Source organism: Lutra lutra, chromosome 6, assembly GCF_902655055.1.
Source record: "Lutra lutra chromosome 6, mLutLut1.2, whole genome shotgun sequence".
Taxonomy (NCBI): domain Eukaryota; kingdom Metazoa; phylum Chordata; class Mammalia; order Carnivora; family Mustelidae; genus Lutra; species Lutra lutra.
The window spans coordinates 51280197-51424375 of NC_062283.1; the positions used below are offsets into that span (position 1 = coordinate 51280197).

Genomic DNA, 144179 nt, shown 5'->3' on the forward strand with positions numbered 1-144179 from the left:
AAATCCAGGAGGTGCAGAGAACCCCTTCAGAATCAATAAAAATAGGTCTACACTGTGTCATCTAAGAATAAATCTTACAAGTCTCAGCGACAAAGAGAAAATTCTGAAAGCAGCTCAGGACAAGAGGTCTGTAACATACAAGATAGAAGTATAGATTGGCAGCAGACCTATCCACAGAGACCTAGCAGGCAAGAAAGGACTGGGATGATATATTCAGAGTGCTAAATGAGAAAAATATGCAGCCAAGAATACTATATCAAACTAGTCTATCATTGAAAATAGAAGGAGAGATAAAAAGCTTCCTGGACAAACAAAAATTAAAAGAATTTGCAAACACCAAACCAGCCCTACAGGAAATATTGAAAGGGGTCTTCTAAGCAAAGAGAGAGCCTAAAAGTAACAGACCAGAAAGGAACAGGACAATACACAGTAACAGTCACTTTCCAAGCAATACAATGGCACTAAATTCATATCTTTCAATAGTTATCCTGAATGAAAATGTGCTAAATGCCCCAATAAAAAAACAAAGGGTATCAGAATGGATTAAAAAAAAAAAAAAACTATCAGTATTCTGTCTGCAAGAAACTCATTTTAGACCCAAAGACACCTCCAGATTTAAAGTGAGGGGATGGAAAACAATTTACCATGTTAATGGACATTAAAAAGAAGCTGGGGTGGCAATCCTTATATCAGATAAATTAGATTTTGAGCCAAAGAATATAACAGGAGATGAGGAAGGAGACTATATCATACGATATTTAAGGAGTCTGTCCAACAAGAAGATCTAAAAATTTTAAATATCTATGCCCCTAACATGGAAGCAGCCAATTATATAAGCCAATTAATAAAATCAAAGAAACACATTGACAGTAATACAGTAATAGCAGGGGATATTAACACTGCCCTCTCTAAAACTGACAGATCATCTAAGCAAAAGATCAACAAGGAAATAAAGGCTTTAAATGACACACTGGACTAGATGGACATCACAGATATATTTAGAACATCCTATCCCAAGGCAACAGAATACACATTCTTCTCTAGTGCACATGGTACATTCTCCAGAATAGATCACATCCTGGGTCACAAATCAGGTCTCAACTGGTACCAAAAGATTGGGATCATTCCCTGCATATTTTCAGACCACAATGCTTTGAAACTAGAACTCAACCACAAGAGGAAAGTTGGAAAGAACGCAAAAACATGGAGACTAAAGAGCATCCTACTAAAGAATGAAAGGTTCAGTCTGAGAGAAAAGTATATAGCAACACAAGCCTTTCTCAAGAAACAAGAAAGGTCTCAAGTATACAACCTAACCCTACATTTATTTTTTATTTTTTTTTAAAGATTTTATTTATTTATTTGACAGAGATCACAAGCAGGCAGAGAGGCAGGCAGAGAGAGAGGAGGAAGCAGGCTCTCTGCTGAGCAGAGAGCCCGATGTGGGGCTTGATCCCAGGACCCTGAGATCATGACCTGAGCCGAAGGCAGCGGCTTAACCCACTGAGCCACCCAGGCGCCCCCTAACCCTACATTTAAAGGAGATTTCTTTTCTCTTCTTCCTCCAGCTCCTTCTCCAGCAGGAGAAGATAAATAATAAAGATCAAAGCAGAAATCAATGAAATAGAAACCATAAGAACGGTAGAACAAATCGACTAAACTAGGAGCTGGTGCTTTGAAAAAATTAATAAGATTGATAAATCCCTGGCCAGACTTATCAAAAAGAAGAGAAAGGACCCAAATTAGAAAATCATGAATGAAAGAGGAGAGGTCCCAACCAACAAAGAAGTACAATTATATGAACACATTCTGAGCAACTACACACCAGCCAATTTGACAATCTGGAAGAAATGGATGCATTCCCAGACACATATAAACTATCAAAACTGAACCAGAAAGAAATAGAAAACCTGAATAGACCCATAACCAGTAAGGAGATTGAAGCAGTCATCAAAAATCTCACAACAAATAAGAGCTTAGGGCCAAACGGCTTCCCAGGGCAATTCTACCAAACATTTAAAGAAGAATTGACACCTATTGTCCTGAAACTTTTCCAAAAAAAAATAGAAATGAAAGGAAAAATTCCAAACCTCACACCACCTGACACCAGTCAGAATGGCTAAAATTAACAAGTCAGGAAATGACAGATGTTTGCAAGGGTGGTGGAGAAAGGGGAACCCTCCTACACTGTTGGTGGGATTGCAAGCTGGTGCAGCCACTCTGGAAAACAGCATGGAGGCTCCTCAAAAAGTTGAACATAGAGCTACCCTATGACCCAGCAATCACACTATTGGGTATTTGCCCTAAAAATACAAACGTAGTGATCCGAAGGGGCACATGCACCTGAATGTTTATAGCAGCAGCAATGTCCACAATAGCCAAACTATGGAGAGAACCTGGATGTCCATCAATAGATGAATGGTTAAAGAAGAAGTGGTGTATATATATAAATGGAATACTATGCAGCCATCAAAAACCCCACAAAATCCTGCCATTTGCAATGATGTGGATGGAACTAGAGGGTGTTATGCTAAGTGAAATAAGTCAACCAGAAAAAGACAAGAAACATATGATATCTTTGATATGAGGAATTTGAAAGGTAGTGCAGGGGTTTGTAGGGGTAGGGAGGGAGAAAATGAACAAGATGGGACCCAGGAGGGAGACAAACCATAGGAGACTCTTAATCTCAGGAAACAAATTGAGGGTTGCTGGGGCATTGGGGGGAGGATAGGGTGGCAGCATTATGGACATTGGGGAGGGTACTGCTATGGTGAGTGCTGTGAATTGTGTAAGACTGATGATTCACAGACCTTTACCCCTGAAGCAAATAATACATTATGTGTTAATAAAAGAGAATAAAATAAAATAAAAGGATTTGAAAGGAAAAAGAAAACAAAACCTTGAATTTGGATAAGTCAATATGGAGCCTGATGTAGTAAAGTATGTAACTAATCTCAAATCTGTAACTTTAGTGTGGATAAGGATTATGGCCATTCACCACAGTTTATTTTATTTTTTTTTAAAGACTTTATTTACTTATTTGAGAGAGAGGGAATGAGTGGTGGGGAGGGGCAGAGGGAGAGAGAGAGAGAATCAGACTCCCTGATGTGGGGTTCAGTCTCAGGACCCTGGGATCACCATCTGAGCTGAAGGCAGCTGCTTAACCCACGGAGCCACCTAGGGGGCTCCTGAACACTGCATTTTAAACACACAGTTTGCCACTAACAAAACTAAGGTGCATTGTTGTTGTAGTAGATGGTCTGTGAGAATCCCAAACATTCTCAGGATTCCCTGACATGAGATAAAGATAGCTTAAAACTGACTTCTCATGTTCACTATACACTATACATTAAGAAATCTCACAATCTCTCAAACCATTGCATTTAGGAATCCAATAAAAGTAAGTGGGCTTCTGTCACCTTGACAACTGGAACAGCTGTTACTCCATGCAAGTCATGGAAAGGTTGGGCTGGAACACTGTGCAGCAAGATGACGTTGGAAAAGCACCTGCCACCCACCAGCCTGCCCTGCCTCCCAGTCATTCAGCTCTAGCCATCTGTAACCTCTGGCTTTCTATTTCTCCCAATGCACTCAGAAATATTTTAAAGGTTGGATGGCATTTAAATATATACTTCATCTTCACATGTTTAAAGTTTTAATTCTCAACATCTGGAAATCAAACTTTGTCTAACTTTGAGTTCACTGGAGAAAACTGCTAAGAGTTTAAAAGTTTTTACTTCCTTTATCCAAGAAAACACATTAAGAAATGCTGGTCTTACTTTGTTAATATTTACCTTGTGCCCTTTTTTTCAAGGGGATTCAAATCACAAGGTAAATTTCTTAAATATTCAAATATTTCCGTTAAGTACCAAATATTATTATTTTCATGTATTATAAAGGGAATCAAGCACAAAGTTCACTGCCAGTAAGTGGTTTGTCAGAAGATAGTACATGGAGCTTTTCACTTTCCCTCTGTCCTCCATTCTATTTTTATCTAATTTTATTTTAAAGCAATGTCTTTCATCTTATCATGATTAGAATGCAAAATATTTTCAAGTTTTTCCTCTGGAAATCAAATGAGATCAGCACTTAAAGTCCCTTCCCTGTGCCAAGCACTGTGAAAGCACTTGATAGAACAAATGTTGTTTAACTCTGAATCATATAAAACACATTTTAAAAAATTCTTTACAAAGTGCAATACATATTGTTTCATACTAGAATTAGCAAAATACATAACATAATTTTTTTTTTCTCTTTAAAAAAGTAGCATTATATTCTGCTTGGGGGAGAACCATAAAACATCAAGCCAAGTTTAAACTCCCCTGTGCATGAAAACTGTAGCAGGTGACTGATGTCAGCCTTCTGTGAATGTCTCAAGTGACCTCAAGGAGATCTCAAAAACAGGAAGAACCAGAAAACCAGCAAAGCAGAGGCATGTAGGCAATATTTTTGAATAATCAGGTATGACAAAAACATAATGTATTAAGATTTTTTTCCCTGTCTATGTGGAAATCAGAAAACCCTAAGTTTTATAACTGAAACAAATTATACCTTATGGCACACAGGTATTTGGAGAATCGCTTGCAAGCATGTATCCCCACATCCCGCTTTTGTATATTTAACCCCCCGTAGCTAACAAGCTTTGGAAAAATTCCTCAAAGCAATCTGAAAAACTGCTTCCTAGAGGATCATCCTCAGTAAGACAATTAATAAAACATTTACTAACCTATTTTGAGGTTGGCTTTCTTCCAGTTGACAATTTGGTGGCCACGAAAGGACCCCAGAAGAGACACCACTCTCTCCTTTGGACTCCACCAGGAGAGGGAGCCTTGCCACGGGTTCTTGTGCTAAGTTGTACTTGGAGTACAAAGTACATTGTCCTTGGAGAACAAAAGACCTGGTGGGTTCTTCTTGGGATTGGGACCTTCCCTTTTATTAGATGGTCCAGAGCTTTAATAATTGTTATTTTTCTTCTCCAAAGTCAGGAAAAGGTGCCATTCTGTGTATGACCCAGGTTTCACTTCTTAACCTTTCTTTCTTTCTCTTGCAGTCAGGAAAGAGTGCCATTTTTATGCTTAACACAGGTTCCAGGTCTTATGTGTTGTCTCATTCCTCCTGCATAAGTCAGAAAGGGCACCATACTGTATGAGCACAGGTTTCAGGTCTCCTGGAGGGATAAATTTTCATCCCAGAAATTAAAAATCCTTCAGAACTTTGCCAATTTGAATACTTGATGCTACAATGACATACATGAGATTCTGAAGAAATCTGAAGACAAGGGCCAGGAGCTCCTCTCATTGAAGAATGCAGGGGTTAACATTACACCCTACTCTGGTCTCATAGAGATTCCCATGTACAATACAGATAATCTAGTTGCTTTTCCAAGGGATGCATGTAAATCTTATGCTCAGCATTCTGAGCACTTTCGTTTTTGCCAGGCTTAATGGAGAGAGACACTGAGACACAAACACCATCAACCACCTCCAGGGGGAGATCTGGAGGTGCAAGCTCACTCTGATCAACGCATTGGTCCACAACTAAACCCCCTTACGTAGTGCCAAGCATTTATACCCACTAGGACTGAGATAAACCATCACTGGAAAAACAGGGTGGGTAACACTTCCAACACTCCAGGGGGATTCATGTTTAACATACATGGATCATGTATTTGCAAGCTTCTAAATAAATGAGAAAATTATACTGAAGATAATTCTAACAATGATTTTGAATTCAAAGGGCCTAAATGGGGATCCTTTGAAATATCGTGAATTTACTCAAGAAAGCCAGCCGTTAAATTAAACAACCAGAGTGGGAAGCATATTTTGATTGGTATTTAGAAGCTTCTGAAAGAAACACTGGTGCCAATTAAGCATCTGCTTTGGCTCAGGTGGTGATCCCAGGGTTCTGGGATGGAGTTCTGCATTGGGATCCCTGCTCATTGGGGAGTCTGCTTCTCCCTTTGCCTCTGCCTGCTGCTCTGCCTGCTTGTGCTCTCTCTCTCTCTCTCTCTATCAAATAAATAAATAAATAAAATCTTAAAAAAACAAACACTAATCAAAGTTTGTTGGTTTAATTAAAACAGGTTTTAGGTTTTTGTTGTTGTTTTCTTTTGTTTTTGTTTTTGGAATTGTCAACATTAAATATATTCGTATTCTGCCTAGGTTTACTAAAAGTCAAACAAGCGCATGTAATCTTGGTTATAGAATTTGTTAACAAGAAAGATCATTTTAATATAATAGCTGATAAGCATCTTAAAGTTTTTATTAAGATCAAGGTGATTAAAATAGTTATAAAAGTTTATAAATTTGTCAACAATATTTGTGTCTACTTAAAGTATTTTCCTCTAATTTTTTTGTAAGTTAAAACGTTAGAGTTTTGCTAAGTTACATAATGGATTGTCATTAAATAGCTAAATCATTTTCAAATAAGATAAAATACTGAAACATTAATTACTAACACAGGTTTATCTACTTTGACTTTCTATTACAGAGAAACTAAAGGTATTTGGGTCTGTTCATAAATATATTTTGTGCCATGCTGAAACAGAGAGAAAGCATATGTTTCTAAAAATTACTAAATGTATTTGTAAATTTCCCCAACTAAAAAATATTGGTATAACTAACAGTTCACAATTGCTTACTACTTTAGTTTTTACTAGAAACTAAGGTTTCTAAGATTTCAGAACTCTAATAAATGTAATTAAGATTAATGGACATAATAAGGGAAACAACTCTATGCAAAGACAGTGAGATATATGTTTATGGTATTTTTAAAAAGGCACGGGAAAGGGGAAATGGATTTTTGTTGAGGGATAACAAATTATTTTATCCTAAAGTGAGATTATTTAAAGAGGGAAAACAGGACAAAATCAAATGTAAAAAAAAGAAGAAGACAAAAAAAAAAAAAAAGAAAGAAAGAAAAGAAATGTAAAAAATTTGCAAAAAGGAAATCTTCAGAAAAGAATTTTATGTATGGTTAGTAGTGGCTAAGATTAGAATAAATTTATAGAAAATGAGGTTTTTTTTTTTTTTTTAAAGATTTTATTTATTTATTTGACAGAGAGATCACAGGTAGGCAGAGAGGCAGCCAGAGAGAGAGGATGGGAAGCAGGCTCCCTCCTGAGCAGACAGCCTGATGCGGGGCTCGATCCCACAGCCCAAGGCAGAGGCTTTAACCCACTGAGTCACCCAGGCGCCCCAGAAAATGAGTTTTAATGTCAAAAGTACACTGGTATAAGATTAGGATTTGGTTTTCTCTGTTAAAACAACAAAGTTTTCTTAGATTATTGGTCTAACCTTAATATGAAATTGTAAACAAAGGTTATTTATCTTTAATGTAATCACTGAGAAAAAGTTTCTCTGTTTTGTCTTTATGAAATATTTGATCACTTAAGATAACTGAATCTCCCTAGTATTAAAAGAGCTAAATTTTGCTGACAACTATGTAATTTCTTTATTTGCCTTTAGAATCTTTTATTGCTACCTTGCTTAAATAATTAAGTATTATTAAGTATTAAGTTTTGATCTATAATTCTGTTTAGGCACATCCTTTAATACTTTTATATTTTTGACAACCTTCACAAAATTCAAATTTTGAATGAAGTCTTTTTGACTGATTGGTCTTGTTTATTTGGTATATTAAATTACATGGGAAGCATTGGCAGATAAATGATGATAAACATTTTTAGATTTTATTGTGTGGGTGAATGCTATTAATATAATTGCTCTAGAAATTTTAAATTAACATACAATGTATTATTTGCTTCAGGGGTACAGGTCTGTGAACCATTAGTCTTACACAATTCATGGCACTCACCATAGCACATACCCTCCCCAATGTCCATACCCCAGCCACCCTATCCCTCCCCCCCCCACTCCTTAGCAACCTTCAGTTTGTGTCTTGAGATTAAGAGTCTCTTATGGTATGAAATTTCTCAAGCTTTGGTTTGTTTTGGTATAACATTATCACTTGTAAATCTAATTATTGAAATGGTGTGTGTGTTTTAGAAATAACCAGATTTCCTTGTCAATTGCCTTATAATAAACTCTCATCAGATCTTTAACCATGGACATTTTTGAAACTTTTTTCATTTACCATTATTGTTTTTATTCTGATGTTCTCACAAACATGTTTCAGCTTTAAGAAAATTCATGGAAAGGACTTAACGACAAATATAGGTATCTGATACCCTTAAGGTCATAAAACTAAACTGGGTAAAAGATTGCCAGAACTAATGGGAATACTGGATTCAAACAGAACAGGAATTAGTAGCATGGTAGTGAATGGACTGAGGAAAATGATTATATTTTTTATGACTTTTGGTTTGAAACATATACTGGTTTTATAATGTTTGCTCTTCCAGATTTAAGGAAACTTTTTCTCTTAAGCAATCTTTGACTAAGAGACATTTGGTAAAATATTCCTTTGCAAATAAACATGAAAGCTTTCTCTTTCTCCCTACCTGATCTCTCTAGAATTTGGAAACTCTCAGTAAGTATTCTTACTTCTGGGGCAGTTATAGTTATTTTCATATGTTCAGTAAGAATCTGTTCTCCTTATAGCAGGACATTATTGGAAACAACACTTCTATTACCAAGACTTTGACTGGAATGTCATATTTGAGAGAGACATGCATAGACTCAGAGATGACCTGACAGCTTTAAGCAACGAGGTTGATTTTATGCAGCCAATGAAGGCCCTTGGAAAATGAGCCTGTTACTGCTTACAGGGTTCCTGGGAACTTTACCAGGTGAGTAAGGAAGGTCACTTCCTGGCAGGCTTTGAAATCTCAGAATATTTTGTGGACCTTAAGAAGAAGGGAAGTAGCCCAAATCTATAGCTCTACAGGTGAGTCTGATGGCAAGTATTGGGCTTGGTTTCTTAGCCTCGAAGGGCTGTTAAAAGTTCAATTTAAAATTCCTGATAGAAAGTTTCAGCAAAGCAGATTTGAAAGGACCTAAATGGCCAATCTCTATTCTCGCCGGCATTGTGTAAATAATTAGGACAAAGTTGTTAAAACTGGACTTGTTTTACAAACAAATTAATCTTAATTTGTCTCTCTTTGGGAGAAAAGAGGGTGATTTCAGAGAGAAAAACTGTTTCAGTAACACAACTTTGTGGATGTTAGATTATAGTTCTGATTACTTGTCTTTGAATGCTTGTTGTTTGCCTATAAAATTGGGCTGGATCCTGAATTCCTCTGGTTTCCTCAAACATCTGGCTATGACTCTCCAAACTAAGATTTCCAATTTTCTTCTGTTCTTTTGACTTAGAATCATTGAGAACTTAAACTGCCCTTTTCCCTGAAGGCCTGCAGACTGAAGCTAGACAACTTGAGGTAAACTTCAGAGAAATTGCCACAATGGCCATATTTAGACAATCTTCATGCTTATTGCTAAATGGGCTGCTCAGAAAGATCGCTGGAGACATTCAAACTGAACTAGGAAAATCTGTCAGACTGCACTGCCCGTCCACTCTATCTGAAGATGCTTTGAGCCCGACATCTAGAGATCATCTCACTGATAACAGTCAGGACCCAGACACTGGGTTGATAATTTGCTCCATTAACCTGTGTTTTTCTTTTCTTTCCATAAGAAATGTCTCTCTTCATTACTCACATTGCTTGCGCAATGTAGGCCTAACTCTGAGAGACCGCCTGCAGGACCGCTCCTGAAATGAGACAACTGTATTTAACCGACCTGACCTGTTCTCAATACCAGGAAAAGTTCATGAGATAGGAAATGGACTTCTTACCTAAGGTCCAGAACAGAACAGTTAAACTCCATCTAAGAGGGAACAGCATTAACAGGTGATGGTATTCTAAGGGGGGGGAAAATCTTGTCAAAAGAGGAGAATGTTACTTTGTAACCATACCACAAGGACTTTGGGTGGAAATTTATTCCAGATATGGGATGGATTCGTGAAGATGACTATCAGTTGGGGTAACTCCACTCTGCTGGAACAAGCTAGTCAAACCAAATATCAGCCTTAAGTGACCCAACGCCCAGTCTCAGGGAGATGTTAGCTCAATGGCTTGGGTACTGAAATTCTTGGTTTAAATTGATTCTAATGTTTCTAGCTAAGATATTAGCCTTTTTACTGTTAATAGATGTACTCTACAAATGAACTTCTTGTGTGAATTGGTGTACTCAGACTTGCACTAAGCTAATGATGGTCAAATGTCTGGATACTATAAATTATATATACAGTTCTGTATAAAGTTTGACAGTTTGACAGTTTATACCCAGACACAACAAAATACCTCAGGCTATAAAATTCCTGAACTGTAGCAAATTTATAAGTTTACAGATAGTTATTATTTTTAGGACATGTTTGCCTCATTTATCAGAATAACTAGGAATGAACCTTCCTAGTGCCCTGGGACAAAGAGATACTTGGTCACCATTGTCTCCCACAGGTTGCAATTTGCCAAAATGGGGGACTGTGCATGAAAACTGCAGCAGGCGACTGATGTCAGCCTTCTGGGAATGGCTCAAGTGACCTCAAGGAGATCTCAAAAATAGGAAGAACCAGAAAACCAGCGAAGCAGAGGCATGCAGGCAGTACTTTTGAATGATCAGCTATGATTAAAACATGAGGTATTAAGACGACCTAAGGGTCTTTCTCCTGCCTATGTGGAAATCAGAAAACCCTAATTTTTACAACTATTACAAATTATACCTTGTGACACGCATGTATTTGGAGAATATGCAACCCCTCCCCCTTTTTTGTATATATAACCTGTAGCTAATAAGCTTTGCAACAGTTCTTCAAAACAGTTTGAAAGACTATTTGCTAGGTGTTTGTCCTCAGTAAGACAACTAATAAGGCATTTACTAATTTACCATTTTGAGGTTGGCTTTCTTTCAGTCAACATCCCGATTATAAAAACACATCTAAATCTGAGCTTTCTGGTAGACTCTTTTTTTTTTTTTTTTTTTTTTTTTTTGACAGAGAGATCACAAGCAGGCAGAGAGGCAGGCAGAGAGAGAGGAGGAAGCAGGCTCCCCGAGAGAGCAGAGAGCCCGATGCGGGGCTCGATCCCAGGACTCCGAGATCACGACCTGAGCCGAAGGCAGCGGCCTAACCCACTGAGCCACCCAGGCGCCCCAACTCTTATTAGTTAGCATGCTTTAAAAAAAAAATTCTTTCAAGATTTTATTTGACAGAGAGAGAGAACATAAGCAGGGTGAGTGGGAGAGGGAGAAGCAGGCTCCCTGCCAAGCAGGGAACCCAACATGGGGCTTGATCCCAGGACCCTGGGATCATGACCTAAGCCAAAGACACTTAACAACTAAGCCACCCAGGCATCCAGAATGCTTATTTTGATTTAATGAATATCCAACTTATTTAGCCTTAGTAGTGAACTAAAATAAAACTTAGGTAGTTTGTAAAACACCCAAACAGCCCAAAAATATGCCCCCCTCCTAAACCCCAAAAGAACCTTAAGAAATGTAGTCTACAAAATCTAATTGAATGTGCCTGATAACTGAGACACAGAGAGAGACTGTGAATAAGCTATAGCTAAAAAAACGAAGTTTAGAGACACAATGTGTTAATGTTAAGATATACCCTGAAAGTTGTTCTCTAAAATAAGTCCCTGATTAAAGGTTCTTGTTTTTGTTTTGGGGGTTGTTGGTTTCTCATCCCAATTATCTCTTTCTAATTCAAGCTAAATAGTGGGGACCATTCTGTCAAACTGATTTTGTGAATTTTGTCACATTTTGTGTTTCCTTGTGGCTCTTACAGATGTGACTTGTACTTCCCAAGCCAATGGAGTTTAGCAAGAATAAGGAAACAGTAAGTTCCTATCTAAACCTGTTCTGATGGGGTGCCCACTTCTCCTCATTTCCTACCACATATGTTCTAGGAGTCCCCAGAGGCATTTGCTAGTTTGGCTTCCTCACGGCACCTAGTCTTCACTGCTCTGGCCTTCTGTGGTAATGCTGCCAAGGACCGCTCACCCCCAAAGTGGTAGATGTACCTGCTTGTGCTCAGCAGAGTCTGCAATTTTTGCTGTAACATTTAGTATTAGCAGAGGCTGCTGTTGAACTCAGGAGGCCGTGCTGAGGATCATGGGGCAGACACCCATGGTGGTGACCCTTGGTACCAACTCTCTATGTCCCATCCATGGAGAGTTTAGAGAAGCCATTCTTCTGTTACAGTCCCACATAGTCAACCTACCTTGATTGATGATCTGAATGACCTTACGCACAGTCACCGCTTCCTTCCCTTATGTGCCAGCTGTCTTTTAATTGACTTTGAACAGCTCTACTCCATTAAGTGAATTTAGAATTCATTTTGAATTCTAAGGGGAAACGGTTTCAGAGGATTACTTTTTGTGCAGCAACAGATATATATAGGAAAAGCATGCTCAGAGAAGACACGGGCCAAAGGGTGGTCACTTACACAGAGTGGAAGAAAGATGATTGCTCAGCTGCCGTCTGTATCCAAATGACATCAAGAATGACCTCACTCTTTAGATGAATTTAGAATGAATTCTTCATCAGGAATTTTCTTTCCTTCAATAAACATATGGTCTCAAAGACTAGCCCTTTGGAGCTATAGATGCCAAGATTCTTGGTAAATGTGGACGAAATTTATACTGAGACCCCTGCTGCATTAACTCATCCATTTTAATGTATTGATATTAGTGAAATATATATTTATCTAACTAGAGTTAAGAAAATGACTGGATTCACACACAGAATATTTATCAGGCATTTCTTCTGCGCACTTTGGTCCAAAGCACAAATTGGACAAACAGTCTGCGGTAGCATACACATTTTTGCTGTTAGTTTGGGCTATTCTTAAATCACTCATGAAAACTTGCTGCAGCTTCTCATTATCCAGACATTCTCTTTTTCTTCTTACACCAAAAGTCTGCTATAACTTACGTACTTGGAACAAAGTAGGTTCCCAGTCCCAGTATGCGTGTTAGATAAAAAATGAATCAAATTGGATTCCGGTGGCAGAGCTGTGGATGACCCCACAGTTTCACTGTGGATGACCCAGTGAAACCGGCTGTCTTCCCCAATCAGACTGTGGTGCTGTTAATCACTGGCATGTTCTTCACTGCCTAGTTCTTTGTTCATGAGGTTCCCTCTACCAGGTGCATTCAGGGTATCTACGAAGAGGTCCTCATCTCCTTGGTGGCCTCACTCTTCATGGGCTTTGGAATCCTCTTCCTGTTGCTCTGGGTTGGTATCTATGTATGAGTTCTAACAGGTGGTTAAGGGTTCTAACCAGGTGGTTTCACTGAATCATTAATTCACTGTGAATTAATTGTTTTGCCATTGTTGGAAGTGTCCTACCTGCTGCTCATAATAAAGGCAGATGTGTGACCATGTCTGGTTTGACATATTTTTCATCTATATGCCTCTTGCTTCAGTTTTTTACTGCTTTCAGCTCAGGTAATTTTACCTCATGTAATTCATTTTTTTTTTTTTTTAATTTTCAGTGTTCCAGAGTTCATTTTTTATGCACCACACCCAGTATTCCATGCAATCTGTGCCCTCCTTAATACCCACCACCAGGATCACCCAACGCCCCCTCTCCAAATCCGTCAGTGTTTTTCTCAGAGTCCACAGTCTCTCATGGTTCATTTCCCCCTCCAATTTCCCCCAACTCACTTCTCCTCTCCATTTCCCCATGTCCTCGTGTTATTCCTTATGCTCCACAAATAAGCAAAACCATATGAAAATGGTTGACTTATTTCATTCAGCAAAATCTCTTCCAGGCCTGTCCATGTTGATATAAAAGTTGGGTATTCATCCTTTCTGCTGGAGGCATAATACTCAATATATGTGGACCACATCTTCTTTATCCATTCATCCGTTGAAGGGCATCTTGGTTCTTTCCACTGTTTGGCAACTGTGGCCATTGCTGCTATGAATATCAAGGTACAAATGGCCCTTCTTTTCACATCTGTATCTTTGTACCCAATAGTGCAATTGCAGGGTCATAGGGAAGCTCTATTTTTAATCTTAAGGAATCTCCATACTGTTTTCAAAAGTGGCTGCACCAACTTGCATTCCCAACAGTGTAAGAGGGTTCCCCTTTCTCCATATCCTCCCCAACATATGTTGTTTACTGTCTTGTTAACTTTGGCCATTCTAACTAGTGTAAGGTGGTATCTCGGTGTGGTTTTGATTTGAATCTCCCTGATGGCTAATGATGATGAACATTTTTTCATGTGTCTGTTAGCCATTTTTATGTCTTCTTTGGAGAAATGTCTGTCCATGTCTTCTGCCCATTTTTTGACATGATTCTCTGTTTTGTGTGTGTTGAGTTTGAGGAGTTCTTTATAGATCTTGGATATCAGCCCTTTGTCTGTACTGTCATTTGTGAATATCTTCTCCCATCCTGTGGTTGCCTCTTTGTTTCGTTGACTGTTTCCTTTGCTGTGCAGAAGCTTTTGATCTTGATGAAGTCCCAAAAGTTCATTTTCACTCTTGTTTCCTTTGTCTTTGGAGACATATTTGAAACAATTTGCTGTGGCCGATGTTGAAGAGGTTACTGCCTATGTTCTTCTCTAGGATTTTGATAGATTCCTGCCTCACATTGAGGTCTTTTGTCCATTTCAAGTTTATCTTTGTGTATGGTGTAAAAGAATGGTCGAGTTTCATTCTTCTACATGTAGCTGTCCAATTTTACTAGCACCATTTATTGAAGAGACTATCTTTTTTTCACTGTATATTTTCTCCTGCTTTGTTGAAGATTATTTGACCATAAAGTTGAGAGTCCATATTGGGCCCTCTATTCTGTTCCACTGGTCTATGTGTCTGTTTTTGTGCCAGTACCATGCTGTCTTGGTGATCACAGCTTTGTAGTAAAGCTTAAAATCAGGTAACGTGATGCCTCCAGTTTTTTCTTTTTCAACATTTCCTTAGCAATTCAGGGTCTCTTCTGGTTCCATACAAATTTTAGGATTGTTTATTCCAGCTCTTTGAAAAATGCCAATGGAATCTTGATCAGAATGGCATTGAAAGTCTAGATTGCTCTAGGCAGTATAGATATTTTAACAATGTTTATTTTTCTGATCCATGAACATGGAATGGTCTTCCACCTTTTTGTGTCTTCTTCAATTTCTTTCATGAGTGTTCTGTAGTTCCTCGAGTACAGATCTTTTACCTCTTTGGTTAGGTTTATTCCCAGGTATCTTATGGTTCTTGGTGCTACAGTAAATGGAATCAATTCTCTCATTTTCCTTCCTGTATTTTCATTGTTAGTGTATAAGAAAGCAACTGATTTCTGTACATTGATTTTGTATCCTGCCACATTACTGAATTGCTGTATGAGTTCTAGTAGTTTAGGGGTGGAATCTTTTGGGTTTTCCATATAAAGTATCATGTCATCTGCAAAGAGAGAGTTTGACTTCTTCTTTGCCAATTTGAATACCTTTTATTTCTCTTTGTTTTTTGATTGCTGTTGCTAGGACTTTAAATACTATGTTGTACAAGAGTGGCGAGAGTGGGCATCCTTGTGTTCCTGATCTCAAAGGGAAGGCTGTCAGCTTTTCCCTATTGAGGATGATATTCACTGTGGGTATTTTGTAGATAGATTATATATATATACTTTGAATTGTTTTAATCAAATGCTTTTTTTGCATCAATTGAGAGGACCATGTGGTTCTTCTCTCTTCTTTTATTGATTTGTTCTATCACATTTATTGATTTGCAAATATTGAACCACCCTTGCATCCCATGGATAAAACCCACCTGGTCATGTGGATAATCTTTTTAATGTACTGTTGGATCCTATTAGGATCTTGTTGAGAATCTTGGCATCCATATTCATCAGGGATCTCATGTAATTCTTTCCCACATGCTTACTCCTTTCAATCCCCTCTCACCTTAAACCCAGGTACCTCGGGTTGGTCTTTGATTCCTAAAAAGAGCAGAGCCTAGTTATGGGTTTCCTTTAGGATGGTCACAAAAGCAAAACCTTACCTATTTTCCTTAACAGCTCTTTGAACCAGGGTTTTCTTAAGCATCTGTATTTACAGTAAATGGGAAAAACAAAAAACAAAAAACAAAAAATAAGGTTCTTACCAACATTATACTTACTTAAAAATCACATTTGCCTTTAAAATGACACTATTTAATTCTCAATACCCAGTATTTCAACTGCATCTTAATCTGTGATATGAGACATTTTTTTGTTTTTGTTGTTTTTTCTGCCCTAAGAAAAATGCATTTTGAATTTAAATAACTTTCAGACTCAAGGTTATTTAATGTCACTAATTGACATACTACAATTGCACCTTAAGAATATTTTATTCAAACTAAATGCTACAAAGTTATACAAAAGTCAGCTATCAATTTTTAAGCAAAATTGCCTCATTTTTCAAAGTCTCAAGTTATTTAAAATAACTATATATTACAATAGCAATAGAAATAAGAGTTAGTGATAAATAACTAAATTGAGTTAGAAATAAAGAGAGTTGTTTAAAGGAAGAGTATTGTCACTGGGTATCAAATATGGATAAATTTTTGAATGAAATATAACTGCTAAACCAAAATAAAATGAAGTGTTTAAGAAATTTCAAATTCATAAATATTTAAAAATGTGCACAAATATAAATGATATAACACTAAGTAAAAGCACGTGTTTAAGTGGAGAAATGTTGGATATGAAGATAAAAACAACTTACAATATATTGATGTTTGTACAAAATTATTTAATATCCATTTATTAGATCTAAAAACAAGCTACTTAGGAAGAATATTTCTTTGATAACATTTATGTATATAAAAATGGACTCTTTGGTTTATAATTTCATCCTTTTCATTTTAAGTATTCTAGAACCAAACTAAGTATTAAAAAAACTTTTTTAAAACAATATCACACATGGTTAATGTGAAACAATGATTCTATTTTATATTCCTCAGCTGTAGTCACATTGAGTCATATTTGTCTTTCGTGACAAATATCTTTGGAATAATAGATGAATAACTGGATAATCTTGAGTAAAGTTAAAGTTGAATGTAGCCAGAGTTCAACTTCTTCCTTGCTTACTGGATCCCACTAGATGTCATCTTAAATAAACAAGATATTTGCTTCCCTAAGAGTAGACTGCCAACATATACCCATTACTCAATATGCCACGTTAGAATTATGGCTAATCCCAATCATGATAGAGAAACACTAGCATGTTCAGGATACAGGCACTTAAACTATTCTGAAGGTATCTGCCAAGAACTGCTATGAATCCACACCTGTTTTCTTGAGTTTCTGCTTACAAACTAATGTATTATGTAGAGAGTAAAACCACCTTACCAATCTTTACTATGAAAGTACCTCTATGTACTATTATCTTCCCACCAATATTAAGATGGGGAGAAAAAGAATGTATTTTGCTTGACAGGGTTACATACATGAAGTCTGGAAGTGTCTGTTGAGAACTTAAACTCTGAGCAAATTATTTGAAGTATTATGTGTTTGCTCAGCCTTCACCCTGAGGAATTTCTCAGCCACAGAAACTTTGGGAAGTTACTACACATAGATTCTGACATACAGATGTTTCTGAAGGGAAAAATAAATAAAAGGAAAATAAAGACAAATGGCAGGGGAGAATAAATCTGTACAAAAGCAGAAGCTACAGGTCACAGGGAGATGAAACAAAGCCTCCTGCACTTCGCAATGTCACGAGGGAGAGGAGGAATTCAGGAACTATTTACAAGCTATCTGTTTCCAGAAATGGTGGTGGTTGCTGCACAAAAAGGCAACAGGCTTTTGCTTGTAATTAAAAAGGATTAAAACTAGTCTATGTAATTTCAGTTTCAAAGTTATCTTGCTCTACAGTTTTGGACTTCCAATTTCAGAGCTGCCTAATGACAATTAGCCCATTTTCCCCATAGGCCTGAAAAATGTCCCATCTAACAACGAATGGGTAATATTAAAGTCAGTATGGTTTGGGTAATTGTGCATTCTGTCTTTGGTAAGTGGGTAAAGGACTATGGCCCAGAATTACAAAAGTGAATTTTTCCAAGAGCAAAATGAAAAATCTTTTTCATTCACTCAACTCCAATTCTAATGCTTTTTAATAATTTGATACTAACATAGAAAGATTATACAATTTCCAGAACTCTAAAAATGAACCCACTAACAATTAGATTGTTTCACTGCAGCTGAAATCTGTATCAGATTATAAGCAAATGCACCTTCCAACAGTTATTTTTAATTGCAAAACTTTTGTAGATCAAGTGGCTACTATGCCTATGAAAAATAAACTTTTCTCTCTCAGTTTTATTTGTATGCTATTACCTTATTAGAAAGTCTGCAAATTTCCTAATCGATTACATACAGCTTTCCAAAACAATAAAATCCCATGTTGCAGTAGTTGGGAATTCCCTAGGTTATAATGGGATTCATGAAACCTGCTTTTATGAATAATGTTAAACTGAGTTTATATTCTGGATTTGTGTTTACAAAATGCTGTAAATGGGTTATGTTACCGCAGTATTTCTGATATACTCCTGCAATGTATAGACACAGAGCAAAAGAGAGAGAGAGAGACACCATTCAGAAAAGTTGCCTCAATCATAATGGAGTAGAAGTCGGCAATGTATGGTGTGGTATAGTATTAAAAATACAGGCTTTTGCATTCAAACCAAATTCTGTGTTCAAACCCAGTTCTACCCATATAGAGCCGTGTGACTCTTGGAAAGTTATGTAACTTCACGAAGGATTAGTTTTCTCATTTGCAAAAAGGAAGTATTTAACTCATAGCGCTATTGTGAATACTTCACAAGATTATACATTTAACATTGAGTTCCATTCCCTGCCTAGCTTCCTAAAGGACTACTTTGCCTAGCACAGACACAAGTTCAACTTGTAGTTCCCTTTTCCTTTTCATTGTCACAGGTAAACCAGCCCAAGCTCAAAATGGTGGCCTGACAATTATAACTGGCTTGCTAAGTTACAATCAGAAATTAATGTCAATTTCATTATTTTGAGCCCTATGTGTCCCATTGTCTGGTGGAATTCAACTAAAGCTTTCTTGGCTGCTTGCCATTGAGTCAGAAAATATAAACATTCTCTCATTTAATTCTCAACATTTTGGGCGAGGCATATATTGAACACATTTGGGAGATAACAGGATATGAGAGAATGTCATAGACACTTTTAGTACCGTGACTTATTAGTTGTCTGACATGGAGCATTACTTCTCTGAGTCTCAAAGTCTCATTTATCACCTCAGTCATCATCCACAAATAATGAGAACAAGAGTGGCCCCCAAATAATTGTTGTGGGAACTATAGGTTCTAGCTCAAGACCTGGTCCAAAAAAGTGCTCACTAAATGTTAGGTTTTCTTTTTCCCTACTGTCATGTTTTCTCTTGTCATGTTCTCATTGTGGTTTTTAAATACTGTGGAAAGCTATCTTAATGAGTGATACTTCGATGCTCCTTGTTTTAACGACAGATATTATTTGACTGAATCTTGAATTTTTAAAACAATATACTGCCCCACATTACAACTTAGAAGGTGTTGATATATTTAAAGTGTTACAGAAATATCTCACATGTCTCAAATGATACATTGTTTCTTGAATTCTGTCCTTTGTGGATGAAGTGAAGTCAAGTTAAAGTTTCTTTAATGGATGTGGGGCTTTAATTTCAGTATTCTAAGAAAGGCAAACGGTTTCATATGATCTAAATGATTGATGATGATCCAGTTAAGATAGGGAAAGATTTAAAACTTTCAACCAGGTTCTCTGGTCATGAAAGAATTGGGCCAGATGCCACTTCTTATGTCTATCACGGTACTTTCGTGAAAACACTGCGCTCCCACTATTATTTGGCAAAGCATAAAAAAGAGCAAGGACTTTTGCAAGCAAAACACCTAAGTGCTGTCATACTGATCTAAGATAAAATTTATGCAAAAGTTTACATTTCTCAATGGTTTTTTCTCTTAGAGGAGAGGTATAATTCAGGTTTCCCAAATATCTGCTACTTGCTCTAAGTTTGAAGGGAAGGAATGACCATAAAAGTTCAGCATCTGACTGGTGAGAGCAGAGTGGGCTCCTCTGGTCCAGAGTGGAAAGCAGGACAACCTGGATGGTTTTCACAAAATGAGGAAAAGAAATTTCTACCATGTACCACATGAGGTTGATATTTTGCAAAGACCTCAGTCAAAATGAAAGATATGCTGAGCTACAGAGTTTAAACTGTATGGTTGTATATGCTCCACAGGGAAATTAAGAAAATACAGCAAGTTGTCCTGTAGAGTTTAAAGGTAATTAAAACCCAAAAAGGCTTTGTCCTATCCTTCTCATAATTTGGAGATAAGAAAACCCATAAAGATATATTATAAAGGGCCCCTGATAGTATTAGGATCCTTTCTTAAAAGGGAAGACTTTGGACCAAATGCTTCAAATCCATACACCATCTCTCTCTACTAAAGCTTCTATTTGAGACTTAAGATCTTCAGTCTGCAGAAAACAATTTAATTACATTCTATTTACCATTCCCATTTAAAAGTCGTGTGTATAGAGACATTCCATCTACACTGTAATTAAGCACAACTAACTCTATCACACAGAAGAATTTTACCATATATTAGTATACTGGTAAACATACACATCATACCCCAAACTCTCTCCCTACAGAAATCTATTGGCACATTACAAAAACTGCCCACAAAGTTCTTTGGACAAATGTTTATAGCTGTAGTCATTTGTGTTTTAAAAACTATTTGAAATTACAGTATTTCATTTATTTTTGTGTATAAAGTTTCCAAACTTCTGCATAAATCCTCGGAACTTATTTTCATTTGGCTGGTATGAGTGATACACACCAGCACTGTAATTAAGCATTGGGCTGGACCTGCCATAACTCTTGCCCACAGTTGTGGATTTTATTTCTGGGCGGTGCACACCAGTATTTGGTATGTTGCTTGCTGGCTGAATAGAGCTTTCAATCTTATAAAATGGCTCAAAACGACTGTAAATGCGCCTGTCGGTTGAATGAGATCTTAGAAGCTCATTGGGCTTTGGCCTTGGAGAAGCAGCTGGTTTTCTTTCAGGAGCAAGAGCTGTATTAATCTCCTTCGAATCTCGATATTGGATCTGTTCCGTGTTAAATCTTGGGGCAGAGGCATCTCCTGCTCTTTCCAAGAACTTGTTTTCAACTGGACCTGGAGCAGGTATGAGTTTGCTACCTTCATCTGATGAAGAACTTATCCCCTGAGATGAGCTAATGGTTACATCTTCCTTACTCTTGTGAACACTGCTTTGAGAGTTTGATGAGGAAGAACGCTTTCTTCTAGGAGATGAATCAGATTTTGGTTCTGATTTTTTTGGTTTCTGATTCTCTTCAGCCTCAGAAACTAAAGTGTCAGAACTACTACACATTCTGTAGAAGGCAGGTGCTTTATTTTTGGAGAGATTTTCTCTCTTCTCTGGGGTAAGACTAAGTAAAGACCTTAACTTCTGAGATCCCTTTTTCAAAAAACTTGGAGAGCCCTTAACTTCCTTCTTTGAAGTGAGTTCTTTGCTAGGTTCATCTTTATTCATATCAAGCAAAGCAGCGACGGAAATTGATTTGGTTGTGGGGACGCTGGGAGGCTGTCTCTTAATGACCTCCCTGTCCTCTTCTGTGCTCTGGGTCACGTTGTGCATGCTTTTAGAACTTTTCAGCAAATCTTCTTTGGGTTTTTCTGGTTGTCTAACTCGATTCCTGGTAAGTGTGCTATATACGTAATGCTTACTATGTCCATGATCTAAGTTGGCTTTTGAGTGGTCTAAGAATGGGAAACTGCGCCGTTTGAGCACATTTTCATTTTGTTGATTCTTTAGATTTTCTGTCTGCTTATTTACACACAAGGATGTATATAAATAGTTGTTGGCCTCCGTGTGGCCATTTGTAGCTTGATTTAAGACTGGGGAGTGGTTTTCAGGAACCTGCAAAGTGTGCATTTGTGGTGCCTCTGACTGCAGTGGGAGCTTGGGGCTTGATTCTGGCACAGGTTTGTCCATCCCGTGCTGTCCGCTCGTGGGGGTATCCGGGACCTCCTTAGGTGTGTCACTTCCCTGGGAACCGATGACAGTTGAATTTGAGGAGCCGGTCGTGCAACTGTTCACCTCCTGCTGTTCAGGTAATGTTGGTTTAAACACAAAAGAGGAACGAAGCCGAGAATGAGTATAATGAGCACTGGCTTTCAAATTTTCAGAACTATCATAGCCCTCAAACCGGTCACCTAGAGCTGACCCGTTTGAATCAGGTGCAGCTTCTGAGTGATCATTTAAGTAGGATTCAATTCTCCAGTTACGCAAGAAGGACTTTGTGGTATGTTCAAGGGTTGGCATTCGTTGTTGCAAAAAGCGAATATGATTATCTGTCCCGTTAAAAGACCTCCGTACGTTTGAGTTCCTCTCTGCAAGATTTGTTGTTTTTCTCTGGGCGAGCCGATCCGCAAAACTCTGGGCAGGTGTGTTTTGGCGGCTCACATAGCCTCCTCGCGCTGAGGAAGCCACACTGAGACTATCTGAAGGCTTTTTCCAGTTACCTGGCGGATTAATGTTTCGATTCAGAGCCCTGTTAAGAAGTAGGTATGGTGCTGTTTCCGGCTGTTCTCCAGCATAACTATGCCTCTTCCAATTTTCATTTATCTGACTGGATTGATACTGACGAACTGTATTTGGACCATTAAAGTTTGGAATAAAATGAGGCTTGTATCCATGATTTCTTATGCTATATTTGTCATGTTCATTTAGAGTATATATCCCTCTGTTTTTGAAGTAACCGGATTCTAGTTTATGAATCTTGTCTTGTCTGCCAAAAAGGTTTCTTTGGCTGGAAACAGAAGCTAATGAAGAAAGTGAACGCTGGTAGGTGCCATTCTCCCAGAGTGCTTTGCCATGCTTCACCCTGGCTGATTCTTCCTGAGCAAATGAACTGGGGACACAGGATCTGGCATAGAGAGTTCGAAATTCTTCATCAAAGGACTCAACAAGCTGTCCTGTGATTATCTGAACCATGCTGAGGTGAGCTTTTTCAAATGACCACATGTAGCTGAAAAAGAATCAAAATTGGGAAATTTAAATTTTTCTGTTAGATTAATGACAATATATAACTCTACTAAGAAAAAATGTGTTGTTTAATCTTCAGTCATTAAATGATTGCAGTACCTGCCTTATCTCCCCTACTACCATATTCGTATCTTAAATAACAAAGCAAGTCAAATCCTGGCTTTGAATCCACCCCTAACTTCTTACATTACTTTCTAGAAGTCCAAAGAAAAGCCTGCTGTGCATTTTGCATCTCTGCCTACTAAGATTTTATGGTGTAGAAATGTTATATTTCATATAAAGCATCTTGGCAGAGGGCAAACAGGCCAGTACCAGTGGAAAAGTTGAGAGATTTGGCTTTTACTGAGCTATCCACGCACATGAGCTTGGACCTCAGTTTCCAAAATGCTACTAGCATAAGCCTAAATTCTTTAGAGTTCTAGCATGTTATAATACAAGATAGGTTTTTGCTAATACATACATTTTATCTCTGCGGCTTACTCAGGAAGCGTACTTTGGAATGCCAGGGCTTGTGCACAGAGAGAGGATTTGTGGGCTGCAGTCTCAGTCCATAAAAGACACTTAACTACTTACTTTATGCATGCAGTGGACAGAGAACTGGTAAATTTAGCCTCAAGAGCCATGCCAGTCAAAATGACAATTAAGATCTTTTAATATAAAATACAATTTCTAGGAAATTAAGGTTTGTAACTACTTTATAGTACTATGTGGGACTTCTGCAGTTTAGAGGTGACAGTTGAAATGTCATATAAATTTTAAATCTGATTTGTAAAAATTTAGATAATGTAACATACAGAGTCACTGAGCAGAAAAAGACATATATAATATGCTATATATTAGATACTGTTACATAACATGATAGGGGTTAATAAAGGAAAAAGGAGACAGAGGAGCTTGTTTTTATAGAAGGGATACAGTAACAAAGGCATATGAATACTAAAAGAATATACAGAATATATTTTAAATACACAAACAACACTGCCCATCTGATATACTGAATTTTATCTAGTATGCTTACTGGATGCATGTATGAGAAGAATAACTCAGTAGGTGCTCTTTTTGTATAGACCCTGTGTGGACCACCAGGCTGACTTAAGATAAATGATACAAAGTGAATCACTACAGGAATTATCAATCCCACTGAAGATACAAATAAAAAATCTGTGAGAGGGGCACCTGGGTGGCTCAGTGGTTAAGCCTCTGCCTTCAGCTCAGGTCATGATCTCAGAGTCCTGGGATCAAGTCCCACATTGGGCTCTGCTCAGCAGGGAGTCTGCTTCCTCCTCTCTCTCTCTCTCTGCCTTCCTCTCTACCTACTTGTGATCTCTCTCTGTCAAATAAATAAAATCTTAAAAAAAAAAAATCTGTGAGAAGGAGCAAGTAGAGGAATGAATAGTCAGCTATGACATCTGAGGAAATCTCCAGAGACAAGTGGAAGTTTAGCTCTATTTTGACAGAGATTAGACAACCCAGAAGTTCAAACACAGAAGGTGTGGGACAGTTTGTGTGGGAGGAGAGACATAGGGGAATAAGAAGGAAAGAATGGCCATGTTTTGGTTGAACACAGAAAACAAATTACATTTACCTGAAGTAAAGAAAGTTATATAACAGACTGATCAACGAGTGGGGAAAATCTTAAAAGCAAAGCAGAAAGTTTGCATGTATAGGATTCCCCCCCCCCCAAAATTCGGATAAATTATCATAAAATGATGTTTGAGGAATAATTTTTTTTCCAGTAGGTATTTATAATACAGATTTGAAAGATGAGGGACTGAATTTACTGTGATGACTGAAATAACTGAAATTAGGTGATAAGAGCCCAAACCAGAGTGGAAATTGGAATAAAGACTAAAAATACTGAGCCAGTAACAAGAAGAAGAGAGAACCAGAATACCGGCACGTCATAAAGGACATGTATAGGTTATGAAATAAAAATAGCCTCCAGGTGTTGAGCTCAGGAAACTGAGAAGATAATGGTACTGGTGAATATGTTGCAACTGGAGAAGTTTCCCTACTTTGGTAAATCAAAAAATGATATTGTGGTATCACTTCAGCTAAAAGAAAGACATTCCACTGTATATATTCAGTGTAGAGATTATTCTCTGGAAACACTGAACAGCCTCAAATGAAAGAGCTAGTTTACTGACATCTAGGCAACTTACAATAAAACTGTCAAGATTCCAGCCAATTGCTCTCATGTAAACTCTGCTGTTGATAAATATTTCCCACACAATTTCCAATAAGCTTAGAGTCCCTCATTCTTTAACATCAATACACAGCTAAAGATCAGCAGACATTTGAAGAATGTTTAGAAGATGGTTTATAAAGCTTAAAAGTTTAGATGCAAAACAGAGACCAAAACAAGCAGGAAACAGGCACCTGGAGGAAACAGAAATTGCATGGATAAGAGTATATATAAAAACAGAGCTACAAAAAACTACAATTAATATCCTCAAAGAAACAGAGAAAATGAGGCATCTATAAAACACAAAGAGGATGCTTTGAAAATGGTCCAAGCAGGAGATATTAAAAATATCTGATAGCAAAATTTTAAAAGAAAGTTGTAATAGATGTGTTAGAATAAACAATCGAGAAAATTCCTCAGGCAGTACCCACCCCAAGACAGAAAATCAGAGGGGGAAAAATACAATGGGAGCAGAAATCTAATGAATAAGAATTCCAGAGAGAGAAAGAGAGAGAGAATAGAGACAACCGAGGAGAAAAAATGATCAAAGAATAAGTAAGAAAATGTCCCAGAATTGGAGGATAGGACTATTTTGGATTGCCTAGAACAATAAATTAAAAAAAGCCTAGCCCTAGAAACATAATAAATTTGAGAACAGCAGGGGATAGAAGAGAAACCTTAGACGTTTCCAGAAAAAAAAAAAAAAAAGTTACATAAGAAGGATGGGAATAACAATTGTTTGAGACTTCTCAACAGTAACTTTGATTACCAGGCAGCGTCTTTCAAATTTGGAGGAAAAATGATTTGGCTTAGAGTACCATCCCCAGTTAATCCATCAATCACTTAAAATTACGAATTTCTGGACTTAATTTTTCTAAAGATTTTATTTATTTATTTGACAGACAGAGATCACAAGTAGGCAGAGAGGCAGGCAGAGAGAGAGGAGGAAGCAGGCTCCCTGCTGAGCAGACAGCCGGAAGCAGGGCTTGATCCCAGAACTCTGGGATCATGACCTGAGTGGAAGGCAGAGGTTTTAACCCACTGAGCCACCCAGGTGCCCCGAATTTGACTTTAAAAAAGTTCCATCCTTGCCTGCCTCTCTGCCTACTTGTGATCTCTATCTGTCAAATAAATAAATAAAATCTTAAAAAAAAAAAAAAAGTTCCATCCTGATGGAAATTGTTCTTAGGCAAACATGAGAGAAAAACAATTATTTGGAAACATAAAAAGATGTAAAAATGGGATTAACATGGGGTTTAAGAAATTGTGGCTTAAACTACCCGGGAATATGGGATATCACAGGACCCCAGCAGCACTCCAGGTTAAAGACCTGTTAAGCCAGATGGGACATGACAGATTGTTGGTAGTAATTTAGCATTTGGAAAAGTTGTTCATGTGCTAAAAATTCTGTAGAATCAACTGGAAAAAAAAAAGTAATAAACAGAAAAAAAAAAGACAGCAAATAAAACCAAAAACCAAATGGTCATTATTAACTTTATTATAAGAAAGGAAGCATATCACAAATGACTCCAAGGCTCATCAATGACCAATTCTGACACAATTTAAGAAATGTAAATGGAGACTTCTTACTTAAGAAACAATTGTGATAAAACTGTACTGGGTGAATGGCAACCAGGAGGGCAAGTGGATTTGGGTGAATAGCAAATGTAACCCTTCAATTACTATACTATAGAATGAAGAGATAATATCTAAAAGTGATAAACTTAGCATTCACAGTATAATCATGTTATGTAAGAGAATGTAATAACCATCAGAAGAACCAGCTGAAAGAAGTAAATACTGCATCTGGAGATCAGGATCCAGGAGTGGATACAGATGGAGAACAAAAACTGGCCTGTATTGCATGCATATCCTCCCTCCCTCCTTTTCTAGTAGGTTCCATGCAAGGCAGGGCTTGAACTCATGCAGCTCCACTGCAGTGTTTGAATTTACAACCCCAAGATCAAGGCCTGAGCTGAGATCAAGAGTCAGAAGCTTAACCGAGTGAGACACCCAGGTGCCCCTGTATTCTTATCTCTTGGTAATATTTGCTATTTTTAAAAATGTGCAGGGGCACCTGGGTGGCTCAGTGGGTTAAAGCCTCTGCCTTCCGCTCAGGTCACGATCCCAGAGTCCTGGGATCGAGCCCCGCATTGGGCTCTCTGCTCGGCAGGCAGCCTGCTTTCCACCTCTCTCTGCCTGCCTCTCTGCCTACTTGTGATCTGTCAAATAAATAAATAAATAGTTTTTTTAAAATGTACATATTTTCCTGGATAAAAAATAAAATTAATACTACTCCCACTCCCTCCAGACACACTGTCATACTCATGACATTGGGAAAATCTGGGAAAGCAAGCACAAAAGGGAAACTCTGACTTTCTGGTTGGAGGTATCGAGAGTGAAATCCACAGAGAAAGTAGTGACAGTACACCAGTTGTATCATGGGTCTCTAAATGCGACAGTCTTCAAGTCTGATAAAAAATGGCACCTGGAAGCCAACAACTTCAGTGAAACATGTCTTTTGAAAATGGCTTTTATAGAGACCATGAGATTTTAAAAAAAAAAACAAAAAAAAAAAAACTTTATAAAATTCTCTCCCAGTCAAATTTGTGGACAATATTTTACTAATAATATGTTCTAGATTTTATATAATTTCAAAGAGGGCATCCAATTAACAATCTGATTTGTACACATTGATAAAAAATATTTGTTTTATCTCATCAACAAAAGTATATTTGTTTTATCTCATAGGACAAAGCATCTGTTGCAATCTGATAAAACTGTCATCACGATAAGTGAATTGTCACACAATGTATGACTAGACATCAGGCCTCTCTGGAAATGCTTGGAGTTTAGAATATGAAGACATTTTGGGACACCTGTGTGGCTCAGTCAGTTAAGCATCTGCCTTCGGCTCAGGCTATGACCCCAGGATCCTGGGATCGAGTCCCACATCGGGCTCCCTGCTCCTCAGGGAGCCTGCTTCTCCCTCTGCCTGCTGCTCTCCCTGCTTGTGCACTTTCTCTCTCTCTCTGACATATAAATAAATAATACCTTTAAAGAAATAGAATATGGAGACATTTTACGGCAAAGAATTTTGAGTTAAAGAAGGTGGCATTTTGATTTGGGCTATGATGAAGATGATGGCAATACTGGAATTAGAGACAAAGGCTGTTTTAACCAAAAATAAATCAATTTTTAGCCAGTTTCCATGAAGACTAGTTCATAACTGTTCCACCAGATCCTGTTACAATACTGTTACAGGAAAGGTCCATGATAATGCAGGGGTAGTGGGAAATGAGGGTTGGGACAGTCATTTTTTTAAAAGAAGTATATTTAAAATTAACATGGAATAATAAGGAAAATAGAGCTGTTATGTAAGAGTTTTGGTTAATTTTTATCATCTGTGGTCCTAGGTATTCTATATATTCACTTCCATAAATAGTAACTTAAATTCTGCCTTGGCTTATGATATTCATAGAAAGATAACAAGTTTCTGTTGCTGTTGTTTGTTTTTCCCAACATCACTTTAAAGTAGTTTAGCCACAGTCATCTCAACATACAGCTCCTATTAACGCCTAGCGCTAGCAAAACAAAGTTAAGGTGAAATTATTGTTCACGGTAATCTTAAAAGTCAATTTAAATAATAAAAACAGAAAGCATTCATTAGGATGAAATTAACTAATAAATACCATTCTGGAAGTCAAGTGAGTGCCTAATTTTAATTAAAATTTCAATTATAAAAACCCTGTAAAACCAAGTGGGTCTGACCAAATACATACATGCATAATGAGTCTTTAAAGGGCTCATTAATTTCAAGCACTGGCTGTAATTTCTGCTCTTAACAAGTTTTCCTTTAGAACTCCAAAAGGCACTTTCAAGAAAAGGTCCCTGAGCGTAAAGGGAAAGTTAGCAGATAGTAACAGCTAAAACACGCCTAAAATAATAGCTGACTTTAGGGGCCATGCTGCACTGACTCTTTTAATTCTCACAAGGACACAAGGTAGGCTCTAGGATTATCATTAACTTTATAGAGGAATAAACTTGAGTGCAACCAAGTTGAGTAACTTGCTCATGGCCAATCACTTCAACATGTTGTCTCCTTCTTGCGGACATCCTAAGTTCCAAGAGAAGAGGGAAAAGTTTTCCTTCACTGTCCTGTTTATATCCACAGCTCTCCTGGCTCGTTTCCACGGTCTTTAGGAATGAGTCTGTGCTGACTGATGACCCAGCAGTTCCCATGTGCTGGCTGGTATTTTTATCTGCTTGTTGATCTGAGCTTATTGTGTAGCCCATTCAGGACCAATGCCCGGAATATATCAGAGAGTATTAGGGTAGCACTTGGACTCTGGAGCCAGTAGAACTTGGACTGGGCTGTCCGTCTGGGACTGCTTCTGACCTTTGGCTGGGGAGTTTTCAGACAAATCGCTTAGCCTCCTGGAACTTCAGTTTCATCATTTATAAATGTAGATGAGAACAAATGTATCCAAAAAGTGGTAAGGACTGGGGATGACATATGTGGCAGAGCCAAGGTGGAACAGAGTAGGCATTCCATCAGTGGTCTCTCGAAAGAGGTCAGATAACAGTAACCCAAGTAAACCCTGTCCAGTGTCTACCATGGCATTTTCAATAGCCTGACTCTGAAATGCTTTTTTGGGTAGTACTATATATAGTGACTACATGATGATAACTACCAGATTCTTAATAATACTAAAATAAGAACAATCCAGAGAGATCAGGCTGCTCAAAGTGATAAAGTGCCTCTATTTTTTTTTTTTAAGATTTTATTTATTTATTTGACAGAGAGAGAGTGAGAAAGCACAAGCAGGGGGAGCAGCAGAGGGAGAGGAAGAAGCAGGCTCCCCACTGGGGGAGCCTGATTTGGGGCTCGATCCCAGGACCCTGGGATCATGACCTGAGCCAAAGGCACACATTTAACTGACTGAGCCACCCAGGTGTTCCAGGGCTTCTATTTTTATGAACAACTATTATTATTAAGCCCATACTAAGACTGTTTTCATAAGGAGCAAAATCACTCCTAGAATTACAGAATTTTAGGGAACCTAAATATAACTCAACACCCCACCCCTAATTTTGGGGATGGAGAACTTGGAGCCCAAGGAAGTTATACGACTTGCCCAATGTCTTAATGTTCTTTAGCGGCTCAACCAGAACTGAAACCGAAGCCTCCAAACTTCCATGCAAAGGTTCTTTTTTTATGTCTAAGAAATAGCTAAACAGAGTATGTTAAAATTTGAAACTAATATAAATTCTGTAAATGACTGATAATGCTGGAGGTACACACAATGGTCTTACCTGTAGGAACCATACATAACTTTCTGGCAGTCAATTAACAAAAATTTCTGTTCCAATTTTCCATGAAATTTTGCTCCTGTTTTGGAAAGATAATCTTGGCCTTTTACTGTCCGCACTCGAATATTCTAGAATTACATGTAAACAGAAAGTAAAATTATAACCAGAAAAGAGATATTTTGAAAGTGAAATATATGTCAATATAAAATCTTAGTACCAAAAAAGTATACTTGAAATAATCTTTTAAATCAGCAACAACAAAAAAAAAAATGGTAAAAGCAAATTTTAAGACATCACCAAAAAAAAAAGAAAAAAAGGCTCAAGAAAAACACTTAAAATATGTATTTTAACATAACATAAATAGGAGGCATTATTCTACATTTATACAGAAGGACTTCATAAATCACCTAGGGTCCTATTACAAGAGAGCCATTCAGGTTTCAGTAGCATGATTCCACAATAACTACAATTAAATTCCATGCTCCTTTTTAAGAAGTCAAATGTAACTGAAAACACTATGCCTAATGATTGTAATAAGCAACATCTGCTGAATGAAAGAATTATTCAAGTCAGTGGTTTCAAGGTTATTCATGGAGAAACTAAAGCATTTATTATGTCTGAGCAAAGTCAACTCAGAAGCTTAAGTGCCCCATCAAGAAAAGCATCTTCTAAAACCATCATGAAGATGTGTGTTCTCAGTCACATTCCAAAAAAATACAAAGGTACCCTTCAGTGATAAATCATTATACCACCTTAAATATATTTACACATATATGTATATATATTTATTTTGGGAGTGATATAGCTTAACTTGCCTTAACTTGCCTTCAACTAAGATAAAAATGATACACAAAATATGTGAAGGAAAAACAAACAAATAAACATGGAATTCTTACCCTTAGTCGTTGAACTTGACAGCCCTGTTTTTCAGTCATATTTAGGAAATGATTAAAGTTGGACTCATCAAGCAGAATGTATATAGATATCCCTCGAGTTGATGCCTCCACTATTTCTTTGAAAATGTCCACATCTGTAAATATATCCATCACTAAAGCAATGACCTATTAAAGACAAAAATGTAAAACAATTTTAGATACTCAATAGGTAAAGGTTTAGAAATTGCTTGCTTTCAATAATAATTGAATACAATAGAAAATATTCAAATACATAATACTTATAAATGTATACACAATGTGTGTGTGTTTCCTAAAGCAGAAGATGCAAAAGTATACTGAAAATAAACAAGTGACAACATACAGATTTGCAGAACTAAGTAATTTTATATTGATTTTAAGTCAAAGGGAATCTGCATTTCAGTAAGTTTGCTGAACAAAGGACAAACCCAAATCAGAATAGGGTAATGGGAGGGGACAGGTAGATGGAAGGTGGAAACCAGTGTTAAAATTTTTTGTGGGAAATATTTCTGGGGAAAAGCAACCTCTCTGAAACTAGCTGTTAGTAATACATGTTTTGGGATACTGGGAAAGAGAAATAATTTTTCTTTTTAGATTTTTATTTATTTATTTGACAGGCAGAGATCACAAGTAGGGAGAGAGGCAGGCAGAGAGAGAAGGAGGGGAAGCAGGCTCCTCACTGAGCAGAGAGACCTATGCGGGGCTCAATCCCAGGACTCTGGTATCATGCCAAGAGAAATAAATCTTAAAGAAATAGAAATATAGGTAGGGAGCAGCCAAAGCTGAGAAAGGGCATAGGACTTAAAAGACCAGAAAATTAAATATATATGCCTAAAATGAGCTTAGCAGACAAAATAAGCAGAATAAGCAAAATGGCAGTATGATTAAGAAGATAAACACAGAAATTTCCTAAAGAACAGACCCCTAAAATGGAAAGAGTGCATGTTAACTATCGGCAACAGAAACATTATTGACTCTGAGAAGCAGTGGGGGAAATAATGCTGAAAGAAGGGCAAAATGACTCGACTGTCTACCTCCTATTTGTTGGAGAAGAACACAAAATCCCCGCTCTTGATGAAGATTACATATTAGGTCAGGGAAGAAACTATACGCAATAAATACAATAAATAGATAAATTCGGTAATAAGTTATAAGTTTTTTTTTTTTTTAAGACTTATTTATTTATTTTAGAGAGAAAGAGAGGGACAGAGAAAGAGTGCCTGTGTGCATGCATGAGTGGGGCATGGGGAGAGGGATAAACGGACTCCTTACTAAGCCCTGATGCAGGGCTAGCTGGATGCTTAACCGACCGAGCCACCAAGCACCTCTGTGAAATGAGAAGCTTACTGGGGAAAAAATATAAAAGAATAAGGGGATTATAAGCCCCCCCAAATTGAGAAGGTAGGGTTTGGGACTTTCTAGATAGGTCTCTTTGAGAAAGCACCCTTTGAGCAAAGACATAAAAAGGAATGGAGTTAGTCATCAACATGATTATCCTGACAAATTGTGTTCCAGGCAGGGGATACCAGAAGTGCAAAGGCCCAACATCAGGAGTTTGCCTGGCATATTCAAGAAGCAGCAAGGAGACAGCAGAAATGACATGAAATCACAAGGCCTTGAAGGTATTATAAAGCCTTCAGCCTTCTGTCCTGAATAAGATTATAAACTATGAGAAGTTTTTCAGTTGAGGCAACAATACGATATGATTTATGTTTGAAAAGGATTTGTTCTGGTTACTGTGTTGATTCGAAGGGTGGGAACTAGGGTGGAAACAGGCAGGCCAGTTAGAACTACTGGAGCAATTTAAGTGAGGGGTGATGGCTGCTGGTCCTAGTCACCATCAATGATGAAGACAAATGGCCAAATGTCAGATACTTTTGAGCCAAGGATTTCTGAATGGATTGAACATAGGATGTGAGAGGAAAAGGGGGAAAGAGACTGACTCTAAAATTCTTAGCCTCATCAATGTGAAGGACCAAGTTGTCATCAACTAAGATCGGGAAGAATACAGCTACGTTAAATTTTAGGTAGAAGATTAAAAAGACTAGTTAAGTTTGAGGGGCCAGATGGAATGCTAAGTAGAGAAGTCTAGGCCAGACATGCCAACTGGGCATCAGTTGTGCGGAGATGACAATTAAATCCAACTCACCAAGGGAGACTGGATAAAGAAAAGGAGACCAAGGACTGTACCCTGGGACAAGAGAAGGTACCAGCAAAGGACAGTATAGTTTCAGTGGAGTGATAAGCACAAAAGCATTACTGTAAGACATTTAAAGGGCAATGGGGAAGACAAATACTGGAAATAGCAGGTATAGGCAACTCTTCTTGAGTAAACTGGCTATAAGAAGAAGCAGTGACATGAAGAGGTAGCCGTGGGGAAAACTGGGTCAAACAGGGTTTTACTTTTTTGCTGTTTTAGGGTGAGGGAAATAATGGCATGTCTGCATGCTAATGGAATGAGTGAAACTGAATGATGTAGGAGATGGTGGGAGGTGGGTGGGAAAGGAAAGAATTTCTGGAGCAATGTCTTTGAGGAGGCAATAAAAGAGCAAATCTAGTGTAAAAATAAAGTTATGAGAGCACAGAGAATAAAGACCAGTAAAAGATCACCTATAATATCAAGACAGAAGGCCCAGTGTGTGGTAATGGCGCTGGGCATGTTCTCTTGTGAATGCTTCAATGTTTTCCATGAACCAGGAAGCAAGGGCTTCAACTAAGAAGACCCTAGATTATGGAAGATGTGTTAGATAGAGAATGATGACAGGGGTATTAAGTAATCATCTAGGATGGAAGGAAACAGAATCAACTACAGAAATGCAGTATTATTACAGGACATATTAAGGACTCTCTAGATCATAAATTTTAAATAAGAACAGTCAGTGCAGTTGTGAGTTATTCTCCACCTTTTTCAGCTGCAGGGATGCCAGCACGGAGGAGGCAGAAAGTTTGATTAAACCATGGATGTAGTTACGGCCATGAGAGTATAATGGAGAGAGATAAGGAAGAAGAACTGAGAGTAGAGGTAATGTGGGAGGCTAAAGTGACTTGTCATGGGATTTAAACTAGACAAAGAGAGGAAAGAGGGTGTCATGGATGTGAGAAGCAGTGAAACAAGACTGGAATCAATGAATTGTGGTCTTGCTGAGGTTAAAAAACAATTAAATATTAAGAAATTACTGTTAATTTTTTTCATGTTGACAGTAATAATAAAAGTCTTATCTTTTAAATATACATATTAATATGGCTACAGGTGAAATGATATGTTACCTTATATTTAGTTCATATTATAGTCAATGAAACAAAACTGGCAAAACATGAGGGTTCTATATACTTACTTTCTACTTTTGGATACTTCCACAGCACAAAGTTTAAAAAATAAACAAATAAAGGAATGCTGGATGCTATCAAGTACCAGAGGGAAGTGATAGTCAGATGAGGATAAGCTGAATTAGGCTCTAGAGGATCCACAGTTATAGGCTATGCTGTTACCAAGGATACGACCAGGAGTCAGTGGCTGAGGTCTACTTAGAACGAGATCATGGGAGGCAAGGAACTAATCTTTAGAAGCATCTCTTAATGGATAGCTGAGATAGGAGGAGCCCTGGGAAGAACGATGGAGACCAAGGAACAAAACTGTCAAGAAATGAGAGGGGATGGAATAGACATGGTAACAATAACCAGGAAAATGTAAGGGGCATATTATGAATATGTTAGAAGATGAAAGAAATTCATGGATGATATGTACACTTCTTTGTATTTATTCTATTGGGATATTATAGGAAAATGCTGGACCATAATAACACCCAAATTATACAAGTTGATGACATTCTTCAAACTACCTATGAAACATGCTTGAATCAGATTTGTTCCAGGAAGAACAATTTCAATCACCCTAGTAGTGATTGAATGACCCTTTTCTTACTTATGAATGGTATGAGGTGCCAGAAGAAGGAAAAAGACAGTGGTAACAACCTCATCCATGTCTTGTGCATATTCTTTATAAAACTAAATATGAGGAAAAAACCTTCAAGTCACAGCAAAATTATTAATTAATGAATTTACACTGCAATAACAAGTGGTATGATGAGGTAGATCATTGAGATAAGGAAAAGAAAATGTCCATATTATAAACCTATTTTACAGAATAACTAGAGAGGAAATTGTTTTTTAAAATAAGGAAACATTGGATGCCTGGGCTCAGTGGGTTAAGCCTCTGCCTTCGGCTCAGGTCATGATCTCAGGGTCCTGGGATCAAGTTCCGCATCAGGCTCTCTGCTTGGTGGGGAGCCTGCTTTCTCTCCTCTCTCTTTCTCTGCCTGCCTATCTGCCTACTTGTGATCTCTGTCAAATAAATAAATAAAATCTTAAAAAAAATAAAATAAAATAAGGAAACATTGTACTGTTTAGCAAATTTGTATTGTTTAGGAAATTAGCACATCTAAAAAAATTTCTTTTATTTGCTAGAATCTCATGTAATAAATTAATTAAGACTTTGGAAATAAACAAAATACATTACCAGGATAAATAAAGGTCTCTGTTTGTAAAAACGTAATTGAAGTTAGTCAGCCATTGGATGATTCTAGCATACTAAATGTAGAACAAATTACAGTCTCTCTTGCATGACAGATAATATACTGGATCAGGATCCAAAAGACTAGATTACACATCTTTGACAAGCTTATCTGATGTCAACCGAGTCAGGTAGCTTATCAGGACTTCTGGTTTCCTGCATTCTCATGAGATGGAAAATTAAATAAGGTCTACAGAAAATTTCAGCTGTGCCAAGAATGGCAAAATAAAATGCAGCTTTTTTTTTTTTTTATGGTGGGTTATATTCCTGGAAAGGAATAATAATTACTAAGGAGGTATGCCAACCTGATCTGAAAGTATTATAATCTCAAGTAGTTAACTAAATCACACTGTGCTGTAGAAATCACCACAATGACTATCTATAATGAAAGAAAAATTATATACCTAATTAGCACAAGGCTTTTCAAAAGGCACATCAATTGGTTTTATAAGTCAATAAAGAAACCAGTCACATGAAATGGTATTCATTAAACTACTATGATGTTATATATGGTTTAAATTCTTATTTTGCTTCTTCATTAATTCCTGTTTTATTCTTGCTTTTGTAAATTGAAAAAGTAAACAAATAAATGCATTCATCAGCAACATGAGACTTAGAAAACTTTTAGAAGATATTCTGGGTCATTTTTAAGATTTGAGTGAAACTTCACATCTTTTAGTAGTTTCAGAGAACCTGACTCAAAGTCATTGGTTTTCTCTTATCCTGCTTACAGCAGGCAAATTCTCCCAAAGTGACCCAGACACTGCAGGTCACACTAAATTAAAATAATATGAATACTGACAATAAATTTCACATAAATTCATGAACATGACACAGTCTAAGGCCATTCCGGAGATTGTATAATCAGTTGTTAAGTAATATAATATAATCATAATTCAGAGAAAGAAAAAAATGCTCTGTATGTGCATGGTTATTAGGGGTGGGTCTACAGCAGAAGGGAACAGACTAACAGAGCTTCAGGGATAAGCCTTAAATAATGAGCAAAGATGACTTTCAGCTATCCAAGCGGGAGGATCAGCATTGCAAAGATAAGGAAGCAAAGACTAGAATAAAGATAGTAATATTTTTATAAAAAATGTTTACTGAATTAACCTCAAGTTAAACACAAAGGTCATTCCTTATGAATATGGAATAGACAGGATTTACACAGGTTATGAAAAATCTTGAAAATCTGACATGTTTAGTTTTGATTTGGAAGTGCAATATAAAGCCTGAAAAATTAAGTATCTGGACAAAACAGTATCCTGAGAAAATAAGTCTGATAGCAATATTCATACTGAAAATATCTAAATTCCACTGAGTGATGCTGACTGAAGATTATGAAGCCTCATTATTCTTACTGTAATGTTCATATTTATAAATGCACTAAAATTTAAAAAAAAAAAAAGGTGAGGTAGAAACCAGTGATAAGATGAAAAGAACTGAAAATTGAAGATAGATTTGATATAAAATTTTTATTACAATGTTAATATTCAATACCTGCATTGCCTTAGAAACATGCTTCACAATCTTCAGAATTTTTAATTTTGAGCCCTGTCTTATTTTTCTCATTGTCATCCATTAGGAAAGAAAGCCATTAGCAATATGCTTTTATATGACCTAGATACTTCATGAAATGTAAGTATACCTTGGGTTAATGTTCTGTAGTCACAGAACTGTCATTATCATCCTCAAAATTGAAAAATTGAATATTATACCTTTTATGCTTCAAAATACAAAGCACCATTTGAAAGGGTTCAGACTTCCTTCGTAATTGCCTGCATAGATACAGGAGGATTTATTTTTTCCAACAGAAGAAAAGCTAATAAGGAGTTCAAATTTTTAAAAAAGTAAACAAATGGAGTTCTATAATAACTATATTTTTAATAAAATTCAACATAGCTAGAAAACTTCAAATTGAATAACAGAAATCAAGGGAAATGATTCTTTAGGGAATACATATTTTTTAGTCTGTAAAATCTGTCAAAAGCAATGAGCTAAGTGGATTTCAAAAAAAAGGCAATGTTAAGAATAAGTGCTTTTTGGTCCTTATCCTTTTGCAGCCTAAGGAAAAATGTTCATTTTGTGTAAAATGTAACATACACTATATTGTGTGTACTATGCTATTTAGTATGACAGCTTTACATTATGAATACCTTAATTTTTGCAGACATTTAACAACCTGTACTAATAGTTGTTACCAATATATCATTTGCTTGGTCTATCACAAGTGACCTTGGGGAAGCCGCTGAAACAACTCTGAGTCTCACTCAGAGAAGATCTTGCATTTTACCAAGTTCTAAAATTCTGTTTCAAGAACTGTTGATTTACTCCCAATTACCCAACCTCTGGGGAAATGTTTGGGCTCTATTATGGCTGCGACATAGATTTGTCGAACTCGTATGTATGTCTGACAACTCAGAAGAGAAACTGCATAAATTATTTCCTGCATCTTTTACATTGTACTATATGATAGAAGGTACTTAATACATCACTGTTAAGGACTGCATGTTTATGTCCTTTCAAAATTCATTTGTTGAAATCCTAACACCCGGGGAGACTGGGTGGCTCAATGGGTTAAGCCGCTGCCTTCGGCTCAGGTCATGATCTCAGGGTCCTGGGATCGAGCCCCGCATCGCATCGGGCTCTCTGCTCAGCAGGGAGCCTGCTTCCTCCTCTCTCTCTGCCTGCCTCTCTGCCTGCTTGTGATCTCGATCTCTGTCAAATAAATAAATAAAATTAAAAAAAAAAAAAAAAAGAAAGAAATCCTAACACCCAATGTGATGGTGTTTGGGGGTGAAGACTCTGGGAAGTAATTAGGTCCTGAGGACAGAGCACTCATGAAGAGGACTAGTGACTTTATAAAAAAGACCCCAGAGAACTGTCCTGTACCTTCCACCATGTCAGGACAGTGAGAAGATGGTTGTGTATAAAGCAGGAAGGGAGTCCCCAGCCAGACACTGAATCTGCCAGCATCTTGATCTTGGACTCCAGAACTGTGAGAAATAAATGTTTGCTATTTAAGCTACCGAGCTACCCAGTCTGTGATATTTTTGTTACAGTTCCCCAAATGGACTAAGACAACTATGAAAATGCATTATGTTTTTATCTTTATAATTTAATCAAAGCCTTTTATCAGCTCTGTACAAGTCAGATAGGGGAGGGGAAGGGAAGAATGAATTGGGAGCAGGCCTAAAAGCCTGAAAGCAACTGCAAAGAAGAGCCCTACTCCTTTTACTGATTTCATAGTTCAGTATTTTCCCTAAAGTGACTTTTCCCAAAATGTGGCCTGGCAAGGGTCTTCTTGCACGAGCCCCCAAAGCTGACGTGTCAGAGCAGTCATTGGTGGGAAAAATGAGCTCAGGACTTCCCAGCCTCTGTGATCACAGCAACCGTCCATCTGACAGCCAAAGCAGGAGCTAGCCCAGAAATGACAGGGAGAGCGGGAACGACAGCAGGCAGCTCCGAAGCCAATTCTGTTCAACCGGCAACAGCTGCCATCCCACTGACTTTGTGCAAAGCAAGTAGGTCAAAAGGATGCTCTTTAAAATAAAGACCTCTGCTCTGTCCTAGCACTAGAAATGCTGGTTTATTCTGCTGCTATAGAAAAATCAGTCACATTTTAGTCAAATTCTGGCAACATTTGTAAAAAAATAGTAGGCGCAAGTTAAATTTATATAGTTATTTAATAGTAAAATTCCTAATTACTAGGAAACTATGACACATTCGTAATTTCTAAAAGACACAGTACATGCTATATAGTACCCTAATACTCTAAGGTATATATGGCAGTATAGAAATATAGTAGTATTACCTCCTTAGGAATTAATTAAAATGCAATATTTATATGTGACTTTTTAAAAAAACTTCAATCTTAACTTTGATTATCAAAATTGTCAAACATATAGAAAAGTTGAAAGACTGACACCAATATTTAAGAAGTGTTAAAATGCTGTCATGTTTAATTCTGTGTCAATGTATTAGAGACTCGGGATCAAAATTCAGAATAAAAATAGAGAGAAATTTGATTTGGCTGTAATTTTTACCCAGGGTGTGGGAGATGGTTTGGGATGAAACATAAGGCACTTGACTAGAACAGAAGATTCACTTGAGACCAACAGCCATTCATTAATAGTAATAAACATTTCTCTACTTAGTTTCTTAAAAGCTTGCTATTAACCTTTCAATTTTGCACTAAAATTGTATGTGTAATTGGTTATTTTCACTGATGATATTTAAAAGAAAGCATTATGGGGAAAATGACTTTATTAGAGTATTTATCATTTTAAATCATTAATTTAAACAAAACAAAACTACTCAAAATTCTGACCAAAATGGTAAAACTATGGCAAAGGGTATGTCATTATATTTTTTTTTCCTTTTTACTTTTTACCAACCATGAGTATTAGCATGGCATTAAAATGAGAAACAATTTTTTAAAAATATTTTAAATTTAAGAAGAAGCCACTGGGAAAGAAATAATTAGGAGTGGAAAATTCTTTAAAAATCATTTTATAATCTTATAAAAACTATAATTTTAAGTAAAACCTGTTTAGACTAAAACTTATTTAGTTGTTCTGAGTAAGTGTGCTATAATTATTGGGTTAGTTAAACCTTTCTGTAATTAACTCCACAAAACTTGAATATATTTACATTGTTACCCAGCCTCCATGGACAAGTATACCTGAAATAGATCAGGTGTTTAATTTTTGTTGTTGGCCAGTGGCTACCTGGCGCCTGGTCTCAAGAAGCACATAGTTTTCTGAGAGATTCACTTGTAGAACTATAAATCAATGTGATACTTGTCATAATAAAATTATAACCAAACTACTGTAAGGGAAACATTTATTCTAACTAAAAACTGTACGCCATCAGTACCTGGAGCCTAGCTGAGTGAAGTGTCTCCTTAGATCTTGTGAAATAAGGGAAGGAGACTACCTTCTAAGAATTAAATGCCATTGAAGAGTGAATCAAAGCACTGGTACAGAGAGTCCCTTAGCAGAGAAAGAGAGGTCTGCATAATATGAGGACAGCCAACTGAGTCCACATGAGTGACAGCAGCATAAATAAAGGTAGAGGCTTCAGCAGAAGAATAGGGCAGTAGGTTAACTGTGGAAATAGAGTCACAGAGACAAATACTGCCCACTTTCATCTAAGTAGTGTCCAGAGGGACAGATGGGTGACCAAAGGCATGAATTTGACCCTTCCGTAATATTGGCCAAGTAGACTTGGTTTAGTAACAGCATCTGAGCCAGACACATTTTAAACCTCATGTAACAAGTTCCTCTTATTCTAATTTTGTGGCTTTTAAGTATACTGGGGCTTACTATGCGTATTGCCAACAGGGAGAGAACGAGACAGCTAGGTAACTGAGGTCTGTCAGGACTGTGAACCCTTACAATGGGCATTGTTAAAATGGCATTCTGATGTCATACATCAGTGTTCAAAACTTAGTCAAAATAAGTTTATTTTAAAGAAATGGATGAGGCTTTGAAGTCTAAGGTCCAAGATTTAGGTCTTGATAAGCTGACTAAACTTTTTTTTGTTCTTCCTGAGCCTCCTGGGAGATCTTTTTATTCTGAAACATAATCATCCATGGGCTTGAAATACCTTGTTATTTGACTTTCTGCAATATAAAGGGGGTCTGTCATGAAAAGAGGAGTGAAAGGTACTGGAGTTAGAAAGAGAAGAGTGGAAACCCTGGTGTGTTAGGAACATTGCAGAATACTGCCTGAGGAGGGTTTGGGTAACAGGAGCTGAATCATAAGGCAGGCTCAGAAGCATGGAAGCACTAGAGTCGGAACAGCTAGTGATCCAGTTTTGTTGCAACACGGAAATCTGCTGAGGAGGAGTTAGCAATAAGGCTAGAAAGCCTAGGATGGTCAATTTGGCCCTGATTGAGAAGTCCTTGAATGCCAGTATAATCAGATTTCATAAAGCACAATGGGGAAACAGTTAAAGCTTTATGGTCAAAGAACGATGTGATCAAAAATAGTACTTGAGAAGATTAATATGTTGGTAATATGGGATGAGTTAGAAACTGGAAGATCTATCAGCAGTAGAGAAGTTAGCTGGTTTCAATCCGAATGCAGAGTAAATGTACAGGATTCCAATGCGGATAGTGGTAGCAGAAAGAAAAAGAAGGGTGGAGGTAAATTCACAAAGGATGTTTTGACAACAATCAATGGCTGAGTGCTTGAGGAACACAACACAGAGCAGCTAGTCTGGGATTATTAGGGATCAGAGACCCAAATTAAATGGATAATTACAGCACCATTATAAGAAAACTTAAAATTCAAAAGTAGCATTTCACTTTTTTATGTAGGAAAGCCAAAACAATGTGATGAACAATGTCCTTAAAAAGTTGCATTCTTTGATTTTTCTATCTGCCTACCTATCCATCCATCTATCCACCCACCCATCCATGCATTCTTCTTCTTTTTTTAACCACTGAAACTTCAGCATTTTTAGGTATAAGGGAAAAGCTAGGTGAACACCAAAAGAATAAAATGGGAAAGAGTGTAATTAGGTTGATGGCATAAGATCTCAGTGGTGTTAAAAGGGGATGGAGTGAGCACAGAGAGAAGAGTTTGTCTTCAAATTAGGTTACACAAAAGTGCTAAGACCACAGGGAAGAAGAGAACCAGTGGTAAGTGACAGAAATATCATACAATTCATGGCTGGAGTTAAAGTGGTCCTCTGGGTGTGTGGTCAGTAAGAGTTGAGATTGTGGGCTTGCACGGGAATAAAAAAGAACTGCTTTCAGGAATATAGTAAAAAGTTAGGCGGAAATTAAAAGAGTTTGTGGTATAAAGTAGGAACAATTGGGATAAAAAATGTGAACTTGTCGTTGACTTTTAAGCAAGTTTTTGAGAAATTTCCTGGCAATGTTCAAGAGCTATCAAAGACATTTATGTAGCAAATAGGAAAATCTTAATACTGACTGGATATTTAATAATATTAATGTTTTTTTTAGGTTTGAGTTTTTTAAAAGCCCTTATTTTTTAGAGAATGAAAATGAAACAATTACAGATGAAATGAAATGATCTGATATATATATAATTTTCTTTGATTTAATTCAGCAGCAATGGGGAGTATGGAGGAAACAAAACTGACCACAAGTTGGTCATTACTGAAATGAGTGGTGGGTGCATGAGGTTTCATTATATTATTTTCTCTTTTACATATGTTTGAAAACTTCCCTAACAAGAGAATTACTCAAGAAACTAGACTTTGACTCAACCCATCTTATTCTTTTTTCTTTTCCTATTTTTATCTTTTTAACTCATGCCATCCATGCTAAATTTTCCATTTATTTTTGTACTCATTCTTCCTAAGTCACTTTTCGAGGTTTCCTTTTCTTCTACAAATGTCTGTCCTTACATATCTATTCGAATCTGGGATCAGCCACTTTCTAACTGGGTGAAATCAAGAAAGGAAAATTAATCTCTTTAAGCCTCAAATTTCTCATCTATAAAATCAAGTAAATAACTCCTATCCTATAGAATTGTTAGAGAAATTAAGATGATGTGTATCACGTTGCTGGTAAGTGGCCCATGATAAAGAATAATAAGTATTATAAGCACATGGCAAAGGATCATTAAATAGTTGCTATTATTAAAAAAAAATGTTGGTGATAACATACATTAAGAATAGCCATTTTTGTTATATTGAGCAGAACTTTATAGTCCCTAATTTAACGAGAAGACGAGTGAAGTATTTCACATTTCTCACTTCATTATCCTCTTCTTTTATAATGCTGGTCTAAAAGAAATACTTGAATCATTAAAACAACAACTACTACAAAACAGAACAAAACTTTCTATTCCTGCTTTAAGAGGCTGCATTCTTTACTTGGGCAATAATTGTTTTACTTTAATGCCAACCATAAATAATTAACATGACATTTAAAAAAAAAACAAACATACTGCATGATAAAAATACCACAAATCCTATTTATTCTAGTAATTTCTATTTGAATAAGGAACTTAAATATCAAGGAGTTAAAGTCATGAAATAATTGCAGTGGCTTTTGTATTTAATTCAACACATTGCCACGTCCTCCTTACAGTCAAATCGTATGTACTTAATCCCTTGCTCATTTAACTCGAATACTCCTCTTTTCTCTCTTGGGTAATTTTTACACTACTAACTTCTTTGAACTGTGTATTATTTTTCACTTTGGTGCTTGAAAGTTGCAAGACAGCATTCCTTTGGTATAGGGAGCAATGTTTCTAACAGCTAGGAGATACGGGCAGTAATTTTCAGGAGATCATCAAGCTAAATTGAAAAACTTTGGCCACATTACTTAGACTATTTCCTGAATAATCCCTCTCCCACGCACTTCAGGTTTCTTAAGCGCTTTGAACACCTAATAGCAGTCATTCTAGACAAATAAACGATATACAGACACAAAACAGTAAATAGTTTTCAGTGGGGCTCTAATAAGAAGACACAGATGTTTTTGTATTATTAGCAGCTATTTTATTTTCAAGTTTTCAGTAATATTATTATAATCCCATTGTGAAAATATTCATTTTCTCTACTGAGAAAATGATGAAGTGTCATTTATTTGTTTTCCCAAGGCAGGTTCATAGCAAGGGATGGGTCAGATGTCTACTTCAAGTCTGTTTCTGTTTATTACGTATTTTGTATCTGAAAGCTGAGGTTTTAGCAAAATGAGACTGCCATCAAGAGCTGATATAATCACATTTATTCTAACCATTTCCATTTCATTAAACCCAACTGTTTCATCTATAAAATTAAGAAAGTCCCATGTCCTCATATATAACCCTTGATTAATTCTACATAAATATGTCATTTGAAAAATAAACTGTGTTCCATATAATATATCCTCAAGCATCCAGTCAAGCTGTAAATATAGGTAAAATGGAAGTTAATGATTAAAGAGGAACAGAATGAGATGAGGACAAAAAGAAGAAAAACTATACAAAAATTCTCTTGGAATAATACATTAAATTTGTACTTCCATTCTAACAAAATTCAGACTGGAGTTTCAATTTGGGCAAGTAAGATTTTTTTTTTAAAAACTAAATATGCCTACAATTTAGGTTTCTTGAGACTCAATTTTTGGAAACATATCAAATGGCAAAAGAAACTTATACCAGATAGGCATTAAAACATTAAGATAATCACAGCAGAAGAATAAAATTATCCTAATGATTAAAATGTGGAGCAACTCAATAAGAAATCCAACCATAGCTTTTATTATTGAGCTAATCATATGCAGCAGTAAGCCTGCCAACTGGTAAGGGGTCCAAAGTAATTTGTCCTCTGAGAGGATGTAGAAAAGGGTTATGCAAAATACTCTTGGGAATTTAAATAACTGATAGAATGTAGCATTTTAAATAACATATTTAGTTTTAAGTTAAATTATAATTCATGAGCATCTAGAAAAGACTCCCAACCCTACTTCATATTACCAGTTAAAAGATTATCTCACTTTTTTTTAGACTTAATATTAGATTTGCCCTTTTCTATATTGAACTCAAATTTTCTAAGTAAAATTTAGGGGCATTTCTTTCAATTCTAGCATCTGGATCAGAAAGTAAACAAATCAGCAGTTAGCAAAATTCTTGTAACAAAAAAGTTATAAAACATTTGTCTATTATACAAATACAGAGTTTGTCTAATTCTCTCCACCCCCAGAGTAAAAATTACAAAAACAAACAAACTCACACTAAGTAAAGAAAAACAGCAATATTTTCATAGTTATGCCAGGAACAATGGCATCTCCCTTTCATACTGGAGTATGCGTTTTGTTTTCGTTTTTGTTTTTTTTAACAAAAATGAGATTATATTATTTAAGTAATGCCATACATTGGTCATTACAGAATATTCACCTATTATTCAAACTCTCATAACATCACATGTTCAAAAAACATAGTTCTCCAAAGCAGTGTGAAGAATGCAGTCTGGAAAGAGAAAGACCAGTTAGAATTCTGCTACAAAAGCCCAGAGCCCTAACTGGAAAAGGGGATTCTATCTTGCAGAGTTCTGGTAGAAAAACAAATTTCCTGCAGGGTTTTAATGTTGACAAATTTGTGAAAAGACTATTTACAGAAATGTGGGCATAGTTATGGGTACCAAGAAGGGAGATGGAAGCCTGGCACTCAAGCAGGGAGTGTGCCTGGAAAAGAACCAAAAAGAAAATGAACTATTCTCTGTCCTGTCTTCACTCTCCTGCTGATGCCTCCCACTGGGCACTCTTACTCCCCAAGAGGAAAGCAGGCAGGGGGGACCCAGGTGATGCAGGCTACTGTAACAGCCTCCGAAATCCAAAGGGCAGAGAAAGGTGGAACACAGATCTGACAAACACGGGGCAGGAGGATAAAACACTCACAGAGAACGCAAGCCAGATTTCAACAATATTTAGGATGTAGATAACAAAAACATGTGACAGTCAACTGGATGGTGGGGTACATGAGGAGAGTGCACTTCTGGAAAATGTCCAGATTTCTAGATTGTGTGACTGATAAGTTGATATCATCAATGACAGGTACAGGCAGATGGGAGGTTGGAAAGAATGAACTTGGCTTTGGGTCTGCTGAGTTTCAGCCATCTATGACACAGTATGTGGAAACGTATACTGGCTGCTGGCCTCTGGGGCCGGGGCTCAGAAGAATGCTTCTGGCTTCCAATTTCATATATTCCAGTCTATATTTTAGACTATTCAAAAAAATTTATGGAATCAAACAGGAACTTTTTTTCAAATGTGGATTTTTTATAATGGGATTCACCAATCCAACTTTTCTTCTTAGTTTCACACATCACTGCATATTCCATGCATCCCATTCTGATGGCCATATTCTTTGACCATCTTTCATATTGTACTTTTGCAGTTCCTTTTGTTTAAAATCCCCATTTTCCCCTTCCTCTATGAAAATCCAGCTTACCTTTCAGTCCCTAGCTTACCTGCAGGTCCCTTTCACAAAGCCTTTGCCAATTCCCTGAGCCTAAATTAACTGCATTTTAACTTGTATTCATATTTTATTCATATTCAGTTTATATTAATTTATATTGGATTTTATTTATAGTCCATCTGTAGGTTATTTATACTTTTAGCGTAGCCATTTATTTCACTCAGCTCCACTGCTTACTTATTTGAGGAAGAAATAAGCTACCAGAGGGTGGGAGGTATACCAGTCATTTTTGTGTTCCTATCAATTTACCATAAAACAATAATATGACTGATATTTCTCCAAAGCATCAAGTGTAGTTATTTTCAAATAGTAAACAAGCAAATATTTTAAATGAATATTTACATTTCTTCTTTTGAACTCCTCAAGATTCTTGTGATTTTCTAAATAAAGCACTGTCTCGGAAACCTCTCATGGTGGTTGCCATTTAAAACTGACAGAATTTAAATCAATCAATCAATCTGACAGAGTTCCAGGAAGGAGGTAGAAGGAAGCTCATGGACTGTTATTACTATGTTTACCGTCTTGTGTTTATAGGCAATATTTTATGTATGTGCACCTGTATGAAAAAACCAGAAGATTCCAAAAGGTTATTTGCCTGCTATTCAAATAAAGTAGGTGCTGAAATGCACTGTGATTGCCACAGATAATATATATTAAAAATGTGGGGGGGCTGCCTGGGTGGCTCAGTGGGTTAAGCCTCTGCCTTCAGCTCAGGTCCTGATCTCAGGGTTCTGGGATCAAGTTCCACATCGGGCTCTCTGCTGGGCAGGGAGCCTGCCTCCTCCTCTCTCTCTCTCTCTTTCTCTACTTGTGATCTCTCTGTCAAATAAATAAAATCTTAAAAAAAAAAAAATGTGGGTCTCAGTAAATTGGGAATACAAACATTTGTACTGTGGAAGGTATTAGCAAGAGTCATATTTCTCAAAACAGCCCTATGATTTGGGCTGGACAAGGAGTATTACAGACCAATGACATCCATGACAAAAAGCTATCGATCACAGAAACTAAGATATTTATTTAATACCATACAGTAAGCGATGAAGTTATGACTAGAACTAATTTTCTTCTAGTTCAGCAGTCTAAGATGATGTCATATGAGCCCATCTGTATCAGTAAAAAACGTGTTTACTGGAGGAGGTTCCAGAACATGGTGGCCATGTCTTGTGATAGAGTTCAATTTGATCCCAGATGTATGGTTAATGCTTCACTGATAATAAGAGGCAAAGAATAGTCTGATGCAGAGTTGCATTCTTGAAATAAAGCTGTATGCTACGATCTGAATGTTATCTAAAAAATTCTGACACTCTCCATATTATTGTCTTTGGATTAAACTAGTATTGAATTCTACTTTCTCTCTATTTAGTCTATGTAGAGCCATTATCTAAAACCATTATGGACAGATCGTTAGTCTGAAGAGTCCGTTCCAAATGTATATAAACTCTTTATGGGTGATTTCCAATATATGCATAAGTTATATGAGACATGAAAATTACTAGATTTTTTCTTAAAAAGTATAGCTGAAAAGTCGTTGGTTGAAAAATCTATCTCATTAATTTAAAAATTAAAAATCAAGTAAAGTGAATCATGTTCATCTATGCTAAAATTCATAGAATATTATATAAGACAGGTTTCAGAATGTTTAAAGGAGCTCCTCTCTTTGGTGGTAGAACTATATCTTAGAAATATTTTTCAGAATAGAAGAACCTTAAAGGAATCAAAACTGTAAAAGTATAAATAGAATGGCTCATGAAAGAAACTACTTAGTTTCTAATAAAGAAACAAAGGGGAAAAAAGTGGAATGAGAGAATAAGGAATTTGAGAGTGAATGGAATTACTGACTACAACTTCTATTAGTGGAATATCTTCCCAGCATCTTTGCCAGCATTTGCTAGGCATTTTTTCCCCTCCAGGGAATCCCAAGAAAGCAATGCTCTCCATTCGGTCAACAAATGACGTAGCAACAGCTGCCTTTTATTACACAAATATCAAGTTCACTTTTTTTTTTTCCCCTCTAAATTCTGGTAAAGGAAACCCTTAAATAAATAGTGGTAATTTTTTTAATCCCTTGAGTGGATTTTCTTTCATAATGAATTCTATATCACATCTGTTTAATGCCACTCCTTTGATAAAAATCATATGGTGACTCAGGTTAAATGTGTTACCATAACATTTACGATATTTGGTCCCTTTCCAAGCCATAATAATAAAAAAAAATCTTAGCTTTAGAAACTGAGATTCCTTCCATTTTTTATATTCTCTGAAATTTTTAAACTACAATGTTTAACTGGAACCCTGCAGAGAGTAAAGAAATTCATTCATTTATCAAAGGCAATTAGGTCAATTCTGACCTCTGAAATTCTTTCAAACTCTGAGATTCCATGCTCTTTTTAAAAAAACAAAAACTAAAACAAACACAAACAATACCTTCATAAAACGCATCCCTTATGAAAATGTTACCAAGATTTCTATTCTCTTGGTCTCATGCCATCAAGAGGCTCCTTATGTTATAAGCCAAAGAGATGTTAGGTATAGAAGTTGAAAGTAAAGATCACATGAGAGCAAAGAGAATAGGGAACTGAAGAGACACAGAACTCCTTTTATGAGAATGGCTAACAGTACTCAAAAGTGTTAGCCACAGAATGAAACATTTTACTTTTATATTTTAGCAACATTGTAACAATGCTTCGGAGTTTGATGGTTTTCCACTGTAACGTTTCTAAACAACTGAGATCAGTAAATACAATTATATTGTCTAAGAAAAATAATGCATTCTTAAATACTATTTGATTGAATAAAATAATGATAGGAACAATCTTCTTTAGTTTAATTAAAAATATACTAAGGCTTATCTCAATAATAGCTGTGCATTACAGAAATAACATCAACAACCAAAGAGGCTGGAATATGTTTCTAACTTTTTTTTTTTTTTAACAGTTAACGTGCATTCAAGAAAGGGCACAGAGTAAAAATGGATGCAAAGCACATATTAAAAAGTAGGCTTTCTCCATATAACTGTAATGGGATTTATATTTGATGGTACTGTTTATTCTAAATACACTGCAATAATAACATAAAATGGAAATGGGCACTTCAGAGAACAATGAATTTTAATACAATCACACAAGAATGTCTAACCAAAATTGTTCATGAATACATACTGAATGAAAGAGACGGCAACATCCTGCTGGACCTGTGGATGGATATTTCACCATGTTGTTATTTAGTCAGAGCATTTTACCAGGACTTAAAGATAATTCTTAGCAACACTGTATCAAATCTCCATGTTTTTAAAATCACCAATAGCAACTGTAGGAAGAGTAAATAATTTCTGCTTTGACAGTATACTCTAGGGTAGTGACTTAGATTGAGTTCTGAGTCTAGTAAAATAAGGATTTTTTTTTTTAAATTTCAATTTAGATGATCAGATAAAATAAAGTCAGCTCCATTCAGTCCATGTGTCACCTATATGGGATCATTGTCACAGGTTCGGTTGCTTTTATCTGTTCTTGATAGCATAAATGACCTAGTTTATTTCTAAACTGAGCCAGACATTCTGTAAGTTGTGGCCTTTGAAAGTGCCACTTAAATGGAGTTCAGGTTCTCTGCAGTGATGGAATAGGGTGGGCGGCTGAAGCAAGATCGGATTCTACATTTAGTTCCATCAGCACACACACACACGGATGCCTTTACATCGGAACAATGGGGAGACCCGTTTCCTAAGGAGTGGATACCTGGCCACATGGTCGGTATGAGAGCAGCTCCAACAGGCACGGCTGAGGCTCACAGTGACCTCCAACTGCTCCAAAGCCTGACATTTTCTCTGCAGCAGTTCTGCTTCCCCTTTGCTTTCCTCACCCTCTTCCTCTTACCTTGAGTGGAAACAGAGAAGACTTTACACTGAGTAAGCGGCATGACATTAGCAAGTGGCCTGCAGCTCCTCCTCATCTCTGCCTCCTGCATTCCTACTTCCACCTGACTACTGCCTCTGGGATTCCTCTCCACTCCCTGCCAGAACATCCCTTTTCCTTACAGGTAATCAGTCCTCCCTCCCATCCCCGACTTTCTCCTCTCAGCACTTTCTCTTCTCTCATTTTATTTCTCTGTCTCTCTTTTCCCCCGTTTCTCTGTCCCTCTAGATGTATTTTTCTTTGCTTTGCTTCTCTTGATCCCTTGGCTTCTCCACAGAGTTAGTTTTTGCTTCCCAAGGCCACTTGGCCAACTTTGGCGTGTGTGAGGTTCACGTAGCCTGAGCTAAGCTCTGGGTCTATTGCTGGCCTCACAGCTCTAGTGCTAATGTCATCTACAGTCTCAGGTTTTGAATCCCTTAGTCTGGTATCTTAATACTCAGAACCTCTTAAGCCCGTGCATGAAACAAACACTAACAAATGAAATGGGGAGAGGAGAGTCATGTCCATCTGTATATTTTTTTATTTAAAACAAACAAACAAACAAACAAACAGTATACTGAGCTCTCCTTCTCTGCCAGACACTGTGAGAGGTACTAAATTGTGGTAGAATGGAGAGGGGTCAGGGTACTGTAGATGACTGTTTATCTTAAATGACCTTAGAAAAATGTGGGAGGCAGTATCTAGGTTACAACAATATTCAATCTGTGGGCAATAATACTTCTAGACAGACATGGTAATATGTGTACATTCACTTGACAAGGTGCCTTAGGACTTTCGGAAGATAATGCTACTCACGACTTTTAAATAAATTTTGCTTAGGTGAACTTGTTAACTGCCTACATATCAACATAATTACTTATCATTACTCCCTAACACTGTTAAATATCTGAGAACTACTTTGCATTTTAGAATAAAGAGAAATAGTCTTTCATTTATAATTTTTTAAAACATTGACTCAATACTTAATTAAACATTGAACAATATGTAAACAAAGACTTTAAACTATTTGTGATTAGTCACATGAGACTTAAAAAGCAAATATCTTGGCCAAATGGGGTGCGGCAGTAACAATCGAGGGTGCATGACATAATTTTCACTCTAACGAAGAACTCTTCCTTTAGTCCTACTGGATAAGGGTTGACACTAATTCCTTAATGAGGAAGAGCTGGGCAGTGCTAGCAGAACCTACTCTATATGTGCATGATGTGTAAATATATGGAGTCATGATTCTAATATTTTCCTGGAAAATAACACATGAATATATAGAAAAATTCATAAAAATCTGAGTAAGTAAAAACTATAATATTTTGCTAGAGTTAAATAGCATGGTACTAACACATAAAAAATAGGCCAGCTGAAAGGAATAGAAAAAAATAACAAAGGAAAGAAGAATGAGTAAAAAATATATTCAAGATGATTTTTGATACAGATGATTTTAGAACAGTTGAGAAAAAACAATGTATTACATAAATGGAGTTAGGAAGTAAGAAAATAAAGACTAATACTTCTATAGAAAAATGATTAAAACCAATATACATATCCAATAAATGTATGAGAAGATGTACATGACCTCAATAACAGACAGGATTGCAAATTAAACTGGTTATCAGGTTTTACCTATCACCATGTCAAAAAACCGAAATGGTTAGCAACAGTCAGTGTTGTCAGGTAATGAGAGAAAACAAGTATTCATATGAAATCTCAGAGGGAGTACAAATTGAAATAATTTCCTAGATGACAATCTGGCAATGTTCTTTACAGTTAAAATGTGGGCGCCTGGGTGGCTCAGTGGGTTAAGCCGCTGCCTTCAGCTCAGGTCATGATCTCAGGGTCCTGGGATCGAGTCCCACATCGGGCTCTCTGCTCAGCAGGGAGCCTGCTTCCCTCTCTCTCTCTCTCTCTCTGCCTGCCTCTCTGTCTACTTGTGATCTCTCTCTGTCAAATAAATAAATAAAATCTTTAAAAAAAAAAAAAAAGGTGACTATACCTTTTACTACAATGTTCTTTACAGTTAAAAGGTGACTATACCTTTTACTTTCTCTGGACTTATCCTAAGGGGGAACATTACTCAAATGTAGAGATGTAAGTACATGCATGTTCAATACCCCATTCTCTAAAATTTTAAAAGCAACCTAAATGTCTGGGAAATAAAAGGGCATTAGTTATGGTACATCCACATAGCAGTAAAAAAGTGATGAAGATATGCCAGATTCAAAGAGTATGTAGGATAGAAACCCATTTACTGAAATATAGAGAAATATACATAGAAAAAATCTACCATTATACTCACCAAATTATTTCAGGTTATTTTTATTTTCTTCTATGTACCTCTTGTGCTGTATTACAATTATGATAAGTAGGGATAGTTCCATTTTTTGGATTATCAAAATGTATTTAAATATTTATGAAATTAAATTATAAAGATTTTACCTTACATAATTGGGAGTCAGTCATTCTGAACAAATCATTTTGGTTTATCCTAAAAGCTGAAGTTAAAGAGCCCCTCAAGATTCTTGTGCATAGAGAGAGAAAATACAGTAACCAGCGCTGTAAAAAATTCTGTCTTCGTGAGACTTATTTCTGCCCAAGTGAATGATGGGTTATGCATATAAAAGATTTTAGACATCACTAGTAGAGTAATAGAAGTAAAATGAAGAGAACACTCTTAAATCTTACTCTTATACAATATAAGGGAGATCTGCCTAGAATTCTACAGTCCTTTTATCTTAAGACAGAAGTATTGGACATTGTCAAAAACAAGATGATTGTAATTAAGAAGGCCATGTGTAGCCTCTCTGATAACCAAGACAAACTGATTATAATTCTCAGAAAGACGATTATCACAAGAGAGTTGAAGACTCTCATGAGAAGCCGGGACAATCCCTACTAATGTGTCCCTAGGTAAGACAAAATTCTGTCTAGGGATCAGATTTCCAAAATTTCTACTTCTGGTAGTTGGTAAAGTCAAAAAAATGGAAATAGGATCCAAAATTACTAAAAGTGAATTCACGATTTATAGACTCACATAGGCCTCTGAAATAGAAACATAGAGGCATTTGGGGACACAGTCTTCCAATTTCAGAGTCAACATCACAAAACACAATTACTCTGCTATCTCACAACACGCTGTTTGATTTCAGTGTCAGAAGCAAAACACAGAGATATAGGAAACAATGTTCAATCCCAAAAGGTAATCCTTTTACCATGAGTTAGATGAAATAAACAACTGTCCTGAAAGTGATTCAGGCAAACGGTGGCACAATCACATATGATGAATGCAAATAAAGACAGTCTTCTTCTTCTTCTTCTTCTTCTTTTTTTTTTTAAGATTTTATTCATTTATTTGACAGAGAGAGAGAGAGAGAAGCGAGAGAGGGAACACAAGCAGGGGGAGTGGGAGATGGAGAAGCAGGCTTCCCGCAGAGCAAGGAGCCCCACTGGGGACCTGATCTCAGGACCCTAGGGTCATGACCTGAGCTGAAGGCAGACGCTTAATGACTGAGCCACCCAGGAACCCCAATAAAGTCAGTCTTAGCCTCCCTAAATAAGACAGACCCAAGGATGGGAAAACAGCTAACATCTAAAGACTGGAAAAGGAGGCAGGAGAGGGGCTCCTGAAAGAAGATTCAATCTGTCAAATTAGCTACTTGCCATACAAATGACACACCTGTCACTAAACAACATCGACCTGTCAGAGTTAAAGTGCTTAATTATCTTAAATTACTTCTTTATCAAGCTGGTTAATAAAAATGATCTGCATGTAAAATACTGACTTCTCTTCAAAGTCATTCCAAGGTAGAACTTAGTATTACCTCAACAGCACAACTTCAGCCAGCAACTGTTCTTTTGTTTCAATATTAAAGGAATGGATAAAAGGAGCATGGCTATTTTTATAAGAACCTACATGTCATTTTATTAACTACCTCTATCATGGCAACACTGTGTCACCACAGAACTTTTAAAAGCTTCTTTCAGGGAGTATGTGATGTGTTACATATTCTTTCATAGGACAGAAAAGTCTTTAACATAACGGTTTCAGGGGATAAGACCATCACCTGTTGGCCTTATTATAACGGGCTTTTACCATGTTTGTTTCAAGTGGATAATAATATACAATTTTTTATAAAAGTGAATCACATTGTAAATCTGATGCAATTTTGCCTACTGAGATACTATGTTGAGCTCGGTGTTTACCAAATTCCCTAGTCCCTGTGGTGTTTCCAGTCTAGGAAAACATGGCTAATGTATTAAGAGGAGGGCAACAGATTTCAAGGATAATAACCTTAAAAAAAAAAAAAAAAGCAGGATCAATATAAATTATATTCTGAGACATTTATATTTTTAACCTTCAGGCTTGTTCTTTTTAGACTACTTAAGAATCCTGATTTGGCTAGACAGACAGATTCCCAGTTCTTCTACATATGTGTCAATAATAGCTTTTGTTGCCAGCAACTCAGCAAAGTTGACTTGTGTCAAAGAACAGTCATGTTCTATTGAAGAAATTTAAATTCTGACCTATGACTGCCCTTTAATGTCTGAATACACAATTAACATTGCTTTGAATGGTGAGTATAACAGTGCCTGATGTTACTTAGCAGTTACACACCTAAAAAGATTTCTTGTGGTCTTGCATCCATATTTCCCAGCCATTCTTATTAAGTAGAATGGGCCGTCTATCATGCCCTTTAGTTTTGGCATCTCTCACTTTCTTGTTAAAGGGATGTATTTGAGGCTTACCACCATTTAACAGAAGCAGAGTTGGTTCAACCTTCCTATGTCATGCATTTTATTTACAATGTATATGTGTTGTAGGTATCTATGCATATATTGTCACTGATATATCCCTTTTCCTCCCTTCAGTCATCAATATTTACTTAAGAGAAAAGACAGAAACTGTAAAACCAAAATTATTATTTTGTAAATGCTTCTTTTCGAGTATGTGAAAATATAAATGGCATTTTATTTTTGGTATATTTGAAATATGAAACAAAAGTGTTCTCAACCACTGACTCCTTTTTCAGTAGTACTCTCATTTTTTTCTGCCTTAATATTCTTCAAGAATACCACACTCTCATCAAGGAAAAGCTAGCTTTACATGGTGATTCCTACTGTGTCCAAGAACAGTGAGCAGTCTGAAAAGGCCCCCAGAGGTTCTGATATGCTGCCATGGTGGGATGAGGCTGGGAGTGCCTCACTCTCTTCCAATCACCCCACCCCACTGAAAGGCAATGATCTAAAGATAAATAAGTTCTTTGTTCTTGCTTTCAAGTTGTGCCTTGTAATTTACATGAGGATACTAAAAGCTGCAAAACCCCACCATTAAGCTGAAGTATGCTATAAGAATTATTACATTAATAACTTCATGTACATAATTACATTTGCACATAAATGCACATTTTCACAAAATCCTAGTCAATCTCAAATGTGATACCGCATTTTGTAACCATTCATAAACTATATATCATGGAATAAACTATTTTAACCTCTTTCATGTATCGGTTTTATTTTTGTCTGTTTTTACCTGAATCATTTCATTATGAATCATTTCATTTTAAAAACTGCGCTCTGGGTCATCTGGCCCCTGGAGCTCAACTTACCTTCAGTCACCAATGAACCCCTGAAAAGCATTCAATTTGGTAATTTCCACTAGCTTTTGAAAAGAATACTGACAGAACCAGGTAGAGTGCTGGAATATTGTGCATTTTGATTCAGGCACAGACTTGCCACATTTACTACTGCAACCTAAATTCACAGTGTAAAATCATATTTGCTTGTGATTCTTAAAATGCATAAGACAGAAATGTTTGGGTAAACCTGGAACCTATTCTCCTTTCACATAAATGCTGTACATAATGTGTGTTTAAAATATAATAATAAGACCTTCCTGATTTCTACTTTATCCATTTATACCACTAATTTTGGATTTCATAACCCATCAGAACATTTTCTATTCATCATTCTGATTTAAGAAAGAGCTGGGCATTTACTCGGTGCTCAGAATTTCAAAGTATACCAGACAAAGGTCCTTTCTCGAGGGCTTCCAAGTCTAGTTGGAGAAACAGGGGCATAAACAAAGATGTGGATCACAGCATGAGTAAGTGCTACAACGAAGTGCATGGGAGCACAGAAGGCCATACTGAAGTAAAGTGGGAAGTTCAGGAAACACTTAGCAAAGACAATGTGTTAATTAAAACTTGAAGGTTAAGAAAAAATTAACAGGAAGGAACACTGCAGGAGAACAGACAGATAAGAGTTTCCCACAACAGTATGGGCAAGAGATCATGCAAGCCTGAAGTAGAGCAGATGGCACTGGGGACAGACAGATAAAGCCAGTTTGGTATATGTTGGTGAGACAATCAACAGGTCTTGATTAAAAAAAAAAAAAAAAAAAAAAGGAAAAAAAAAGGAAAAAAATTAAATGGGGGTAAAAGAAGGTATATGGGAGAAGTAGAGTTAAAAAAAATCTTATTTCAAGGTTACTATTTTCAATGCATGGTAAGATGGTGATACCATTATCCTAGTGAGAAAATATAAATGTAATATCCAATTTGTAAGAAGGGTAGAGATAAAGAGTTCAGTTAGGCAAGTACTAAGTTTGGGGTAGAGGAGGCACTCAGATGGAGATGTCCAGAAGACAGTGATTGTGAACTAATGATGGGCAGTAATTCATTCTTTCTGCTTTTGTCCCAAATCTCAACAAGTAACAAATGACCTACAAGCCCAGCCATCTCCAGGTCTGAGTCTCTGCACAAAGTATAGTGAATACCCGGGTCTGCTTCCCACCTGAAAACAGCTAGTGATGAGTCTCCCAAGGAATCGTATTATTCCTGCAGAGTCCTGGGGTTGGCTGAAAATTCTTTTCTGAGCTATAAGCAGCTTGGGAGGAGAACAGCAACTGACAGCAAAAGGCCAGTTTGAGTATGCCAGAAACTTCTTGTTCATCGCCAGCATTAATTCCCAGGGGACGTATAAAGAAAGCTATGTTGGTTCCTTGGAAACGCTACTTAAGCAAAGAAAAGAAAAGAAAAAGGTAAAGTAGCTAAACATCCAAAGAGGTAGGGAGAAGGTAACATTAGCCACTCTAAGACTCTAAGAAAGGCCAACCTGAATAGAAAAAGCAAAGTATGTAAGTGATACCATGATTTTGAGCATGCCTGAAAATGCTGGTAAAAATGTATACGAATTCAGATATTTTCCTTATTCAGGTGTTCTCTTTGGCACAAATAATTGATTGTTTGACTTGATTGAGCTAGAACACTGAAATTCTTTAAACTGTAAGGTGGCTGATTAGGAAAACAGGACAGGCATTATTTTTCTTTGGTACATGCCTAATCCCTCCCTGCTTGCCAAAGCATTACGGACTGTGAACTGAGTTGCTCAGTTCTTCCTCGGTGAGATATCTCAGTGTTGCTTCCATGTCTTTATTACTGTCCTATTATCCTACTCATCCAGAACAAAAAAGTTACTAAGAAGTTCCAGAATATAAATCTACCAAACAAAAGCTTAAACTCTTTGACCTGAATTTGACAGCTAACTTAACAGTTAGCTTTTTATGTTCTTTTGTATTTTTCTAGAAATCTGCCAAATTTTTTAGATGGAAATTGTTACAATTTCTGTCAAAAGTTCTAAGACAATTTCCTTAACCCTCTGCCCCTCTATTCTATTCATAGAGACCACAATATTATGTAAGTAAATGCCAGAAATTTTGACTTTATTTAGGAGCCTTCTATTTATAAGATTTAAACTACCCAGAATACATAATAATGCAATCAAGGCTTCCTTATCAGCAAGATTATAAACATTATTTTAGATTAATGATGGTACCCATAGCTGTGTCCCATCTGAGGTTTCCCTACTATCCAGATGTCATTGTTGTGGTTTTTCACTAGGTCACATGCACACCAGTGTAGCAGCAGAATTAGCAGGTAAAGCTGTCCCAGCCCTGTTAGAAGGTAGTAAGTTGTCCAAAGGGTCTCAGGGAGAGGACATGGGAAGGAATGATGCAGTGTTGAATAAAAAATTAAATGAGATATTAATAACAGAAGACCTCAAGTGAAGAAAATACAGATACAACTTTTAACTAAATACTAACAGTCAAGATGCGTCAAATCTATTTTTATGTTATTTTTCATTCCTATTCTTTTCCAACTGACCACTAAGAATCTAGGCTTGACTGTAATATTCAATTACATTTAATTTTTAACAAATATGCTTGATTTTTATTAAAGAAGGTCCTTGTTCTTGTTCTGCCTAACATACACAGTGAGTTTTCCTGATAGTTGAATGTGACTTTAAGTACCAAAATATTTTTGTTGTTTTTGTCCAATGGATTTTAAATGGAAAACATTCTCACGTAAAGAACAATCTTTCTTGACTTTTCAAGCATAGTATACCGAATATAATTTAAATCTGTAATTATTTAAAGGTTTCTAAGACAATGGCAAATTATTTAATTTTTTAAATGTATAAAATGCTTTTGATTTAATAAACAGTTAAATGTAACATAATCATAAGAATATTGCAGAAAAAATAATTTAGTTTGGATCACTAGTCTCTCTTTTCACAGGGAGATAATAAATGTTCTTGAGCCAAAAACAACTGGGTAGAAGTCTCAGGACTGCCTGCCTGTCTGCTTGCCTCCACCCCTCCCTCCCTTCCTTCCTACTTTCCTTCCCTCTTTTTAAATTTTTTAATCTTCTGTCTTTTGGATGCGTTATAGGGAACTTGCAGAATCAATGTGAAGGGATTCATTGTTTACCTATCATAACATAGTATAAATATTTTTAATGTCAATAAATATACATGAGGATATATATGTATAATCTTAAAGCAATCAAAAATACTATTAGTGCTAATAAATGAATTCAGCAACGGTACAGGATAAAAAAAAATAGTGAAAATGCATATTTACTGACAATGGCAGTTTAGAAGGTTGCTGACAGTGCCAATCACTACATTTTAAGTTGTAACTGCTAAAGCTCAGAGTATTCTTTCCACGGCTTCCCAGTTTTTCTCTTGTTATCAAGATATCAAACTGATCTTTCCTCTTGTCAGCACGGCTCCCTGTATTCTAATGTAATAGTTGTAATCTGATCTGGGTTGGGAAAGATTAGGGAGTTTATTTTAATTGTGTGTAAAGTAAAGGTAAATAGGCTCTGGAGGAGGACCAGACAGCCTGCCTCACCAAAAAGCTGTAGTTTCTGGTCATGTCTATATTGGCTGTTTTAGGGCTGATTCATCAATTTCTTGGTTCTTTCCATCATTCTAGATAGATGCTATAAACCGGCAACCGAATCTTGAAAGGTAACACGTTAGGCATATACTTTTGTTTTAAGCAGTTGATAAAGTATTTTAACCAATGATTAAAAACAAACAAACAAACAAACAAAAACTATGCCATGTTATTGGTTACTGGCTTTGAAACCCATTTTCCTTAATTTTGTTTAAGTGTCTCTCAACAGAAACAACAATTATACATAATACATACAACCCATACAAAGTTAAAACTATGAATGTGAACTTCACATGCTCAATGGTAGAACAAGCATCACCTCGGGGTGCCTGGGTGGCTCAGCCATTAAGTATCTGCCTTTGGCTCAAGTCATGATCCCAGGGTCCTGGGATCGAGCCCTGCATAGGGCTCCCCACTCAGTGGGGAACCTGCTTCTCCCTCACCCACTTCCCCTGCTTGTGTTCTCCTCTCGCTGTCTCTCTTTGTCAAATAAATAAATAAAATCTTAAAAAAAAAAAAGGACAGGCATCACCTTGGTTATGTGAGTGTGTATTAACATTCTCTGATGAAACAACCATGTTTGAACACATCCTGCTTGTCAGCTTGTCAAAGTAAAAGAACCACAAACTCGCACATCTACCTGAGAACAGAAAAGGTACCCACATATCATAAAGGAAATCTCAAGGAAATAAAAAGACATATAATAGAACTTAATGCAAGGCTAAAATGATAAGGACTGAAGAGGGGGCCTTTTACCCTCCCTTTCACCTTCCCAAGAATATGCTTGCTTCAGTCAAACCAAAACTTGTTCTCTCCCAGCTCAGGAATGATCATTGTTTCAATAGCTCTTTGTCATGCTCATTTTCACTCCTCCCTCCAGTATTTGGAAGTTATTGTTATTACTGTTTTCCCACATCCCTTCTGAGTTACAAAGTCTACAACAATAAAGTATTTGTAAACCCTTGGCAGTAAGTCAGACACGGGTTCCAGTCCTCCATCTACCATGTATATCAGCTGATAATCTTGGTCAAATTACTTTCTTGAAATCTCAATTTATCTGAAAAAAACGGAAAAATAAAACATACCTACGGTGTTTTCAAGGATCAAATGAAATATTCTTTTAGGCACAGGGCACCATACCTAGCACATAATAGAAAACTAAATTGGTAGAGCTGGGATTCAAAGCCAGTCTAGATCCAGAGTCCACACTCAAAACCACAGCCCCAAGCTGCCATGTACCCCTATATATTCTGAAATTTCTCTCTGAAAGGTATAATGTCAGATTTGTCCTTGCTCATTTCTAATACTTTTCTCACCAAACAAAGCCATTCTCTACTAGAAGCCTAAATCCCAAGGGCCTATACATTTCTAGCATGTCATCTACTGAAACCTTAAGGAAGAGCTTTGCATTCTATTCCAGTCAAAAATAAAAATGTTAATTCAAACACCAGATGGTTGAGGACAAACCCCTGTAGAGTTGTTTCTTAGGTTCCCTAAGATGACATATATTCTTAATTAAAATCTCTTCAAGTATGTTCTCTCAAATATTAGACACCTGCATAAAACAAATTATATCTGTCCATTTTTTTTGGCATATGTGTTTTTTATTGGCAGACATCAAACACGTATGTTAAGTTATAGAAAGTAGGTTATAGTCCCCTAATTTACCTATGAGACTATCATCTTAAAATCAAGACATTCATCAGAATCCAATAGACTACTTATACCATCTGACCACTATTTATCAGGAAATTAAAGAAAAAAAATGCTTCTAGGCCTTGAGAATTATAAATTCTTGGTAGATCCATTGCTTCCTGAATTTAGATATGGAACACCTGGGAGAGCCACTGAGCACAGTGGATACCACCATCATTGAAGGCCACCGGCTGCATATACTACAGAATTAACATGATTAAAGAGCAAATCACACACTTAAATATGAGCCTAGAAAGAACTCTTCTCTCTCACCCTTAAACTAACCCTCTACAAATATAAATGTCCAAATGGAAAAGAAGAGTTTCCCTGGTGGCATAATTAAAGAGGACTGTTCTCTGACCACCATAAAACATACTGATTCAGGTTAAAATAAGATGACAAAAAAGCCAATTATCTTTTAGCACTTGTAACACTTAAAGTGATTAGATTGTCAAATCACTCCCAAAATGGAGAAGTAGGATGGCTATAGTCATAAATATTGAGGCCTCACAAATATAAATGGCTATTATAAGATACTCTTTAAGATTCCTTTTTATATTTCTTTGCATATAAATGTTACCAAAGGAGAATCCTTGGTGCTAAACTTTAGGTTTTTATAAAAAAGAATCACTTCCCATCTATATCACTTTGTTCAAGTCTTTAACCATAGATTCAATTTAGAAATCGGCTGCAACTTGTAACCTGATTTAGAAGAATTACAATATTTTAATTGGTTCATGGATGTTGACATATAACATAATTGGGAATATGAAACGTAAGATGCTGCGAATGTCTTTTAAGAACCATGAGGTGATGGTAAATGATCACATCTAGAATCTCCTAAGACATAAAGTGTGGTTACTGAATTGATACATTGTTACTGAATTGATACTGAATTGAATTGGTTCATATTTTAAGCTCTGATGTATTTACATAGTTATTAAACAGTTCAGACTTGTATAAATTTGCCTGAATTCACCAAAGTATAAAATTTATTGATGAGTAACTACAATACAAATAGTGTCTGGGAACAGGTCAGTGGTATAAATGAAGAGAATTCTAAGGAGGAATCTCATCTCACTCACAGATATCAGGCCTCCTGTGTTGGTGATCTATCATTGCATAGCAAATCACTCCCCAAATTTTGCAGCTTAAAGTAGCATATGTTTATTAACTCACAGTTTATGTGGGTGAAAAATTTGAGAGCAGCTTAACTGAGTGGTTCTGACTCAGAGTCAAGGTTGCAGTCATCTGGAATTGGCTGGGAGGGCCTATCTGCTTCCAAGATGCTTCACTTTCATGTCTGTTAGTAAGAGGTCTTATTTCCTCAGCCCACTGTCTTCCCTGTAAACTGCTAAGTGACCTCAAGTCACAGAAGCTGGCTTCCCCACAGAAAGTAGTTGAAAGGGAGCAAGGAATAGGCATCATATCTTTTGTAACCTGGTCACACCATCACTTCATCCATGTTGTTTTCATTAGAAGAGAGTCACTAAGTCCAGTCCACATAGAACTGGAGATGTAAGATGAGAGATGAATCATATGTGATTCCAAAGTATGATGACCTCAGTAGCTAAGAAAGTGGTGATGCCTTTCACAGAGAGATGACAGGAGGGGAGGTACTGTGAAGTTCATAAACTTGTAGCTGTTACTTGGGACATACTGCATTAAACGTCTTGTGGGCCAAACAAGTAAAGATGCCACCGGACGGTCAGCTAGAATCCAAGGCCAATGTTCAGAAGACAGGTGACCCCACAGTCATGTGTAGCATGGTAGCTGAAGGTGTGGAGTGGAAAGCAGCACTAAGGAATAAAATGCACAGAGAGAACAGACCCAAGGAGAAAAATCTTTTAAACATTCACTTTCAGGAAACATTAAGAAACAACAGTTAATACCCATCACACATATAAATGTCCATTATAAAGTCCTCTTTAAGATTCCTTTTATATATCTTTGCATATAAATACTATCCAAGGAGATGCTCAACATCACTCATCATCACGGAAATGCAAATCAAAACCACAATGATATCACTTCACGTTTGTCAGAATGGCTAGAATCAAAAAGACAAGAAATAGCAAGTGTTGGCAAGGATGTGGAGAAAAAGAAACCTTTCTACGCTCTTGGTAGGGATGAAAATTAGTATAACCACTGTGGAAAACAGTAAGGAGGTTCTTCAAAAAATTAAAAATAGAACTACCATATGACCCAATCATTCCACTACTGGGTATTTACCCAAAGAAAATGAAAATGCTAATTTGAAAAGATACATGCATCCCCATATTTGTTGTTCCATTATTTACAATTGCCAAGACAGAGAATCAGCTCAAATGTCAATTAGATAAATGGATAAAGAAGATGTGGTGTGTGTGTGTGTGTGTATATATATATATATATATATATATATATATATATATATATATAACAAAATATCATTCAGCCATAAAGAAGGATGAGATGTTGCCATTTGTGACAACGTGGATGGATCTACAGGATATTATGCAAAGTAAAATAAATCAGAGAAGGATAAATACCATATGATGTTACCTATATGTGGAATCTAACTATAAATACAGAGAACAAACTGGTAGTTGGTGTGGGGGGGTGCAAAATGGGTGAAGAGGAGTGGGAAATACAGGTTTCCAGTTATGGAATGAATAAGGGTCATGGAAATAAAAGACAGTGATGTTGTAATCTGTATTGTGACAGGTGGTAGCCACACTTGTTGTGGTGAACATGGCAGACATATATAGTCCTTGAATCACTAGGCTATACACCTATACACCTGAAACTAATTTAACATCATGTGTCAACTACAATAAAAAACAAAAATAAAAACAAAAATCAAAGTAATAGAATCGCAGGGGTGTGGGTCAAGCTCACAGATGTTTTTTCCTCCGAAGAAAACGGATTAGAAGAGAGGGTAGCATTTGAGGTGGAAAAGCTGAAAACTTCAAGGTATTTGCTTGGACAGTCCCCAGTTGGAAAGGAAGCTTTGGGGATTTTATGAAAGCAGCCCTTGGCAAAACAAAAATGTTCAGTCCAGTTTTAAATGTTAAGCCCCATGTTAAGTGTGTAATTAAAAAAAAAAAATTGTTCTTATCACTGTTTCTTCTCAGTTAATATGACCACATGAGTCGAATATATTGTTACATAGGTTATAGCAATCTGCACCAGTTTCTTCAGCAGTAACCAGGAAAAACAGAAAATGGACTTTTTTATTTCTGGTATTGAGAGGAGAATTAACAAATAAGTGCATTCTTTGGGTCACATTTCCTTAAGTATTATTTTAAAATAACTGTTTGGCCTCTCAATTTCTTTGATATCACCCTTAAAAATAAAACAGTGTGGATACACATATTTATGTGAAACTAAGCTTTGGGAAATCTGTTGCTTTGAGCTCTAGGGATTTTGCTACTGTGAAACTATGTAAATAAATCCTAAAAGGTATGTTGATTGAATCAGAATTGGTCTAAACATAACAAAACATAAAATGGCAGCTGACAGAGCAATCTTTTATTTTAGGAATGAGCTGCATGGTTTTTTCACATTGGACTGTTAACTGAAATACACTATTTGGAATGTAACTTACAAAGAGAAAAAGGTTAGTGTATTTGGCTCAATGGATACATTTACTGTTTGAATGTGGCAAATGTTTTTGAAAAAGATAAGGTAAACAGACACTTGAAAAAAATTAATATTACACTTTCCCAAACTTGCGTTTTATAGAGCACAACTGTGAAGAACATAAAGCTACAAAATTCTTGCTCTTGGTTTCATTCAGGGTTGTTTTCATCTTCATGTTTTGAAAAGATTATGGCATATATACTTTTGTTTTAAAAAATAAGTTTACCTGAAAGTGTTAAAATACAAAAGTTACGGGGCACCTGGGGGCTCAGTGGGTTAAAGCCTCTGCCTTCAGCTCGGGTCATGATCCCAGGGTCCTGGGATCGAGTCCCGCATCAGGCTCTCTGCTCAGCAGGGAGCCTGCTTCCCCTCTCTCTCTCTCTCTCTCTGCCTGCCTCTTGGCCTACTTGTGAGCTCTGTCAAATAAATAAATAAAATCTTTTAAAAATAAAAAAATACAAAAGTACAAAAATACAAAAAATACAAAAGTTATATAAAGTTTATAAACTATTATTAAATATGGCTGTATATGATATTTTTGACACAAAGAGTTAATTTTTTAAGACCCTAAACTTGAGAGCACTTAAGCTCTATTAAATTTCCCAGTTAAATATTTGCATTTTTCAAGGACTTGCAGTTCTCTCTCTAGCATTTTAAACATGTATAACTAAAAGTCTATACCTATACTCTCATATATATACATGAATGTACATCCTTACATAGGTAGCATATCTATACCTAAACAAATTCTCACATGTATACTATTTGACTAATATTCTAAACACAAGAATTTATCATTTTTAATTTATGCAGACAAAATTTCATTGGAATGATGGTTAAAATAATGTGTTTCACGACATGCATTATACAGAGAAATGTTGACAAAGGCATGAGAAGTTAAAATAATATAGAGGATGGTTTCCATTCATAAACATGTTGGAAATACTCAAATAAGAATAAAATAAAACTAGCCATTAACTGATTCACTGAATGAGAAGAAATACACTTATTTTTATACAAGACAGAAAATTTCAAATAATTTTTTCTAAACATTTAAATAGTGATAGTTATCATTTTTCTAAATTTTTATTTAAATTTTAATTAGTTAACATACAGTGCAATATTGGTTTCAGGAGTAGACATCAGTGATTCATCACTTACATACAATACCCAGTGCTCATCACAACAAATGTCCTCCTTAAGACCCATCCCCCATCCAGCAAAATTATGGAATGCTTCATGAATTTACATGTCATTCTTACATAAGGGCCATGCTAATCTTCTCTGTATTGTTCCTATTTTAGTATATGTGCTGCTGAAATGAAAACTATCATTGGTTTTTATTTTAAACTCCTTAATATATATCTGTGTTTTTTTTCTTAAATTCACCTACAGATTTTGTGATATTTAATCATACTAACGCATTCAAAATAAACTAAAAGGGACTTCTCTAATACAAGACAATGATAATTTTATTAGCTCAACTCTCCTATGGGAAATAACAAGGTTCAGAAAAAAAAATAATAAATGCAGCCAGTGTTTATGGAGCCAAGATCATAGATAGAAGAGAAATAACAAGGTAAGACAAATTTTTCTTGCCACTTTTTCACCTAACACTTTTACATGCTTGCCAATTCAGAGCAAGCATGTAAATACTTGATACTAAACAGTAAGTTATGGTGAAAACCTTTTAGCAATCTCAGGGAGATAGAGAAAACAAACAAAACTGGAGGCCAGTACCACAAAGGGAAAAGAACTTGATAACCTGTAATCACAGAGCAAAGGGAATCATAATAAAGTGAACTCAAGATTCCTTGTGTTGATGCCCTTGAGACACTTGCCAAATCCAAAATTTCTGCCTGAGTAAAAGGATAAGAAACCAAACAGAAGGAAGTTGGTAAGAGGGGAAAATGCTTAAGAATGATTTTGAGAATCACACTGGATTTCAGGTTCTTCTAAGAGAAGAGGCCCCTGTAAACAACATCAGTGTTTAAAGGAGATCCCAGAAGTGTTACCCTAAGGGTAAGGGAAAACTGGAAATAAATCACTATTCTGAAAGACTAAATCTCAGCCTCATTATATCCCAATCCCTATCTGGGGGGTATCTAATCTTACTTTAGCTGTCAAATCAAAGAAAACTAAATCCTATCTAATGGAGACCACTTCTACAATTTTTTATACTAAATATTCAGCATTCAATCAAAAAAATCCCAAGTAAATGCAAAGACAGACCAAATGAGCAAACACCAAGAGAAAAAACAAAAAATAGAAACAGACCTGTAGGTAATCCAAATATTGGTATTTTCATAAGCAGACTTTAAAGTAACTGTTTTTTAGGCAATCAAGAATTACATGATTAAAAAATATCAATACCAAAATTAAGAACTCAATGGATGAGTTTAATAGTAAATAGCACTCAAATGAAGGATTAGTGACTTAAAGATAACTATATAGAAAATATCCAAAAATTAAGTAGAGCAAAAACTATGAAAATTATAAAAATGAACATGAAAGTTATATGGGATGTTTTAAATAAAGAAACAATGATGTATACCATGCCTCGAATTAGAATTAGAATTAAAATCAAAGGACAAGTACAAAGGTGGCAATATCATAGGAGATGACTCATCATTAACATGGATTTTTAAAAACTGTACAGGAGACAATACAGGAAAAGAAGCTGCAAGTGGGGGAATAACCATTACAAAATTAAGAAGGAATAAGCTACCATGGCATGCCCAGAAAATGGCAATTCAATAAAACTGGAGTTTAAGGTGATTGATGGGAGGAGGAAAGAAGATAAAGCACAAAGGTAAGAACGCATCAAGAGCCTTATATACGCCATGCTTACTGAGTGGGACTTTATCTGGTAGATAAGCAGGAATCAAGTGTGACAGGACCTGCCCAAAAGCCTGGTGAGAAGAGAACTCAGCTGGTCTACATGGTACCAGCATGGAATCATCTATCAGAGGTAATACTGATGGTTATGTGTTCTGTTTGGACTCCCTGCTGGGGCTCAAATACCAGCACTGCCATTTCCTACTTCTAAATCCTAGTATAAGTTCTTTGATCTCTTTGTTCTCACCTCTGAGAGGAAGCAATAGAGCCATCTATCTTCTAGAGTGGTTATGAATATGTTAATACAAATAAAGAGCCTAAAACACTGCCTGGCACACGACAATGAACATTAGATATTATTAATGTTGTTGAGAAATTTAGTTCTCCTTCCCAGTAGAGAAGTAACATAATATAAAGCCTGATTAATGGAGGGTTGCCTGGGTGGCTCTGTCGGTTGAGTGACTCTCGATTTTGGTTCAGGTCATGATCTCAGGGTCCTGGGACAGAGCTCCACATTAGGCTCCTTGTTCAGTGCTGAGTCTATCTGACCCTCTCCCTCTGCTCCCCACCTCATGTGCACATGCTAATAAATAAATAAATAAAATCTTAAAAAAAAAAAAAAAGTCTGGTAATGGAAATTGAGAAGCCTGCATACTATCTGCCCTAATAGCTACTAATCAGTTGGGTGACTTCAGACTTTTGGATTTTCTCAATTTCCAACTGCCCATTTGTAAAAAGACTACATGGTTCACGACTCTTCATTTTTTTAATTTTTTTTTCCAGTCACTGCTCCACGATTTCAGCAGGTTTCAATATGACTACTATGAAACAGATACTGATTTTTGTTCATGATTATGGATTTTCCAGTAGCACCTATTGGATTGATATTTAGCCAAATGGCAATGTTTCTGCTTTTCACATTTATTTACTTGTTTATAATATGTTTGAATTCTTAAGGGGGAAATTGAAAGGTGATTATTAATAAGAAAATACAGCCCAAAGGAAAATGTTAGCTTGTGGGGAAAATAATGTGTACTACTATTTTTCTGCTTTTAAAGCTTTGCGAGTCAACTAATTATGGAGTGGCTGATGATTACACAAAAACAGTTATGAAGCTTTGTACCTATTGAAAGGAATATTACCATGAGACTCTCATCATATCAGTGCTGCTGAACCAAGGAATGACAGGAGGAGTAAGAATGGGTGGGGGGAGCAGGGATCTGCCCTGGTGAGGAGCAGCATATCATCACTGACATTATTTACAATTGCCAGCATATGGTGTACTAAAAAGCAGACTGTTTTTTAGTGAATCTCCTTGCTATTTTTAAATTCCCTAGAGATAATGAACTTCTTTATTACCTGCATCCAGGCCAGGCAGCTCTCACTGTTCTTGCTTTGTGATGCCACTGATTATCAGTACAGGAAATCAATTATTTTTTTTTTAAAGATTTTATTTATTTGACAGACAGAGATCACAAGCAGGCAGAGAGGCAGGCAGAGAGAGAGAGAGGAGGATGCAGGCTCCCTGCAGAGCAGAGAGCCCGATGTGGGGCTCGATCCCAGGACCCTGAGATCATGACCTGAGCCGAAGGCAGAGGCTTTAACCCACTGAGCCACCCAGGCGCCCCGGAAATCAATTATTTTATTATGGGAAAAATCCTAAGTGAAAAAAGTGGGAGGCAAATTTTTTTTTTTAAAGATTTTATTTATTTGACAGAGAGAGAGATCATAAGTAGAGAAAGAGAGAGAGAGAGAGGAGGAAGCAGGCTCCCTGCCTAGCAGAGAGCCTGATGTGGGACTCGATCCCAGAACCCTGAGATCAGGACCTGAGCTGAAGGCAGAGGCTTAACCCACTGAGCCACCCAGGCAGCCCCAGAGGCAAATTTTTATACATAATTTCAAGTATGATCTCAAGTATATTACATATCAACATTCAATTTCAGAGATCTACAGAAGGTGTTACAATGTATACACACACTTATATGCATATACTTCCCGATCCATCCACTTCTCTTAAAAGGAAGAAAACATCTAGATTTTATTTCCTATCTCTGTCCCATGTTTTTCCCTGTCTCATTACTTCCTACTGGCCACAAACACTGAACTTGTTTTGAAAGACCTCTACAATTTGATCCCAATCTACCCCTCCCACCAACCCATGCCTTTTTTTCAAAACCACACCACATTCCCTACTATCTGAAAATGCCAAATTTATCCACCCAAATGACCTGTGAAAAAAGTGACCTCCCAAGTGACAGCTTTCCAGTATCTTATTCTGTCTTTCACTCACCTGACCCAGCATATGAGAGTTGCAAAATAATTGCCTTTGGGAGCCTCCACGTCTCAGCAGGTTATGTAAGCTCCTGCTTTATCAGGTCCTGTGTCCGCATCCAGCCAGCCAGTCTTCTTATCTCTCACTCTGTATCTGCCCATTACTTTGTATCTGAATCTTATGGAAGTTACTTTTCATCCCTCACCTACACCGTCTTCAGGATCAGGACTGATCTCCAAATCCAGTCTGTGTTTGGATTCAGATGTGATTCCCAAATAGCTTTTCAGACACGTCTGTAGGTGTTGGTGGCTAGGTTACTGATCAACCATCCTGGGGAAGTGGTGAAAATAGGAACTTCCAGACCTCTGTAACCTGGTCTCTGTGCTTCCTGATTCCAAATCTCTGATGACTGACGCCACCTTCAAATGACAGTGCCATCATTCCAATTGCTCAGGCCAAAAATTCTGGAGTAATTTGATATTCTGTAACTTATTTCACACCTACATTTACTGTCTTCAAAATATATCCAAAAACTAACCATCACTGCTGCCATCCTGACCATCTAACACATCATCATCTCACACTTGAATTATTTTCAGAGCCTCTGATGTGCTTATTCTTGAGCCCAACAGTTATTTTCAATATTAAAGCCAGATGAACCCTTTAATATAGCATATTTGAAATTGATTGTATCTTTCTTTTGCTGCTCAAAATTCTCCAGTGGCTCCCAATTTTACATAGAGCGTAACAGTTCATGCGGGCCTCCGGGTTACTTCTCTGAACCCACCTACTCATGTCCCCGTTTTCCCGAGTCCACCAACTGGCATCCTTAATGGCATCCTTTAACAAACAGGAAGCTCTGTCCCTGCCCTATAGCCTACCCTATGTCTAGCCAGCTCTGCTGCAGAGATATGCATGGCTCATTTCCTCTTTCTTCAACTGTTGCTTTCTTGATGAGGTACCCTCTGAGCCCGCTATTTAAAATGCAGACTAACACCATTACCACTCTCAGTCCTCCTGACCCAACCATATTTGTGCTCAGTTTTTCTTTTTCTCCATAAGCATTTATTATGCTTATTATCTACCTCATTTGTACGTAAGCTCCATTCATAGGCAAGGTTTCTTATATACTTTATCCTTTATAGAATATACTTTATAAATATATAAATATATAAATATAAATAAATATACCTTATATACTTTATCCATAGAATTTAGAACAGTACTTGACATACAGTAGGCATTAAATATTTGCTTGAATGAATGAACACACTGTCATATTTTTTTTACCTATAAGGTTGGGCAAAGACTGACTGATCCCCCTCACAGCTGAAGCCTGGAGAGGCCAAAGGACAACATCATTATGTGACTGTCCCTTCTCTTCTTCAAATTTCCTCTGCATTTAAACTCAAGAGAACCCATTTCTTTTTAGTGCCTCCTGATGTAGTCTGCATCCAAATCCTACATCTCATCAACTTAATCATAACCTTCTGTCAGTGGCTGGCACATTATTGTGACTTTTTTTTTTTTTTTAAGATTTTTTATTTATTTGTCAGAGAAAGAGAGAGCAGAAGCATGGAGAGCTGTAGGCAGAAGAGGCAGAGGGAGAAGTAGGCTCCCTGTTGTGCAATGAGCCCAATGCAGGACTCGATCCCAGAACCCTGGGATCATGACCTGAGCTGAAGGCAGATGCTTAACCAGCCGAGCCACATAAGCATCCCACATTACTGTGTCTTCTAATAGGAAGCCTGTAATGGCTTTGCATTTGGTTCACTTAGAAACCAGTGCTTCTACATCTCCACCATCTAGTGTTAATCCTAGGGCCTCTCCACCATATCTTCTAATACCTCCATTTAGGAATAGGATGTCATCACTGCTTTCCAATTATGGTCATTTTGGAGTCATACCTATCATAAAAAAGCAGATTATCCATCAGTAAAATATGGATGATAAAAGTATGTAATTGACAGTATAGTTGTGAAGGTCACTTTAAGGTAATGCAGGTAAAGTGCTTAGCACAGTGCCTAACACATAGTTGCTCGGTATATATTACCAGATACTGTTACTAGATTACATAACAGAAATCCATTACTCAAAACCAGATCCCATTTTTAGTCCTGATGATAAAAACCAACAATTTTTTTCAAGATAATTTCAAGAGTGACTAGTTTAAAAAAGAATAATTAATATAGGGGCGCCTGGGTGGCTCAGTGGGTTAAAGCCTCTGCCTTCGGCTCAGGTCATAATCACAGGGTCCTGGGATCGAGCCCCGCATCGGGCTCTCTACTCAGCAGGGAGCCTTCTTCCTCCCTCTCTCTCTGCCTGCCTCTCTGCCTGCTTGTCATCTCTGTCTGTCAAATAAATAAATAAAATCTTTAAAAAAAAAGAATAATTAATATAAAAGTATACACCACAAAATGAATCTGTGGCAACTATGGAAGGGCAGGCAGAATCCTTTAAATACAAAATGTCAATCTGGTGTTACAGCCCTCATCATCTCAAAAAGGCTCCCACAGCAAACCGCCATTACATTTTATATCTCATTAGAGGGACAGATAAGTAAAAGACAGTAAAAGACGGTAATATCCTCTTATTCTCATGAAAGTGAACTTTTGATAAGAAGCCTCAATGTGCACTTGAGGTCTTAACCTTATCTCATTTAGCCTCAAGGTATGTTTCATTTATTACATTTTAAACAAGAATGCCTACAAAGTCAAGTTATCTTCCCTCTGCGCATGTTCTTTTCACCCCCTGCTGGAATGGCATACCACATGCCTTCTTCTCCTCTGCAGTTATTTTTCTAGCTTGGCCCTAAAGGAATCTGAGTTTGGGCACCTGGGTGGCTCAGTCTGTTAAATGTCTGTCTTCCGTTCTGGTCACAATCCCAGAGTCCTGGGATGGAGTCTCACATCTGGCCTCTGGCTCAGCGGGGGAGCCTGCTTCTCCCTCTACCTGCTGCTCCCCCTCCTTGTGCTCTGACAAATAAGTAAATAAAATCTTTAAAATGAATGAATGAATGAACGAATGGATGAATGTGTGTTATGTGTCATGTATGACATGTCAACTACCTCAACTCCATCCTCACAGGGAGCCTATGGAGTATTAGCAACTCCATTTTACAGGTGGGAAAAATAAAACTCAGAGAGTTTATAGTATAATAGATAATACAAACAGCTGTTTGAGCTGGGATTAACCCAGCTCTAACCAACCCCAAGATTCAGAACCTTCATACCCTGAAGCCTCTTAAAAAAAAAAAAAAAAAAAAAAAAAGAGCATTATTCAAAATTTGGGTAATTTAAAAAGAAAGAGAAAGAGCAAAGAAGCTACAGTATTTTGCCATGTAAGTTTAAGTCAACAAAGAAAGCCTAAAACTTGATCTTGCAGTAAGGTCAGAGTCCCTACATGCTATCTTCTCTCCTCTCCCCTCCCTTAAGCAATTGTGTTAAAAACTGTATACTGTATCATCAGACTTACTGCTAATGGTATAGGAAGGGAGCAGGTAAATGAACTGGGGAGAATGTGGAAAGTATTCTCTCCCTGTATGTCACAGGAGCTCAGTGCAGAGAGCAGACTCCGAAACAGACACAGCAACAGTTCGCACAGCAAAGCCAGTGCATTTTTAACAAGATCTTGCCCTCTCCCAATCATACACACAAATGTCACAGGATAAAAAATGTCATTAAATCTGACTACACAAACACTTCCTGGGGAAAAAACAAAAAAATACAAATTTTGACTCAAGTTCAAAGAATGAAAAGATTCACAGTGAGAGCTGCAATAGGGAGGGCAGAGAGGAAATTCTTAATAAAAATCAGGAGCATCAGGGCAGTGATGATCCTAGCCTAATAAAAGCCCTGATAAATATATTAATATCACTTAGTGGGCAGGATATGACCACAAAGTCATGCAGATGGAAGTGACACACTAGGACACAAAAAAATATTCATATAATAGACTAATTCAGCAAGGAGTATAACATATTGAAATAATCGTGAATTGGTAAGCACTGTTAGAGATCTGGACAGAAACACTAGATTTTAAAAAACACCGAAAGGCTTTGCTTCATATCTTTCACTACATAAATGAAGATACCTGGGGAGGTACCATGACCTGTTCAGTCTCTGACTAGTTAGTGGTAGACCCTTGATAACAGAGCTTCTAGTCTAGCACTACCTTTACAATGCCAGGCAAATCCCAGGAAAAGCCCCATGGACTGTTCACCTTCCCATTTATGGCCATGGGCCAATTGTTGGTTAATGTTTCTCTGTATTACTAATAGCTCCCCAGGCCATAACAGCCACACCCAACAGCAGTGACTCAGGAGAGACAGTACTGAACACCTCAGGAACTACTCTGCCCTAATTCTCACTAGATTCATGCTTATGTGTCTTCTTGAGTCCCTGTTTCACAAGAATAAGATTCATACCTCACAGAAGATAGGTAGCCTAGAATAAGGAACCAGATGAAAAGAGCATTCTGATTAAGTATTCCCATATTGAAGACTATCAGAAATCATAATTTTTGGGATATCCGCAGAGAGACTAGAAGAAAAATTACTTTAATGAAAGATTACTCTTTAAAGTAATTAGAGAGGATACTTTCATAAGAGGTGTTCACAGTAATTAGGAATACATGCATGTATCATCTTGGGAACACCTCTTGAGAGACAAGTAATTACCTGGGAAAAGTCTTGCTAGATGCTATCAGATGATATAAAGTTGACCTGAATATAATTATGGCAACCACATAGAGAAAAATAGGAAGGAGTTAGAAAAAAAGAGCCAGTCAATAAAAATATGGAGCATTTAGGGCACAAGTAAGAAGTTATTCCTCAACAGGATTCTAAGCTATTTTCTGGTATGGAAAACAGACTTAGCATCTCCATCTCCAGTGGATGCATGTTGTCAACAGGATTCTGAGCTATTTTCTGGTATGGAAAGAAGTTATTCCTAATTGGATTTTCCCAAAGGAAAATTCTCTAATGACAAAGTAAGGAGACATATAAAGAAAAAACATACAAAAGGAAAAAGAAAATAAAACAAAAAACCTCTATGCAACTTTTTTTTCAAGAATTTTTTTTTTTTTTAAATTTGACACAGAGAGAAAGAGCAGCAGAGGGGGAGAGAGAAGCAGACTCCCCACTGAGTAAGGAGCCCAATGTGGGACTCGATCCCAGGACTCAGGGACCATGACCTGAGCTGAAGGCAGACCCTTAACTGACTGAACCACCCAGGTGCCCACCTTTATAAAATTTCTGAGTGACAACTGGCAAAAATAAAATGAGTAAATTAAAAGAAAATCTATGGATCTTTGAAATACTATAAAGATTATATTTTGCTTGTAAAATAGAATGATTCAGAGACTATCTCACTTGAGATAGAAACAAGAGCACATAAATCAGTGAAATTTAAAAACAAAGTATTTCCAATAAAGATAGATATGATATAGTTTCATTTTTATTTCCTTTTTCAAGGGACTAGAAGGTTAATTTGGTAGTCAGACTTGCAATGCTTGGACCTCTAAGAGAAGTGCTTTTTGGATTCTTTTCATTATTTTAAGATTTTTCCATGATTTATTTATTAAAAAAAAATTTTTTTTTGTAAGTACTTTCTGTCAATTGCAAACAGAACAGTGAAAATGCACTTAAATTATTCTCTGAGATCACTTTCCTTGGGTTCTGCTTTGCCGGTTCCTTGACCTACTCGTTTGGCTTCATATCTCAGTAGTTTCATAATGTTGATTAAAGAATCTCCCTAAGAAATCTAAAGCCAATAAAATTTGTTCTATTCATTAAAATATATATTACTCAAACACTTTATGGAAAAAATACCATCTTCTTCATAATGCCATGACAATTCACTGAGAGTTATCCAATAAAGAGAATTTGCCTTCTGAAAATAATTTGAAAACAGAAAGTTGACCCTGATAATAAGCTTCCTTTGATACCAAAGATTATAAGAACCTGACTTATCTGCTAAGTAAATAACAGTCATGAAAACCACACTTAATCTACAAAGCAATGTGTTCTGATGAAATTTTACTTCAAAATAATATTTGCTCTTCTTATTTTAAATTTTTTTTCACAAGACTTTGTCCAGTTATGGGCTAAATAGTGTAACATTTTGTAAAAATTAGTTCAATAACTTTTTCTTTTCTGGAGTATTGGATCCTTCAAAAATCATTAAATAGACATAGTGACACACAAAGATATTTCCAAAAGACTGGAGAAATACATGTTACATACATATATAGACCACTTAACCTCAATATTTAATGCATCTTGGCAGAAATCAAAATGTTCCCCAACAATTTTGGAAAGCAAAACAAAACACTATGTTATCTAGTATGATTTATATTCAAATGCACAAGGTTCAAATAATTCTTTCTTGGAATATATACACATAAAATCCAATAAAGGTAAAATTCTCCTTCCAATTTCATGCTGCTTCGATTTTGTAGAAGAGAAGCAGAACATTAGATCACTGTTTTACAGTATGGACTTCACGTTTCTCATCTTGCCAATGCAAGTGGGAGCTCCCAGCAGACAATGACCAGGCATAGGATATTACTTTTAGAGGCTCACTAAGTAAATAGCCACCACATTAGAAAGAAAGAAAAAAACACATCAAACGGTCATGACGGATGTTCAGTTTCCAGTGAGTGCTAGCCCACGAACTTAGGATATCTCCTGAATTTCATTTTCTACCACAGAAATACAATGCTCCAAAGAAAACTAGCTGTGATGTAGGCTCATGAATTCATAACTAAGTTTACCATAATAATAATCTTAGTCTTCAGTGATGTTTCAAATTTTCAGTTTTTATTATAGTCCAAAAACATACTGTCTCTTGAAACAGAAATGAGCAAATGTTATAGTACTTGATATCTGTTATTTTACCTTTACAAGAATTCATATATATTCTTGGCTTTTGTTCTATTGTTTTACAAAATACAATTATATAATGTGTCCACAGAGCATAGGATGGTAGTGTTAAAAATACTCGGGGTGCCTCGGTGGCTCAAATGGTTAAGTGTCTGCCTTCGGCTCAAGTCATGATCCCAGAGTCCTGGGACTGAGTCCCACATTGGGCTCCCTGCTGTTTCTCTCTCCCTCTGCTGCTCCCCCTGCTTGTGCTCTCTCTCACTCTGTTAAGTAAATAAATAAAATTAAATAAATAAATAAATTAAAAAAAAAAGATAAAAACACTCATGGTTCAATTCAGAAAATTGAACTAACAGTTTAATTCATTCAGTAAGTTTGGACACCTACCACGTGCCTGCTTTTACAGGTAATTTTTAACAAAGACTAGATTAGTACTTTCTTTCATGTAATACTGCTAAGTTTATGGCTAAAAGCCAGGTTATTTGAGTTCAAAAGGCATGGGGGGGGAAAGTCACCTTACTTTTGCAAAGTCCACAGTTGACATTAGCCCCAGAACACTGTGTTTCCCTAACATGATTAGGAGGCTTTTAGTTGCCTATCTTGCAAATGATAAGGTCACTGAGAATTTCAAGAGTCTTATACTTCTGTACTTCATAAAAGCAAGCTTTTGGAGCATTTCCGGGTCTTAGTGACATGAAACAAAGCAATGTCATGTATGTGTGGATCCTCAGGTCCCTTTTAGATCTACATTTCTATATTGCATGGCATCTGTAAGAAACTGATACCTTAGGGATGCTTGGGTGGCTCAGTTGTTGAGTGTTTGCTCAGGCCATGATCCCAGGGTCCTGGGACTAAGCCCTGCTTTGGTCTCTGCTTCCTGCTCAGCAGGAAGCCTGCTTCCCGCTCAGCAGGAAGCCTGCTTCCCCTCCCCACCCCACCCCAACTCCCCCTGCTTGTGTTCCCTCTCTCGCTATCTCTGTCAAATAAAATCTTTAAAAAAAAAAAAAAAAAAAAAAAAGAGAAAGAAACAGAAACTTTATAGTGAAAAATCATAACTCCTTAACCTTTCATTTTAAAACTCTAGGTTGGGTTCAATAAACAGCTTAGGTAATTTTGTTGTCATCTCAAAATTGTCTATCACGGTACTGATTACCTAGCAAACACTCAATAACTTTTACTTGATTGATTTAAAGAAAATTTCTACAGTTTTATTCAAGCCCTAAAAAAGAATTTCTGAGATTTATAAGGCAATATAAATATTTAATAAAGAGCACAGAGGCCTAAAATGCTAAGTACTTCAGGACCTTACCTCAGAATTTTACATTGTCATGCCTGATTTTATACTGTTTCCACACAACTGAGGAAATTAATAAATAAATCTATGGTTTATTTAATAGTGCAAACTATGTCCAGAGCAAGAATCAGGGTTCAGTCCTTTTGAGGACAAAAAAAATTTCACCAGATTTCCCAATAACATATTTCCTTTCAGAGATTAAGGAAAACGTGAGTGCTTTTAACTCAATGAATGTATCACATCAGCTTGTTGCCAGTTCATATACCCTCACCTTCACAGGCAGAAGAAGGTACATTAAAAGACAGAAATCTCCAAGGGGTGCCTGGGTGGCTCAGTGGGTTAAGCCGCTGCCTTCGGCTCAGGTCATGATCTCAGGGTCCTGGGATCGAGCCCCGCATCGGGCTCTCTGCTCAGCAGGGAGCCTGCTTCCTCCTCTCTCTCTGCCTGCCTCTCTGCCTGCTTGTGATCTCTGTCTGTCAAATAAATAAATAAAATCTTTAAAAAAAAAAAAAAAAAAGACAGAAATCTCCTGTAGCAGGGACCTAACCACTCTGTTAAATATACACAAGATATGGGAAATACAACCCTCCTATGTACTCATATGTGTATTTTCTGAGAATAGGCATGGTCCACACATACAGAGATTCTTTTAACATACCTGCTATATTACTCTGGTGCATTTTCCACATATTTCGTATTTTTCGTTTAGAGTGGAATGAATAAGTTACAGGGATGAAAAGTACAACATAGGGAATATAGTCAATGGTATCATAATAGTGTTGTATGGTGGTAGAGTTAGTACACTTGTGGTGAGCACCAGATAAGGCAGACTTGTTGAATCACTACGTTATACACGTTGAAACTAGTGTCACATTGTGTGTCAACTCTACTTCGATGAAAAAAAAAATTCACTTAAAAGAAAAATTTCATTTAGAAATGAAAATATTACCTTTCTTGCTTCTTTGATCATCTTCCGAATAGTTTCCTTAATTGTAAGTAATTGTGCTCTCGGTGGATGAAAGAGGAGGTCTATATGGGTGCCCCCCAAGAGTCCTGGCATCACATACGGCCAGCCCAAGTCAAGATTTGGAGCTTCCACATCGGACTCAATGGGCCAGTAAGTCCCTGAAGATGAGGTATCGTCATAGGAGTTATCAGTACCGTGAGCCGTAGTTTGTGCAACTTTCTGGACATTTTTCAGAATATAATTAATTTCTTCCTCAGCTAGAAACTCTGATACTCGTTCCTTGGCAAGAAATTCTTGGTATGCTTCTAACCCATGTTCAATGAGTGCATCAATGGCTACTCGATACCATTCCTTGTAGTGAGGCTCAATGTAATTGTCTGATTTACACTCATCATTCAATGAGGACAGCATCGATGAGGTTTCCATGATTCCAAGCATCTGACAACAGCACTTTCAAATGTCCATTGGTGCACTGATGAGAGGTATCTGGGTATCTGAAAGGAAGGACATGAAGATCAGTTAGAATTCTGCAATGATATTTTTTTGTGATCCACATCAACCAACAGTTTTGCATTTATTCATTTCCTCAACCGACAGTAACTCAATATGACATACACTTCACATCCAAAGTGTCATTAATTGCACCATAATTCACATACATGTTACAAATAAGCTAAACAGATTTCCTTTTACAAGCCACTAGTTGGTTTTCCTTTTCCAAGGTACCTCTATTTACTGTTTCTCACTTAAGACAAAACACCTTCCTTTCTCTGACATCCAGAAAGGTCACCTTTCTTCATTTTAATCTGGGACTATACATGGTCCTATCAGTTTCTATACATTTTCTTCATTTGGGTTTTACAATATTTTAAAATAGAATGCAATCAGTACCTGGACATCCATGAATGTAAGTTTTTACTAGGTACCTGTTACGCATATACTCACATACTAATGGAATATAGAAACCAGAAATACTTGCCTTCCAGAAATGTATTAATTAGCTGAAGAGCCGAAACATACACACAAAACTGTTACCACTTTGAACAAAGCCATATATTGCTAAGGGCCAAAATGAGTACTGCCTATAGTCAATGCTTTCAGATTAAAGCAAGTAGAAATCAATACAGAATAAACTATTTACGTATATCCCTGTGCAGGACATAGGCTTCAGCTGAACCTAGGGTGATAAGTAAGAATGCGATCAGGCAGCAAGGAATGTTTTAACCCCACACAAGAGTGAAAAACAGCAAAAGCTCGGAACAAGCTTTTGATATATTCATGAAATAGTTAAAAACAAAAACAGAACTGCTGGAAAGCAGGCTCCTTTCACTAGGAACAAACAGGGGACAAATTTGAACAGACACAATGGAGCCAGGTGTGGAGGGACACAGGAGACTTTTGTGATTCAACAAAACCAGTCTTTAAAACAATTAGTCTGGCAGTATCAGGGGAATGGAGGGGAGACAAGTAGCTAAATCTTTCAGTGTTCAAACACCCAGTCAAGTAGTGACAAGAATATTCAAGAGCTGATTCAAAGTAAGGACTCCTGAGATTTGATGGTTTGACAGCATTTAGGTGATAAAGAAATTTATCATAGCCAGGATAATTCAGGGATTTCTCTTAGGAATTCAAATCTGCCTAACCAAGCTCATACCCCAACCCTCACAATGCCCACAAACTGTCATTCATTCACTCCTTCACTGTTTAAGATGCCACACCAGACTTTATCTCAATCAAATAAGGGACTTTCCAATCTTTTGAAGTCATGTTCTCTGTTGTATAGATTCAAACAAAATTCAGCTCCATGATGTGCTACAAGCACTAAAAGACTAATTTGACCAAAAACATCTTTGCAAGGGCTCTGCCCCAATTTAAAATTTTCCACTTAACCCAGCTTTTTCAGACTCAGGACTATGGAAACTCAAACCTGATTTGAGAGGGTAACCCACAAAGCCATTATCCAGTATTAACTCCTCAGCTCAAAAGATGTAACCAGTCACTAATCATACAGAGACGTTGTCAGGAAAGGGGAAACAGGGCCACAAGTTTTGTTGAAAGGGTGGGGAGAGCAGAAAAGGTTCAGCACACATACTAAGGCAGAGCTAACAAACAAGGAAGATAAAAGGATCCACTTAGCTCTTTTAGTGGAGACAAACCTGTCCCCATCCCTAGGCTCAAAATTTTTACCAACAAAGTCCAAAAGTATAGAGAGCCTAAGGATTAAATTGATACAAGAAAACAAAACAACACATGTTTATGCTATTGGCATGTACTGGGTAGAAGCCAGGGATGTTGTTAAACCTACTTCCATATACAGGACAGCCACCTGCATTAAGAAATTATCTGACCTAAAATGTCTATGGTACCATGGTTGAGAAATCTTCATCAAGTTGTTCACTTAATATGCATGGTATCATACTACTAATTAATGACATTTTCAATGTACATTAAAGTTCTTTTTTGTACCTACACTGGACTCATTTTTAACAAAGAAATACGGTTTTTATTTACTTGACAGAATCAATCCATTGGATTATAGTATAGTTCCCTAAGGTTTACTGAGGTGGAGTGTTCATTTGATAATTCCAGTTCATGTAGGGACAGCATCCAGTGATCCCATGAAAATCACATCTATTATTTGTAATTGCTTAAGACAGTAGTTAATTACTGGTTGTTTACAAAAATTTTTAATTTTCTTAGCAGTTATTTCCTAAATTTTAAAATGTAACTTTGAACTCCTGTAACATGTGAAGCTAAACACCTATTATCTATGTAGAAGCTAAAATGCATGAAGTGCTTTAAAAAACTGTATTGATTCCCAAGCTTTATCTAGGTAAATATGTACACTGCAACTATTAAAAAAAAAAAAAAATCACTCGAGCTATGCGTAAACTGCAAAACCAGAGACATCAAAAAGGACCATGAACGTAAAATAAAGCCATGAAGACAAAGACACACAGTTAATTATGAAGGGGAAAAAAAAAATGAAGATGAAAAAAAGTAAAACACTACAGGACTCATCAAATGGCAATGACAGATACAAGCAGAAAATCACGTCATGGAAAAAAATGCAACAGCTATGAGCATGGAAGTTGAGATATTATGTAAAAGAGCTAAGCCAAAAAATAAACAAGCTTGACGCTGTCCTGCTAGAGAAGCTACACCCTCTAACCACTGTCTGAAGATACGCTTTTATCACAAGAGCTGTTTACAAGGGATAAATGTGAAAGAACCATTTATAAACAAATTTTAAGGGAGACCAGTAAGGTAATGGTACTTGCATAAGTGGGTATTACAATAAAACAGCACCTGTATTTAGTTACAGACTTAATATAGCACTCTCAGGAGTTCAATCCCTGAACATTGGAAGGGCTTAATTTGAGGACAAAATTAATTGGGTATGCCTTTAAACATGTAAAGGTGTATTATTTTATTAATAACAATTAAAAACTCCTAAAAAGTATATAAGCATACATAACAGAGTTAATGAGTAGAGAAAAATAAAATTTCACTATGATATAAAAGCTAAACCGACCATTGGTCTCATCTGCCTGTAAAGTGACTCATTCCAAGAAAATAGGCTTATAAAATATGGGATTCAAATCCATGCCTCAAAAGCATTACAAATTTATTTGATATTGAATCTTTGGTGTCATTTGTGGGAAGTATAAATTCCAAAGGTATTAAACATTAGATTTCAACTCATGGGCTACTCTGGAAAACATTTTGGCAGTTTCATTATAAAATAAAATATGCAAATGACACGCTTGTTTATGGTTTCTGATCTGAGAAGCTTCATTGAAAAGACTCCTAAAAGAACAGGTCAACAGAAAAAAATGCTCCAAAGAGAAATTACAACTTCCTTAAATGTACAAGTAGATGACCCAAGGTCAAGATTCTGAAAGAAACACAAAAAGTATCACAGCTGCTGGTATCTCTGAGGTACCTTTTCCAGCCTCTGTCTTAGGCTGTTTCTATTCTACTCCTAAATGCTCTTATGGGTTAAATACTGTCTTCTAACAAGGTATGTTCAAGGACAAGCCCTCAGTACCTGTGAATGTGATCTCATTTGGAAACAGGGTCTTCTTTGCAGATGTAATCCAGTTAGGATGAGGTCATATTTAATCCGTGGTCCACAATAGTTGAAAATTTTGTATCTCTTTTTCCCTTGAAATTTTAGCTACCAAGATTGTGTTTGACTTTGAATTTGATTGCCAAAAATTTAAGATGGCAATTAAAACATTAAAGATGTTGTTACATTACAAATTTTACTATAATTGTCAAGCTGCCAAGTGCAATTTGATATCAAATTTTGGCATCCAAATTTTGGCATCCAAACTTTAAAAAAAATTCTCAGCAGGCTTTATAATAATACTTACAACAAGACAGCCCAACAGGACCAATTATAGTCTTCCACAGGGTCTGATTTTCTACAGGCCCAGGAATACATGAACACACGGCACACACAGTCACAGGGCTCTGAAAGCAAATATCTCCATTTGCAGATCACAGATGGAATCACCCATCTCATCCAAGTCATGAAAAGGAAACTAAATGCCTCCAAGTCACTTTATAAATCCCAAATAAAAATTCCACTTGCTCAATATCTAAACATTTTTTAGTCCTTTAATTTCTTTTAATCGGGCAATGGTATGACATTACTGATTTCATATTATCAAAGTACTTAATCCCAGGGTTTATTTGTATTACCTGTTACTCAATATATTTTCCATCCTCAGTGTAAATTATAGTCTAGACATAAGAATAACAAGGCCCCCAATATATATTAACAATATTAAAACATACCCATTCACTGTCATTTGGAATCATGGAGTAATTCTACAGAGAAATTCATAGGGAAAAAAAAAACAAACAATAAACCCTTTTCTTGGAGAGCATATACTGGAGAGTCAAACTTTAGAGGACTACTCTATGCATGGCTTAAAATGCAAGTGGAATTAAAACAAATTACTGTTTTACCAACACCTAAATTACTCCTGAATTGCATTCTATCATGACACAAGCATTCCAGAAACTCCAATGGATGAGATAAGGTCATCCTAATGGGGTTGAATCTTGTGCTGTAAACTGTTTCATCTTGTCCTGATCCTGATCAATATATGTAACAATCATCCGGATGAATCAATAGAAACACATTGATACAGTTGGCAGAAATAAACAGTATATGCATCAGGTGCCAGAATTAATACACAACATGATCTTAAACTGATGAAACAATATATCAACATGAATGAGATTAAATCCAATACAATAAATGTAAAAGTTTTAATTTACAGTAAAAACTAAACATACAGGGATACCTGGGTGGCTCAGTTGGTTAAGAGTTTGCCTTCAGCTTAGGTCATTATCGCAGGGTCCTACAGTCCTGGGGTCCTGGGATCGAGCCCCGCATCGGGCTCTCTGCTCCGCGGGGAGCCTTCTTCTCCCTCTCCCTCTGCTCTTCGACCTGCCTGTGCTCGCTCTCATTCTCTCTCTCTCTCTCTCTCTCTCTCTCAAATAAATAAATAAATAAATAAATATTTAAAAATTAACCATACAAGTACAGGATTGAGCAGAATTTGAGGTAGATTATGTCACAAAGAAGAGCTGAAAAATTAGAGGGTTTAATCCAAAGGGAACACTAACAGAGACACAGGAGAGCAGTCTTTTTTTTTTTTTTTTAAGATTTTATTTATTTATTTGACAGACAGAGATCACAAGTAGGCAGAGAGGCCGGCAGAGAGAGAGAGAGGAAAGGAGGCTCCCTGCTGAGCAGAGAGGCTGATGCAGGGCTTGATCCCAGCACCCTGAGATCATGACCTGAGCCGAAGGCAGAGGCTTAACCCATTGAGCCACCCAGGTGCCCCAGAAAAGCAGTCTTTTAACTGCATGAAGGGGGAAAGTAGGGTTGAGTGACAAATCGCTGGTTAGCTCTGGGACACAGAGGGTGTGAGATGGCTCAAGTTATGCCTTTCGCTCTGCCACATACTGGTGTTCAGATTTTGGTCACAAAATTTCAGGGCTCTAAGCCGCATGTCCCTCACTAGGAAAATGGGTAAAATAACGGTACTGACTGCAAAGGGACTAAATGAGATAAAAGCCCTTAACTCTGTATCAGCCATAAAGACTGCTAAAATAGGTAGTAATGAAAGATGACTTCAAATACTTCCATTTTGACCTCAGTGTGTACTTTGTAATTGATTAAATTCTTCTTCCCAGCTTATCTTTTAACTCAAGCAAAAGACCCTTCAGGCAAAGCATCCCGTGATGGTAACTGAAATTACCCTTCAAGCAATGAGGACTGCCCTGAGCCCGTGACACCCCTCATGATTGACCCCAAGACAATTATGGGCCTGACCTTTCCCACCCACTGACCTTTGTCCCACATTTTCCTTATATAAACCTGGAGGTATTTTCAGCACTTTGGAGACAGTGTTTGAGGAGCTAGTCCACTGTCTCCCTGGTGGTGGCCTCACTGAAATAAACTCTTTTCTCTTTTCCCTACCACTACTGTCTCTGCCTTTGGATTTCGTCAGCAGCAAGTGGCTGGACCTGGTCTGTTTGGGACCCTGGAGCCAGGCACTCTTGCACCCCACACCCTGGTTATAGTAATATAGAGGAGAATTGTACTTAATAGTATGGTTGGAGCACCAGGGGGCTCAGTCCTTAAGCGTCTGGCTTCAGCTCAGGTCATGATCCCAGGGTTCTGGAACTGAGCTTTGCATTGGGCTCCTGCTCAGCAGGAAGCCTGCTTCTCTGTCTCCCACTCCCCCAGGTTTTGTTCCCTCCCTCTCTCTGTCTCTGTCAAATAAATAAGTAAAATCTTTAAAAATAATGATAGTGATAATAATATGGTTCTATTTTTCTCTTACTTTCTTAATGAGTATCCTCTTTCTGTATGTAATCAAGCAGAGGGCATATTTCTGAAAGAATCTTATAATGCGTAATAAGCTGGGCTCCAGGGCACCCTTGCCAAAATTCTAATATGATATTCATTTTGCCTGCTGAAAAGATCTGTGATGCCCAGAAACCTGCTAACATTGTCTGGAGGGAGGGAGGTGGTTTAAAAAAAGTGTTTATCATATGACAAGGAACTGCCTCATATCCTTCTCAGTTTCTAAGTCAGCCTTCACAATTCAGCTTCGTTTTTTTTTATTATTATGTTCAGTTAGCCACTATATAGTACATCATTAGTTTTTGATGTAGGGTTCATTGTTTACGTGTAACACCCAGTGCTCCACACAATACCGGCCTCCTTAATACCCACCCACCAGATTACCCCATCCCATGCCCCTCCCCTCTCAAACCCTCAGTTTGTCTCCCAGAGTCATGGTCTCATGGTTCCTTTGCTTCTCTGATTCCCTCCCCCATCAGTTTTCCCTCCCTTCCCCTATGGTCAGTTTCTTTACTTTTTTTTTTTTTTTAAGAAAGAAAGAGAGAGAACGCACACAAGCAGGCATAGCTAAAGGTGGGGGTGCAGAGGGAAAGGGAGAGAGAACCTTAAGCAGGCTGCATGGATCTCACCACTCTGAGATCATGACCTGAGCTGAAATTAAGAGTCAGAAACTCAACCAGTCAACTGAGCCACTCAGACCCAGCCCCTCAGTTTCATTGTTTTGAGGTGACATAAAGAATATTCTACACACTCATTCTCAAATGCAAAACAAACAAAAAGCCAAGAAGCCAAAAGCCGCCTCCAGTAGTTTTGATAGCATGCAAAAATGATTATTTTTTTTTAAAGATTTTATTTATTTATTTGACAGAGATCACAAGTAGGCAGAGAGGCAGGCAGAGAGAGAGGGGGAAGGAGGATCCCCACTGAGCAGAGAGCCCGATACGGGGCTCCATCCCAGGACCCTGGGATCATGACCTGAGCGGAAGGCAGAGGCTTTATCCCACTGAGCCACCCAGGCACCCCAAAAATGCGTATATTATGATACTCTATGGATAGCAAGCAGGCTACTAAACTATATAACAGCAGAATTATAACTAAAGAAAATTCATCCAAAAACAAAAGTAAAAACATATACATAAAAATGAATGTGGCTGCCTTGGAGAGGTGGTTTTATGGGTGATTTCTTAAACTACTTTACCCTTTTCTGTGTTTACCAAACATTTAACAATACACATGTACTATTTTGCTTTGGGAAAAAAGGAATTTTTAAAAGAATTATTCCAATAGTTATTTTTTACTTTCGAATATCCTCTTCTTCTTCCATTCATGTACTAAGTTGACGGGCATGGGTAATTCAAAATGCTGCATATAAAAGAGTTTAATAATTCTAACAGAGCAACATCTGAACAAGTGCAGAATATGAGAAACTAAAGCTATATAGATTCAGGGACCAAGAAGGAAAAAAGTAAAATAAAAGTAACTGCATACACTTAATGAGGACTGAGTAAGTAGTTCACTGATGGTGCAGTGCCTTCCCTAACTCTCCAGGGCTAGAAACAAAGGCATTGCAAGGAGCGCCCATAGCAATTTCTGCACATATTATCACTTTCCATGTACTATTTAAATGCATTATTCCCCACCATCTTCACTATAAGCTCTGTGATGGTGCAGATTATCTTTGTTTAGCACAATTATTAATGCTTAGTACATAATTGTTACATAACAAGCTAATAATACACTGCTTTAATAACAGTATAATAGAATGAGAGCTGATTAAATATGATTGGCCCAACAAATCCTAAAGTATAAATTTTTTTAAATGGTAATATCCATGCAGAACTTTTTAAGACTGAAGCACATAGCTGTTTCTATTAAATGGAGGTTAGTTTTTTGATAATACAAACTATTACCCATTGAAAAGGGCTTTTAAAAGACTAATTACAAAACCACTGAGCACTGCAAAAGTAATTAGATAAATCCATAGATCTCTATCAAAAATAAACATAAATACCAATTTCAAATGTGCACTTTGTGAAAAGGATAGACTTGTTATCAAGTGTCCTTTGGGAATTCTCCCTAAGAACTGTATTTTGAAATGTTTAATTATGTTCAAATCAGTCTGAAAATCATTTCTGTGTATTTAAATTAATCTTCATGAAACAAAGTTCTAAGTCTTATTTTTTAACACAGTGATACAAATTAGCTGTAAAGTAGGACTTAGTTTTCCTCTGTTTTTGATATTTGTTCTGTCATTATATGAATTCATTTCACCAGGAAGAAAGGATTCACTGGGTGTTTAAATGGATTATAATTATAGATATTTAGTATGCCATTAAGGTGAAATTAGAGTAAACTATATATTCCAGAGGAGTACTGAGAAGTTTCAAAGTCTATATTTTCCAATGTGGTAAAACTGAGCAGTGTGAAGCTTAAGTTTATCTATCACGTCATCCAGATGCAAATCCAGACAGATTCTAGTTTCAAGAAGTATGGAGATCTCTCTACCCTAAAGGTAGGAAAACTTGCAACAAGATCAGAATCTCTTTTTTTTTTTCCCCTCCCCTTGAGAGTCCTACAGTCCTAGAAGAAATGATTTTGAAGACAGACTACTGTTACTGCCAATGGTATCTGAATATCATTGCTTGGGATACTGGGTTGTAGGTCAAAAGGCTAAGAATTTCCTTCAAATGCCATCAAAGCTACTTATTTTTCTGCCATCTGGGCTTGGACTTGGGAACTTGACTCAGCTGTACTTTCACTCTTCTCTGTCAGTATTCCTCCCAGGATAATGTCATCCAGTCTTACAACAGGAAATACTCTATATCTGTGGATGATTTGAACATCTTCAGATGTTCAGATGTGACTGCTCCCCTCAGCTCCAGACTCATCTATCCGCCTGGTTTCTTTGAACACCTTCCCCGGATCACTTTCTTTACACTGAACATGCCGAGTTAATTCCCATTTTAGGATCTTTGCGCTAGTCATTCCTACAGCCTGGAATTATCTTTCTTTCATTCCTATCTTACTCATGTGGCATCTCCTTAGGGAGGTCAAGAACCTACCCTCTCTGCTATGCCTAATTCTATTACCTGGTTTTATTTAACTTCTAGCACTTATAATTATGTAAAAATAATCAAGACATTTATTTGCCATTGGCTGTGTCCTCCTCACTAAAACGGAAGTTGATCAAAGGCCACCAAGCTGTTTATTCTAATTTATCTGTGCCACTGTCATATCGGGTATTCCTTGAGTATCACTGCTGTCTTAGATAAGGCCTATTGTCTTACATCTTAAGTATGCTGGGATCTATGTTCCACTCTTCCTCACTTGTCATCACAAAGGGGAAATAACTAGAGTTCTCCCTATTTCCTTACTTGTTTGCCTGACCAACCCTCTCCAAGTCATAATACCTATCCATGATTCCCTGATTACCACAGGAAGTGGGTTCAGGATCTTTCAACCTCAGCTTCTAAACCTCTGTAGAATATAAAACAAGGACTTGATATATTTAGATGAGAGCACAAGGGCCTCACTGAGCAAAATGTTGAATGTGTCTCATATGCCCTCTTGTCCCAGCTTCTGAGTCTACTTAAGACAACAGAAAGCCAATCTGGGCACACACTGACATTTACAGAACTGGTGCTATAGGAAAACATCATAAATATGTGCTCCAGATGAACAATGAAAGTGGCTTTCCAAATACTGGTAACAAAAACAGTGTGCTTCATCTATGAAAAAGTGAAAGTTTACAAACAAAAGGTCTGAAGAAAATGTGTTTTCCTTATGCACCTTGGGAATGTCAATCAAAAGTCAGTGTTGTAAGTATTTAGAGGCAATAAAAAAATCTTGGGACTATTAAAAAGTAGAGAAGTGGGGCATCTGGGTGGCTCAGTTAAGCATCCAACTCTTGATTTCAGCTCAGATCATGATCTCAGGGTCCTAAGATCGAGCCCTGCGCAGTGCTCCAATTCTGCCTGACCCTTTCCCTCTGATCCTCCCCTCACTCCCGCTTGTGTGCGAGCTCTCTCTCTAAAATAAACAAAAATCTTTAAAAAAAAATTAAAATAGAGGTTTAAAACAAATAATATTGTAGAAACTGTGCAAGGAGACACAAGTTTATTTAGTTAACATGCCAAAAAATATTAAGTATTAATAATATACCTAGCCCAGAAAGATTTTAATTTGTATAATTTGATTTGTATAAAGAGCCATATAAGTAAACAGAACATGTTAAGCAATTCCAAAGTCTATTTCTCTCAAGATTCACTTTTAATTAAGCCTGCTTAGATAGCTCTATCACAGATGAAATGAAGTACTTCTTTTTTATTTTCCCTCAGGAATTCCCCCAAAAAATCTAATTGGAAATCTAGCCCGTCCTAGTTTAGACCTTGTATGGTTTTCTTCATTGGCTTCTCTCACTTAGTTATAGAACACGTGCACACACAGAAGTTAACCAAAAAGATAAAAATACATTTTTTTTAATGTGTAAAATGCTGTTAATTTGTAAAGATGGATTTCTAGGTCTTGTGGATCCTGTGTGAACAATGTTCCCACTCCTGTGCTACATTTCTGTGACAGTGGTTCTACCCTGGGAAACTGTAATGACTTGAGTGAAGGCTCAGGCTTCTAAAGTTTTAGTCATCGTTCTCTAAACCAGACCTGGGCCAGAAACTGCACCTGGCACTCTTCCATTTCACTCCCATTTGTCTGTAAGGCCCACGTCAGTATAACTGTGACAGAGAAGGGAGATGATACCCCAAATAAGGATACCACTATGCTGAGATATGAAAATTAAACATAATAATTAGTTTCCTTAACTCAAGCAATTCGTGATTTTATCAAGTCATTTATTCTATATATAATATGTGAACACACACTTAATTACAATGTTCATAGGCTCCTGTCCCAATTTTTGCATAACTGTGTTTTGGGTCCAATGGTCTTAGAAAGATTTTAATTTTCTTTAGTGTCATTTTCTTACTGAGATTTTTTTTTAGATTTTATTTTATTTATTTGACAGACAGAGATCACAAGTAGGCAGAGAGGCAGACAGAGAGAGAGGAGGAAGCAGGCTCCCCACTGAGCAGAGAGCCCGATGTGGGACTCGATCCCAGGACCCTGAGATCAGGACCTGAGCTGAAGGCAGAGGCTTAACCCACTGAGCCACCCAGGCGCCCCTGAGATTTTTTTTTAAACAAAGTTTCAATTATATGTATTAGTAGTACCCTACTTAGTTTTTTTGACCTTTGAACTTTTCTACATTAGACAGTGACACTAAAAAGTACCTTTCCTGTGATGAATCCAGTTTTCAACCCATCAATTAACAAATATTTTAACTTACTGCACAGAGGATGTGGGCATGTCAATATCCGGTTTGAATAACACCATTATCCTTCTTTTTTACTATCTTATTTGCACCCTTATTTGAATATCTTCTTGAAACTTCAATCTATTTTGTAAGTTTTAGGAAAACGGAAAAATGAAAGTCTTGATGTTAGTAAAATGTTTATCTAATAAGTTGAGTATAATAGAGGTAAAGATAGAAATTATTGAACATGCCAAAGAAGGCAAATCTTGAGTTTTAATCAGATGATCACTGTACACATGTTCTATTGTGAAGGTAAAGAACATGTTTTGTAAAAGATTTTATTTACTTATTATGACAGAGAGACGGAGAGTGAGAGAAAGAGCGAGAGCACAAGCAGGGGGGCAGCAGAGGGAGAGAGAGAGACCAGCAGGCTCCCCACTGAGCAGGGAGACCAACATAGGGCTCCATCCCAGGACTCCAGGACCATGACATGAGCTGAAAGCAGACGCTTAACCCTGTGCCACTCAGACACCCTAAAGAACATTTTTTAAAACGTATAAAATGTCAGAAGTGTATTGTTGAATAGTGTCTCTAATATTTAAAGTGTAACTGGCAATTTTATTTATATTTTAACTCTTACAGAACAAAATTACCTCTGCAATGTGTTATTTGATTTTCATATTATTTGAATTTTATAGACTTTTAGGAACCTAAAATGTACCAAAATAGAAAACTGCACTGATATTGAGAGATGACAGACTGAAATAAAAGCAAATAGGTGAAGAGATGGAGAAATAGCCAAATAAACAGAAAGAAGTAGGGAACAGGCAAAAAGGGGGGAAAAAAAAAAGATGAGAGGTGAGCCAGAAAATGAAGATGAGCCTAAGGAGGAAAAGGGACAAGGAAAGGAGGGAAGGGAAAACAGAGGAAAAGAAAGAAAAGGAAGAGAAGCACGAACAAAGAAGCCAGAAACCATAAGATACCACAAAAGATCGGAGGGACAGTAAGAGATGACAGAAGGAAGAGATGGAGGAAAGGCAGGCATGAACCTACAGCAAGCAAGGAGTCACCGGGGACCGTGGTCACCAGTTCCTTACTCAAGAACAACTCGGCTTGATTTTGCCCTTCTCTAACAAATAATCAGAAATCACATTTACTCGAGAAAAAGACAATTCTTTTAAGACATCAGGAAACAGCTGCTGAATGAGTCAGAGGAGACTAAGCAGTTGGAGCAATGTACTGTTAAGAATGAAGCCATCGCTGCCTGCGTGTGGGAAAAAGGACCGTCTGGACAAACGCTCCGCTGGGTGACTCTAACCGCAGCCACTGAGGTGGAAGATGCCACTTTTTAGTGCTCTGGAAACTGCCTTTTCTTCCCCAAGTGAGTCATGTTTATACAATCAGAGAGACAACTTGACAATCAATAGAGAACTAAAACCCTCTGAAATGAAACTTTAACAAAACAAGTGAAAATAATGAACTGCCCAGTGATACTACGGGGAGACATCAGTTAACATTATTTTACCGTACTCTCCATACAAAGTGATCACAGAGAATCTCAGAGAAAGGATGGGACATGCCACTGAAAAACCAGAGAGGCCAGCAGAGTTTAGATACTTTGTCCAAAATCCCTACTGAGTCAGGTCTGCTAATGTTCAACTTCACAAATGATTAAAGGACATATATAATATCTGCTGGGACTTCCAGAGAATATGAAGGAAATATTAAGTAAGTGGACCAGATTCATTAATTTGTGTTTGCACTTAGAAATGTTATTAGGTCCCCAACTGTAAGCTTCCTGAACCCAGGAACAGTATCTTGCTTGCTATCTTCCTACCCAGAGTGGAACACATTGCTCAGCACAAAACAGTCAATACATGCATGTTTAATGAATGGATAGAGTGTAAGAGCAAAAAGTCATAACTTATAGATCTCAGTACTGCATAACTTCTGTGTAAACTCTTGAAAATCGGCCACTGCCAGCATCATGGAGATTACACCTGGCCCATGCCAGTTCTCAAGAGGCTGACCATCACTACCTTACCTTCCCCAGAGACGGATGCGGTCTGCAAACTACTTGCTACAAAGCCCAAAAGATAAAAGTCATGTGCCTTTAGGGGACTGGACTAACTCCTAAGGACAGTATAAAAATAAAACAAAATTACAAACTGAGGAGTAATTAGATGTCCCCAGAGGAAAAGGTTACTCCTATCAGCTATGATCACATGATTCAAACACTTCCCAACACAGATGTCCCCAATGGGTGAATAATCCTTGTGCTTGGATCATCTCTCCAACCCAGTCTCATCTTCCTCACAGCACCATAGCTGCTGAAAACATCATCGGTCTCCCTGAGGCTCCACCCTGACCTCCTATATATGTTAGCCTCCCGACTCCTGAATAAACCCTCCTTCCCAATTCTGGAGCCAACTTGCTCCCACTCCATTTCACCTCCACATGAGCCCTTTCGTCTGGAACCCACCACTTCCCCAGTTCCTGTGGCAGCAGCCCACAGTACTCAGTTTCCAAGGATTAGTAGTACTAACCCCCCCACCCCCTGAACCCTACTTCACCCTTGGGGGCTTGGATAGACACCACAAAACAATGCTAATGCCCAACGGCCTGCCTCAGTAAGAAGGAAACTCCAGCTGAAGGCTCCAGCACATTTTCTCAGAGAAATGTGGATTTAATTTTTGGTGGATCTTAGGCGCTATGTACATAAACTTTAGTCCACACTATCTTAAAATCTATAGTCATCAGTCCGAGCACCATTTTTGGGGAGGTGGGGAGACTGTATTCTGACTTTTAAATGATAAACTCACCAACAAAATTCCACTTCCAGATTAGAAATAATTAAACAAAAATATATTTCAAAATTACCAGTAACATTGTGTTTAACAGACTCTGAATTGTGAAACATCCTTAGAACACTCATATTTTACAAGTTACAGAAGGACAGATATGCAAACTTACCCAACTAGCTAAACAAGGACAGCTTGTAATTTTACAAATAATTAGTTAAATTAAGCTAAGTGGGACCTTTTCAAAAGCTCTCCGCCAACCAGATAATGCTACAGAAGAGGCCTGTTTTACTGGGATCACACTTTCACATACAAGATTCTCAAGACTTAAACTATAATGTTACATCTTGGAAACTCACTATTGTATAATGTAATCGAACAGGAAACAGGTAGATGAGTGGCTGCGGGATAACTCATAGTCAAGAAAATACTCAATGTATGAACCTCCACCATAAATTATAAGGGGATATGGTAACAGAAGATTTAATAGCAAGAATTATAAAATTAATTAACCCATCCCAAAAGAGGTTAGTTATAGTTAAAGCAATAATCTCCAGAGAGTAATCACAAAGACATCACTGAGTCAGCACCACAGGTGTGGTTTGTCTCCGTCTATGCAATCCCTTTCAGCAACTGTTCAATAGGTAAAGCTTCCCACAATAAGTTCTGAGCATCTGTGGTCTAGAATGTGCAAGCTTTAAAAGCAGGATCCACCCAGCCCCTCAGGCAGGCTCTGCAAGGTGAAGCCAGCACTCTTTAATAGGTGTGTACAACCACATGTGCCCTAAACCCAAAAGCCAGGGGGTGGAATTTGAAACTGGAAGGTGTGGAGACTGCCATCATCTTGGGAACCGCCATCATCCTGAGAAACAAACAAAACAAAGACGGACCCCAACCCCCACTTCATGCTGTTTCACATCCTTCTCATTCTTTAGTTATTTTGAAAAACCAACCCGACAAACAAACAAACAAAAAACCAGCTTTCTCTTCTAAGCCTCTTTCATCACTGTTCCCTTGTCCTATTTCTTTTCAGGATTGATTCAGCCTCAGTCATAGATTTCCCTGGGGCTCTTGCGCTGGTTGGGGATGAGAAAGGGAAAGAGGGGCGGTACCTGCCAGTAAGTAAACGGGCAAAATATGTAGCAAGTGGGAACCTGGAAATGAGTTGCTGGGCCATCTTGATCTACACCCTTGACTGTTTGCTGCCAGCATGGCTTTTTCTTTGTGTTCTGGCCTTCTCGGGGTTCTCCACTTCTGGGTCAGAAACCCTAGAATCTCATCACTGCATGCACAGTCAGGACCATATCTTATGTTCCCACAGCCTCCTCCCTATAAAGCACCATTGTCTCTTTACATAGTCATGAATGCAACTAACACATGGACATTCTGTGCCTCCTCACACACCTTCTAGAGGTAATGTGTCTCCCAGATGTTACAAAGAATAGGCCTAAAGTCTCCAAGTACCTTTCCAGAAGCTATCTGCTCTAGGCACACTGCCCCTTTAGAGCAGTGGTTCTCAAAATTTGGAGTGTACCAGAATCACCAAGCAAACCAACCAAGGACACAGACCCAGGCCAATTGGAGTTTTGAAAGCACAGGTTTCAACTCATCTGTGGACAGATGCCCATTGGATACAAACAGGAGAAGATATTTTGTTAAGAATAACTTTGCCTTCCTTTCCCAGTTCCACTGCCCACTCAAAATCTAAAGAACACATATGCCCTTCTGCTGGCTCCCTGCCCCCACCCGACCACACTACCCGCTGCCTTTACTTCCTCCCACAAGGCTCTTCCCAGACCCTTCCCACCTCTCCCTCCACAGGGGTGCGCGACGGACTCCTAGAGGATAGAGAAAACAAATCCCACGTCCAGGTTGGGCGGCGCCCGTTCCTGGGGGAACCCGAACCCACCCCTCCCGAGACCTAACTTTTCAAACTTCCCTACGCGCTCTCAGCCACGAGACAATGAAAGAAAGTTGACCAGTCAGGGGAACCCGACCTCTGCACCCCGGCGAACTACCGACCCCGCGCTGGCTTCCCAGGGGTGATCCCCATCCCTACCCCCCGCCACCCAGCCGACCCAAGGTGGGTGCAGCCTCGGGACCGCACCGCACCGCACCCCGCTTGCGCGCCCGCCAGTCTCCCGCCCACTCGAGGCCGGGGAGGGCAGCCCGGAGCCCCACTTACGGCCAGGAGCGCCCCCGAGCCGCGCGCCGCCGCGCCCGCCACCGAACGTTTGCCGCCCAGGAAGCCGCGAGGCGGAGGGAGGAGAGGGGAGTTACCTGCAGAGCGTCAGGTCGGCGGAGGGAAGCTGACTCCCGCCCCGACCGCGCCTCCCCGGGCCTGGGTGCGGAGCCCAGTGAGGGCTGGTGCGGGAACGAGTTGCAACAAGTCCCAAGTGGTGCCACACCAAACCCCGCGCAACCAGAAAGCGCTCGCTACCTGTCTGAACTCAGAAACCCAACCCTCTCGCAACCCAGCCCTCTCCCAACAAAGTATAAAGCCTTCCTTCCCCGTCCGCCCTCGAGGCTCCGGGGCGATTACAAGTCCCAACACCTGGGCCAGGGCGAGCAGAAATCCAGGAGGACCACAGCGCACACCTGGGAAGGGGGTGGACCTCTGAGAAGCCCGGCTGTGCTCTCACCCGCGTCCTTCCTGGGCTCTGGAATGCGTGGGGCGGGGGGAGAAGGGGCCTCGGGGTTAGAGGGGGACGTGGGGGAGGGGGTGGTACCACCCTCGGGAGAGTGGGGCGGATTCAGCGTGCAGGAGATAATTCCACTCAGCAGCCAGCAATACAGACCCCTACCCAACCGCCTGAATGCTTCCAGGCTTGGGAAAGAGCAGGGGATGGAAAGGTGGTACAAACAGTGCTTGTGCACGTACCTTTTTATGTGAAAGAGAAATTCTAACCATCATCAAAGATTTGGTATCGACTTTGGATGACTCTGGTTGCTGACTTGAGATGAACGATACTACTGTTTACAGTAGGAATACCTGCTTGAAAAGCAGGTCATTCTAGGTGGGATACTGCGGTTCCATGATGTAATGGTGAGCACTCTGGACTCTGAATCCAGCGACCTGTGTAACAAACTAAAGGGGGAATAGCGGCATTATCATTTGGTTTTAACATAAAATAATTACAGCAATTAATAAAATTTATTTTAAAAATGTGTCTACATCTCAATAAATCTCTTAGGAATGTTTCTAATAATTGTATAATCATATAGTCTTCAAAATATAGCCACTTGCAGCAAATGTTAAAAATGCAGCCTACTACGGGAAATAGGGAAACTTAGGGTAATAATAAGCATATTTTAAGCTTTTGGCATGATATGTAAATTATCATAAATGGAATTGACCTTAAAAACGACTTTTATGGATATTTCGCTCTGAATAAAATGCTTGGGGAAAATGTTAAGCCATAGGGATTTCAGTTAGGTCTTGACTGATGAGTAGATTTAGACAGGAGGATGAGATTTACATATTCTAGATACTGAAACAGAGCAAAGGACTATGTCAGTAAAAGCAAGTTCCAAGAGAGAACAAAGGTAGGCTTCCCAGATTGTAGTGTCTGTGATTTAGAGTTTCTTCTCTTCACCAGTATATGGAGAATTATCTTCTTTCATATATATAACTTTTTTTCTTCTGTCCCTGTAATTTCCATGTCTAACCTTTTAATATTTTTGCAATCCAGGTCTTCATTTTGACATCTGACTCACTCAATTTGTATTATCTGTGTGATACCTCATTTACTCATTTGCTTTTACAATGTTCAAAAATAATTCTGGATGTTTCTTATGAACATTTCAGACTGCAGTCATAAATATACACTTACTTAAAAATAGCAAGAATGTTTAAACTAAACAAGTTAAAATGGGCCCATAGAAAGTCTGATTTTGTTAAGATATTCATTTATACATAACTCAAGTGAAATTTCAAAGAAGGATGTTTACTAGAGTGTTAATTATTAAAAGCAAATGGAAGAGAGGAAAATGTAGGTAGAGAGAGAAAATCCATTAAAGGTGCTATGCTAGGGGCGCCCAGGTGGCTCAGTGGGCTAAAGCCTCTGCCATCAGCTCAGGTCATGATCCCTGGAGCCTGGGATCCAGCCCCACTTCAGGCTCTCTGCTCAGGAGGGAGCCTGCTTCCCTCCCTCTCCCTCTGCCTGCCTCTCTGCCTACTTGTGATCTCTGTCAAATAAGTAAATAAAATCTTTAAAAAAAAAAAAAAGGTGCTATGCTAAAGGCCTTCTGTCCTCAGTGGGATGGGAAAATATGTAAAACTGATGTGACCCCTTAAGCAGCTTATAACTCAGGTGAAGACACTGCTCGCTTCGGCAGCACATATAATAACTCAGGTGAAGACAGAGGACACATGAACAAGGAAAGGAAGCTAGTAGTACAAGCCAGTATGAGGAACTAGAAATAGAAAGCACACAGGTCTTTAAAAGGTAAGAATAAGAAATGATTAACTGCTTAAATCATTAAGGGATGCTGATGGAACTTCACAGAACTGTAGGAATTTGAATTGAATAATGACAGAAGTCATTAATAGACTAAGTTTGTGTCCCTTTAAGAGCTCTAAAATATACATATTTTAATGCAGTTTAAGACAATGGCTTCCAGTCAGATAAATGCATTGATACAGAAAGAATGTCACGTGTAACAATAAAAAACTAGACATGTTTATCTAAAACATTTTTCCCAAGTATGCTGAGGGAAGTTAAGATGCAAAACTATTCATAGTGTTGGCAAAACCTACTACTGGCTGAATCAGAACATTAGTTTAATAGTCTTAAGACATTTCATGTTAAGACTACTGTGAAAATTATTGAATAAGCTTCATAATCATTTCATATATACGCCACATTTAAATTGTTACATAAAATATTATGTAAGTGTCACTGGTTCAACACATAGATATTTAGAGTTTTCTAAGGAAAGGAATTGTGCCAGGAACTGGGCAGAGGATGGAAAGATGAATAAAGCACAGTAGATACAGCTTGGAATCATCCATGTTTATCTGAATTCTTGACTTGTCTGTGTGTGCTTGTGTGTGTGTTTATATGTATGTCAAGATGGAACAACTTAAACACAATTTAAAGTCCACAAAGATGTTAGAGTATTTGTGAAGAAGAGGTGTAGAAACAAATATAATTAAATAAAATTAGACACATAGATTAATAATTATTTTATTTTCCATCACAAAATTCCTTTAGAAGGAATGAAAAATAATTATACTTTGTGATTGCTTCATTTTCAAAATTATTATGTAGTACTCTGAAGTTTTTTTAATCTGTAAGTATCTAAAAGTTTATGTGTGTTATGAAAAATGTAAACAACCTTATGTTTTCATGTATTTGATCTGCTGAAAAGAAACAGAAGAGGGAATGTATTCATGAGAGGGTACGATCTAATGAGTTTAGCTATTTAAAAAGAAAGGACCACGGTTTTCTTCTGTTTTGTCATTTTATTTCTCTAGCTCATTCCCTGAAATAATATTAAAATTATCTAAAATTATATATAATATATAATATATAATATATAATATATTTATATTATATATGTAATATATATAAAATAATAATATTATATCTAAAATTATCTAAATTATCTAAAATTATCTAAAATTATATATTATATATATAAATATAATATATATTTATATATATATTATATATTATATATTATATATGTAATATATATAAAATAATAATATTATATCTAAAATTATCTAAAAGTTTAGATAATTTTAATATTATTTCAGGGAATGAGCTAGAGAAATAAAATGACAAAACAGAAGAAAACCGTGGTCCTTTCTTTTTAAATAGCTAAACTCATTAGATCGTACCCTCTCATGAATACATTCCCTCTTCTGTTTCTTTTCAGCAGATCAAATACATGAAAACATAAGGTTGTTTACATTTTTCATAACACACATAAATAATTTTTAAACCCTTGCCAGTATTTACTGGTAAGATGAATAATCATGCAATTAAGTGGACAGACAGAACATGAAGTGATGCTAATAGAAGATATTTGATATAAAGTACTGATTACTGTAATGATTCAATGTCTTAAATATTCGTTATTAGTCTTTTGTTGCCAATATTTGCTAAAAGATATGAAAATTGTCCAAGTTAAATATCTTTTAAATTACTTCTCCTGAAGAGTCGTGAGCTCTTTGTCATCGTTATGGATGAATATGAATGCCATCTTCCGAGGTATTTTATCATGGCAGTATGTAACAGTCGTCATCACCAACATTATTAACACAATCACAGACATCCATTGCTATCCTATGTTGTATAAATTATGTAGAAATACATCAGTTGTGATCTTTCTAGGTGCCCTCAGAGGCAATCATTAGCTGGACCAGATTTCACAGAGGTCAACTGAGGTCTGCAATATAAATTATAGTTCTGTAGTTAAAAGAAAAAAAGAAAGAGGCAGCAAGAGAGAGAGAGGAGAGGAAAAATTGATTAACTGCCAACTCCATGGGCCTTTTCTGGAAGATCTGGCTTTCAGAAGTCAGCCATTCTGTTTCACTGTCTCCCAGACATAGAATGTTTATTTACACTTCATGCCTTTGCCCATCTCTGCTCAGTAGATGTCCAGCCTGTGATGCCTTTCTTGCTTCTTCCTGCCTCTCCATAGGCTCGCCATCCTTCAAGACTCATCTCTATTCCTTCATTGTCTAATTTTAGCTTTGGCTTGCATGGGCTTCTTAAAAATGCATAAGCCTTAATCCCCTTTCTACTTCTCTACCAAAGATACGTTACTTTATATCACCTCCATTATTGTTTTTATCTGTGTGGGTTTAGTTTGTTTTTTGTTTGTTTGTTTGTTTTGCCTGTTTGTTTTTTCTCCTGGGCTGTAGTTGAAGTCTTCAGGTATAATTTAATCTCTTCGGTGTCTTGTCTTATCTTCCATTCAGATCAGTAATTCTCAGTACAAGGGCTACCAACCCATAGGGGACTTGTGGAAGATGCTATAATGACTGAGGGCTCTACAGGAACTTAGTGCGCGAGGATCCAGAATGATATATGTCCTATAATATGTCATTCACAATGAAAAATTACCCCCTGTCTTGTACAAGTAACAGCGGTTCTGCCAGATATAGTGAAGGTGAAAGGCCATTAATAATTACCTAAGTCTAGAATTTCTCTGTTTTACACACAACAGAGGAATGTTTTTGTACAGTCTGAATATATACCAAATTCCAGGAATCCGATTACAACATTTTTTTTCAATTTAGACATCTGTTAAGAATTATTCATTATTTTTTTTATTTTATTTTTTAAGGTTTATTTTTTTCTTTTAGAGAGAGAGACCAGGGAAATGGCAGAGGGAGATGGAGAGAGCAAATCTCAAGAAGACTCCCCACTGAGTCCCTGCAGAGCCCAATGTGGGGCTGGATCTCACAACCTTGAGATCATGACCCGAACAGAAACTAAGAGCTGGACATTCAACTGACTGGACACCCCAATTCCTTATTTTTAAGTCACAGCACTAACAGAACTACATCAGAGTTACCAATAAAACTCATGAGCCTCCTTAAATATATATAGGTCAAGCATATGACAACTTCGTGTTTTCTGGTCTACAGAGTTGATCATTTATACACAAATAGCATTCTTTGTAAGTTGCATAAACTTATTGTTAGACATGACATTACTTTTTAAAAATATGTGAATAGGTCATTTTTTCAAGAAATTTCATTTTATTTTACTATAATACGGGGATTTTAACCTTATTAACCTCATTTGTTCAGAAACATAGAGGACCATTGTGTCTGAGTGGTGAGAACTACAGAGTCACACTATACCCTTTCATGGGAGAAGCGGGACTGAAAGGAGGCGTAAGCAAAGTTGAAAACTAGGATATTTTGAGTGGTCCTTTTGTATCAGGCATAGTGCTTTAGATTCTAATATATAGTCCCTACTCTGTAGGACAAGCACAGTGATGGCAGGCCACTGCTAAGTGATGAAAGAATAAATAGTTCAAAAGTATAAAGCATTCACTGAATGATAACAGCGAAGTCCTTCATATGGGTTATTCTTGTATGGTCTTGCTTCTCTGCTTCACCTGGCATCTCCTCTTTCCCTCACATCTCCCTGCCTGCAGACCCCATCATTTCCAAGCTCTACCCTATCATCCCCCTTTCAGTTAATATGCTTCTCTTTCTGCAGATTCTCTTCTTCATCAGGGCATTTGCAAATGCTCTTCCTTTTGTTTGGAAAGCTGCCTTCACCCCGCTTCCCCTATTTTTCCCTTGAGGAAACTACTCTGTAGAATTATTCCTGCTTGTTTTGTTTGTTTTAATAAATGTTCCTTTGTTCATCTTTTAAACTTTATTTATTTATTTAACGGAGAGAAAGAGCACAACCAGGGAAGTGGCAGGTAGAGAGAGAAGCAGGCTCCCCACTTGAGTAAGGAGCCCAATGTGAGACTTGATCCCAAGACCCTGGGATCATGACCTGAGTAGAAGGGAGACGCCTAACCTACTGAGCCACCCAGGTGCACTATACATGTTCCCTTTCTCATGTAGTATCACTTCATGGAAATCCTTCTGTTTCAAAAAGTAAAGCTCTAATTTTTTTTTAATTAATTTTTAATAGGTGCATAATATCCTTTTGTGAGGGTATCTATGATATATGTGGCATTCCCCTATTCATTAGAATTCTATGTTGATGATATTTTTCTACTATTTACAATGTTGCATTATCCTTGTGTTTTTTAAAAAAAATCTATGAACTTCTCCTTCAAAGTTAAATGTAATGTTTCCGTTCTCAGGAAAGCCTTCCTAGCTTCTCAGACCAGATGAATTCTAGGTTTATAAAATGTCATGTGCTTTTCCTTCAAAACCATTTATTTATGTGAAACCCAATTCTTCTCATTCCCAGAGAACTCCCACTAGTTTGCAGAGAACAAGTGTCCATTTGTTTCTGTCCATCATTGTACCTCTAGTGCTTAGTAGGGGCTCAACAAATATATGAAGAATGAATGGGTAATGAATGAAGTAAATGAATTCATAAAGTATTATAACAGTACGGCTTGGCTTTAACTCTTCCAAATAATGCTGGCATACTCTCCCTTTTATCTTTTAACAAATCTTGTAGCTCATATTTCCTCTTTCCCTCTGAGAATTGAAAACTGGTATGGGGTGAAAAGGATAAATGGAAGAGATGATGAGCTTCAAGGATTTGACTTCCAAATTCTTCAATATCAAACTTCCAATATAAAAATTAATCTCTTCATCATTGCTATAAGGATTAGAGTGAGGTTATTCATGTGTAAACACAAGCAGACACACTTTTGAACAGTGCCCTTTTCTGCTTTCACCACTCCCCATTTGACAACCAAAAGTATATTTCCCTAGTGGAGATTAAACTAAAATTTAATTTAAATACACTAAACTTCATTTAACCAGATGTTCCCTACAGCTTGAATTCTGTGTACACACATTGGCAAAATAAAATCCACCATTATTGTGATTGCTGTTTGGAAAAAAGGAATTGACAGAGAATGTTTAACCAAAGGAAAAAAAAAATTGCCAAAACATAAAATACTATGGTTGTGGTGCCTGGATGGCTCAGTCAGTTAAGAGTCAGCCTTTGGCTCAGGTCGTGATCTCCCAATCCTGTGATGGAGGCCACACAAAGCCACAGGCATTGGGCTTTCTGCTCAGCATGGAGTCTGCTTCTCTCTCTCAAATAAATAAATAAAATCTTTAAAAAAATAAAATAAAACAAAATACTATTGTCATAGATTACACTGCTATTTGTTTTTATATGAAGAATATAGTTCTTTATTTTTAAAAAAAAATCTATTGTGAAAAGCATATGGGATTTTAGAGCAACTGGAATGAAAAAAAAAATGGTTAAGAAGAAAACAGAAATTCAGATGGACCAGAGATTGAAATCTGATTGATCTGATTGAATCATTACCTAAATTTACTGAGCCCAAGTTTTAGAGCAACTTGATTTTCATTCAAATCTTGGCTGAGTCATGACTCTTTAACATGGCATCTTAAATTCCCGTGTCATCTTAAATTCCTGTGTCTCGATATCCCCAGATCTGGTGTAATTATAATAACACTGACATACCTCAAATTGACGGTGCATTGCTTGGAAAACCTGCAATTATCATACAAAAGTCCAATATTACTATGGTTATCATTACAGACATTCCCCACGAACTACAAACATCAAAGCCAAGGTGAGCTCTAGGATGAATTAGAACAGAAACACAGTCTTAGTCTCTATGTGATAGAATTCCATCCTGATGCTTTATCTACAATGATCATGTTCTAAAGAGATTACCTGATGTTTCAAAACAACTCCCCAAAATGAAATTTTCATCTTGCACAACCTATGGAATAGGGGAAGGTATTCGTCTTAAATTAAGCCAATCAGATTTCCTCCTGGAATTTAGAAATAACTTGAGCATGTGTCTGGAACTATCAAATCAGTCTGTGGAGTAACCATATTTAGCCACGTAGACAAAAAAATAAATAAAACTGGTTTGCAAAGAGGATGGGGACACGCAAAGGTATAGTGCAAAGTAGAGACAAAAGATAACACTGAGTCCTAATTGTTTTCCACTTCCTAAATCCAGATTCTGTTGTGGGCTTGAATGCAATCCTGCCCTGGGACTTGGGGGAGTAGGCATCCAGCCTCATAACATACTTTCCATTCCTGTATTAGTAAATACAAGCTGGTTTCTGTTGCTTGTGATCTAAAAATTCTAACCAATGACTCATTTCAGTATGAGGTGAAAGGCTGAGTATAATAGACCTTCAGAGAATGTGAAACTGGCTAAGTCAGTAAAAGGTCAGGTCCAGGGAGGGTTTTCTCACCCCAGAGGAAGAAACTGATAGTCCATACCATACCACAATGAAAAATTTGATTGTGCTATTATCTGTTGGCTCTTGAGACTTAGTCTGAGTACTCACCAATGATGAACATTAGGGGAAATAGTAGCAAATAACCCAATATGTACGAGTGTGAGTGTGTTGTTTGCACCTTGAAATTTTTAGTTTTAGTCCAAGATATGCTACAGTTCTGCCTTCAGCAGCAAACATATAACAAAAACCTGGGTTATTTATTTAAAACATTAGAGGTTTAGAAAAAAAAAATTGCGAATCACATGAACTGCATAGGTAGATTTTCAAGGTATTAGTATGGATTAAGAAACTCCAGAATCGAAGTATTAGGTACATATATCAAACCTGACCACCCTCTCCCTTTCTTAAGTCTTTAAAGCAGTCGTCCAACATTTGTTCCTGATAGTAAAGATGTCTGCATTTCATTGTAAAGCTCTGTCTATCACTACGTGGTTAGGAAAAAGCACCAGGATGGGGCCCTGGTAAGAAAGGCTTCTTGCTTATGTCATTGTTACCCACCTGTGGTCTGTGGCTGAGGTCCCTGAGCAGAGGATAATGGGGATGGTTGAGCATTGAGGACAGCTCATGATCACAGACAGGGAGCTTTTATGGTGAAATAGGGTTTGGAGAGCATCCTGACAAAGAGTATCTTGAGGAAATGTTTGTTTTTTTTGTTTTTTTTTTTTTTTAAGATTTTATTTATTTGACAGAGAGAGATCACAAGTAGGAAGATAGGCAGGCAGAGAGAGAGAGAGGAGGAAGCAGGCTCCCCACTGAGCAGAGAGCCCAATGTGGGGCTCAATCCCAGGACCCTGAGACCATGACCCAAGCTGAAGGCAGAGGCTTAACCCACTGAGCCACCCAGGCGCCCCTTGAGGAAATGTTTTTTAAACAGATACAGTTCCCCAAATTGAAGTCAAAAGACTGACCAAGAAGTTTCGGGGCAGTATAAAACTCTGAGGAACAGAGTTTGACCCACAAATAGTGTGGGGAGCATTATCCACTTGGGTCACCCTCAGATCCCAATCCAGAACTGCCAGGAAGTACGGGGTGTTTGCATACCTATGTGTGTGTGCTTACACACACACCCACACCCAGGGGAGCCTTCCTCATGCTCCTCATGTGGGTGGTTCTGAAGGGCACTGCACAAGGAAAACATTAAGATTTACTACATTGAAGACTCATCTTGGTTTTTTTGTTTGTCTGTTTGTTTGTTTGTTTTCCCTCCCATCATTGTTTATCAGGTATGTAGACCATAGTTAATGTTATACTTTGGGTCATAGTATATAAGGTGCTAAGAATCCATACCTGGACAGATTTCAAATGAACTAGAGAAGGAATGAGTTTCACTTAGGGAAAACTAACCCATTAAAAAGTCCCTGAATTGCTTTTGTCTAACCAATAACCCTCTCTTTTGGAAAACCATATTTTCCCTATTCCATTTGTATCTGATGGGTTGAGAACCTCAGTACCTCTTCATTCTATCCATAGCCACCATGTCAGCATACGACTTGGCTTCCACATTTTATGGGGGAAAAAAGAAAAAAAAAATGAGGGGACAGGCTGCTCAAATCATCCAGATAGGGCCAATCTGAGATTGTCTCTGAAATCAAACTCCCAACATTAATAATATTTTCTTTTTTAAATTATAAAATATCTTGGACATATTAAAAATGTATAAGGAATAATGTAACAAGGACTCATGTAAACCAATACAGACAGCTAAAATCCCTAAAATACCTCACCACAACTCCTTCCCCTGTGATCTCACAGAAGTAATCACACTCCCCAGTTTGGTGTTTATCATTCTGATTTCTATCCTAACACTTGTTTTCTTCACATATGTTTGCATCCTTAAGTGACATATAGGATTATGCTGTAAAGTTTAAAACAATATCAATACATCACAATGCAATTAGAAAATTAGAAGCTTTCTGCTGAGATTGTTAAGCCAAAGTGAAGGAGCCTGGAGAACCGGCTTCCTTCTTTCTTAGCTGCATGAAGGAATGTTGGAGAAGGAAAGTAAGCCAATTTGTGAAGGAAAAATAAACCATAAACAGGAGGGGTGGGGGGAGGAATTTTACATCATGATTGAGTCCTAGATACAGTCAAGTATAAAACTATCAACGCAGTTCTGTTTCAGATTTAATCTGAGTTGTGTTTTGACACTTGAACCTCAAAAAATTCTCGTATATAAAGTGGTATCTTGAAAAGGAATACTGCAGGGACGCCTGGGTGGCTCAGTTGGTTGGGCAGCTGCCTTCGGCTCAGGTCATGATTCCGGCGTCCTGGGATCGAGTCCCGCATCGGGCTCCTTGCTCAGCGGGAGCCTGCTTCTCCCTCTGCCTCTGCCTGCCATTCTGTCTGCCTGTGCTTGCTCTCTCTCCCTCTCTCTCTGACAGATAAATAAAATCTTTAAAAAAAAAAAAAAAGAAAAGAAAAGAAAAGGAATACTGCAGGTAACAAAAGCCTGAAACGGGAAATTGTCTGAGACCACATGTCATTGTGAACAGAAATGGTCTCTGTCTCTGCACAGAAAGTTGGAAGTATTTGATATGTCTCTGATGTATCCTAGAATTCAGTCTCCATGCCTTCCGGGTGGAACCTTTGGGGACCTAGCAAATATATGAAAATGTTAGCAAATGTTGGTCTTTTTTAGCAGCCTCCAGTGAGATCTGGCAAGAATGGGATGCACTTAGATTCCCAAGTCAGAAATCTGCAAGCACAAAGAGAAGAGCAACATTTAGATTTGTTTTTATAGCACAACACAGAAATCTGAGACAGCTAAGAGTCAGAAAGCCAGTGCCTTGTTAATCATAAAACAAAACACATTATTTGCCTCCCCACCCCCCAATTAGAACAAATGAAAGCAGTGAGGTGAGAAAACATGATTGGTCCTCAGAGTGGTTTAAGTCATAGATCATCTTCCAAACATCTAATGTTTGTATCTAAACTAACAGTCAATACTTTTTCTCTAGGAGATAAATAGTGTAAAGCACTATCTTCTGGAATGAAGCAGAACAAGGGCAGAGGTGGGCTCCCACATCCTACTACTAGCTTGGGCCAGGTGGAAGTCCTGTATCAGTGACTTTGAGAGATCAACACTTATTGCAGTAACAATTATTGGGAGAAAACCTGTGGGTTGAAGATTCAATGCTCTTGACCTGGGATTTTTTTTTTTTTTTTTAAGATTTTATTTATTTACTTAAGAGAGAGAGCAAGCTATAGAGATAGCATGAGCATGGGGGGTGGGGGCAGCAGGAGAGGGAGAAACAGACTCCCCTCTGAGCAGGGAGCCCATCGCGCCAGGGCTCCATCCCAGGACCCTGGCACCATGACCTGAGCTGAAGGCAGATGCTTAACTGACTGAACCACCCAGGTGCCCCTTATCCAGGATTTCTACTGCTAATTACCATCCTGTGGAAATTTCAAAAATAAATGAACAAGTGGAAGAGTGGGCATTTCAGAAAATGTAATTTTTCAGAGAATTCTCAAGACTGGAAAACAGGGATTTACTCTATTGCTCAACCATTGATTCAACACTCAGGTCATTATAACCGTGTCTATAGACAGTGGGTGGATTAAGCAATTACAGTCCTACTGAAGGAATCCTTTCATATGCTCCTTTCAGACATGGCCACTGAGGAAAATGGTCCCTCACAATACTCGCAACAGTGAGAACAAAGGGAGGCAGATCAGAATTTACTCCAGACATAAAATTCACTCCATGGGCAAACAGCGGCTCCTTACTCTCCCTTCCTATGGAATATAATTTATGCTAAGGTTCAGTGACAGCTATCTATTATTTCGTATCCCCTTTTTCACAAATAGGAGGCTTACTAAGTTATTTTTTCCCCCATCCACCCCCATTCTGGATTGTAAGTGTTAGCGAGGTTAAGTACTTCACAGAGACCCACATCTGGGCCTGATCCAGGAGGAGTACACATCAGCGGCTGTGCTATCTAAAGGTGATATTGATTTGTTTCTCTTTGGAGAGGGAGTGAGTATATATTTGGTGACATTTATAATAATTAGTATAACATGTTAGGTAAAGACATTTAATAAGTGGTCATAATACCAGTGATGGACAACCATGGTTGGAATATATGAATGGTCTTGGAAGTATTTTATCAGTACTTCTACCTTTGTGGATCAATTCTTTCCCCAATCACGAGGTCCTGTGGGGCTTTCGTACAGCATGTCCCTACACCCCATATATATATTCAGCTTCAGAAGTACACACACGATGCAGTCCTAGCCATAGAAAGAACTCCATTTTTCATAAATAGAACAATGATCCAGGATGGGCCTCGGACCAAAATTAGATCAATCACAAGAGTCCTCCTCTGTAGTGTATATTTGATAGTGGAGAGAAAACTGCAGCAACAAATCATGATTCTAATAGTGACCTGTCACCCCTGGACACATGGATGAAGTCCTTCCAAAGCAGGGATAAGATACAGAACAAAGCAGTGGAGGTAGAGATATACATATTGGAAAGTTGTTTGAACTTTGCAATCCAATTGAGCCTGAATCTAAAAATATCTTTGCACTTTCCAATTAAATGATTTAATAAATTTCTATTTTAGTTTTAAGTTAAGCTGAGTTGTTTCTCTCCTAAAAAGTCCTGATACATGCCCTGGACATGTCTATGGATTCAGTAACGGATTTTACTTCAGGCTTCCTCCATATACTGAGTTGAGGGTGTTTGTTGTTATGCTTCAAGCAGTTGAAGCATGGATAGAATATCTTTTGGATAGATGGAAAGAAAGATATATATATGCTAAGAAATCAAGAGCAGGACATAGCTTTTTTTTGGCAGTGCTAACAATAATCCTTAAATTATACCATCTCTTTGATCCTAACAGAGTCAGGAGGAGATTAGTGAATCCAGTTGGACTGATCTCATTTCCTATTTTTGGAGAGAAATGGCTTTGAGAGCTAGGTAGTTAGTCCAAGCATGCGATTTGAACTACAACATCTGAACTCAGAGGCTATGGCAATGCCTCTGAGTTCACATGTTGTAGTAACATGTAAACTCCTTTTTCAGAGAAAAGCAGGAAAGCCATTATGCAGAGATGAAATGATGCAGAGATGGAGGGAGAATTTTGATGGCTCTCCTGGGCCTAATCCTATTGTCTTCTGAGGCTCCATGCCAGTCCCACCCTTATGTCACTCTTTGATCTCTGCAAATTCCATTCAGCTTCATTGTGTTCTTGCCCTACTCCTGGATGGGTTCTCTTTACTTGCAACTGGATGTTTCAAAATAAAATGGTTGTGGAGTTTTAATAATAATTTTGATGGCAATGATAATTATAATGCTAACTAAAATTTATTGAGCATTTTTCATAACATTTATGTAATTTCATATGTAATTTATGTAACATTTATTCTTCACTATAACCTCATGAGATAGATGTTATTATCCCCAATTTAATGATGAAATGAATGGTAACATATATTGTTATATGTTTAATTGATAAACTATTCAAGAAAGTTATTATTACAAATTAAAGAATCAATAACTATTGAATTCCTTTAAATAAACTATGATACGGACTTCCAACAGAAAATGTAAGGAATTATCGCGGGAAGAGAACAGGTTCTTTCTTTGTATTTGTTATTCCCTGGCATGGTATGATAATCACTAAGAGGTAAATATCAGCCATCAGGTAGCATTATGACTCACTTTAACAGATACTATTATTTGAGCTAAAAAAATCCCCCAAAACAAAACAAAACAAAACAAAACACAATAAAATGATATCCTACTCTTTTAAGTTCTCAGTAAAAATCTTGGGAATCTGTTCAGAAAGATGGTTCTTAGTGCATTCTGTCTTCAGTATCCAATTTTGTTTTCCCCTGAAATTTTTCTTAGCTGAAGTTCTGGTTTTAAATTTTAAACAAATGCTTACATGACTCAGACAATTTGATATAACATGAAAAGACAATTTTTGCCCTTGTTGAACAGAAGCCATGTGACTGCCTAAATAAAATTATCTAGAAAAAAGTTAACCATGGGAAGCCTTAACTATGACATGACTCATCATAAAATAATTCAATATAAAGACATAATTTGAATCTAATATGTCACTGTACCTTCTACCACACTTTGTGTGCTTTTATGTAGTACTCACTAGATATTTTTGAGAAAATCAGTGTAAGGTAGATCCAAATTTGAACTGCATCCACGGATATGAGCCAGAAGGCTTTCATTTCAGCAATTCACCATGATCACAATATCCTGTTAATGTTCCACAGACTGCTGGGTGGTATTTTCACTGTCTTACCGTGTATTTTCATAGTATTTTCATATTAATCTCCCCTAATAGAATGATTTCCTTAATATCACAAACTGTGCCACCCTTAGTTGCCTTTCTTTCTGTGGTGCCTAGTGCACTGTGAACACTTGATAAGAACAGGTAAAATGAATCATTACTATATCAAACACAAGATTATCTCACAGTTTCAGCGTATTCATATACCTCAGACAGCTTAACTTGAGGAGTACAGGAGTTGTTTGGCTATCTGTCCTCTCTTTTTGTTGCTTCCATCTCTACCATTTGCAGATTTCTTAATCACCCTCTCTACTTCCTTGAAGACTCTAGAACCTGGTTTAGTGTCTTATTCTGGGTGAATAAGAATCCACAGAGATCATCTTTCTCATACATGCTGGTGACTTAAGATTTTAATCTCTTCTCCCACAATTTTAGCTTTCAATTTACCTCAAGTAACATCTTCATGGTCATAACTTGGACTTTACCATTACCCTCAGTAGTGCCCTCTCCATAATACTGGTGTCAAACATTATATACTCTGACCTTTATCTACATTCTTCTCTTTGTTCCCACTACACCTCTGATATCCAAGCCTCTAACCCTCTAACTCTCATACACCTTCAGTTCCTCAACTCCAAACACCTTTCCTTTTTTTTTTTTTTTTTTTTTTTTTTTTTTTTTTTGCCTCCTCATCCCTTACATTTCTCCTCCTTGGCTTAGATTCCACAGTCCATCATTACAGTCATTCCTTATACATACTCTTAACTCCTTTTTCCTCTTTCCCTCTGTTGTATTATCCTGGCCAAGAGCCTGATCCTGAGAGCCTATAACCCTCCATCTACACCCAAGAAGAGACAACAGCTGGAGAAAATATCATCACCATGCTGACTGGTCCCAGTCTACAATTATGATTACTAACTTCCAGCAACACTTAGAATAACTCCCCCTCCTGTACCCCCTGTTACTCTTGTTTAATTCACTCCACACTGTACTTCCTATTTCCTAATTTCTCTTCTGTCCCTGAATCTCAAATATCTTCACCTTTCCACTCTTGGCTAATGACTTTGTCTCTTATTTTACTGAGAAAGCTGAAGAAATCGGAAGAAAATATCCCAACGTTCCAGCAACCAAATATAAAAACTTGAAAATAAAATCCTGCTCTGACCTTTGGATGAACTACTTTTTACTCCTGAGAAAGGCCAATTCTACCACATGTACACTAGATTTCCAACTCCTGGCACCCTCTCAAAGGCAGAACATGCTTCCTCTCTCTCCTGCTTCATTCTTTCTACTGATTCTTTCTACCGAATCTTTTCTGTAAATATACAAACACATACAGTATTTCCCATCTAAAAGATAATGAGGGGCGCCTGGGTGGCTCAGTGGTTTGGGCAGCTGCCTTCGGCTCAGGTCATGATCTCAGGGTCCTGGAATCGAGCCACGCATCGGACTCTCTGCTCAGCAGGGAGCCTGCTTCCTCCTCTCTCTCTGCCTGCCTCTCTGCCTACTTGTGATCTCTCTCTGTCAGATAAATAAATAAAGTCTTTAAAAAAAAAAAAAGACTAAAAAAAAATAAAAATAAAAGATAATGAAAAAAACTTAAAAGTTACTTTCTCATCCTTCTGTTTCTCTTTACAACAAAGGTTCTAAAAAGAGTTGTCTATACAGGAGTCTCTAATGTCTGTCTTCTTTCTGGAATCCATACCAATGAACACCCTCTGACCCCCCCCCATCTACCTAGTCAACTTAATAAAAATAGCTCTTGACAAAATCATCCATGTCCATGTCATTCATGTTGCCAGTTCCAATGGTCAATTATTGGTTTACATTTAACTCCAACTATCAACAGCATTTGTCACAGTTGGTCACTCTATTCTTGGAACACAATCCCTTACCCCATGCCTTTTGGCCTCTAAGACACCTCACTGGCTCTTCCATCTGATTTTTCTTTGCTAATTCGTCTTCATCTTTTGAATTTATATACATGGATATTTCTCAGCCCATCTTTGATCATTTCTTTATACTTATTCCCTAGTGATTTCTGATGAGTCCATAATTTTATCTCTAGCCCAGTGTTCTCCCTTGAACTGTGGAATTATTTATCAGATGCCCTTATCATATTTTAATTTGGAAATATAATAGTATCCTAAAACTAACACATCCAAAATAAAGTCTTGCTTATTTTAAGACTTCAAAAATAAAACAAAACAAAATTCGGCCCTACTTGTAATCTTCCCTGAAACAGTAAATAGTAACTCCATTTCTTTTCATTTCAGCTAAAAATGATGATTGCTAAATGATGATTGCTCCTTTTACAATATAATCTGCATTCAATCCACCAACAAAAATTGAATTGTTCTTTGAAATGTGTCTTGAATCTCATCACTTACTATTATTCCACTGCCTCTTAACTTCTGGTCATCTCTTACTTGGGCTATTATAGAAGATTCCACATTTGTCAACCTGCATTTACTTTTGCTCCCATGATCGTTAAGCTTAGATTCTGCTATATTTAATGGGAGTACACAAGTAGTGGTATGAACAAGATAGAAACTTCCAGGAGTGCCAGAGTTATCAGGGACCTCTATTACACTGTTCTATTGTATTAAGAAAATTGCCCCCAAATCTAAGATGTCTGCTCCAGCCTGGGCACCTGTCTGTATTCTGAGGAGCCAGGAGGGAGGAAAGCACAAAAACGAGGCTACTCCCACTGCTAAGGAGCCTTCACATAAAATTTCACTTATTATTTGCCAGAACTTTTTTACTTGGCCATGCTTACCATTAGAGATGTGGGGGAGTATGTGAATCCTCCCGTCAGTGTGTTGAGCTAACGAACTATTACCAAATAATAAGGGGGAAGTAAATATTGAGAGGCATCTAGCACTTTCTGTCACAGTTTCCTATAATGTATTCTTCAGAGCTTGTAGCTATTTTAGGCAACAGCAAATATCTAGATACCTCATCACTATATGACTGGAAAGAGACTATCACCTTAATTACTGGAAAAGCTTCTTAGCCCATCTCCCTACTCTTGCCCCATCAGGGCTATTCTCACAGAGCAGTCAGAGTGAAATTTTAAAAATATATCTGGTCATTTAATTCTTCATTATAAGACTCTCTAATGGCATCTCTTCACACTCAGAGTATTAGCTAATGTTCTTAGAATAGCCTTAAAGGTCATACACAAATTTTCCTCTGGATACCTCTCTGCTTTCATTGCCATTAACTACCCCCATCCACACCCCCATACTCACTCTTCTGTGTACGCATTGTCCTCCTTGGTTTTACTCATATATCCCACAACAGAGTCTCACTGCAGTGCCTTTGCACTCACTATTCCTTCTGGCCAGAATATGCTGGCCTCAAATATTCACATGGCTTCCTAAGGATGACTTCATTTGTGAGGTCTTTCCCAACCACTCTACATAAAAGAACCATCCACAGTCATTTACTAGTACTTTTACCCTTCTTTATTTTTCTCTATAAATTTATACTTATATGACTTTTTTCTTGTTGTTTTATGATTTTTATGATCTCTTCCTATTACCATGTAGTCTTTTCAAGGGCAGGGATTTCACCACATTTGTGATGAATAGCACTTGGCACATAGAAAGCATTCAGGATATAATGAAGTAGTAATTAAGTTTATTAATGGGAGGTGGAAAAAGTATCTATTGTGAAAATAATTTTTGAGTTCATTAACTTTGCTTTTCTGTATACATCTAGAAGAATATTAATTACTCATGTAATAATGGCTGCATGGGTGAGATTAGAAGTGTTGCTATGTGAATGTTTTTGATCATTCTGATACCCTGGTGTGGAACATGACAATTAAACACATACCTCCTCCCATTTCAAATGTTTATGAAATTTAAATAGATTTTCCTCACCAGGAAGTTTTGCTCAAGGTGAAATTATTCTCAAAGCTAATGAGGCCTCTTAGAATTACACTTAAACAGTCAAAGACTCCCTAAAGCCACATTTTAACATGATCAAAGACCTCTTGAGATCTTCATGTATATGAATGATGGGATTAGGTATTTCAACCTCTGATGAAGAGAGTTTTGAATGAAATTTTTGTAGTTCTTCCTCCAATAATGTAATATTGTTAATATGAAAAAGGTTCAAGATTTTTTCTAGAAATAGATGTTTGGTTGAAAAGTTTCCCTATAGTCTTTCTGTTCTGTAATTAACGACTATACTGAAACTAATTTGACCTCATTGAATTCAATAATCTGGCTGATATTTTTATACCTTATGTTTGTTGGTTGTCTCTTACCTTGCTTCTGAAGAAATTAAAATTTTTTTAGCTGAGTTTCAAGTTAAGAGCTATTTCTTTTTCTTGTGTCCTAGTCCTAAGTAGATAGTGTTGCTCTGTTTGCTGGAGATTCCAGACTGTTAATTAAAATGTACGAAATTTATTGAGTCTTACCATTGAATCTATATATTAGCTTAATGTATATAATATCATTAGCCCACCTTAAACTAGGTCACCTTACACACATACTATCTTTTCATATATTTAAGATCTATTTGAATTTTCTATTCTGTTAACGTTTTGTTGCTAACATTGTCCACTTTTCAATTAGCTGATGATTATTTACTTAATTGGAGGAGTTGATTTTTATTTATTTATTTTTGTAAATTAGGGAAATTAACTCTTTGTCTAAAAGTTACAATTTTTTTAGTTTGTCTTTATAATGATTTTTCTTATGAAGATTTTAGCCGTGTAGTCATTACTTAAATTTTATTTTCAATTAATGAAATTCATCAATATGTTATTTCCTGGCTTTTTTTCTATTATATTTGGAAAAGTCTTCTACATTCTGAGATTAAAAAAGAATTACCCTGAAACCACAATGAGATATCACCCCACACCTGTTAGAATGGCCATAAACAAAAAGACAGGAGATAACAAATGTTGGCATGGATGTGGAAAAAGAGAACCCCGTGCACTGCTGGTGGGATTACAAACTGCTACAGCCACTATGGAAAACAGTATGAAGTGTCCTCAAAAAATTAAAAATAGAACTACCATATGATCCAGCAATTCAACTTCTGGGAATATATCCAAAGGAAATGAAAACACTAACTCAAAAAGATATTTGCACCCCCATGCCATAGTAGCATTATCTACAGTAGCCAAGACAAGGAAACAACCTAAGTGTCCCTCAATGCATAAACGGATAAGGAAGTTGTATATATATATATATACACACACAATTGAATATTATTTAAGCAGTAAACAATGAGGAAATCTTACCATTTGTGATAACATGGTTGGACCTTAAGGACATTGAATGAAGTAAGTGTTGAGTGAAATAAGTGAGCCAGAGAAAGACAAATCCTTTCTGCTCTCATTTAGATATGGAATCTAAAAAAAGAAAAAGAAGGATGAATAAATTGATAGAAAGAGATCAGACTTGTGGTTACTAGAGATAGAGATAGAGATGAAGGACAGGGGGAGTTGGAAGAAGGTGTCCAAAAGGTATTAACTTCCAGTTATAATGTAAATAAGTAGTAGAGATGTACTGTACAACATAATGCTTACAAGTGACACTGCTGTATGATTCATAGCATTAAGAGAGTTAATTTTGAGCTTTCAGAGCAAGAATACCTTTTCTGTTTTGTTTGTTTTTTTACTGTATCTTTATGAAAAGATGGATGTTAGCTGAACCTACTGTGGTAATCATTTCACAATATATGTAAATCAAGCCATAATATTGTACACCTTAAACTTATATAGTGATATATGTCAATTATTTCTTAATAAAACTGGATAAGAAAGAATTATCCATACACCACTTAAGATGACTATTAAAAAAATAGAAGACAGTAAGTGTTGGAGAGGATATGGAATAACTGGAACCACTGTGCATTTGCACATGGGAATGTAAAATGGTACAACTGTTATAGAAAATAGTATGTGAGTTCCTCAAAAAATTAAGCAGAGAATTACCATGTAATTCAGCAAGTTCACTTCTATTGAGTGTCCAACTCTTGATTTCAGCATAGGTCATGATCTCAGAGTTTTGAGATCAAGCTCCATGTCAGGCTCATGCACTGGGTGTGAAGCCTGCTTGGGATTCTCTTTCTTTCTCTTAAAAAAAAAAAAAAATTAAAAAGTTCTGAAAATGGATAGTGGCATTGGTTGCACAACTATGTGAATGCTCTTAATTCCATTGACTTATAAACTTAAAATGATTAAAAAGGTAAAATTTATATTATGTATATTTTACCACAATTAAAAAAATTTTAAAAATATGTTATTTAATACTTTTTGGAGTTTCATTTTGTAGATTTCAATATTGGATCCATTGTTCAGTTGCATAAAGCAGGCCAATTTAAGTAAGATAAGTTTATAGAATGGCATTTATTTATTCAGTTTTATAATAGCTTATTTAGCATTAAAATGGAATTTATTTTTTAAGTATTCAAAAAGAACCCACTATGGGACTTTTCTGAAATGTGTATTTTAATAGAAGATAAAGGAAAATTAGCTTTTATTAGTTTTAATAGTGGTTTTATTTGAGAAAGGGAAAAGAAGAGGCTACCCCTAAGGCTCGCTTTGTATTATTTTCTAATACTTAGGTATTACCAAAAATCAAAGTGGATAATCATGTTAAAAGGTAATTCAAGGTTGGAGTGCTTGGGTAGCTCAGTCAGTTAAGTATCTGCCTTTGCCTCAGGTCATGATCTTGGCGTCCTGGGATCAAGCCCCTCATCAGGTTCCCTGCTTGGTGGGGAGTCTGCTTCTGCCCCTCCCCAATCCCTTCCCCCACTCATGCTCTCTCTCTCTCTCTCAAATAAATAAATAAAATCTTAAAAAAAAAACATGTTAAGGTAAGGTTTTTCTTTTTATAAGTTTCTCTCCCTTCAGAAAATGTCAACTTATTAATATTTCTTGTGTTATATTCTTTCTTAATACATTATATCTAGCTAAAATATTCTTTTTCAAAATTTGATGAGAATTTAAGGATGACCTTAGTCCATTTTTTTTCAAACACAGAAATGTTTAAAAGACCATATTTCCTCAAAAACTACATCTTCAGCTATAATGATGATTGTTTTTACCCCCAGAAATTTCAACCAGTATTTTTATATAAAAACCCAAGGTTTCCATCTTATTTTATCTTAACACTAGTATAAGGGAGTTATACTATATTTTCAGAAATTGCACCTAAATACAAATCTACTAACACTACTATTTACTAATGTGACTAGCACAAAATGATCAAGCCCAAGAGCGGAAAGAGGCCAAGTCAGAAAGATTGCTGGGGCCAGATTATGCAAGGCCGTGCAGTCTCTGATAAGGCCTTTAGATTTTTGTACAGTTGACATAGGGAGATACCAGAGGGAATCTAACAGAGGAGTAATTTAAAGCAATCTTTCCACAGCAGTCTTCGGAAGACTCTGTAGAAATGTAAGAGCAGAAGCAGCTGGACCAGATAGGCAGCTATGTCAATGGTCCAAATAAGATACGATAGTTTCATGGTCTAGGGTGGTGGCAGTGAGGGTGTTGAAAAATGATTGGATTTGGGATATGTTTTTAAGTTAGAGTCAGTGGGTTTTGCTGATAGATGCTATAAGGTATAAGAGAAAGAGAGGAGTCAAGGATGACTCAGGTTTTGGAATTACAAAATCTGTGTTTGGAAGAAATGGAAGATTAGATAAATACAATGAAGACAAATAATAAGAATCTTTAGTGCCAGGTGAGTAGTTTGGACTTGCTCCTGTAAGCATTACAAAGTCAGTTTGGATTACTGGGTAGGAGAGTAACATGATGTAAGAGGTGCTATGAGAGCACCTGGCAGCATTATCTAGCTAGGCTGGAAGAAGGATGATAAGGCGGGACAAAGAAAACAGGACTCTACTGGTTTGTGCCTAATGGTGGTAAGACTTGTTCCTCCTCTTTCCTCCTTTGATAATGGAGGCCCTCTCAACCAATGGGTCCTTGTCTGTATTAAATATGCCCTCCAGTTCCCTGTGGAATCTGTTGGAGTGAAAACATATTAGAATTAGTATGAACACAAACCCCCCAGGCCCCAAGACACAGACAGAGTTTACTGGCCTCTCATAGAACTTTCCAGACAGCATAGTGAGCAGGTTGGTGGAAACAGCCCAGACTAATTGATTTTGAACTTCCATTTTACTACTTATATTTGCCCAAATTTGGGCAAATTATTTAACTTCCCTATGTCTTGGTTTTCTCATCTGTGAAACGAGGTTAAAACAATACTTAATTCATAAGCCCAAGGTGAGAACTAAATGAGTTTTACATTTTAATGCATTTGGAATGCTGCCTAGGACATGGTAAAATGTTCAGTCAATTTAAGTTGATTTTTCCCTTTAACCTTCAAATAAAAAAGTCAATGTAGACTAATCCATTAGATGTGTTCTTACAGTAATCTTGGTATAGATTGATTAGGGTTTGTAGAGGGTACCGGTGACATCGTCATTTCAAAAAAACAGTAACAATTTGATATCTGGATAAAGGAAACAGAAGTGTGCATGATGATGTTGAGTGACTAGAAGAAGAGTGGTGTCCTCAACAAACAATGAGGAAGTTTGGAAAGAACCCACATTTTTTTTTTTTTTAATGTCAAATGCTTTACAGCTTAACATGTGTTATTTTATTTTACTTATTTATTTTTTAAAATAAGCTCTACACCCAGTATGGGGCTTGAACTCACAACCCTCAGATCAAGAATCACATGAGCTCAATGAACTGAGCCAGGCCAGGATGCCTGAACCCACATTTTTAAAAGGAGAATTTGGCAAACTTCTTTGGAAATGTATTTATTTCAATCAATACTTTTTGATGACCATATGATATGTAATATTTACAATTTAAAATAATACTATAATTGCCTGTAACAAAATTTTTTATTGATTAGAAAAAAAAGAACAAAGTCCTCAAGGTGTATAAAGTGTGTGTGATCACTTTCAAACACAATCTTATAATAAAGGAACTACTCACCATTATTATAAGGTTGTGTTTTCTGTTTAAAAATTCCCAAACACTTTTCTCCTGGATTAAAATTTTATTCTTACTACCATGGAGATTCTACGCATATGTGCTGACTATGTGATATTGTTGCCAGTGACATATAATTACATGATTTAATTTGTTGCATGTTTTTAGATAATTTGCAGCTAGAAATATTTTCATCTTCTTTAATGATAAAAATATTTAAGATACAAAAGCTTTGATATTTAAGAAATATTTTCTAAGTGATTAAAATGATATTTAGGCATACTAAAAGGAAGTTAGAACTTTTGAGATTAATAAGGTTAATTATGGCAACAATTTCCTATACCTAGTACTCATTTGAGGGTCTTTATTTTTTTGTATTTGTGGTGGGCAGAATAATGGCCCTCCAAAGATGTCTATGTTCTAGTCCCCAAATTTGGGAATATGTTCCCTTTACATGGCAAAGAAATATGAAGGTGTTAGATAGAATTAAAGTTGCTAATCACTTGGCCTTGAGATGGGGAAATTATGCAGGTTATTTGGGTGGGGGTTGCTATGTAATCATAAAGATTACTATATGTAATGAGAGGAAAACAAAAGGGGGATAACCAGAAAGATAGCAATATGGAAAAGATTAAACCAGCCATTGTTGGACTTGAAGATGAAAGTAGAGAATAAGCCAAGAAATGTGGGCAGCCTCTAGAAGCTGGAAAAGGTAAGAAAACAGATTCCCCCTTAGAGACTCCAGAGGGAGCACAGCCCTGTTGCTTTTAGTCCAGTGAAACCCTTTTGGACTCCTGAACTCCTGAGCTGTAAGATGATAAATCTGTGTTGTTTTAAGCGAGTAAATTTGTGGTAATTTGTTACAGAAGCAATAGAAAACTAATAGAGCATATAAGAGACATACCAAAACATGTACAGAATAGTTTAATAGTTCAACAGATAAAAAGGATGAAGAACAAATGTTTAAATTCAAGATTTATAAAATCCATGATGTCTTTCACCAAAGGAATCAAAGTTAGATGTTAAACTCACGATTCAAATTAGCACCTAGAGCATTTTCATTTTATTTATTCATTCATTTATGTAATCTCTACACCCACCCTGGGGTTTGAAGTCAGGAACCCTAGATCAAGAGTTGCGTATTCCAACTGAGACGTCTAGGTGCCCCATAAGCATTTTCATTTTAACTCTATTCCCGGATTACTATCTCATTCTGTCTGTAGAATTTTTACAGATTTGGCACAACTACAAAAGCAGTAAATATCAAATATAAGAACCTTAAAAGAAAAAAGTCTTAAAATACTCTTGTTTAATACATTAGAGTGGCATTCTTTTCAACCCAAACCAGTCAGAAAAATCTAACTAAAACAGTCAAGGAATTTTTTTATGAATTATAAAATTCAGATTTATGCCAGTAAGTTTTACAACCATTAGGCTGTATTTCTAACACTGTGCCTAATTTACCATATTCCTTTCAGCACATCACTTAACCTTATCATTTCTAGATTACAAATTTACAAAAATATAGAGACACTTAACCCAAGGGATGAAGTGATGGTTAATTAGACTATATCTGTAAAATATTCTATACATCTAATAACATCTTTTATCTGGATATCCCGAAGCACAGTCTATAAGCGTTAGTGAGTCTTATCTCAATTATCTGAGGGGAAAAAAGGCAGAAGGATTAACTAGATCAGAAAATGTCATAAATTACCCACTGGTGGTAGTAGATTGTTAGGGCTATAGATGCTGTGCTTCTATCTGCTTACCAATATTTTAATATCTATTTTATACCACTAGGCATTATCAGTAAAATCTATTATATCATAAGCCGTAAAACTAATGGAAAATGTTTTAGAGATCCAAGCCTTTGTTTAACATCATATGGAAAGACTTAATTTTTGACAAAGGTACCAATAATACACAATGGAGAAAGAACAACCTCTTCAAAAAATGGTGAATATTCACATGGAAAAGAATTAATTGAATCTTTATCTTAACTGGCACACAAAAATCAACTCAAAGTGGATTAAAGACTTAAACATAATACTTGAAATTGTAAAATTTCTAGAGAAACAGATGGGAAAACCTTCATGACATTGGTCTTGACAATGATTTATTAGATCTAACATCAAAAACAGGAAATAAAAACAAAGATAGTTAATTGGGATTACATAGAACTAAAAACTGCTCTACAGCAAAGGAAACAACAAAGTAAAAAAGACAACTTAAGGAATGGAGAAAACATTTGCAAACCATAAATAGGGTATATATGGTATATTATTTAGTATATTAACCATACGAAGGGTTAATATCCAAAGAAATTTCTTCAATGCAATAGCACACACACACACACACACACACACTGGCACAGGACTTAAATAGACATTTCTGCCAAAAAAAAAAAAAAAAATACACACACACACACACACACAAATAGCCAGCACATATATGAAAACATACCAAACATCACTAATCATCAGGGAAATTCAAGTTAAAATTATAATGAGACATCACCTCACATTTGTTAGGATAGTTATTGTCAAAAAAGCAAAAGGTAACAGTGTTGATGAGGATGTGGAGAAATTGGAACTCTTGTATACTTTTTTTTCTTGTATACTATTTTTGCAAATGTAAAATGGTATAGTCACTATGGAAAACAACATAGAGATTCCTCAAAAAAATTTAAAAAATGATCCAGCAATCCCACTTCTGGGCATTAATCCAGAAGATAATAAGGATTTTGAAAAGATATTTATACTTCCATATTCATTGCAGCATTATTTATAATAGCAATAATGTGGAAGCAATCCAAATTTCCATCAACAGATGAATGGATAAAGAAAATGTGGTATAGACATACAATGGAACATCATCTAGCCTTAAAAAGGAAGATAATCCTGCCATATGTGACAAAATGGCTGATCCCTGAGGACATTATGCTAAGTGAAATAAACCAGTCACAGAAGGACAAATACTGCATGATACCACTTTTATGAGATATACAAAATAATAAAAAAACATATAAACAGAGAGTAAAGTAGTGGTTACCAAGGATGGAGGAGAGGGGAAAATGGGGAATTGCTATTCAATAAGTATGTTTCCATTCCATACAGTAATTTAGAAATCTTTTATATTTGTCAAAAACAAACAAAAACATTTTAATAAAGAAAGAGTAAGTCATCTCATCAGAAAATGTTGACATTAACTAGGCAAACTTCAAAGATTGAAAATGAATATGTAAATAAAGCCCAACTAAAGTATTTTCTTGCAAATGTAAATCCTTCTTTATCAATATTTACTTTAAATATAAGTGGATTAAACACCTCAATAAAAAGGTTCAGATTGGAAGAATGGTTTACAAAAAAACACAAACAAAACAAAACAAAACAAAAAACTCTCATGATTCATTTTTATGCTGCCTCTAAGAGATTAACCTTAGACAAAAAGGTACAAATAGGCTGAAAGTGAAAGGATAGGAAAAAACTATTCCATGCAAATAGTAAGTAATAAAGAGAGGTTTGAATATTATGATGGGTTTTTTTGGTTGTTTGTTTTTTAAAGATTTTATTTATTTATTTGACAGACAGAGATCACAAGTAGGCAGAGAGGCAGGCAGAGAGAGAGGAGGAAGCAGGCTCCCTGCCGAGCAGAGAGTCCAATATGGGGCTTGATCCCAGGACCCTGAGATCATGACCTGAGCCGAAGGCAGAGGCTTTAACCCACTGAGCAACCCAGGTAACCTTATTATGATGTTTATATAACACTTTGCACTGTGCCTGGTATATTTTTAGATAAAATTAAATTTTATAAACCATACAAGAATATGCTGATTTTTCATATTTATTTCACTCAATATTACCATCAGATTGTTAATATTTCCTCTAATATTAATAAACCATACTGTAAATGGATGTATTGGTAATAGTGGAAATTCAAAGAATGTGGAAAGTGAAATTGACTCTTAGAGAGCCTTAATTGTTGGGTCAGCGGGGATATGGGTAATGTGGACTCTCGTGCTTTAGCTCTTGCTTAACATATAAAGACAAATTAATAGAAAAAATAACCTATTGAATTCAGAGAAGGTAAAATCAGTGTCAATCCAGTTTTATTTCTATGAATATAATTTTAGGTAAATGGAAAAATGTAAAGAAAAATTTTAAAATGACATTATAAGAGCACCACATTAAATAAGATAGAGCTGATATCCCCACCAGCTCTTACCACATTTCTTACAGACACATGAGGAGTATGAGTCTGGAGGAAAAAGAGCCAGTGATATACATTTTTTGAAACCATGCCCTCTAAAACACTGAGTCTCTGTCAAGGAACAATCTATGTGAATAATTCCTGTTTCCAAGGTTTAAAAATATTCATAAGAGAGGTCCAAGGCCAGCTGTGAAAAATGAGGGGGACCTTAATTAGAGTCACTGTGATAGTTCCACCTTAGCAGACTAGAACTTAAAATTACGTTTCAAAAAATACCACTTTCACCATAAGTGTGTAATAATACTAATTTCTTCTCATAATTATCGGTATTAAATATTATGTCTTTATTGTTCTTGCCAATCTGATGGATAAAAACTAAAAGAGCAAAAAAAAGTTCTGCTAAACACTAAAGAGCAAAAAAAGTTCTAGAGATCTGTACAAAATTGCATCTATAGTTAATAATACTGTATTGTACACTTGGAAGTTTGTTAAAAGGGTAGATCTTATGTTAAGTTCTCTTACCACAAATAACAATAACAATAACAATAACATTAACAGTAACAATAACAAAAAAAGTGGTGTCACATGTTTTTTGTTTGCCCAAATTCAAGTTTAATGCAGCAGGCACTACCTCTATCAATATTTTTTCAGGAGCTCCTTCTCATCCCTGAGTTGGTACAACCATGCAGTTTCAAGTGGTTTTTTTTTTTTGGTTCAGAAAAGAGTTTCATGGTTTCCATAGCAACCTCAGTTCCTAGTGAGTGCAAAATATCTTGGTGAGCTTGTTATCTTTGTTCAATGCTGAAGTTGCATCTAATGTGGGTTCTTTTCCAGCTTCCTGCCCAAACTAGTGGCAGCCATTCAGTTGGACAGCTCCACCTGTGACTCTTACCCTCCAGGTCTAAACTTTACCATGGGGGCCCCTCACTTGGGCTTTCAGCCCATGGCTGCTTCTTCAGCTCCCTGAAGAAAGAGTAAGTCATCTCATCAGAAAATGTTGACATTAACTAGGCAAACTTCAAAGATTGAAAATGAATATGCACCCCTGCAGGGCTCACAGATATCCCAAAAGCTTTTTTTTTTTTTTTTTTTTTGAGCGCTTGATACCTAAGAAAGAGACTGAAAATAAATTGTCTCTGGTCACTGTATCCCTCACAGAACTTTTAGTCCTGGCACTCTTTCCTGTCCCTAGGTGGGTGTCCCTTCTTAGGCCTGTCCTTACATACATACATTATCTCTAAATACAAAGCTGACATAACTTTCTCCTTCTGGATACTTGTTCCAAATGTCATAAAGAATTACCATCAGGATTTCAATTTCCAATTGTGAAAAACAATGACTCTTTATTCTTTTTCTCCCCTGACATTTTCATGTGAAGGAGTATCTATACAAATAAAACCGGCTGCCCTCTTTAGAAGTTAAACCAGAATAACTATTATTCTTCTTAAGGGGCCCATAGCAATGAAAAGCAAAACCAAGCTTTTTTTTGGTGGTTTATTACATGAACTTGCTATAAAATTCTTCATAAATCACTATACCCTAATAGTCCTATAAAGTGTGTTTGGCTACCTGGTATTGTATAACGGCACACTTTTTTTCAGATATCACTTCTATCATGAAATGAATTTCTCAGGCAAAGGGATTAAACTTTTTATTTGTTTGTTTATTTATTTATTTATTTATTTTTTAATATTGCTACCCCTTCCTCTTCTTTGTGGAATACAACTCAAGAGCCCTCTTCTCAGAGATACAGAGAGCCGCAGCACCCACCGCCACACCCAGTATATGATAGATTACTTTGGAGAGATGGAAAGATTTCTGAAGAAACCTGCTAATGAGCACTGATACTTTGAATAAATCCATTTGAAATTATAGATGTACAGGTCTGGAAAAAAGTGACATACTTTGAAAAAACCAAGTGGCATAAAGCAAGAATTATAAGAGACATCTGGGAAAGGGAATTAAACCGGATATGACTATCACTTCTGGTGAGAATTTTCTGAAGGCCTGTTATAAGGAGGCACTACAGATTGATAAAATAACCCAAACAACCCATTCTTTAGTCAGTAGAATTTACTTTACATATGTAAGCTTCTCCTTACCAATGAGAAGGAATGAATAAAGCCACACAAACATTATTTTCAAAATATGGTAGCCTCCACCTTTATGAAAGCAAGGTCTCAATTCTACCTTTTAAGTCTCTACAAGTTATTTATGGGAGTTCCTAAGGTAGTCTCTGAGGATTACTTATATTCTGCTCAATTGTTTTCACTGAATCTTTTTGTGATGTTTATAAAGTTCTATGTTAAATAACTGGCCATTAAAAATGGATGTGTCCTCTCTGTTTACAAGAGTCAAGATTCAAGTCCCTGGAATGTGCAAACCAGACGAGGTAAATACCATCTCTAATGGTTATGCTGCCCTAATGAATACCATTTTTGTAGGGGTTTCAAATATTTTGGGTATGATCTGTCAATATCTGTTTCATGAATATTTTGTGACATTTTCCTTTATATTTTTATTTGACTGTGTTTCACAAACTCATTTGATAAATATTTCCTGAGTATCTTCTTATGTAAAACTTGCCTAAGTAGATGCATGTCTGAGCAAGGCATAATCTCTGTTCTGATGTCTAATGGGAAAGGAGTACAAATAGTGCTAATTAAAAGAAAAAAAATGAGAAATTCCATATGAAAGTCATAAATATAAATATTTCATAGTTCAGAGAAGGAAAGTACTAGCTTATTCTGTTCTCTCAGAAAATTTTAAAGAGAAAGTGGCATTGAAATGAGCCTTAAAGAATGGGTAAAATGTTTTAAAATTACATTTTATGAATCTATTCTATATCACAACTCTCTATTCAATCTAAATTAGAAAAAATAAGTTTCAAATATAAATAAATAAAATTGTCTATAAGCGTGTCAGTCAAAATTAATTCTGTAATTGTAGAGGATTTAATTATTGGTCATAATTTTTTATCTTATCTATCCTTGACCTTGCTATGTGACTTGCATTTTCTCCCACTAAAGGTTGTATATACTTCCATGGGTCTGGATTGTGGACTTAGTCATATGACTTCCTTTGGCTGCTGGATATGAGCAGATGTGACACAAGCAGTGGCTTGAAATGTGCCTGCTTTCTTATACTTCTTCCATTGTCATGTAAAATAAATAAGTAAGTAAGTATGTAATATTAAAAAAAAAAGCTAGACTGCTGGACTCAGAGAATAAGAACTCATAAAGATGACCCACTGGACCCAACAAACAAGTTGGAGTCAAGTCTACCAGAGCCTTTCCTAATTAGCCAATTCCTAGACAATCAATAGACATGCATCTGAAGTAATTCATTATTTTTGTAAGCCATTGAGTTTGGGGCTCGTTTCTTATGTAGGATAATTTTGTTAATAGTTAATATGGTGCTCTCTACACTTTCAGATCATACTATAAATGCTATTGTGTAATCTGATTGCATCACTGAATATATTCTGATTGAATTTCCCTTCTTTTACATTATCTTAATATCTGAAGGATTTTTTACCCAGTTCTAAGTTGAAAGCTGCATTTGTTAGTTTTAGGTTTGGTTGCATATCAAAGAAAACCAACACCAAGAGTAGATTAAATAAGGCAGAATTTTCTTTCTTGCATGCAAAAAACCAAAAACAAAACAAAACAAAACACCAAAATTCTGGGCTGGTTTGGTGCCACATGATGTCTAATCCCAGGACACCTTTTTCTCAAGTTTTACGATGATGTAGTAAAACTAAGCAGAGGCGAAGAGCATTTTTACAAGTGGCATATATCACTCTTATTTATTTCCAAAGGGGAGAACTTAGTTAAATGACCACACCTACTATGAGAAACTGTAAGAAAAGTATCCTACATGTCAGATAACCAAGACCAAGCTAAAAACTAGAGGTTCCATTATCAAGTAAGAATTGGAGAAAACATGGTGGATTATAATTGAAACTCTCTGTGACTGACATCCAAGTTGTTTTTAGTCTTTGACTCTACTAAATGACATTGTAATTAAATTTATAGCTTTTGACAAGCAGAAAGAAAAAGATATTAGAGAATGAAGTCCATGTAGGAAAACTTGGGACTTGCTTAAGAACAGGTAATATAATTCTGGGATAATATAAAAGGTACATAGGGGAATAGATGAAAATAAAGCTTGTTTTTCCAAAAATATTTCTAATCTTGTGTGTCCAGAAGGACAACCAAATCCTAAGTTCCAACATCAGTGATATTAGACTCTCATTTTCAGATGGTTTTCTAATCAGTATATAAAGCATTTATGTTTCCTAAATGAACTAGTTAACCCAACAAATAAAGCCATTCTTGACAGTTTAACTCCTAGTTAATTTTTTAATAGTAAATTAAAAAACCTTTCTTGGAATAACTAATTATTTTAAAATGTGTGTGAAAAATATTCTATATATTTATATATAGCTTATATTGCTTGTTATAATAAAATAACTTGCATTTATAGAACATTCTATAGTTCACATTTTTTGCATTAATGATCTTATATCATATTGGTAATACATCTGAAAAATGAGCAAAGTGATATTATCTTTTATGCACGAGGAAACAAAAATCTCAAGAAATGTATAATACTTTGCCAAAGATCACACAGCTAATTAGAATAAAATCTTGGAATTAAGGCTAGAATCTAGGACTTATGATTCATATTACATCATATTATATTGCTTTTCTAGCCTGAAACCATAAATGCTTAATTTAAATGTAACTGGATTTAATATGATGCATTCAATGGGAAATAAATAGTGGATCCTTAATTAGAAATTATCAATAATTTAAAATTATTATTCCAAATAGTATTAATATTGAAGTGGTATCAACACTACTCAAATTACCATTACTGATTTGTTATATAATCTTTTTTTTAAGATTTTATTTATTTATTTGAGAGAGAGAGAATGAGAGAGAAAGAGAACATGAGAAAGGTTAGGGTCAGAGGAAGAACCAGACTCCCTGCTGAGCAGAGAACCTGATGCAGGACTTGATCCCAGGACTCCAGGATCATGACCTGAGCTGAAGGCAGTCGCTTAACCAACTGAGCCCCCGGACACCCTTGTTATATGATCTTAAATGAACAAGCTAGCTAATCAGTATCTCCTAATAAGAAATATTATTATTTTAGTATTTCCTTAACATATATGGTCAATCATGTAGTCCATTGGTTAAACAAAACAAAACAAAACAAAACAACCAAAAGAAACAACAGACAGAAATCCTGACGTGACCAAGCACTCAGAAGGAGTCCAGAAATCTGTGTTGAACAGCATTTTACCTCATTCAAAATCTTTATTGTGATCTAGAGTCCACACTGAGCAGAAATCAGGAGAGACTGTTAAGAACTACCCAGCTCATGCCACTATAACCTTTTTTATGACACTTTGAGTAATAGTTCCTTTGATTGTCCCTCACCAAATCTTTCAAAGACTCTTTATAATGACACTTTTTCTTCTCACATAAATGACCTTGCTTGTCTCTACACACATTATCCTCCTAGCCCAACTCAGAACTTTCATTTGGTTTGTCAACTGCTTGTTTTTTTTAAAATTTTACCCCAGTGAGGTGGAAGAATCTTTAAATATATCTGATGAATGCAGATACAATTAAAAGTAACTCTCAGGGTGAAACATCAGGATAATTCAGGCCTTTTATCTCAGGGAGAGTGAAAGTTTCTCACCCACTTACTTTTTTCTAAAGTAGCTGGCTTTTCTAAATTTCATTTGATTCATAAAATCTATCAGTTACCCTAAGTTATGGGTGCGACCTGTTGGGGAAAAAAGATATTTCTCTACCTTTTACAGTTCTTTTGTGTGGTCCCATTGACACAGGACAGATTAACAGAAGAAAATCAGATTTAATTACCTACATATGGGGAATTAAAATAAACATGAGAGATTTCAAAGACAGTTGAGAGAATGAAATATATGTATCATCTTGAAATATGACACATGAGTGTAGATGTCTGGGACGCCAAAGGGTAGTTCATAGGAAGATGAAAAAGAGTAAATATTTGGTAAACAAATGTTTGCTGCCAGGCCCTACAGAAACAATAGGACATAAAGAGGAATTTTAAGACTTTCCAAAAGTTCATGTCACAGTTAACCCTTGAATAACATGGGTTTGAATAGCATGCACCCATAATATGTGGATTTCTTACAATGCAGTAATAAAAATGTATTCTCTCTTCCTTATGAATTTCCTGATAACATTTTCTTTTCTGTAGATTTTGTTGTAAAAATACAATATATAATGCATTTAATTTACAAAATATGTTTTAATTGACTGCTTATGGTATTGGTAAATCTTTAAATCAACAGCAGTCTTAGTTAAGTTTTGGAGTGTCAAAATGCTGATTTTCCACTGCAAGGGATGGGGGAGAGCACCCTTAATCTCTACGCTGATCAAGGGTCAACTGTATACAGTTGTTATCCATGGTGATAACTTCCTTCCTGGAGCATGTCCTCTATCTAAATTCTTTTAGGCCATTAGGGGAAAGGTCAAAGGTTTTTCCTGAACCTTTATTTCTTAAAAAAATTATAAGCCTAAAATAATCTATATGCCAAAGAGGCACATTTGGGGCTGGGAAGTTTTGCTCCTCTACAAGTCATTACCCTAATGGATAGAAAAGAAATGAGGTATTCTTTCCCTCAAAAAAATTAAAAATAGAAATACCATATGATCCAGTAATTCCACTATTGGGTGTTTACCCAAAGAAAATGGAAACACTAATTGAAAAGGATATACACCCCTCTGTTTACTGCAGCCTTATTTTCAATAACCAAGATATTGAACCAATCCAAGTGCCCCATCAGTAATAAATGGATAAAGAAGATGTGATGTATACACACATGCACACACACACACACACACACACACACAGAAATATTACTCCGCTATAAAAAAGAATGAGATCTTGTCATTTGTGACAACACGGACATACATGGAGGATATTACTCTAGGTGAAATAAGTCAGAGAAAGACAAACACAGTATGATTTCACTGATACATAGAATCTAAAAAAGCATAATAAAACCAACAAAAAATATCAAACAGATTCAAAAGTAGAAAACAAACTGTGGTTGCCAGAGGGAAGGTGGGTAGGGGTATGGGTGAAAGAGATAAAAATGATTAAGAGGAACATACTTCCAGTTATAAAATAAATAAATCACGGAGACAAAAAGTACAGTATAGGGAATATTGTCAGCAATATTGCAATAATGTTGTACGGTGACAGAGATTACATTTACCATGGCGAGCACTGAGCAATGTATAGAATTGTTGAATCACTATGTTGCACAACTTACACTAATATAACATTGTATGTCCACTATACTTCAATCATAAATAAAACAATTAAATAGGGATTCATTCTTTTTCTTAAAAGATTTTATTTATTTATTTTAGAGAGAGAGAGAGTGCAAGCAGGCTGAGGGGCAGAAGGAGAGGGAGAAAAAGAATCTCAAGCAGACTCCCTGCTGGGCGTAGAGTGCAATACAGGGCTCGATCTCACCACCCTGAGATTATGATCTGAACAAAATCAACAGCCGGACACTTATCTGTCTGGTGCCCAAGAGATTCATTCTTTTTTTTAAAGACTATGTTATTTATAGAGCAGTTTAGGTTTACAATAAAATGGAGGAGAATTTGCTGAGATTCCTCATATACTCACTGTTCTCACACATGCATACACTCCCCGATTATCAACATTACTCACAAGAATGTTATATTCTTTACTAAAGATGAACCTATACTAACACACCATAATTACCCAAGCACATAGTTTGTCTAAAGATTCACTCTTGGTGTTGAACATTAAATGGCTTTGTATAAATATGTAATGACATATATCCATAATTATATTATCATACATTTTCATTCATAAAAATTCTCTCTGTTCTGCCAATTCCTCTCTTCTGTCTCTCTCTACTCCCCGCCCCCTACCCTGCCAGCCACTAACCTTTTCCTTGTATCCGTATTTTGCTTTTTCCAGAATGTCATATTTTGAGATAATATACTACATACCTTTTCAGATTGGTTTCTTTCACTTAGTAATATGCATTTAATTTTGTCCATTTCTTCTCATGACTCAAGAGCTCATTTCTTTTTATTGCTGAATAATATTCTGTTGCCTAGTTGTACCACAGTTTATTTATCCATTTGTCTTCTGAAGGAGAGCTTGGTTGCTTCCAAATTTGGGGAATTATGAATAAAGCTGCTATAAACATCACTGTGCAGGTATTTGTGTAAACAATAAGTTTTCAACTCCTTTGTGTAAATACCAAGGAACTAGTGCTGGATCATATGGTTAAGGTACATTTGGTTTTATAAGAAACTGCTGAAATGTTTTTCAAAGTGGCTATACCATTTTATATTTCACTCAGCAATGTATGAGAATTCCTATCACTCCACATGCTCACTAGCATTTTGCTGTTGTCCGTCTTCTAGATTTTGGTCATTCTAAGGTATGTAGTGGTATCTCATTTTTTTTTAAGATTTTGTTTATTTATTGGCACAGAGAGAGAGAGAGAGAGCACAAGCAAGGAGAGCAACAGGCTGAGGGACAGAGAAAAGTATACTCCCTCTGTGCCCTGACATGGGGTTCAATCCCAAGACCCCAGGTTCATGACCTGAGCCAAGGGCAGGCACTTCACTGACTGAACCACTCAAGTGCCCTGATAGCTCATTGTTTTAACTTGAATTTCCCTAATAACATGATGTGGAACATCAAAGTCTTATTTGTCACTATATATCTTTGGTAAGGTGTCTACTAATGTTTTATGTCCATGTTTAAGTTTTTTTTTCCTTATTGTTGAGCTGTAGAAATTCTTTATATTTTAGATAACAGTCCTTTATCAGATGTGTTTTTTGAGATATTTTTTCAAGTCTATGACTTGTCTTCTAATTTTCTTGATTTTTTTTCTAAGCAGAAGTTTTTAATTTTAATTTTGATGAAGTCCAAATTTTATGAATATGGGTTGTGCCTTTGGTGTTGTGCCTACAAAGGGATCACCATATCCAACCATATCCACCATATCCAAGTCATCTAGATCTTCCCCTGTGTTATTTCCTAGGGGGTTTATAGTTTTATTTTTTACATTTAGGTTATGATTATTTTTAGTGAATTTTTATGAAGAGTGTAACATCTCTGTCTACATCTAGTTTGCTGGCATGTGAATGTCTGGTTGTTCCACCACTGTTTGTTGAAGAGACTATCTTTGATTCATTGTACTGCTTTTGTTCCTTTGCAAAACATCAGTGGACTATATTTATGGGGGTCTGTTTTAGGATTCTCTATTTTGCTCCATTCATCTATTTGTCTAGGCATTTGCCAATACTACACTGTGTTGATTAGTATAGCTTTATAGTGAGTCTTGAGATCAGGTTGCACCAACCCTCTAACTTTATTCTTCTCCCTACTCTGGGTCTTTTTCCTCTCCAATTAAATATTAGAACCATTGTGTTTATATACATAAAATAATTTGCTGGGATTTTAATTGGTATTACATTGAATCTATAGATAAATTTGGAAAGAACTGAATCTTGACCATATTAGACCTATCTTTGATCATGCAGCATCTCTTCATTTATTTAATTCTTCTTTGATTTTATTCATCAGATTTTTATAGCTTTCCTCATATAGATATTGTATACATGTTGTTGGATTTAGAGCTAATATTTCATTGTGGATTGCTAATGTAAGTGGTACTGTGTTTTTAGTTTCAAATTCGATTTGCTCATTATTTATATATAGGAGAGATTTATTTTTACAGTTGAAGGGTTGCAAACACTTTTCTCCCAGATGGCAAGTTTCTTTAGTAATAAAACAACTAAAGTTGTGTATTGATAACTGTGACAGAAATCTGCCTAATGAATAAAAATTTTTATTCAACAGATGTCTGCTATAAGTGATTCAATATGCGTAATTTATTAATATTTGCCTAGTATACAAAGTAAAATAAAAGTCAATTAAAAAGTTAATGATTTGTACCAATCTTGTTGGGACAGGAATGAATGACTTGGTCTAAACAGCTATTTTTATTTTACAAAACATAAACCAATGCAATTGTACATGATCAATAATGAAGTTATATTAGAGTGCCTTTTAAAAAAAAAAAGATTTATTTATTCTAAAGAGAGAGAGTGTGTGTGTGAGCAGGAGGAGTAGCAGAGGTAGAGAGAAGCTCTGCAGGGAGAGGGAGAGAGAGAAAGAGGCTCTGCTGAGCACACAGCCTGACACGGGGCTTGATCCCAGTACACTGAGATCATGACCTGAGCCAAAATCAAGAGTTGGATGCTTAACCAACTAAGCCACCCAGGTGCTTCTACCGAGTACCTTTTTTATATAAAATTGTGTAATATATTTGATGTTCTTATTGACTTTAAACCCTGGTAATAAAATCAGTAGTAAATATTTATTGAGTGAATAATCAGATACAGGTATAATTTTTATAAGTTTATAATACCAGTTGAATGTCTAGACTTCAAACTAAAGACCTTCCATCAACTTGACTTTTCTGTTATTTTCCCCTCATAAATTATTTCCATATAGGATAATATTCTGAAGAAAAATATATTAAACATAATTTACAAAGAGTCAAATGGTATAATCTTGGAATTAGGGTTCACAAAATTAGCAATAATAATATAGGATTCCCAGTTAAATGTAAATTTCAGACAAACAACAAATAAATTTTAGGTCAAGTATGTCTAAATATTGCATATGCCATATTTATACTAAACAAATTATTTTTCATTTATCTGAAGTTTAATTTAACTGGACTTGCTATATTTTATGTAACTACTCTATTTGGCATAAAATTCTCAGTTGGCTCTGCTTAATCCAGAGAAGTATGTTACAGTGTTGAAGGAATGAGTAGTAGACTGAATGGTCCATTGTAAATAATTTAATTGTTAATAACAATTAATATTTAGCTAGTAGAGAAAATAAGATATAATTGTTATTAACAGTTATTTTCCTTCTCCTGCTTATTAAAAGTGAGCATTTTCTAGTGTCCATATATTAGCCACATGCTATTTTCTGCATATGTAATCAGCATCAGAAATTCATTTCTACCCTCCCTCCCCCTTGCACTGAAATGTAAGCTCCAAAAGGATAGTGCCATCCAACCATATGTTTTCCAATGTATCCTTAGCTGCTAGCACCATACTTTTACATATAGAAGTCAATGAATAAAATTGTTGAATAAATAAATAAGCTGACTTTTAACTCTTTCTTCTCTGTGCATAAATCCTGAATCTAGATTTCTGTGCCTGACATTTCTTAAAAGCTCTTCAGAAATGGGTTTCCAAGTACTGTAATTACAGGGTATATACAAATGTGTGCCCAGCCACTGTTTCAAACTAAAATGTCCTCAATTAACTTCTGTGATTCCATCAGTGGTTTTATCGTTCCCTGAAGAAAACCTGAATTTTTTAAAAGATTTCTCTCTCCTCGTTGTTGCCCAGAAGAGCAAACAAAATCTAGGAAGACAACCATGAATAAAAATAACTAAAATGCAACATGATAAATACAGCTCTCGGGCTAAGTTAAAAATATAGAAAAAAGTAGAAAAAACAATTAATTCTGAGGAATTCAGGGAAATTTTCAGAGAAGGTGATAGTTAAACAAGGTCTTAGAGATAAGTGATTTTATCAGGCAGGGAAGGGAAGACAATTACTCTGGAAGACTGGTCTCAATGACTGAAATTCTATTTATAATGGTCTCAGAACCCTCAAGAATCTACTGCAGCCAGAACACAAGGACAAATGCATGTGTTGGGGGAAGTGGTAGGGGCACATGAAAGATGGAAGATGAGGCTAAGAAACACTTTCAAATTTTCATTTATTTTATTTAATATTATTGCTAATTAAAAAAAAGAACTTTTCTAATTATAAAGCAATGCATTTTACTGCAGAAGTCTTCATGATCAGCTGGACTCACAGAAGGCCCCTCCTTACCTCACTTGCCTGTAAACTGGATTACTCTCAATCCACTCTGCATACCATCCCATGATTGCCGATGCTAACTGACTTCATGGCACTCTCCTAATTAATGTTACAGATAGGATAGATGCTGTGGAACAACCTGCAGTTACCTTAGCTGATGTAGTTATTCACAACCCTGCTGCTTAATGAAAATGTCAGTGCCCATAGGCTTAACTACCAGAGGTTTTAATGAATTGGTCTGAGGAAGGGGTCTGGTGTCAATGTAGCTCTAAAAAACCTTCAAGTGATGCTGATATGAAGACAGAATGAAAATCACTGAATTAATTGATAGCTTCTTCTAGCCTCACAAACAACTGATCATCCACATTTGGCTTGAATATTTCCATTTTCATGAAACCAGCTAAGCTATTTTCAGCCAATTCTATAAAATATTTCTTATCTAAAACTAGAATTGGCCTACCTTGTGACACTGCAAATAAGTTTATCTTTTTTCACATGACAGCCTGATTTCTTGAACATTTGCTAACATGGTCTTCCTGAGGATTCTTTCCCCCTAGCTAAACACAGAGAATTAAAAAAAAAAAAAAAAGTAAAACTGGTGGTCTGCTGTTAGCTTAGCCCATCCCTGGTTGGACATAGAACTTGTCACATTCTATAGCTCAGAAAGATTTACACTTCTAAATGACTTGCATTCCTGAAAGACATAGTTTACAAACAGACTCAGAGAGCCTCAGATCATTATACAAGCCAGACAATTCCTTTTTCTTTTTATCAGACACAGGAATGCCTGGCCTATATAAAAAGGACTGGAACAGAATCCAGCTGGAATTTTTTACTTTAAGTAATAATTTGAAGGGTGAATACAGAGCAGAAGTGTTATAATACACAATATAATAAGCTATAGTAAATATAAAATATAATATTTATGTTATATAGATTTTATATGATATATATTTATATTACATATAAATATAAATTTATATTTATACATAATATTATATATAATAAATATAGTAAACATAATATATATAATATGTTTTATTATAAATACTTTGAATTCTTCTCCTTTTATTTTTGGGACTACATTTATTCTGAAATCTGGAATCCCTTGCATTTTGCTATATAATCAGAAGAAGAGGAAGAAGAAAAAGGAGGAGGAGGAGAAGGCAAACCTTTACTCAGCTCTCAAAAAATATCTATGAGCTTCATTGACAATACCCCAAATTTTCCATCTTTCCATGACAAAGGTTTTTTAATTATTAATTAGAAGTTTCTTAATTATTAATTATTATGTTAATTCTTTTATGGATGTGCTCCCCTACTTCAACTATGGTCTGCTCAGTGAAGAATAGAATGTAACTCTCAATTCTCTTGCTCCAGAGAGAGTCTCTCTCTAATTATGAAGGCTAAGTCTTTGATAACTTGTTTAAAATGTCAGCGATGAGAACAGCTCTGTAGATTATGACCACACACCTCTCATCTGGTTGACACTGGTCCATTAATCATAACCCAGCCCATTATCAGTTATTCACAGAGAAGAGCCCAAGGGTTGGTAGATATTTAAGATCATATAATCAGGTCCCAAGTTTACCTTTCCTCCTTTATTACCCATATCTCCCTAAAATGGATTCCTTATTAGATCAGTCTACTCATTATCTCTTTAAATCCTGTCAGGGATATTTCTGTCTGCACAACGCAGTTACACCATCCCCTTTAATAGAATGAAGTCTCTTCCCACTCACAGAATCCTTTCTGCCTGTACATAACTTACTCAACATTCAAATACTGGCACAAACTGTCTCTACAGTGAAATTCTCCCAGGGTGCTAAAGTTCACAGAGCCTTATACTTTCTTTAAACCCTTGTTGCATTTATTGTCCATAGTGGCAGTTATAGCAGCAATGACAACAGTAATCATTTACCATTTTATTAAGCACTGTACTAGGCAAATTCATATACATCTTTAATCCCACGGGTAGCTTTTATTTTAGCTGTTTTACCAATGAGGAAACTGAGAAGCAAATAGATGAGGCAAATTTCCCACTATGGTAAAGCCAGTAAGGAGTGGAATTAGGCCGTAGTTCTTAGTCTGCCTACTGCTGTAATACCCACTTGCCTTAATTCTATGACCTGATTGGTCCCAAATCATGCACTGACTTGTGTTATTATTTGACTTTGCCGTATTTCATATTGTTTATGTTTAATTTGTAAGCTAATAATTTGGAGGATATCAGCTTCATGGGAATACTTACATATTAAGTTTAGCTATACAAAACTCAAGACTACTTTAAAAGCCTGTAAGAGCCCTAGGGATACTATGAAATTTGCTACTTGAAGTCAATTTACACCTATTTCTATTCAACTGGTGTCTTCCTTTCTTTGCTGGAATTTAATTACACCTGTTCTAATTAAGGGATTGGATCCAGACGATATCTACACCCTTTAGAAAATGAGAATTTGACACAAATGGGTGAAATGTTAGTTGGCCATAATTCTTAGGCAACTTCCTAAGAAGTTTTCATAACTTTTCTGAACAATCGGGTTCTTTCTTCTCCCATCATCTCCATATTAACTTCCTGCTTGCAATGGCCAAGTTTTATGGGGCTTCTGGCAGTCTTACCTTCTCTACATAGTGTCCTATATACCAGGCCATGCAATTGTAGTTCTGTGTCATGTTTACTCAGAGTTCAGCTCTTTATTAAAAGTTGTGGTCGGGGTGCCTGGGTGGCTCAGTGGGTTGAGGCCTCTGCCTTCGGCTTGGGTTGTGATCCTGGAATCCTGGGATCGAGCACCACATCGGGCTCTCTGCTCAGCGGGGAGCCTGCTTCCTCCTCTCTCTCTCTTTCTGCCTACTTGTGATCTCTGTCTGTCAAATAAATAAAAATAAAATCTTAAAAAAAAAAAAGCATTTATGTAATACCTATTATGAACAATGGAGACTGAGAAGTGAGAGTTATCTATGGTGATACCTCCCTTGCTGGAGCAAGTTCTCTATCTAAATTCTTTTAGGCAGTTGGGGAAAAGTCAAAGTTTTTTCCCTGAAACTCTATATTTTTAAAAATAATCACTCTAGGGATGCCTAGGTGGCTCAGTCAGTTGACTCCAGCTATTGGTTTTAGCTCAGAGCATGATCTCAGGGTGGTAAGATGGAACTCTCATGGGGCTCCTTGCTCAGGCATTCAGGGCATAGTCTGCTTCAGTTTCTCTCTCTCTCTCGTTCTCCCTCTGCCTCTCCACCCACTTATGCATGTTTTTTCTTTCTCTCTCAAATACATAAATAAAATCTTTTAAAAATTAGCCTAAAATAATCCACATGCCAAAGAGACACATTTTGGGGTGGCAAATTTTCCGTCCCCAAAACAGTCCTACAGAAAGACCATGAGAATAGCAGAATTAGAAGTACTTAAAAGGGGGCACCTGGGTGGCTCAGTTGTTAAGCAGCTGCCTTCCTCTCAGATCATGATCCCAGAGTCCTGGGATTAAACCCCACATCAGACTCCCTGCTCCTCGGGGAGCCTGCTTTCCCTCTCCCACTCCCCCTGCTTGTGTTCCCTCTCTCACTGTCTGTCAAATAAATAAATAAAATCTTTAAAAAAAAAAAGTTACTTAAATATAGCGGAATTAGAAGAACTTAAATGTAATCTTTTTTTTTTTTTAAGGTTTTATTAATTTGACAGAGAGAGAGAGAGATCACGAATAGGCAGGCAGAGAGACAGGCAGAGAGAGAGGGGGAAGCAGGCTCCCTGTTGAGCAAGGAGTCTGATGTGGGGCTCGATCCCAAGACCCTGAGATCATGACCTGAGCAGAAGGCAGAGGCTTAACCCACTGAGCCACCCAGGCGCTCCTAAATGTAATCTTTATAGTCAAGATAGTTTCTTTGAATAAATAATAAATTTAAATCTGTTGGTAAATTAGAACAAGAAGTCTATACTTAGAGAGGATTTGATTCTGCATTTGAGGTCAATGAAGTGCTTGAACGAAATAAGCATTGCCAAGTATTAAATTTACCATCATAGGTTCCTATGATCCATTGATGAATAACATATATCCAGTGAATATAATGAATATTCATTATATTAGTTTTATCTATTAATATTCCAATGAATATAATTGGCACATTCCAACTCAAATTAACTTTACATCTTCTTATAAGCCAATTTTACTTTTATTGTTATCTGCAATTTTAAGGAAGGCACATCAATTTTTCTAGGACTAATATTATTAATTTCATTTATTATATATATTCAAAAAATACAGTCTCTCAAACCCAATCATCCATCAATATTAAATTCTCTTAATAACATAAATTTTAAAACAGTGAACCTCATTAATGTGATGTGTGTGTAATACATAGGAGATGCATATTCTTCAGGAACATCCAACAATGAAGAAAAGAGCTTCTGAGCGAGTAACTTAGAAATAGCCCTGCCTGCCTGATTCATTGTGGGTCACTAGTCTGAGTCATAAGTACCAAAGCTCAGTTACTGGTCCATGACATGCTATCACATGACTATGCTGACACTCATCACTTCCTAACCTCTAGTTTCATATTTAAGTTTTTCAAGGTAAGATGGATCCAGCATCCTTAAGACTTTCAGCAAAAACCTTGAATACATGAAAAGTTTTATTGCTGATTTAGAGTCTGCTGAGGGTAAATCGTATAAGGTAATAATTTAATGCTGAAGGGACTATCATTTTACTTATAAGATAATGAAATTATGATAACAATGTGGCCTTATCTAGACCTTACGCTATCTTTGTTTGGAGATGGCTGACATTCCAAGAAAAGGTTAAATTCTAGTAATTTTCTGTTTGGAAAATTAGAATACCTCCAATGGTACCAATGGAGAAAGAGAATGTCAAAGTTTTACCTACATTATACGTAGGTACCTATAAAACCTTTTCATTGATTGATTGATATGCATGAAGAAACAATGGCATATTTTCTCATTGAATTGAGTGCATTTGACTAATAGGTGAGGAAATTCCACTGTTTACAGTACATGATGTATTTCCTGGAAAGACAGATATTTTAAATAATGAATAAATTCATAAATATGTTAATGATTTTAAGTTTTATCTAATACTATTTAGCTTTACATCTAACTGATTTTCTCTTCCTCAATCTGTCTAATAAGTTTTCTGCACCAATGGAGGAAAATGGTAATATGGATAATCAGAAACAGACACGATTTTTAATGTATATTTATGTTTGGCATTTAATTCTGAAATTCAAGAAAGTCCTCTTAATCTACTTTATTGTAAGTCTTCAAGGTCACAGATACTATTTTGTTTGACTGTATCTCTAGGACATAGTTTACAGTCTGGCATACAGCAACTATTTAAAAACATGCACTGAGCAAAAGAATATATTCCCCATCATTGTGAATAGCCACACTAACAAGATCCATGTTGGCAGAGCAGGAAAGCAGTCCATTCCAAATTATTCAGCTGCTGGAGTCTCTATGGTTCACTGCATGCTAGAAACGGACTAGTAAGTGTTAGAATTTAGGTCCTCTTGTTATGTGTTTGTTTTGGATATTTTACTTTTAAATTTCCAAACAGAGCTGAGAAAATTATCAACAGGTTCTTATGTTCTTAGTATCTGCTCTGTTCACTACATTTTATAGCAGTAACGTGGCAGTATTTCTAGGGGACTATTAGTTTAAGCCTTTTGTCACTTTCCTGTGCAAAAATTTCCCACTTTGGAAGATCTATTATTTGTTGCACCTCTCTGTGAACTGGAATGTGATCCACATTCTCTAAAGATAAAGAGAAGTGATGTATTGACTCTGGTAATAAACTCCCTTAGCACTGGCACCAACCCCAAATCATTTCATCATCTTCTTTCATGTATTTTTTTGTCCTTGACAGATGTACGTCAAGTGCTTATAAATGACATCTCACCCTATGTTCTAGACCCAATCAATGAATGATAAGCAAAGGGGTAGTAAAGCAATGCTAGGATATTTCCTGGATTGCATTCTTATGAATAAAGATTTCTATCCATTGAGATATTAAACTGCATTTGTGGTTTTAATGCTTCACTGAGACAACATGGTTCAGTCACTACTAGACGATCTATTTTGTAGTTTATTCATACATGACTGGGAGTTCTTTCTTCCGCTCAGGAGAAAAGAACCCCACCAGCTGATAACCATACGGGGTTCAGGGCTTACTCCTGTGAGAATCATTTTCTCCTGGTCAGCAGCCACACTCTGCAGTTTAACTTTTAAAACATTTGGAGGTCAATTCATAGTTTATTGAGCATTTATGTAATACCTATTATGAACAATGGAGACTGAGAAGAAGAAGAAAGACCAAGAAAAAGAAGAGAAGGAAAAAAAAGAAAAAACTGGCTCATATTCTCAAAGATTTTACAATCCAATAGTTGAAATGAACACACCTAGTCCAAACTAAAGGATTGTTAAAAATGATAAATTAATCAAGGCACTGGGTGGCTTCTTTAATATTGAAAATACTGAGATTTAGAAATGATAACATTGGGGGTACAAGTTCTTATACTTATCTGTGTGACTTCAGATCTTTGGCCCAGGTCCTGTAATAAGCTCTCTTGTCTAGACATTTAAGGCATTTATAATGCAATAAGATAGGCAACTAAACAGTTACCTATTAAGTGAGGGTTTTCAGAGTTGTAAATCAGCTAGAGGAGATTTAAGCTAAAAGGAACTTTGTTAATGGAAATGGGAAGAGTAGTGACAATACAAGTTATTTAAGAAGTGAGAGAAAAATAAAATCAGTATTTGCCACAAGTCAAGAAGTGGAATCTTTCTTTTTTTTTGGAGGGAAAAAATGAATATCTATGGAGACAAAGAAGTACATTGGGCTAGAAGTAAGAGAAACATGGGAGCTCGCTGCAGATGGATTTTAAAGGCATTAGCTGAGACAAAGGGTTAACATGAGGGAGTAGAAGACTTGAGGTGAAAGAAAGTCTGTGCAATCACTATGGTGTCTTCACTAAAGAATTACCAGGTGATTCCTGAAAGTGGAAAAGAAAGACCCAGTTGAAGTTTGGCCTGTCATTTCTGCATTAGATCTAATACTGGTCAGGAGCTAAAGCAAAAGTCAAAGAAACACCGGTTGGAATTTTCCAGGCCTGGGATTGACAGGACAGGCATGACAGGCATGAAGGAGTAAGACTGGTCAG

At 36.7% G+C, this 144179-nt stretch overlaps 1 protein-coding gene and 1 non-coding gene across 5 annotated transcripts; both read right to left on the bottom strand.

Annotated features, from left to right (window-relative positions):
• Nucleotides 1-16465: 16465 nt before the first annotated feature.
• FAM83B (family with sequence similarity 83 member B) lies at nucleotides 16466-97093 on the bottom strand. 4 transcript variants are annotated; one of them, XM_047735006.1, is made up of 5 exons: nucleotides 96957-97093; nucleotides 79655-80166; nucleotides 31429-31593; nucleotides 30536-30660; nucleotides 16466-23017 (listed from the first exon to the last, which is right to left on the bottom strand). In XM_047735006.1, exons 2-5 carry the CDS (start codon nucleotides 80108-80110, stop codon nucleotides 20716-20718), a joined length of 3048 nt encoding a protein of 1015 aa, XP_047590962.1. In that variant the 5' UTR covers nucleotides 80111-80166; nucleotides 96957-97093; the 3' UTR covers nucleotides 16466-20715. The 4 variants fall into 4 exon arrangements, with proteins under 4 accessions (XP_047590962.1, XP_047590965.1, XP_047590963.1 ...); XM_047735009.1 differs by having other exon boundaries at nucleotides 79655-80158; nucleotides 96957-97073; XM_047735007.1 differs by lacking the exon at nucleotides 96957-97093 and adding an exon at nucleotides 96862-96926 and having other exon boundaries at nucleotides 79655-80158.
• Nucleotides 66640-66746, bottom strand: LOC125103378 (U6 spliceosomal RNA). Its single transcript, XR_007128381.1, has one exon. It is a non-coding gene; the product is annotated as a U6 spliceosomal RNA (small nuclear RNA).
• Nucleotides 97094-144179: the final 47086 nt, after the last annotated feature.

Excerpts from the sequence above, each read along its gene's own strand:
- FAM83B (XM_047735006.1), bottom strand. The coding sequence starts at position 80,110 with ATGCTTGGAATCATGGAAACCTCATCGATGCTGTCCTCATTGAATGAT. Across the intron at positions 31,594-79,654 it reads TGATCAAAGAAGCAAGAAAG|GTCATTGCTTTAGTGATGGA; the intron begins GTAATATTTTCA and ends TGTCTTTAATAG. Across the intron at positions 23,018-30,535 it reads GTTATGTATGGTTCCTACAG|CTACATGTGGTCATTTGAAA; the intron begins GTAAGACCATTG and ends ATTCTTTTTCAG.